We start from the raw sequence: 144179 nt of genomic DNA, 5'->3' as shown, positions 1-144179 counted from the left end.
ACTGGGAAAATCTAATTTAAAACACACAAGAAAGAAAATGATTAAATAATCCCACAATGTCACTCTGAAACACGAAGGATCTAAAATCCAGTGTATTAGCCTGCTCTTACTGAGACAGACCTCTCCCTCCCTGATTTAAGAGAGGCATATTAGAGCAGCAGGTTAGCCCACACTGGAAATGGCTTCTTGAGGATGGAGCACTCCAGTGCTTCCATGACATCAACCCTGAAGGAGGACAATATTCCCCATTAGACAAGTTTGCTGCAGGGGCTGCTGAATGCCATGACAATAACATGCCACCATGGGGTCCCCAGGCAGCACAACAGTGACTTCCCACACAGCAGCTGGACAGAAGCAAATGCTCAGCACCTGCAAAATCACCACAATCATGGAACAGTCTGGGTTGGAAAAGAACCTTAAAAGACCATCTAGTCCAACCCCCTGCAATGAGCAGGGACATCTTCACCTAGATAAAGCTGGCTGCTGAGAGCTCTCCCAGCCTGACCCTGAATGTTGCCAGGGATGGGGCATCTTCCACCTCTGGGCTACCTGTTCCAGTGGTTCACCACACCCACTGTGAACAACTTCCTCCTTACACTTTGTCTAAATCTACCCTCCTTTAGTTTAAAGGCATTACTCTCTGTCCTATTGCAAGAGGCCCTGCCAAAAAAAGGTTGTCCCCAACTTTCTTATAAACCTATGCAGTTCTGCTACATAACCCTGCCTACATAGCCTGCAGTGGTTTTGGATGACTTTTAGCCATATATCAGCTCTCTACAGTAATACAGCAACACTCCAGGCCTCCACACCAGCACATTTCATTGTCCAGGACACACTAGACCAAATCAGGGTAATTTTACCAAGGAGACAAAGAACATAATTCAAATAGTTTCATTTTTATGTGAAAAGTGTTGTCACTAATGCAAACATGATCCAAGTAAGAAGCCACTCCAGATCAGAAATTACTAACACACAGCTGCCATGACACAAACCAGTGGCTTAGCAGTTGTATTCAACCTCTAAATGCTACAGGTTTGATTCTGACCCTGTTCTTCCTGTTTGCAGCTGAGTCAACACCATGATTTGTGCACTGTGACTGACCCCTGGGCTCCAAAGAATGTTTACTTTAGGTTCTAGCATGATGGCCATTGTCACCTGTTGTCCAAGTATATCACCAGGAAAGCACTTTTATCCTCCACCACAAACAGGGAGCAGCATTACCCATTTCACAAAGGAAAGCAGAAACCTACTGACATTTAAGAAATCTGCTGATTAGTGGGAGCCATGTGAAGTCCCTCCTGACCACTGGGTGGCCTGCTCTGCCTTGGCTGCCCAACAGCACAGACAAAAATGTGCTGAAGAAGAAACACAGATCAGAAAGTCTCAATTTATGGAGTTGTCCTGGTAACCCACTGAGGAACTAATAATTTAGGTAACACTGCCAACAGTATGCTCATCATAGTGTTTTTATCCAAAGAATCCATAACCCAGACTACACCTCCTGAGGCTGGACAGTTTTTATAAAGCTCCCATATAATGTTGTCCTCTGAAGCCAAGGTTTTGAGATCTTCACTTTTTCTTCTGCCAGAAAAAAAAATGTTTCAAAACAACATTGTTAAAGACATCTAAAAAGGAACACAACTGACAATTCCAAGATCTGACTTTGGTGAAAACTGCCATTCCTCTTGATGAAATGCTTTCCCAGTGTAATGACCACACCAAAGGATCAAAGGGCCCTGATCAATGGCACTGCTGACAGCATTAAAAAAGGTGATTTCTGCCATCATTCAACTGACACTATCTGTAAGAGACTCAGCTTTCCAAGATTCTGAGATGTGTTCTTCTTCCAAAGAGGCTATGTGAGGGAATTTTACTTGCCCCATGAGCCACGTGAACTGAAGATGAGACACCTGATGCTTCACATACCTACTGTAGGACATTACAGAGCTCCCTTTCTTCAACAACTGCCATCCATTACTGTCCCAGTCTGGTCTGGAGTCGAAGAGCAGCATGCAGGTTTATGGATAAACCATGTCAGAATACTTACAGCATACCTGTTCTGTCATGTGTATTTTGGACACAAAAAGCCACTGTAAAGATTAATAGAAGCTTGATTTTTGCTAACATATCAGTGTCATACAGGATGTGGGAAACATTTCATAAGGTATAATAATTCACTTTGGGAGTAACCCAGCCTCTCAAAATATTACTGAATTATTATTTGTAACATGCCAGAAACATGGCTTTAGTCTTTCATTACTAAAATACATACACTATTAGGAATTAGGAATCAGGAAAAATACGTACCGCAAGATGGGCTTTTATCCCCCTCAGTGCTTAACTGAAAAACTAAGTTGAACATTTGTCCATTAATAATTTAACATATGTCAGCCAAACATATCTTTATCTTTATTTCAATTAAATTAAAAACAATCTGCAAGTATATTTATGCAACATTCACTATATACACACGATTTATGCAACTGCAAGGCAATCCTATGTATGCTGATTAATCTATTGTTAGTAAAACATGACAATAGCTATGGAAGTTGACAAGTGACTGTTTTCATGGCATGACTGAAAAAGAATAGCTACTAGCCATGAAATGGATTATCAGTAAACCTTAAAAAGAACATGACATAACCTAGCAGAGATTAACAGTCTTCTAAATGTAGTATATTTGCTTCAGATGATAGTGCTGCTTTTAAAAAAAAAATTGCTGTCACCTTAATGATGTAAGACTTTCATCAGCTCTATCTAAAGAAAGCAATAATTAGACATTATGCTTCCTGGCAAAAATTTATTTTTGAACTGGCACCACAGTATTTCAGAAAATAATAATAAAGTACCTCTTTGGTGAAGCCTAGGTACCCCCTACTACTCATTGTAACAACTTGTAAACAGGACCGCAATACAGTGCTTTGCCTTAATTCTAACTCGGTTAGGTACCACAGATCTTCCTCACAGTCCTTCTCATAATTTTAGGAAGGTATTTTAAAGCAGGGAGTAAGTAAAGCAAAGGAAAATTAAGAAGGATATAAAGTTCCCTGTTTGAGATTTAAAAAAAGTGCATAATGTTTTCATTCCGAAAACTGTGCCACTGTATGGAACTGATGGATACAAGACTGTTTTTCCTTCCTGTACTGGACATTATTGATCATTACACAAACACAGTCTCTGCTCATTGGCCAAAGAAGTCTCTCCAGACTGTTTTCTGGTACAATCAGCTGTCCAATTACTTTAGAACAAAGTCCTGCATACTAAAACAAGAATAGCAAGTTAACCGGGTTTTCCACTAGAAAGTCTGTTTTTGCAATTCCATTTCTGTACACTACATTTCCAACACATTGGAGAGTTTTTAGTGTTTGGCATCCACGTCCCAACTCCTTGACACCACCAGGTTCAGTGCATCCATTGCCAGCAACAGACATAGCACCAGGAAAATGCGACTCCCAGCGCGAGGGACAGTTCAGGAGGAGGGGGCGTTCTCCAGCAAGGGCGGCCCATCCCGATGCATCGAGGGGTGCGTGTGCTCCCTTTTGTAAGTTTTTGGAGGAAGCTTTGGGATATGTTGAGAAGTGCTTTGTCGTGGAGGAATGGGTGGTCCAGCAACAGAAGGGAAGTCCACATCCTGCGGTATCAAAGGCGGCGACGGCAGGTGCCTCCGTGCTACATGTGGAGAAGGTGTCTGGGGGGGAGGGGGCGTGAAGGGAGAGGGGCTGTTTGGGAAGAAGGTGTTACCAAGTTCGCTTTTTCTGCCCAGGGGTGGAGGCTGGAGGTGTAGTGGTGAGCTAGAGAAAACATCTGGAGTTCGCACAGGTTCCCGTGGCGGTAACTCGGGGGGGTTGGCAGGGGTAACACAGGAGTCAGAGATGCAGGTCCGATCAGGCACCGAGTACCTTGGAGAATACACTTTAGAGGTTGGTTGCCTAGGAGGGATTGCTGGTGGGTTGTCCAGGTGTGCAGAAGTGATCTGAGGTACACAAACACTTCAGTCAGTAAAACTCCAGAGTGGCAGCAAAGCACAGGACCCTGCTGTCAAACAGAAACCCCCTCCTGCACTGCAGATTGGTCTTAGCAGGGCTGCAGCAGCACATGAATGAACAGGCAAGGATGGACGGAATGAAGATGCACAGAAAGGGACAAGGGCAAGGCAAAGAATGGCCAAAGGAACAATTTCCATGCCAGTTCCAGGTCTGCTTGCTGGGGAGGTTTGGATATCTTCCACCACCTCCCCAGTAAAAAGCACTTGGAATGGGTTAACACGCCAGGAATTTCTTCAAGAAAACTAAAAAAAGGGAGAGGCTGATGATGCTGAACAGGGAAAAAAATTAACTATGCTCAGGAGATGGAGTTAAGTAGGCAGAATTATGGAAGTGAACAGTTCCCAAGTTGCAGATCATAGTGATATGATAACTGATCTCCAACACTGTATCACGTACACAATGTTTTCAAATACATTTTGGTAGTATTTCAGATACAATTTGGTGATGTGTCACGTTCTGCTGACTGGCAAAACAGTTGCCTGTAGTCTCAAAATAACTGCTGAAGAGCCACTTATAAGCTCTCTTCAAAGACATATCTGCTCTGAATTAATTTTGTGTGGGATTTTCAAATCTGGTCACAAACAAGCTTCCACTGAAATCAGGTGAAATTTGACAGTGTCTGCAACAAAGGCTGGATCAGATCCCAGTTGCCAGACAAATGCAAAAGGAAAATGTAGCAATGGCTTAAGCAGGCAAGCAGACAGGATGGGTAAGCAAGCACTCAAGCACCACAGCATCAGGATCAAATATTCTGGTGAAACTTTCCAGAGGACTGAGTTGTGTACAGCACTTTCCATCATTACTGTTCATCAGTTCTTACTTTTATTCATATTTCCTAAATCAATACTCTGAAACAATTAATCCCAGATGGAAACATCTGCCTGAAGCCCCAAGTTCTCACAGGCAATGCAAGGGGCCAGAGCACAGCACATCAGTAGATGAGACATTTCTAACCCTAGTGTAAATTTAGGTCCCATATATTTTCATTTGTTTGAGATCAAGGCATAGTGAGGTAGAGCTCTGAAGGCCTGAAATACATGGCTGCTTTATGTTTCACATACAGTTCTTCAAAAAATAAATGTACTGTCTTTGAGAGTTACTTTTCTATCATACCCTTTCCCTTTTCTCCCAGAAAAACAAATGACATTTTTTCTGCTTACTTACTTTTGATGGGGAGGATTCAGCTGGGGCAGATTCTGGCCTTCTTCGTGGAGGAACAGGAGGAGGGACAGGAGCATCATCTGAAGTTTTGGTAAAGTTTATGGATGACACAGAAGCAGATCCTAAGGGAAATTAAAAAAAAAATTTATAATGATGAACTTTTGGCTCAATATTGCTGCCAATAGAGGTGCCATAAATAATAAAGCAATTGCTCATAAAAAGCATAATGAATCAAGGAAGTGGCAAATAATGACAATGAAATAAGCCTCTAACTTGCAGCTGCCAGAGAAACTGCTTTTCTGAACTGCACAGATCTCTGTGGCCATCAGCTCCTGAACTTTCTTAAGTAATCCTTGAGACCAAAACCACACCACAAACTTGTTCTTACGTCACACAGCACTAAAATAATATCCTGAACCTGCAGTCAATGGACCAAGAACAAAGACATCCTTTCTCCAGAGGCTTTCCAAAGACCTGGCTTGGACACTCAGCAATGGCACAGCTCTGCCAAGGAACTTTTGCCTTTAGGAAGTCATTTCACCTCCTTGTGGCAACCAGCTGAACACAGGAGTAACCTCTGAAAACCCTTGCATGTGAAAGGAGCCTGTATCCATTATTAAATACTGAGAGCACACCATAAAATATGAGCTTCCTTTTATGTCAGGAAAGACAGAAGAAGAAGAGGTGTGGATAGGTCCTGATGGATTTAAAGCAAGCAAATACTGATTTTAAGTTCTGCAGGAAAACCATCCATGTACACTGAAATCAGTTCTGAATTGCAGGCAGCAGAATAAGGCACCTACAAACAAATAATTTTTTATTCTCAGTGTTCACCATCAGACACTCACCAAATACATTCACACAAATACATATGGCACCAAATCCCACAAGTTTGTTTGGGACATACATGGGCCCTAGAGATTACCTCTGCCTTCAGTTTTGACAGGTCTTCCAAAGACTTGTAAAAGCCCCTATGTAACACATCTAATCCTGTTCAGTTCCTCCTTTACAATAAAAACTTCTTAAAGAAAAAGTAAGAAATATTGAAGGTTTTTGATGAAGCAGACAAAAGCAATGATTTTTACAGTCACTAGTGAAGGCTAAACCTCATTTCCCCTGCCTGCCACCACGACATGTGAGTGAGCTGTGTGTGAGCACCTACGTGTATGGAAGGGGCTGGAGGGGTCCGAGTCGAAGACGCTGCAGGCGTCGGTGGTGCTGGAGGTGGCGGAGGCGGGCGGCGGCGTCAGCGGCGTCCGCGGCGAGTTGGGCGCCGACGCCGTCGCCTCCGTCTCGCTCTCGGGGATGCGGCTGTAGCTGATCTTCCTGGGCTCCTGCTGCAGGGGCGTGGGATGCCTCATGGTACCTGGCCTTGGGTTAGAGGGACGAACACCCGGGGACTTGAGAGGGTAGCTGTACTTCTTGGGCTGAAACGACACAAAATAGCAACCAAAATCAAAAGGCTGTGGGATAACCTAAATGTAGCTTTGTAGTTATAAAGTCAGAGATTTGAAATGATTTCTGCCATCTATGAAAGACAAATGTAAGCACTTTTTGAAGAATAAATGCAAAAACTGAATACTAACAAATCTTGGAGGAGGCTTGACATTTCGTGGCTCTATCTCCAGTGACTTGTTGAAGAGATAATCTGTAAATTCTGTCTCCACGCTGTTTCCCATTGGATTCAGGTTTTCAAAAAATCTCTGCAATACATGAAGGCAGACAAACTTGTCAGCTAAGATGCTTTTTAATACTGCTTGTTTCTACAGCACAAATGATCCCAGCTGCTCAAGAGAAGAAAGAGAATTTTGGAGTCTGAGGTAACAACAGACTTAAGCCATTAAATGTGCTTGTCACCAGGCCTTTTCTGGACACTGCTATTGCTATGCTTGGCCTGAAAACTAGCTGTGTAAGTACCCTAAATGCTTTTTGCAGTGCAAAGTCAGACCTGGTTTGTCCAAACACTTCCAGAAAAAGCTGCAAACAATCGATCTTTAGACTGATGCAGGGAAGACTGCTCCCACAGTGCATTCTGTCAAAGCCTGAGGAGAACAAATCAAGAAAAACCTTGCAGAATCTCTTAAGATAACCTGTCCTGTGACTCTCTGAAAGCACACATCTCAAAAGATGGTAAAAAAAAAAAGAAAAAGGGAAGAAAGAAAAGCAACCAGAGAGGACATTGCTTAGACAACACCTCAGACCAAGGAAAACAAGCATCAGGAGGAAGAAAGATCTAAGGATCACCTCCATCAACACATGATGTAAACACAGTGCTATCAGGTAAACATGGAACATAAAGGCATGTAACAGAGGAGGAAAAGGCAACTGGGCTCACTGGACAAATAATTGCAACTGAGTGAAGGACAATGAGAATCTGCCAGTTTCAGTTCCTGTCTAACACTGATCAATAAGAAGATCTACCAATGTCCCAACAGCTGAGAAAAAATGAAACAAACCCAAGAAACTGCAAGCATTGAGCTTTCTGCCTTTTCTTACACTGAGACCCAAGACAGGTTTTATGCCAGGTCCTCTGCTCACCTCTGATTCAGTTAGACCAAATCTATGTGAATTCAGTCTGTCCTTATGGTTTGTCAGCTGACAGAATCACCACAGAAGGAAATTGTGTCACTTACCCTGATGTCAAATTCCACTCTTAAACAATATGGCTGGTTCTGGTACTGCTGGATCTCCCCTGTTATCTCAGCTACCTTCCTTCTCTTGCTGAAGTTGATAAGGTCTTTCCCATGGCGCTTGAGAAATTCAGGATTGCCTTCTTCTGTTTTCAAAATGTTGGTTAAGTAAATCCCTAAACAGCAACAGAAGAGGTTTTCAACAGAGAGTACAAAACAAGGAGGAAGTCATGACTGGAACATAAGGACTTCTTAAAAAATTTAATTTGTGCACTGCAATTATTTAGAAAACCCTTAGTTAGGGTCAACAAGAGAATTGCACCTCAGCTTCCAAGAAGGGCAACAATTTAAATATTTTTAACATGCCTTGTTGCATCAATGTCCCAAAGTCTGTGCACCTTTCTGTGGTTTAGGAAGCTCACACAACTGAACACTAAAAGGAGACACTGAACAGGAGTGCTTTCTCTTAACTCCTCTTCTCCATTAGACACCCCAGCTAAAGTCCAAAAATGATTTTCAAGTTTTATCCTGGCTTCATAATTGCATCAAATAATTTGAAGATTAGGAACTAAAAAGTGCTCTCCACTTCACAGATCATGTGTTTGGAATTGTCATTATGACTTGACAGAAATAACTGAAGCTATTCACATGTGATCCTGCTAACCTCTACTCATCTCTGAAGCAGGACAGAAGGTTTCTTAGTTGATCTTATCTTTCTTTGCAGAGCTCTGGAGTATATCTTTCCCCAATCTGTAAAAGGCCAAAAAAGCCATCAACACTATTTTCTTCCAGTTTTGGCCTGAAGCCTATGTTGGACAAGTGCACTGTCCAGACTTGGAACTGATCAGTAGCAAACATTTAAGTGGATGCTTAAGAAAAGGACTGACATGTGCTTAGCATCACTATCTGCTAAATGTCAGCAATCCACTTCAAAGAAGAACTGTTAAATCTGATGATAAAGAGGATTTTGCTTTCCAAACTCTGTTTCTACAGAAATAAGACTTTTTAATAGAAATGAGACTCTAGCTGTATTTCTTGGAACACCTGATGAGAAAGAGGATCTTTCTTTTTCTCCCAGTCAATGGCAATAATATTTCTAATGAGACCACCTTCTATTGAGAGTATATCTGGTTGTAACAGTTCAAACCACACTCAAAGTAAAAATCAGCAAAAATGGATATTGCATAAAAGAGAATATTGCAGATATACTTATTTTTACTCCAAATAATATCTTCCATGAATAGTCACTTTAGGGTTTTTTAATATATTCGTGTCTGGGCACCTGAAATTCCAACCCACCTGTCCTGTTAAAATGGACTTTTCTCTCTATTGTTCATACTCTGTTTAGTCCCTTAGCTCAATAATTTCCAAACGTTAATGTGGGACATGGCTCATCCAAACCACAGGTACTCACCAAAAAAAGGCACACAAGGAGGATTAATGGACCTGAGTTTTGCCAAGTATTTCTTATAATGGTCCTCACTCAGCTCATAAGCTTCTTCTAAGATCTTCTTCTGGCGACTTGGAATTTGCTTAAAAGAGAAATCAAACAGGTGATTTGGAAAGAGAAGATAAAGGCATGGCCCAGCAACACTACTGAGAGTAACAGTCTCCCACTGGCACTTGAATTAGGGAGCATGAGGACACTGCCCCACCATCCTGAGACACCTTTCTTAAGTGGGGATGGATTTCTTGCTTCTGAAACCAAGGAAAAACCCTCTCTCTTACACCATGGTTGATTCATTTCTTGGGGGATTTACTTTCCTTTCTCCTTGGAATCAAATGCCTACTGACAAGACAGGCTTTTAGTGCAGCCAAGGTACCCTGCATGACACTGCCATAGCACAAGTAGAAAATATTTCACTGTACCTCAAACGTGTGATCCAACCTATAAACTGCTGCGGAGTTCATAGCACTGACAATCTCAAGGACACCATTAAAGTTGTTTAGCTCTTGAAAAACTTGCAGGATCTCAATTATCCGGCTCACTACAATTACTCTCTCCTCTAGGTTTTCTGTTTCTACAATGCATCTAAATACACAAGAACATTGGGGTTTGTATTAAAGCACTGATGAGGTTTCCAAAGTCAAATACTAACTTGTAACACAAACAAATACGATTTTATCAAATTACTTGAGGTAGTTCTGAAAATGTCTTGGAGATTTGAAAATATTCTAAGAATACAAAGCTTGAGACCACTATGTTAAATTTCTCACAGGGACCAGTTTTAGCATCTAAACACCAAAACAGGAATTCTCCTAGAAGAGAATTTTCCACAGTATACTTGTGAATGGTCTGTAGATGTCCCAATATGGAAAAGGTGCAGATTCAGGAAAGTCACTTACTTTTCAAACCACAGAGTTAGGTTAGTCGTATGCCTAATCATTTTGAGAAGGTTGGGAGAATTAATTTCTTTATCTTCCTTTGTCCACACACTTCCAACTAGTTCTGATGGCTGCACAGCTCTGGAAAAGTAGACGTTTTATCAAAAAATGTAACTAAAAGCAGGAAGGTATTATTTTTCCAAACCCTCTTGATTTTCAATGAATTTGGAATTCATATTTAGAAATAAATTCTTAAGGTATTCCTTCTACAACGTTAGGCTGCCCTCATGACTAAATGATATTTCTATGCTTCTTTTTTAGACTGTAGATATTTCTTAATGTATGTCACTCTTAACCACCTCTGTTCATCTAAATGAAGAATGAAATCTCCATTTCATTCACCATAACAAAACGTGAGCTTCCACTACCTGAATAATTTCTTAGCTGATGAGATCTGACACGTTCCTTAATTTGCTACACAAAGCAGGATGTGAAGAAAACTGATTTAATAACTGTTCATACATCTCAAAGGTTGATCTACTCAGAAAATACCAAGAGAAAGCTGGAGCACAAGACAATTAACAGTATGCAACAATCACACATACTGGGGACTGGGGAGGATAAAACAAATATTGTATTTTAGAGAGCTTCCTCTGAAAAATGGAAATTAATACACACCACTAGTAAAGTCCCTTAATTTCTGTGGGGCTTCACATCAGAGGCCTACAGAAACAATTTCAGGCATGGAGAATATTTTGGTTTGTGCCACGTGTTTCTCAGTGGAGCAAAGCTACCTGTAAAAATCTGACTCCAGCAAAGTGAGCTGCCGAGCGATTTCTATGGGATGCAGAGTGAGCAAGTCAAAAGTCTCTGTGTGGCCTGGTTTGCTGATGTGCCACTCAATTGCTGGAGGGGGGCTCTCAAAAGTGATGTTGTGGCTCGGCCCAATGGCTTGTGCCTGCTTTTTCCTGTTGATTATCTTTGTGATGGATTCAACCCACTTCTTCATGGCTTTGCCTGGCACACAGAGAAAATTACTATTTAGTTAATACTGTTTTTCCTAAGACATCAGTATTATTCAGTAATCAGTAACCCAAAACCTAATAAATTAAAGCAATCATATATTCTTAGGATTGGCATTCTCTACACAAATGTAGAAGTATTCAAAGACAGAAAGAATTCCTCAACAGCCAATGCTGAGCACGACTTTGCCCAAGCACAAATGAGAACAGCCAAATTAGACTCCTGCCCTGATTTAGGTGCTTTTCTTTCTTTTCTGAGTTTACAGTGAGTTTTTGGGAACAACCTTGTTTTGCCCAACATGCACTTCTGCAAACACCTTGAACTTTCTAGTTTGGGCAAGAGCACGTGATTACCTCAGACAACCTAGAAAGTCAAAATAACAAACAGGGAGAAGCTTCTTCCTGTACTGCATTTGCCATCAAAGCTGAGAATAAAATTGAAAGTCCAAAAGCCTTTTTAGCTCTGCATCATAAGAATTTCATGCACCAGTCCATTGAAAATTTACCAGTAACACCCACTGAATTAGCTACCCATTCTCCCCTCTTTTTAGTGGCTAAATAACTACTAAGTGCTTCTCTGACACAGTCTTTTCCTACAAATTGCTCCTGTGTCTGTCTTGGCTTTATTTAAAAGGAAACAGGAAAAGTCTGTACAATCACAACAGCAAGGTGTTCTACAGTTCTAATATGCACTGTGAAGTAGCTGGAAACTCTTGTTTCAAAGAAATAATGGTTTCCACCATCCAACTTTACAAAAATTACCCCTGTGTTAAGTTTAAAATGACAATCAAAGCAATTATTCTGTCCTGATCATGACTCAGTTCTTTTTATTTTTCATTATTTCCTCTACAGCAAAATTCATTTATGTAATCAACATATTTAACATTATGTAAATTTAATTCCAGTCACTCTATAACAAAACTCAATTTATGTAAATAACAATCATTATTCAGAACAAGAGCCAGATTTTGAATAATAGTGTGTGTGTGGGCTTAATGAAAGTCTATTTCACGCTCTTTATGAAGTATTTAATAAGTATTTAATAATAATAGTATTTATTATTTAATAAGTATTTAATAATGTCCTGTTTTTCCTGAAAGCAAAATTGATCACACTCTGTATCTCTGAAATGGGATGCTTTAGGATAAATGTCAGCACTTAAGGAACTGTAAATACCTCTTACTGTTCCAATGAACTCCTCCAAACGTTTCAGAAGGTCAGCATCTCTTTCAAAGTCATAGAAGTGGTGCTCTACCCAGTGTCGACACACATTTAATACTCTGCAAGAGCAAAGAATAAAGAATCACTCCAGAGTCAGTCTGTCTTCCCTGTCAAAGCAGCTGCAAGAAAGGCCACTGGCAGCACCAGGAGCCAGGGCAGCCAACAGGTGGCACTCCAGAAGAAATTCAGGGTGGCTCCAGGGATGCAGCACTCACCTCAGCTGCACAGGTTGAATGTACTCTTTCCTAAACCTTTTCAGCTCTGCACTGAGGGGCTGGTCTCCGTTCTCCATGGCAATACGGTCGGCTTCCGTGGGCTCAGGCTCTGGAATTTCAAACCTAGCACAGAAGATGGGTGTGAGCACTAGGCATCTGTTACACCAGTCTTGGGCACAAGCTTCTGGATATAAACTTATATACATTTTACTGGCAATCCTTGAATTGGACAACTTTTTAAAAAGGTGTTTGAAGTGACTCAAAACCAACTGGAAAGCCAGAATCTTACACACTCCAAGTAAAAAGAAAAAAAAAATGCACTTCATAAGAACAGTATTTTTAAGTGGCATACCTTTCTATTAGCAAACTCAGCAACTCTTGAGGTCTACAGAAGGATCTATATGTTGTGAGAAAAGTCCGAACAAAGTTGGGATCTAAGACAAAGAATAATTTTACACTTATGTCAGCAATTACCTGGGTTTTTTTTCTTTTGCAATAACTTCAATTATCTGTTAAAATTAAGGATGTCACCCTATCAACTTACAGAGAAGATGATGTAAACCAAAATGGCTTTGGCAACAGTTCAAAACTTCCTAAAACAGTAATACAAAGTAGAACTTAAAACCAATTTTCATTCTGTTGAAGGTTCACAACAATAACTTCCTCCTCCCCCAATTGTTAAAAGACAGGAGTCTTCTCCAATGACTTTGAAATTAATGAATAGATGGTTTTATTTATGAGTAAACAACTTTGCTTTTGACAGTGACTGGGACATGAGAGCTCAAAAAACACATCAAGTCACTCTGCACTGGATAGAAATGGCCTCTTCCAGGGGAGAATACTTCCCCTAAACAGGCACAACTGATAACTACTCATGGTTAAGGCAGCCTAGATATTTTTTCACCTGACAGCTATGTTAGAGGTTATATTTATTTCACCTCTAGAAAATCAACTGATTTCATTTAAATTGACTAATTACATATCAATTCATTTAAAATATGAAAATGTGTCTTAAAAACAATCAAAACAATCAGAAAACCAAAGTGTCTCTCATAATTACAAAAGCAAACCCATTTGTTTTCAAATATGAGGAAATGCAGTGACAGTTCACTGGCACTGCACAGAGCTGACTAGAAACAAGGCTAGCACTGTTGTCACTGAACAGAATTAATGAGCACATTGCAACAGCTTTGCATATTAAATCCATATCCAGATTTGAAAACCAAACCCCTACTGGTAATTGTCCTAACATAGAGTGGCTGAAGAAGAGCTCACAGGACGTGAAGCAAGAATTCCTGTAGGCTATAACATGTAAGATAAAAAGACTGCATTATTTGACCTAATGCTCTACTGGATTTGTTTCCTGCAATATGAATTTTTAAGAGCTGCTTTAAAATCCTCCTTAACTCTTTACCAGGATCTTGTCCATTTGAATGAACATTCCAACTTCCTTAGATCCCACTGAGCTGTTCATTTGGGCAACAGTTTACTGTGATGTGCTGCACACCTTAACTCTGCCATGTAACACAGCATTTCCTTGCAATTTTGTTGCATGATAATTCTCATTCCTTAAACAATTACCTATTCTGCTTCTCACATGTCCTCCATTACCCCATTTTCCTAATCATAACCCCTTTCCCACCAGTCCTTGAAACTGTACAGTCCAAAATTATTTTCAAAGGCAGAACTCCCATACTTTTTGAACAAAAAAGGTCATCCCTGTTTACATCATCTTCATTACGAAAATACACAAATTCTGCTGTGCTAAAGAAGCACTCATGCTTTCACAGCTTGCAATCTGTACACAGCATGTACTCTAAATAAGAGATTTTGTCTACATGAAAAAAAGAGCTTCCATAGCAATTAAGATCTTCAGATCAATGCAAGCTCTGAGTTGCAGCTATTGTTATTTACAGGTAGGGTCAGCAGATAAATCCACAATGCACATTGAATTTCAAACCAAGCAGATCAGAAAATCAAATCTAACTTTGTTATCTTACTAGCAACGACTGTGACTCAAAATAGTGTACAATATATGAGTAAGTTTTAAAAAAAATACAGACAACACCAGTTAGCCAGGATGTCTGCTCATGTGATAATTCTCTCTTCAATGCAGCCAATTTGAAAGCTAAAAAAGAACAATAACTGTTCTATGAGGATTTATAAATAATCACCCTTGAATTCCTTAAGAAAGGAAACGGACACTATGATGACGCACAAGCACTCTTAACATATCTAAGCTTTAAAAATAGAAGAGTGCTGCCCTATAGATAAAAAAAATGCCATGACTTTAAAATGTTGGTACCACCTAATCCAGCTGCTCTGAATCAAGAATTGGGCAAGAGGAGATAATGAATGCAAAAACACATTAAAACAAGGAAAACCCACCACAATATGCAAATAGGGTCAGAACCTGAACTTCTAATTGCAGGGCAATTTCTCTCATGTAAAAATACATGGAAAACTGCTTTTGCAGAGATTTCTCTCTTTTTTTGCTGCTCCACCACAGGATAGTTTGGAGAGTCTGCCACACCTTGCGACCAGGTGGCCATCAGGGCTGTCTCCCTGTCTGAGCTGTTGCAGAAGCTGGATGCCTCCCACCCCTGGCAGAATTGTTTCCTTAGAGCTTTCCCTGATGCACAGCAAAGAAATTTTGGCTGAGAAAATGGTTTCTCATTTGTCAAGAGGGTGAGGGATGACAAATAAAAGGTCCAACATCCGTATCTACAAATGAGGTGGACTGTGTGGATCTTCATATATTACAAAAAAATTGAGACCTGATTTGACTACAGCAACAACTAATAAACTGCAACAGTTTGTATGACCTTTGCAAAGTATATCTGTAATTATTTCTTACACCACTTGACCTACAAAAATACCTAGAGAAAAGCCACAGCTATAGTAAATACTGTCTTTAAACTGGCAGATCAAGGGCTGCCATAACCAGGCACACTGAATTTCAGAAAAACTGACTCAGAAAGGTACACACTTGCTGTTCTGGCATCTGAATATAAAGCCAATAAAGACTTTAAAGATCATCATTACAGATAGACAATTCTGTGTGGGGCAAGAAAAGCATTTCTACAGTCTGTAGCTGTTTGGTTACATATCACCAAGGCACTCATCCTCCCAGGTCTCCAAGCAGAGGAGAAGCCTTGCACTCAGCTGATACATGTGTGAAAGAGCTAACCCGGTACCCTGGTACTTCTGGAGAATTGCTGCCCTTCTCACTGCATCTCACAAGATGCAACAAACCCCTCAATGATTTACATCACCAATGGATCATGTTTCCTGCACAACAGAGCATTTTTGGTTGAGTCACTCTATCTTTTATTTCTTTGCTGCCCTGGAAAAGACTGCACAGAATGGTGAGAACAATGATGTTTTTCCTCACAATTATAACCAATTATAAAACAGAAGGTATAGAAGATAAGAGTGTTGAGAAATTATGCACAATGTAGCAATGCAGCATCACATCCACTAAGATGATTAAGGCTACAAAGACAAGCTACATACATTATAAGACAACTATTTTTATCCTTTTGGTCAAAGTCTTTCAGACCACCTCTCAGAACCTATATTCTCAGTTTTCTCATACAATACTTTTTGCTAATTCTTTTGCCAAGGCAATACTAGATTTAAAAATAATAATAGAAAAGTGTTTCCCTTTCTCTAAGGCTGAGTTGTTTGATTTAACTTTCAAGAGTTACGACATAAATTATGTCATAAATCATGCCTATAAAATACAAAGCCAAGAGCTAGAAGTTTAAAAAGTTACAAGAAAATGAAGACAGCTACAAAACTGCTCAGATAAAAACTGCCAGCACAAAATTGCATTTGGCTTTATAGTAAACATTAGGAAAATTAAAAGAAGAGCAAGAATAGTAATGAAGAGATTAAATATAAGTATTTTTAAAAGTAAACAGAGTACTAAACTATAGAAATTATATTCTGCTTACTGCTCACTTCTTTCAAACAAATATTCCTGATCTATGCAGGGTATCTAGGACTGAGATGCAGAAGAACAATCTACAATTAAGAGTGTAAAAAGGAAGAAAAAAAAATTGTTGAATATGAAAAGCACCAATATCAAGATGCATGAAGTTTCAGAATAACTGACATACAGACAGAATCAGGACAAAAAAAATCCAAACCCCAAACACAAGCCTATGCTTTGCAGCACAGCTTATGAAAATCCTGGGCTACCATCAAGAAGAACCCCACACACTGAGGTCAGCCTGGATAACCACATAAATGTCTAACATGACTTCAACACAAACAGAAACCCTAAGTCTAAAGTCCTTAAATCAAATCCTCACTGAAGTTCTGATCAAGGCAAAGCTCTGAGGACAAAGTATGCAAGTGACTGCATCTATCAAGTTGATATTGGTCCTTCCATGGCACGCCAGCATGGACACAGCTGATAGAGTACAACCCTGAACTGAAAACACTGAGCCCATAATTCTCTCCCACAATGCTGGCCCTTCCTGTGTCACCCAGCTTTAAAAGTCTGGAGGGAAGGCAGTTCTTGTAGCCTGGGGCACAAAGGAAAAAGTATTGTCTGGAGCTCAATTGCTGCAGGCTGCAGGCTCCCACCACCTCCCCTGCATGAGAACAATCTCATGCACATGTAATATCCTATGTGAACTGCCAAACATATTCACTTTTTACTCATTTTATGTATTTTGCTGCATGTATTTAACACAGAGAGAGAAGCATGAACTAGTTACTACCTTGAGTTTTGGCTGCACAAACCAAGTGCCTCACCTGCATACATGTGGTATGTCAGCCTCTCGATGAGCTTCACAACAGTTCCTGCCTTGATGATGGGGATTCCAGATTTGGGCTGCATGTTCTCTTCAAATACAATATTCTCTTCAGAGTCGGGTTCTGCAAATCTATAAAGCTCAGGATTTGGAAATCTCATCTGCTCCTCTTTTTCTTCCTGTAACATTGTTACATCCAACATCCTTTCCAGCGTGCTTCTATATTGCAAAGATATCAATGCTGCCATCCAGTTGTTTTTCTCTTCAGCTGATTTAGCAGCAAAAATAACACTGTTCTCATCTTTTAAGATGATTTCAAAAGCATGTCTATACTCATTAGTGTCATCTTTATCATTGATTTGTACCTTTCGCATGAAGAACTTCTCCTTGAGTCGATATTCTGCATTGCTAGCACCAGGGAGTCTTGGCTGGCCATGATTTGACTTACAGCAAATCATCAAGCCATCAAAGAGGAATATGTGTCTCTCGTGCTTTGCTCCTACACGTGTGAGTGTTCCTTCCATGATGAACTCGTTACAGCACTGTCCAATGTCTTTACCCTCCCAACCATCAATATTTTTCTGGATTTCATTCATTTTCTTAATTGCTAGCTGCTTCCCCTTCATCTGCTGAGTATAGAACCGGCATGCGGATTCACTTCAGTGGAGGATGGGAAAAAGGCAGCCTGTTAGTACATATGTTTTTAAAAAAACACAACCACCACTAACACAAAAACACCAGATCATCCTTCTGAGAAGTGAGGATTGCACTGAGAATGCAATTTCATAATTCAATATCAGCACCATTGCAAAGTCTTGACTAAAGCATCTCATCTGATAAATTTTCTACTTATCTTCAGCAATAGATGTTTTACCTAAACACAAACAACCAGAGGCAGGCAAGCTGTGAGCGCTCCTTAGCCCAACAAGTCACTCACTTCCATAACCAACAGAACAATTCTAGATGGCATTAATTTGAAACAAGTACATTCAGAAAAAAAAAAAAGCTGTTAACTGCATTCATGTTCAAGCCTAAAGGTTACCCTTGGCAGCACAAAAATTGTCTGGCAACAAAAATATTGAAACAATTTTAAGAGTAGTTTCAAATTCAAGAACATTACCTTCTAACCACACAGAAAGGTACTTTTAGAATATTTTTAGGTGGATATTTATTATCTGAGCACAATTAACCCACCAAAGCCGCAACTTTCTACTTACCAGTGAATTCTCAGAACGTCTCAACTACCAGTTTGCAAGGACACATAGAAATTAGAACTGTTTTAAAACAATAACAAATTATCTTGGCTTTGATGTCACTTCCTCTGAAAAAGCAGGCTTGTCACAAACTATTTTGTTCATTGTTTACTAAAAGAGGAAACCGGGAGCCCTGGATTTATAGCAAAGCATTAAGAGCAGAGAGCAGAAAAAGCGGAAACGTTTACCTAAGCCTTCGCTTTGCAAGGCTTTTGGAGCATATCCGTTCCATACTGCTTTGAAGATTTAGCAGGGCAGTTATTGCTTGCTTCAAGCACTCCTTATCCTCTTCATCCTCACTTTTTTCTTCCAATTGCTGTGAACATTGAAAGTCAAAGACAGGAAGTGTTACAAACATTCTGGCGCGTGCAAATCCAGAAGTTTGAACCAGGAAGAAGAAATCTAACATTCTGCTGATTTTCCACGCTCCTGCTTGTTATAAAAGTTAATGGTAATAACCAGGTGTGCTACTGACACAGGTGAGAGACAACTCTCTGCTAAGAGCTTAATCTCATTAAAATCCAGCACAGTCACTAAGGTCCCGCAGATACAAACACACTCAGAGTATTTATCTCAAACTGGTCTGATTTCTCTTACAGCTCCTTACTGGAACCCATTTCAGGTGTTAAATCCTGAGAAGAACAAGAAATTAAAGAGATCCCCATACACACCATACTACAGGACAAGATCAAATCAGTCTCTAACACAGAAACATCCTGGAACAGGCAAGCTGGACCCAAAGCTAAGCAGAATTCCTTCATCACATCTAAAAATAGAAGATTACAAGGACTCTCACCTCATGAATAACAGCCTAATTAATAAATCAGGTGGAAGGGGACCTTGGAAATTATCTCAAGCCAACCTCCAGCACAACTGCAGAGCCAACACAAATCAAGCTGCCCAGAGCCACAATGAGCTTTGAATTTAAAAACAAAACTAAAACTGGATAAGAAGGGTTAACACTTAATATTTGTGTCTAACTATTGTTATGACAGGTAAATTTTTACAACAAGATTTGCCATGCTTAAGATTGCTTAAATTGAAGATTTGCATCTCAAATCTTCATTTAAGCACTAAAATGTTTCATGTGAGAGAAAAAATAAGTGACTACAGTTGTGGCTTAGATGTCAAACTGAAACAACATTTGCAGAATTATTAACAGAGAAGCATTCTAGATTATCACACACCAAGAATTAACTCCACACAATTGAAGAATTTGTTTTGGTGGTAGAAGTGAAACAAAGGCCAGTATGAACCAGAATAAGACACCCTTGCAAAAAGTAAAATTGTGCTGTTTGATTCCAGTGTAAAATATAGGTATTGTCCTTAAAAATCCAACAGAGTACAACAGTCATATTTGATATTTTAATGGGTCAGAGAACAGCACTATTTTTTCCCTAACTCAAGTTAATCATCCAATGCAACAGCTGTCAATGCCAAAGACTATTTTATTTGTTTTCAGCCATAAGGATGACTACAAAGTTTATTCTAGGCAGCTTTGGTTCATGTAGTGTCATTTCTTGTGCTCTCAACCTAAGCAGCATTAGGTGGGAGAGTCTACTTGAGTAACAACCACTGAAACAGGTCTGAGAATGCACCACAGCAAGCATTACTCCCCAAAAGATCTTAGGGACATATCATCCAAGAAGGAACAGACCACCCTCTTCATATTCCTCTGCTCTCCAGATTTAGGGAGGCATCATCTCCCCTTTGCTTCAGTTTTGCAGATCTGGGTTCAGAGAGGATTTCAGACCAAGGAGGGAAGTCCACCACTGGCAGAAGTCTTGAAAGAAATCTTTGAAAAAGCTGTAACTACTTCTAAGACTTTGCATCTTTCCTGCACAAGGATTCAGAGAAGGCTCTTTGCCTTGTGTGCTGCCTTTTTACAAACTTCCATCAAAACAGTCTGGCTGGATTTCCTACAATTTCTGGGTTGCTACTCTTCAGCAGTGGAAGAGATTGTTTAAGCCAGGTCTCCTTGAAAATACGCCTTACTAGGTCCTACAATATTCTGTACATTCTCTTCAGAAACAAACTAATAAAGAGTAACATTCATTACTGCAAAGCATTCTGCTCTTATGTTGCTTTTTACAGCAACCTCTCTCCAGTTGCAAAAATATTGGTATTTATCCATGTCCCATAGCAAAACACATATTTACATATAGAGAAAGCAGTTAATACTTAGAAACTAAATAAAAATCCAGTGAGTGTAATTATGCTCGAGGTTTAACATTTAGAAAGTGCTGTGCAAAAATCTGTGCTGTATTCTGTGTAACACAAACACAAATGGCAAATCAAGCAATAATCTGAATCACTATGGAGACACTTCTCTGGACACAGGAATTTGGAAGTTTATATTCCAGCATGGTACTGTACAGTTACCAAAACCAGACTTAACCAGAACTCAGTGTAAATTACAGCAATGATTTCATCTTACATTGCCCCTGAACGGTTCAGAAAAGGTGGAAAGTGAAATGGCATAACTGGAAAGCATCCAGAAAGTTTCTCTGCAAATCTCACTCATTCTTCTATAGCTGTGCAGTGCCCCCTAATGAAGAAACCAGGGAGATGCTAAGTAAGTGGTGAGGGGGTTTTGTTTTGGGGTTGTTTGCTTTTGTTTGTTGTTTTTTACAGAAAGTGCACTATATACTACAAAAAATATTATAATATTATGTGAAGGAAGTGCAGACTTCTGATTATCAGTAGTATTATAGAGATTGTGGGTTTTAATAATCTTATGAGAAAATATTAGCTTATCATTCATGTGATTCACAATACTCCAGGCACAAGACACTGTTCATTCAAGGGAAAAAAAACTTGGAAAATAGACTGCTAGGGAAGTCTTTAACAAAAAGAAAGTAGTCTACATTCTAGACCACAATTTCTGAAGAGATACCAAGAAATGGAAGACAGGGTATTTTGTTCTACCTGTTGCATACCACAAGGATTACATATTTATAAATTCCAAAGAGATAGAAAAGAAATCCTTCTCATGCAATGCACAATTAGACTGTGGTAGTTAACCTCTTATCCTGTCAGAGAAGCATCTCTCTGGAAATACAGTGATAGAAAATACAGAGGAGAACCATAGGAGCAGGTGTCATGACAGATAGGAAATCTTGTACTTCAGGGTTTGCATCACAACCTAGACTTCTGCCTTCCCAGAAGATGAAGTCCAACCACTGAAATTTGTAAACTGCAAGTTCCCCAGTTCCTCTGGGAATCAAGACCACAGCTTCAATACACAGAAGACAGAGCTATTTTGTAATCAACAATAAAACCAACAGGGTTTCTTCTCTGAGCAAGGCAGGCAGGTCTGCTGGCACTTGGACATAAACCAATACTGGAAGGTGGCTCAACAGCACAAACACTTGAGAGCATCCTCTGACTTTCTGTAATTCCTAAAAAAACCAAAAAAAACTCAGCCCAAAGCAGCAGAGTACTGGGGACAAAAGAAAGTGTTCTCATATCTAGAAATTTTGAATTTTTAGAAAGCATCAGGAAATAATCTGGGACAGTAAATGGGGACAACTGCAGGGAACACTATGCACTTCTGGAAAATGCTAGCAGACTAAAAAGCAACTCCCACTTGAACCTTGAAGGAACTCCACATGCCATATTCCTGAACATATGTACACAGCTTCAATACACTGAAATTTGAAAAGTCATTTTGTTCTCATATAAACTCAGACAATCTTGAGCACAGTGCAGTAAAAATATTCATACAGTTATGTTTATTTAGGTCTACATTGCAGCAGGAGTGTTGGTTGCATTGACAGTGGAACAGAACTTAGTATCTTACTGAAGCAATGATAAAAACCTTTTCTCTACTCAAAGTTTAATTATGTCTTCTCAGTTTTTAATTTTTTTATGTAAAAAGTTACATAAAATAGCACATATCAAATATCAAACCTCAGACATCAGACAATTAGCTACAAAAAGCCTTCATGCATTCTCTTGGAAGTACATTTCAAAAGGCCCTCATCTTTCATTTCATGTTATGTTTAACTCATAATATAAAATATGATCAACTCATCAGGAAGCATACTGGACAAGTAAAGCATCAAAACAGAGGAAAACAAAAAGTATTTCAACTTTTAGTACAAGATTGCTTGTTCCTTCACCTCTTTACTATGTGACTTAAAAAAGATCCTAAATATATGTTGAAAATTCAAGTACATCAAATGTCATCTGAGGCCAAAAAAGGTAAAAACATTTGGGCTAAAGAAAGATATGAATTTAAGGAATTGTTACTTTGATTATCCAGTGTGAACATTCTCATTTGGGAAGGGGTGTGTGTGTATGTGTAAAATTAAAATAATTATGTTTCAGAATTGAATTACATTACTCTGAAGTGCCATTTTGAAAATCAGGATGGACACTGAGGAGAAGTCAGGAAGACCCATTGAGAACTGTTCACTACACAAGTCTGTCAGCTGATGTTTCACCAACTCAACTGTTCAAAAGGTTTCTTATGTGGCCAATTTGCCATTAGCATTCCCATAAAGGGGTACAGCCTGTCAGAAGATCATATTCCAAATCTGCTCCAAGGCTACAGCACCCTACTAAGTGTTTTACCTGGTGTCTCCTCAGCAGGAAGAGGTGCAATTTTGCTCTCAGTTTCTGCAAGTTTGCTCTCAGTTTCTGCAGCTGAGAAGGGATTCAAGTACGCAATCAATGTTAGGTTACACACTCAGCATCTCCTGCACCAAGGAAGGGATAGAAAAGCAAAGTCTTTTTTTCAAATGTCTTCTCTGAGGCTTTCACAAAACTACTTCCTAAACATTCAGAATTTTTATAGGCTACTAGCAGCCATTTATGCATTCCATTACTGGGAAAGGCTACTTTGCCTATAGGAGGGCTTGACTTCTCAAAGTACAGAAAACCCGTTTGCTCCGCATTTTTCAGAAATATGGAGTTTGGTTTTTTGGGTTTTTTTTTTGCATGTGCTGATGTCTCCTCCACAGCAGCATCATTACCTTTCTGCAACAAATGTACAAGTTCACACAGATCCTTCCAGAGAGTTCATGCTCTGAAACTCTCTTCTCTCTTACTGTCACTTTGGTTTGTCTCATCACTATTAGCAGACCTGCAGAACACATTAGAAATTCAAAACTCATAATTTAGTTTATAACATTTATTTAGATCAGTATTTGAAATCTCATTTACCTACGTGCTTCCACACTTTTAATTGAGGTCTTCCATTTTCTTCCCCCAAATTTTCCATCAAAGTAAAGATAATGCAATTTAAAAACATCTTCCCTTTCTGTTTTGTAATTCCAAAGTGGATTAAAATCCACTTTTTCTGCTTTAAAACAATTCAAGTCTAATCTTTGCCAGAAAATTTTGCAAGGCTGTAAGCAAAACTGGATGACACCTCTATGTTTGGACAGAAATGTATGAATTTTTGAACAGAAATGTATGAATATTTCGATGCTATGTAAGGTGAATGTACAATTTCAGAGATCATTCTGAGAAGCAAGGGTAAAATCCTGCTGATTTTAAGAGGAACCCTGGTGGTTAAGTAAAAAAAACCAGCAGGTGAAGTGAAATGAAACAGCAAATGACAAGAACAAACCATAAATGGTGTTTGTTGTTCCACTTGTGTTTGTTATTTCCTTCCTGTTTCCCTTGAATATCTTGAAGTATTGACAGAAAACATAAACCTCCACTGTTATAAGAGAAACAAAAAAAGCTGGCAGTGGGATTAAATCCATAGCTCCATATCCAGAAGTATTCCCAGTGAAGAGATACAAGCATATGGAAGTCTCAACCACTGCACTACCTCTCTCCAAAGATCTGCCTTTTGTACACAAGGTGGCAGGAGAAGAGGACAGGGAAATACAAGATGGTTTTTAAAAGATTATGCAACAATGCAAGTGTATCAGAGACTGTATCATGACTGCCATAGTCACAAAAACCAGGAGTTGAAAATCCCAGCTAAAATAAGCTTCTTAACATTCAGTCCTCGATGGATTTTGTCAAAACTTTTATTTAGCAGGGGAAAAAAAAGAACAAAATTTGTGCAGATTCGTGTAACACCCATCCATTTTCATGGGAGCTTGGCCTTGGGTGTTCAGCACAAGCTGCTGCCATGAAGTTGAAATGCTCTCCACCATCACTAACAGCAGCCACTGAAAAATGGGAACAAATCAGTTAATACAGCTCTTCTAGCTCCCACAGGACTATAGAGCATTTGCCATGCAGGCGGTTCTGGAAAATTGATTGGAAAACAGGACTTTGGAACACTACGGTTAAACACGCAAGTGAAGCTGTAAGTCTGGAGTTCAGGACATGCTTCATTTGACTTCCCAGAGAAGTCTAGCCCTGTGACATCCTACTCCTGCCTCAAGGGATCAAAGTACAGCCTTTGCTGTTACAGGGCCAGCAGGATTGACTGACACAGCTCCAGTGCCACTGAGGACTGGAAGGCAAAGGGTCACAAGGAACATTTTATGCTCACTTTTGTTATATTTTATCCAGGTTTTGCAGAAAAGCAATTTTAGAGAGATAATAGAAAAATATTCTCAGAGGTACCTCTTTAGAAAGGAGATTATTAGAAATTATTAGAAAATTTCCTGGAAAGAGACATTTGCTTCTCAAAATCCCAGATACACCTGTGTGTAAGGAAAAAACCCTAAGAAGCAAAACATGCAGCCCCATTACACCTCCACAACAGATGACACAAATCACTGACAATGAAGTGACACCCATGTGCACAGATTCAGCTGATACAAACACAGGAAACACATCAACGAGTGCCACAGCTAGAAAGAGAATTAAGGACCAATTAATTCAATTAACAATAACCAAATTTCTGGGAAAAGTGCACACACATCCACAAATGTGTGACAAAGTTTTATTTTTCCCTATCAGCTTCTCCCTTTTGGCTGATGAACACACAACTGACTTAAGGCATAAACTCACTAGCACTTAAAGGAGAAAAGAAATAGAAATACTGTCAATGAAACCCCACAAGCAAGAAGTAAATACAGAATCTCATTTTCTCATTTCACCTGGCTGTATCAGCTCTGGCTTCTACCACGTGACACAACTCCGGTACCTTTACAACATTCCAGCTGTAATACAAGTCTTCTTAGCTTAACAATATGAAGTTTCTTTAATTTTTTACCTACTGTCACATTCTAGGAAACCTCTTCTTAGACTTCAGTCCAAATTTTACATCATCCCAGCTTTTTCTAAGAAACACCTAAATACACCAGGTAGTCCTTATCACACACTAGCAACAGTTTGGTCAAGCTACACTTTCTTTAACACACAGACCTCCATCTGTTACAGAGACCCAGAACTACACATTATTTCCAGTGGATCTAATAAATCATCCACATCTGCAGCTACATACACAAAGATATGTCAAACTTGAATACTTCTGCTTTTTATTTATTTCAAATGGTGCTGTGCATACACGTTACTGTCCTTGGAAAGAAGCACTGAAGAAAAAAGTGATTTCAGAAAGTAAAATCTTGTGCTGATATTAAGTGAATAGATTCTAGAAATAATTCACAGCTAGTTCAAGTCCATGATTTACTGGTTTTAGCAGTAATTAAAGGATACTTTGCAAATTGACTAAAGCAACAGAACCTGATAATCACAGTGCTCATACTGAAGACAAGCAGCCCAGACAGTGTTGTGAGACAATGATCTATAATTGCAGATATTGTAAAACCATTGCAGACTGACAAAGTTCAACTAATTAAGACTGTGATTCTCCACCCTGGGCTGGGTTACACCACTTACAGATGGCATTGCAAACCGAATTCACTCAATTTGTTACAGTCTGGAACACGACACTGGTGAAACAAGGCTGAGAATCAAAGTGAAGTCAAAGCCCAAATTACTTTGGGATGTGCTGCCCAATAAAACACACAGCAAGAAACTCAGGACATCAAACTCAAGATACTCTAGTCCTAAACTAACACTGTACTACCTTGTGCCTTCTTCAGCAACATGTAACAAATACAACACCAACAGGTTGGGAAATGGAGAGGTTATCATCTTGAAAGACCTTGCCAAATCAGAATTATTATTTTTACCATTAGCATGGTGGAAGAGGAAGACAAAATGTTCAAGTGAGGAGTATTCCTACTTCAGCTGAATTGCCAGTCAGTAAAATCTGAAAAGTTAATTATCATCTAAGAACAAAGTTTGAGAAAAAATAAATATAATAGATGCTGCTGTGAAATGAAAGTATCCTGAGATTTTTAGTATATTATAGACAGAATTCCAATTAAAATAGAAATATAAAAAAAATTAGCATTAATTTAAAATATTAAAATATATTAGCAAAGAGATGATAGTTACCATTCCTTAGTCATGGGACTCAAGTCTGTGCTTGGCTTAAAAAAACCCCAACCACACAAAATCCCTACCAAGTTCTTCTGTTGCCCAAAATATATTGTTTTATATAAGCAAAGTTTATATATGCTTTGCAGCATTTCTACCTGGAAAAAGAAGAATTTTAAAGTAATCTATTCACTCAATGAAAGAGTATCATACATACATACATATGTGCAGCATTTGAAACAGTGCCCAATTCAAAGGTCTTGAAAATCTCATTTTTCAATTACTAAATATCATAATAATGATTCTATGCTCATTTATTATCTGAACATCTGCAGAAAAGTGCAGTTTCACACAAAGCTGCTATTTTATGTATTTCCTATATAAAAGTTTGAGGACTTTCAGGTTGGTTGAAGGAAAACACAGCTCTTAGTCCTATAGTAATTACCCAAAAATGTAACAGCAAGAATATTCAGCTAAAAATAGAACATGCATTTGTGCATTCCTGGTACCCTGTCCAACTTCAGGAAGGCTTCAGTTTCTAAATAGGATAACCTTCAGTGAATAGAAATTTACTTTTTTTGGTAGTCTGGGTAGTTAGAAGGTAACTGAAATGCATTTTAAATAGATAACTTCAAAATATGCAACATTATAGAACACATCTCAAAGATAAATGCTAACCTCTCTATCCTTAAGTATATCTATATTCAAGAGGAATCAAATGTTTTTCCACATGCTACTTTGCCAACATTTTGTCTCTTCATAACCAGAGGTCCATTATCATAGCATTTTTGACTTGATTATTCATAGACACACTTGCAATCACTAACTCAGGCCTCTCATCACACAAGAGAATTCAGTATCTTGTATCAGTGGAACTGTCAGGATGATATAATTGCACAAATATCCTTCTGTGGCAGATAAAAATCAAGCTGGAATCTGTTCAAAGATTCCAGATATAAGGAAGAAAATATTACTGCTAGCAAAGACTATTTGAGGTAGGGATTCATACTGAACTGCACACTGATGTACTCATTGACAGCTGAAGATGCTGCCACCTGAGATGACACCTCTCTCTTCATGTGCACCTACTATCCCTCCCTGTGTACATGATGTGTGGGCTGACAGACCACACTGACAGGTGTCCAACTAAAATGTGACATGAGCAACATGGTGGGAAGAAAACAAGCCGGGAGCTTGTTATCAGATACAGAATAAAATCCAGCACAACAACACCAGACTGACTCAGGCTACAGGAGTTCTGTGTGTTTCTGTGTGTAGAGCATGAACGTGAAAAGAAGAATTTTTCACACAGCAGAGGTGATGAGTTGCAAAAAGACTGATAAACTTTGGAGGAGAGGGGTCAGCTTAGACTCCAGCCTGCCCTAGAAAAGGCAAACACAGGCTGCTCCCTATTCCATAGGCACACATGTTCTCCTTTCCCCCCCTAAAGTTGCCAGTGGCAAGAAGCAAGGCAGTTGCCTGGGTGTCACACAGCACTAATCCTTCATGCTTTGTCCATTAGGTAATACAGTGCCATGTTCACATGCAAGTATGCAAAGCCCTCAGTACTGCATTTTGACACTGTGAGATAACAGCATGAGCAGAGACACCTTATGTCTGTCTTTATTGTACAAAACACAAACAAGCTGTGTCAAACCTCACTTCCAATGGACTGCCACGAAAGGAAATGCTTCATATTTTAAAGATGTCTGAAGTCAGACCAAACCCATGAATGAGACAAACAGATCAGGCACACATCCCAAAATTTTTCAAAAAGCACGTTATACAAGACATGCTATGTGACAAAGATGTACATGTAGATCTAAATCACTAAAACTGAAGTTACAACTGTAGACACTTATGCCCAAAGATCAACTACTGGCTTATCCAAAGACAACCAACCAATTCAAGAAAACACAACACATTTCTTAAAAATTGTTTTAGTTTTTTGTTTGCTAGTTTTTTGGTTCACTTCTGATCCAAATTTTCATAAATACTTCTTTGGAACACTGTATATCTTGTGAATTTCTATTAAGCCCAAAAGAAGCTCCTATGGGAACATTTTCCTCAAAATGCTTTACAGTCCTTAAGGATCATTATGCAATACTGATAAGTGACCCAGAGTAACATTCTGCAGCTATTATATGTGTATGTTATTGTAACCCTATCAATGCAAGGTCTAATTACAAAGAGCCCAAGTATAAATATTAACCAAGCCTTCCCTTTGAAGGAAAGACATCACCTTTACAATCCTGTGGGAAGTGCACTCTGCAAGAACACTGAAGCTTTTATTAAAATAAAATGAAGTCTGAAGGGGAATCTTGCTGTGATTTCAAATTTACAAAGTAACAGCTTGACATTTTCTGTTATACAGCCATGTGCCATCACCTCCTAGCACTGTTGAAACAGTCATTCCAAGAATATGAGTGTGTAGATCTCTACTACTTTCTAGACTGATAGATAATTTAGCAGAAATAATTATCAGCTGATATTCACTTAATTATAGCATCTACCTGCAGAGCACACAGCCTGCTTTTCTCCCAACACAGCAGTTTAATTATCCACATTCTAGTAAAAGATTTTACACCTGTGTATCCAAAGCTCTCACTTAACACTGAGAACCATGAAAAAAAAAACCCAAATCCCCAAACACATCAGATTTACACAATATTCTTACTTTTAGCAGTTCAAAATAATGAAGACAGTGGTAAACAGGAGCGAGGAGGAGCCGGGGTAGAACATACTGAACAGCTTCTTTAAAGCCTTCACCTATTGACTAGAAACAAAATAAGTTTCAGTCTTAAAGCAATACATGTACTGAAGCAGTATGACAATGTAATTAACACAGTAATATCAACAACGTGTCTTATTTAAAGGCAAGTTACCTGTAAATAAAATGCTGCTCCTGGCTTTGATAATTGACTTAGAAAATGATCATGAAACCCGGGTCGTAAAATATCTTGTGCATATGATTCATATGGATCAAATGCTAGCTCCTAAAAAGAGACAGAATAATTTTACAATCACAGAATCCCAGAATGGCTTGGGTTGGAAGGGACCTTAAAGCTCTTCTAGTTCCAACCCCGTCTGCCAGGGACAGGCATGCCATCAGTTTACAAAACTGGTTTAACAGATAAGCTTCCATATTTCTTATAGACAATACATATCCTATATAGGAGAGACTTTTCTACATACTTTTCCCAAAACATCTATAGAGAAGAATCCATACCTTTACGTGCACAGACTCATGGATTAAATCAGCCTAAAAGAGATTTCTGGAAGTCAACTGGTCCAATTCTTTGTTTAAAGCAGTGCCAACCTCAGAGCCAAAGACAGATCCATCATTCAAGCTGGCTGACAATGCTCAGGGTCTCTCATCCTGCTGAGTTCTAACTCTAAGAACAGAGGCATCAAAACCTCTCTGGACAGCCTATCCCAATGTTCAATTATTCTCACTGCAAATTTCCCCCTCTCCTCCCAGTATCTAATCAGGATTAATCTTCTTGCCATTTTCATGTTGTCTCACTCATCTCACAGTTCACAACTGAGAAGAATCTGCTTTGGCCATCCTCACACCTTCCCTTCAGGTAACTAAAGACAGCAGTAAGGTCTCCTGCTTCATCCTTCTCAAGAATCAACAACCCCAGCAGTCTCAACCCTTTCTGTATCATGGGCCCCAACTCCTTAATCATCCTGCAACCTTCACTACAAGCCTATCTTGCCCATCCTGTACCAGAAAGGCCAAAACCAGACACAGCACACCAGATTTGGTCTCAAGTTCTACACAGAACTGCCAGTGACACATTCCCTGATACAACCCAGGAGCTAGTTAGCCTTCACATCCAATCTCCAAGGATCTCCCAGCCCTGGCAAGCAGTGCTGCTCCTCAGCTGAGACACTGCATGGGGTTCTTTGTTCTCAGGTGCAGAATTTCATGTTTGCCTTTACTCAACTCTAAGAGGCTCCCAGAGGTCCATTTCTCAGCAGCCTGTCAGGTCCCACAAGCAGCAGCTCTGTCCCCCTGTGTGTCTCCCCACAATTTGGCAGCACCTACCAACTAGATAAGGCTTACCTCCTTCTACAACACCAATACAGACATTAAACGGTATCAAACCCTGAGGAATGCTGGTGACCTTTGTGCTGCTGATAACAATCCTTTAAAAGCCCGAGAGCTCAGCCAACTGCCCATGCTCTACAGTCCAGGCTGCAGCTCCCCCATGCTATGACAGACTGTGCTGAAGGCCCTGCTTGGTTCAGGTAAGAGATAATAACTGCCCTTCCCTTTGTCCATGGACACAGCCATCACTCTGAAAGCAGTCAGCTGGACAGCCACAGTTTGTCCTTCAGAAATCTGTGCTGGATTCTGCCAACCACCTTCTAGTCCTTCACATGGCTGGATGTGAAGTCCAGGAAGATGTGCTCATCTTCTCAGGCACTGAGAAGAGGCTGACCAGCTTCTAGTTTTACAGGAACCTCCTCATCATCAATGTTGAGTTTTTTTCACCTCCACTCTCAAAACTGAGATTTAGAGACTAAAAAGATAAGAGCACTTTAAAAAATGGACAGTCCCTTCATCACAGTGGGGTTGTAAGAAGAGATCTGAAACCAAAGAAAGCCAGATGGAACGGAGATCTAATTACAAGTATTAAAATATGAATAGCAAAAAACCCCACCAAAACACACAACACCATTCTCTTACCTCTGCCATATCTTCAAAACAGCTGCCTACTAGTGGGTGAGGACTACCTTCATCTGTCATTTCAACAGTGTCCTCTATATGACCCAGTAACTTCACACTAAGTTCATGGATGTCTGATATACGACTAAATATATTTTCCACATCCTGCAACAAAACAAGACAAAAGTCAAACGTGCAAAGCTACTCTGTTCTGATGTGAAAGTCAAGAACTTCCTTAAATAGAACAAGATTTTACAGTAATTTTACAATACAGAGATTTATGTAAGATCATAAAATGTATTTTTAAAATAATGAATATATAAAAATATATCAAATGTACATTATTGAAACATGACAAAGAGCAGTGACAGATATCAAAATTACAGGCCTGTAAGTGAACATAAGTACATGGGAAGGTTTCTTCCACAGTCCTACAAAACCTGCAAGTGCTCTTTTACTATTTCCATATCAGAACTCAAGAAAAGTGCTTTTTCTACTGCTGATACATTAAGCTCAACAACAGTTAAGTTTGAGAAGTATCCACCTATATTTATAGATATGATAGTAGGTGCCTTTTGTGTCTGTGGTTTGTACAATACTTACATGAGATGAAAACAGTTTGGAGTTGGAGGCATATGGCTCTCTAAAAACTCGGATAATGAGATTCAGTTCCCTTATATACTGTCGAACTTCTGCCATAAATGACTTCACTAGGTCATAATAGGTTTGTTCCCCTGAGGTGGAGGGTTCTTCATCAGATAATGTTAGTGCACTTAAATCTTCTACATCTTGATGGAACATATCCATTAATACCTAGCCCACAAAGAGAGGGAAATCCACAAAATGAGAACCTTCTCAAGATTGACTAGTTAAGTTGCCAATAAAGACAGCCTATTATTCCCATGAAATCAGACTGATAAGCAATAAGATTGATGTATTATCACTCTGCAATCAGGTGAGCATTACAAAACCAACATCCATTGCTATGAATTTGCAAGTCATTATTTGCAGTGGCAATTTCTGAAGACTCCCAGTCACTTAGACCAATCCAGGCATCTCTCCAAGAACATGGTCCTAAAATCAATTGCAATTTTAAAAGGTGAAGTACACAAAACCAATTAGCATTTAGCTGTGTTCTATTGCTCTGAATCAGCAGTACACAATCTAAGTTTCTGAAGATACTGTCTGAAGTTAAAAGTTGTTTGTATTTTGGCTTTTCAGCTTTAGCTTCACCAGGAACTCACACATGATCATGCTCAGAACCCTGTGATCTACCTGCAGTGAACACTGGCCCAGTTTCTGTCCTTAACTGCTGAGCTCTCTCGTTAAAATGAACCCTTGAGGAAGGGCAGAGCTTCAGAAAGCAGTACTGTTGCAGAACTACACTCATAGCAGGAACTCTAAACACTGTGACTACCAAACGTCCCAATTCATACCCACGCAAGATTTACCAAGCAATCAGTAACTTAAAGTTCTCAAGAAAAGTGGATCACTGAACACTTCCTCCAAATGTGGGGTGTGAGCCAGGAGTCATTACAATGACTCTCTGCAAGCAGAAAAATGCAGGACATTTTGCATGAAGCCCTGCTCTGAAGCTCTAAGAACAGAAGGTGATTCATGTTTCAGAGTCAGTGACTGTACACAGAACTTGGGTTAAAATGAGAATCCTAACTAATTCTGGGGAAGGGGACATTACAGGATCACCACTGTAGGAAATCACACGGAATAATCCAAGTATTCAAGGAGACCCCACCATTTCTAACTTTCCTTCACAGATACAGTTCTAGCACACTGCTAGGAGATTCCAGGCTGTATTCACCAGGCCCATGTCTCACTACTAAGGAAAATTGGGCTGAGATGGTAAGGAGATGGTGGTTTTGTTTGACCCACTGAAACACCACTTTTTACATGCAATGCAGTCTAAAATTAGTGCTGCTTCACTGTAATTTTTAAAGTATTCACACGTTGCTGACATTAGGCAGGTACAATCAAGAGAAAGAGAGATTTAACATGCACAAGCAGGAGCTTTATAAGCTCAATTAGCTTTCTGGTAGTTTTGTTCCATTACTGGAACCATATTTTATGACACTAATTTCTTCTTAGAAGATAGAATATTCTATGTACTCACTAAGAAAAAGACATTGTCTTCTCAAAATTACCTATAGATTTAGTTGTTTGTTAAGTTGACAAACCAGAGTTGTGCTTACCTTATCAGCACACATTGCTACTTTAATATCTTGTTTTGTAATCTCATAATGTCTTATATTCCGCACATAATTCCCAACCAGCTTTAAGATGTCTGCAGAAATATATTCTAATACTGCTACTATGTAAACAGACACTTGGTGGTCAATTTTGTAGCCTAGAACTTCCTGAAAAGGAAAAAACAAAAAAGCATTCCACTGTTACTCCACTGATGAAACAGACACTGTAGATTACAACTCAAACCAGTCAGTAAGCTTAAAACCCTGCTCAATAAAGATTCCCACATACCCACAGCCTATTTTAGAAACTCAGGAGTGTGTAGGCCTAGAGAAGAAACAGAAGTGACATTGGAGATGCTGTTCTATTAAATGTGGAAGTGCCAAGAGCCAACTAACTGTTCCAAAAACCTCACTTAAACATTTAGGGCTATTTCCATAAGTTTCTTGTGTGTTTTCTTAGTCATGGAAAATGAAATACAAAAAAATCAAACTTATATAATGGGTTCTTGGCCTTGTTTGTCCAAGAGAAAATTGAGTGATTTTTAACTCAGAAATAAATATATTCCATTAACTGGAACACTTAGAACTACACAACAAACACAAATATTCTTAAGTCTTTTAGTTCACAGTTCAGGCAGCACACAGACATTATATAAAACAAAGAGGTTGACCTCTAACTGTGTTCTGAATTCAAGATTCCATCACTGCTTACCTTTAACAAGGGATGGATTTTCTCTACCGGAAGAGATAACGGATTCCTTCGTTTCCTCTTCTCAATAGCAGACTGGGCATCAGCTATTGCCCACTTGTCAATAGGATGGGGGAAACTCTTTTGGACACGATCCTTAAGACAAGAAAACATGACCAAGGAGTAAATGCACCATCTGAATGATCTCAGCAATGTAACTGTGTTATCAAACTGCTTGCTATTACTTAACAAAGAAATGGTTGCTACTATTTGTATTTCAACTATAAAAGCTCATACAAAATGTGTAAATGTTATCATTTTGGTACATGCTGCTCACCATGTGCATAAGGCTGTTTCGGGGGATCGTTATCAGAGAATTATCTACTACTCAAAATTTAAGAATTAAGCTGCAACTGAAGGCACAGTTTGCTCCCCTTGTGCCTATGCCTGGTAACTCGGTATTTGAATATATGACTACATACCTGACACTTTATTCCCTGCACAGGTTAATCACTGAATGAAATGATAACAGGCTTTTTGTTTTGCCTTTACTGATCAGCACATGGTCCAGTCTGAACACATGCAAACTGCCCTGATGATGACAATGAACATAAGAGAAGAAAATGTCCACATGTTCTAAACCAGTTTCATGCTACAGGTGGGCCAGACATGGCCCAGTTTATTTACTCCTTGCAGCAGTGCCTCAGGACATCTGCACACTCCCATGCATTGAACAACTCTCCTGCTGGAACTCACACACAGGTCTCTGGAGGTTTGAAAGCATCACCATTCTTTTTGGTAGCCCTAGTACCCACAGACACCAGAAATTTATTTTCTCACATAACTTTACATTTTGTTTTTTCAGACCACAGTTCCCACTGACTGTTTCAGTTGCAAGTTCTCACTTACGTAAATATGGCTCCTGTTTGAGTAACCATGAAATGAGGAAGACGAAGTTAATGACCACTTACAGAGAGCTGGCACAGGAAAAAGTACACAAACAAAAACTTTCTAACAAAAAAAAAAAAAAAAAAAAAAAAAAAAAAAAAAAAAAGTGACACAATACTATTCTCTAAAGGTAATACCCAACTTTTCAAAGTGCAGGCTTTTTTTTTTTCCTTCACAACACTTTGGCAGAAGGAAAGCAGAGGTCCTACCAAAAAAAAGTCTGATGCACTATCTAATACCAATTCACACTCCTAGTCTGTTGACTGAACAATGAAGGTGTTCCAGGGGAAAAAGAAATGTGTTTGACCATATAATTAAAAACAGCATCACTGTGCATGAACAGCAATGGTGGTTGCTTGATTGTCTCTACTTTTCACATTTCTCCTTCCTTCACAGCCATAAGACTCATAATACAACACTTTGTGCTGAGGTTTTTGTCACTGTTGTTTAAAACAGCATTAAACAACCTTCCCCAAAGCTCTTGTCTCTTGAGCTGCCAGACCAGAATGATGTTGCAAAACAGGTCAGCCATTAAAGAGGACACTGGAACACCACTGGAGGTGTCAGTGTTCAAAAGGGAAGAGGAAGAATGAAATTCATCAATCTTGAGCTCTAAGCCACATTTTTAAGGGTTTTTTGTGAGTGAGGTTTTATTTGCCATTAGTCCACTTTGTTCAGAACGTGAGGAAGTCACTTGGCACAGGCCCTGGCACCAAGCACTGGAAACCAACAGGCACAGAGACTCTGCAGACTGGCACCAAAATCTTTAAGTCATGGTTAAGCACCAAGTGCTACCAAGGTATTCATGGTCCTACAAATTTAAGTGATACAGCTTCACTAATTTGTTCCTCAGATGGAAAAACTTCAGCTCAGTCTCTCTTCTTAAACATCAATCTGCTCTGCTCAGCAGCAGAGGCTGCAGATCTTTGAAGAGGCAGTGGTAAGAGATGAGGTCTCTGTACAAAGGAAAGAAGTGTTCCTAAACTCTTTCTGAAAAAGTGACTGAACTGTTTTTGTTTTAATTTCTGGGACAGCAGGGGATACATCAGCCTAAATTACCATGCTGAGAAAGCAGCACAGGGCCCCAGACTAAGCAGCTGCAGTTTGCATACAATATCAGTGGGAAAAAAATGGCTTTTTGAAAGGAACCAGTCAGCTTTTTACACAAAACTTACACTTACCATCTACTGAAAAGTAATACAGCACACAGACAGTTTTTCTGTGTATTGAACAATAAATTAAACTGATATGAAAATGAGCTATTAGGGAACTCAGCAAGCTTTATGCAGAAGGCTGTGCTACATAAAGATACATAATTATTGGTTTCCTTTTTGCATTGTGAAATGGTTAATATAGTAGCTTTCATGCAATAGTTCAAATTATTCGCAATAACATTTGTAATAAGTGTTCTCTATACCTCTACATCCAGAAAACTTCTTGGTTGAGCTTGACACAACATATTTAACAACTGAAGAATTAACTCCTCCACATACTGCAATGCATCTTCAGTAGAGGAAAGCTTAGGATGGACTTGCACCTGAACCTAAAGGAAAGAAGAATTCAAGATTTGAGTTTTGTTCTTCCCCAAACCACATGCTTTACTTGCAGAAAAAAAAAAGATGACAAAACCCAAGCCAAACAGCCCAGAAAAACAATAATGTAGCTCTGTTAAGGTCCAACAGACAAACCTGAGTGAAACCCTCACACCTGACAGAGATATAAATCTCAAATGCTTTACATACTCAAATCACTATAAATTGCATTTAATGTCAAGAAAATGGTTAATTAATAACTGTGCTTAACAGTGCAATTAGAAAAACTTTTAAAGCCTTTGCATATACTTATCTCTCTCCACTAGCTCTTTAACCACTGTTTTTGCAAGAAGTTTCAGCACTGGGGGTTTTCTCCCTTTGACACAAACCATAACAACAAAATACAGAACATCTTTCACAGAGCACACTACAGAAACAATGATTTCAATAGCATTTATTATTTCAAATTATTGAATACATTCTCAGTAAGCACTCATAAGATTCACTCAGAAGTTTGTTTCCATAGTGTTTTTTAAAATATGTCAGACTCTACAGTTAAGAGAAAACCACTTCAAAAAGGTCACAGTGTTGTCCTGGCATTAAGTGGCAGCTGAAAGATTTTGAAAACTTGGTCCCAATATGTTTACCTGTCTGTCCAATTTCTTACTGGTGCAAATTCAAAAAGGAACAATCCCCCTTCCTCGTTCAATTTTTTTTCCAGACAGTCATGTAACTTCTGAAACCTGAGGTATACTTTTCCTTTGCACTTCTGTAGTTCACAAATCAGCACAGTTTTAACCCAAAATTTCAGGTACACAAAGCTCAGTGCTTCAGAGCCTAAACAGACACTTTAATCTCAGTTCTACACCGATGGCAAATATTATGCCAGAGCAAGCTGACTGCTGACTTTCGCAATGCATCTGTCAAGCCCCAATTTCATCATTTTACTGTTCCCCTGCACTCAACTCAAAATGCCTTCAGTTCTCTCAATCACTAACATGAGAGCCTAACAACTCTGAAGCAAAACCCAACAATCTGCCTCATCCAAATGTTAAATCCATGTCCATATTCAAATAATGCTGCCATAATTACTTAATTTCACACCTGAGTCTTAATTCCTGTTTGCAGTTATAGCAAGAACTAAATGTTATGAAGTTCAAACACACAACAGCCTCAAACAGAAATCCACCTGCCTGCTGAGGCACTCATTAGTCTGAAAGCTTCATGTCTGGGCACGGTCCTGGTGCTCACTTAACTGCTGCTGGGATTCAAATGCGCTGGATCACGCGTTTGGCTTCTTGCAGACTGCACACCCTTATTCAGCAGGTCTTAAAAAACACCTCCAGAAGTCACTGCTTTTTAAACTTAAAAGCAGTCTGGCAAAAATAGAACAGAAGAACTTCTCTCCATTTGACTAGCTAACACAACTATTTTGATTATGCCAACAGTTTCACTTTTCCTAAGAACCTCACTATGCACAGCTAGAGTGTGTTTGTGGAGCTACACGAATAACAGCATGCCAGTCCCAAACATCATTTACAATTCAAACACTGACATCTGAAATACTGTACCAGCTTGGAACACCTTAACACCAGAAATTACAGGCTTGCCAAAGTGTTCTCTTAAAGAGCAGAGCTGTCTGGAAGATGCTGCCTTTAGTGTGTGCTTTTTTTAAAGCAGAACTGAAGATATTTGTATTACAGTGTCCCTATATTATACTCCAGCACTCTGTATTTCAAGAAGTGTTAAATTACCAAGTCAATTCAACAAAAATACTCTATAAATACAGAGCATGATGAACTGGAGTGATGAAGAGATTTTCTCCTTTACTTAGAAAACAGACCAGACTTTAATCACCTCATTACAACTCCTTTGGTCTGTAACACACAGCCTACAAGAATAAGAACAAACAAACAAAAATACCACATCAGGCCATAACCTGAAACATTATCCACAGTCAGCCAAAACAGAGTCAACAATGACAACCTACTCCGAGTTCAGGAGATGAAAGTTTCATTTTCCCTAAGCATTTCTGTCTGGGGACAGTGACAACCTCCTTCCCAAAGGCCACTGCCCAGCTCCACTTTAACAGAACATCCACCTTGGCAGAAGAAAACATCATGAGTTGCCAGTGGCTTGCCAACACAGCTTATCTATATTAAGTAGATGGTAAATAACCTTCATTGCTACGTGACAGTATCAGTTAGGGTTCAAAGTCATGCAAGTGAACAAAAGAAAACAACCAGACTAACAAGGAAAAGTACAGCATGGTTTGGTGCACAGTTATCACAGAAATGTGTCATTTCAGTATCTGCACTACTGTAGTACCCAAAGGCTCAGACTGAGTGACAGAGTGTTATTTGAGGGTACTCAGTGCAAGTCCCAAGTCCATTATCTAAGACATGATGCAAGACTGGGTAAGATGCAAGATTTAGTAAAAGACAAGAAATGGGAACATCTGTTAGCATAAACCATCACATGATTAGTTTCAAAAAAAGAGAAGATCGAATTACCAGGGGCTTTCCATCTTTCTCATAAAGTCATCTCAGATTTTAAATTAAAAAACCTGGGCCACCCTGCCTTATCACCCTTGAAAAGGGGGAGTATGGCTAGAATCCCACCAGATCCTTCAATCCCACTTAGGAAAACACATGATAAAAACAGACTAACAGCTTCTGAAGTGTTGTGATGTTTAGATCAGATTCTTATCTAAACATTTAACCTCTCCCTTAAATAATGACAGAACCATTCCCTTCCCTCCTTATGATAGGGGAAATTACTAAAAAAGCAGTTTCAAAACTTTTAAAAAAAGCTTCAAATCTTCAAAATACCCCATAAATTTCAAAGGGCAAATACAACCTACATCAGCTCCAAATCCCTGCCACCATGGCTGCTTTCACTCAACTCATGTATTCATGTTTTTGAATATCCAATCTTCTCAATCTTTCCTAATTCTCCAAAGAGAAATGGCCAGAGTTTTCTTTATTTAAAGATAAGCAGAGCCAGCATTTCTTGAACAGCCTTTCAGGATCTGCTTAAGAGCATCAGCAGAGACAAACAGTGCCTGCTTTAAAAAAAATAAATTATAACACTTAAAGAAAATTCTACAATATGAACACGTGGCTTTTTTCCCCTTGCCTTTTTTGTCCTCTTCCCTTAAAATCCACAAAAGCAAAGGACTTCTACAAGGAACAGCAAGATCTTAAAAATTAGGCAGCCATAAATCTAAACTGGCAGAAAAAGTCAATGAAATCAACAAAGAAGGAAGTGATTAATGTATAGTACAACTATAGCTGATCTTTACTTAATAACCCATGGCAGCTTATTTTACATAAAGTCCTCTCAAACCATTTTTTTTCAAACTCTCCATAATAAATTAGAATATAAACGTTCCCACAAGCCTCACGGGGAGCAGTAGGGACTTTAACCCAAACCCTGAGAAAGGTTTCATTTCAAAGACTGCAGCTCTAACAGCTTCAGGTCAGACAGAGGCTTGGTCTCCCAACAGGTCCAAGACAGTAACTCCTAGGCTGGTCACAAGATGACCCAAACCCCAGCCCAGAGTGACACTCAACAGCTTGTTCTGCACTAGAAAGAGGTGTTTGATAATAGATAAGGAAGCAAGACACAGTGAATTTAACAATCTGAGTGATACATCCTCAGGAACAGCTTTCAGTTACCTCTTCCTCAGTGGCCATGAGTAAAAGCCTAACAGGTGGCTTGTAGCTGAAAAATTTCAAATCAGGATGAAAAATCCTGGCTCAAGACTTCTTAAAGCAACTTCACATTACATAAACATCAGGTTTATGCTCCCAAATCATCACTAACAATCAACACAATCAGGTTCACAGGTGTTCTGCTAAGTACAAAACACACCAGGCAAATCCTGCAGCTTCCAGAAACAATATCAGACCTGAGCCCATCAGGAGCAGCAGAAGCTCCATCAGCAGCTTCAGAAAACAGCATAACAAAAGGAAACAATTCTAAATGAAATAATTCTAAAGCCACTTAACAAACTGAAATAAAAATGAAGCATTAACTGCAGGTTACAGATAATTTTTTCTAACTGGGCAAGACTACTCCTGTACTGCAAGAAGCCACATTATAAGCAAAAAACAACTCCTGCTAAAGAACAACTGCACTCCACTGCTGAGCATGGGCTGTGCTGCCAGTCTGCCCTGCTGGCAGCTGAAGGGCTTGTAAAAAAGGCTCTAAAGGGAAAAAGCATTGTATTTACCACATCATACTGATCATGGAAGGAGTTCTGTAATGAGACAACATGCCAAACCACCCTCCTAAGCATTACCACAGAAGATAACACTTTACTAACTGCAAGTAGTTTTCTAAACTGAAAATTTTCTAAACCTTTGGAAATGGATTATTAGTAGACATAATCCATTGTAGAAACAAATTTGGCAACAGAGGAGATCATTCTGGCAAGAATTTTCTTCAATTCAGCATCTTTGAAAGTCTTCACTAATGCTGTACCTCTCATTTTCACTCAACACATCCTTTCTTTACTTTCCCTCAATGACTAAAAAACCACTGACAAGCTTACCGCTAAACACTCCAGGACAAAGTACTTTATGTACACCTTGCATGGATGAGTGTTTTTATAGAGTCAGCACTCCTTAAAAAGCTTTTTCTTCTATTCTTGTACATCTCTGCTGATATTTGGTAACCCTGACCATGTTTTGTTACCTTGATCAATTAAAAATACAGGAAATTAAATCAAATACAAATGTCTTGGATACACTCTTCAGCAACAATTCACCAGGACTCAGATTTTTGCTAACATTTCTGCTGATATTTCAAAAGAGCAGCAGTATTACACTGCTCCATTGAGCAGGTGAAAAAAGTCATGCAGTGAAGACTTCAGCTGCAGGAGGTTCTTGTTTTTATTGTCCACAGCCATCAGAAGAACAGATGACCCAGAGTGACCAGAAATTAGGAAAGCTCAACATCTTGTGTGAAGCAATGGTAAGAGTGAGAAGTGCCATTCTGAGTAGCAAGTGGCAACTGGTTTGTCACCAATTTGAAGAGCCAGGTATTTAAAAATCAGGTAGAAATATCTTTGTCAACAGAACTCTGTAGTGACTGAAGCAGCTTTTCCCACGTCTCTTGCTCCATGAGAGGTGCACATGACACATGGAGTCCCTGGAAGCAAATCCCTTCAGCTGCCAAGCCACACCAGTCCAATCATTCTGACCACAACAAATTCCAGCAGAACCCCTGGTTAATTGCTCAACTGATTCAAAACAACTTGGAGTATGCAAAGAGCAGAACATTCTTTTGTTTTTCTCCATGATCAAATGGCTTAAGGTATCCATCAGCAAGGATGACATGCTTCCTACTAAACCACTGGATCAGGAACAAGTGCATCATACACGTGCAGAGAAATTTTGACTCCATGAACAAGTTATACCCATGAGATGAAGTCATGAAGAATGATGTTCAAGAAAAACTATCCAAAAGGTTATGACCAGAATAAAGTGTGTAAATTCACTAGCAGAGGAACACCAGAGCTGGAAGAGGCATCACATGGCAGGTGTCAATCCTGAGTCTGTTTTCCAAGGTGCAATAAAAGCTGTGTGTCTCTGTCTCCAGGCACCTGAGACCTCTGGTGTTTCAAATGTCTTGAATCCTTCATCTTCAGCATCTCCCAGCATCCCACCTTCTGTCCATCCTTGCAATTACAATTTCAGACACCTGTTGTTATTCTTTCTTCCCTCCTTTTCCTGTACCTCATCACCATGATTACTGCCTTTCACCAGCAAACAAAGATCCCTGCAACACTCCTCTTCTGCAGCTTCAAAATAACTGTGACCAGGCAGAGAAGAATCTCAGTTGACATCATTTTCTTCCTAATTGAGTGCACTGGAGTCTATCTTGACAGCATCTGAAGAAGAATCAGAAGAAAAGGGATTACATTAAGATCTCAGTGGTACAAGAGCTGCTCTTTGCAAGTGCAGCTGTTCAAAGCAAATGCAGCTCTACTGCTAAGGTTCATGTCTAATGAAAGACAAGGCATGGTCTCCTCTAAGAACTGCCTGATGTAGGAAGGGACTTATTCTTACTCTATATTCTTGGATAAAAAATAGAATCAAAATAATCCACTGGGAAAAAGAAAGCTATTTGCAATGATTCAACAGCACCCATTTTTAAAGAAAGCAATCCTGGGGCTGTAGTTTGAGCACTGCATTAGAAGCCAACTCACAGTTACAAAAGGGCAATGGCATTTTAATGATTCAGTCCACGTGTGGCAGCTTTCCCTGAGAGCTGCAAACACTCCATCCTGGTATATGTGCTCTTACAACCTTAGCTTAAATGCCACTCTCCTCAACGGACCTATTAACTCAACACAGGTCTCCACAAACTGTTAAGTCTAATTTCCAGCTGTGAAATCATCACAATTCTGCCTCTACAAGCCCCTGGTTTCAGGTGGAGTTCAGCTGCTGTCACTACCTGAGAATGAGTGTCAGCATCTGGTCAGCTAACGGAGAAGTGAAGGAAAGGTTCTCCTCCAAACTAGCTTCCAAACATCTGACTCTCCTGAGACTGCAATGCTCTGGCAATTCAGCAAAGTCACAAGGCACCAGCTGCCCTCCAGGACACTCCTGCCCTCTGACCCCACCGGGAATTGCTGCCACCCTCTGCACTTCACCAGTGCCAGGGCTGGCCTGCAGGTGCAGCTCAGGTCTTTGGAGAGTTCCCCAAGGGGTCACTGACTGCAGTGCTGCACCTGCCTTGTGATCAAGGCCTTCTGCCTCTACAAGCACCAGCCTTCACTACTTTAGGAGCCTTTATCAGGGCAAAACACCCTACTCAAAACTATCTGTACCTCCATCACGTTAGGAAAATACACAATGTGGTTTGTCCATTAATGAAAAACACATTAAGATAATAATTTAAAATTTTCGTCTGTCATTTAGTTTTGTTGTAACTCAAGTATTTGGCTCCTCAGTGAAGCTGGTGAACAATCTGGACAGATTCTTTACTTCCATCTTTACAAAACCAGCAGTAGTAAGCAGCCTGAGAGAAGGTAAGAAACAGGTGGTGATCTCAGGGAAAGCAGAGGTCAAAAGAGCCAACACCTGCCAGACAGTCACAAGTTTCAGTGTGAAGCCTTCAGAACTAACTCCACCTGCCTCCTGTCACCCCTGTACCCACAAAGAGAAACAGAGCAGACAAAATCAAGACAAACTGTACCTTGAAGGGCCAGCTCATCATCCTTTGTAACTTGTCCTCATTGGCCTTGTCCTCAGATTGCAGAATTCCTTTTCCCACTGCAGAATTCATCCAACTCCTTCAGGAAGCATCTTTAAAGCAGGGTGACTTCACAAATGGCTTGTCCACTTGGAAGAAATCTGGCACTTCAGATGTCACAAGTTATCCCAAAGTTTTAATGCTTGCTTGCTTTGAATCCTCACACTGTGTATTCCAGTTATCAGCACTCAGACACTTTCCAAATCTGCCAAACATTTGCTGCACCATGGAATAAACCATCCTCCAAAGGAACAAGCTCTCTGTGGCTGGGACCTTGGGTAGCTCCAGTTTCCAAGCAGGCTTCAGCTGGATGGGTGTCCAAGGGCTCACAAGCACCACGAGTGTGGTTAGTGCTGAAGTTTCAAGGAAGCAACTCAGCTATCCAGGGATAAGAAATTAACAGCACGTGCTACGGATGAGACAAGCAAAAAGACTTCCAAGAACTGGACAAAGCCACACAACGCTGGAGAGCTCAAAGAGCATGCCCAGAGAAGAGAGGCAGTACACTGCAAGGGGAAATTAGGAAGAAATACTGCATGGGTACAACTGCAGCGCCCGAGACCTCTCAAGCAGCCCAAGGAAGGAGCCTCTCAGGCAAAAGTTGCAGTTAATCCCTGTAATCAAACAGTAACTCAGAAAGTGTTGCCGTGCAGGACTAAACCATGTGAAGTTCTGCAATCTGAAGCCAGCTCAGGTAACAGTGTCAGAAAACTTGTTTCTTAAGCCTCCTACTTTCTGGGTTCAGGATGGAAGAGGAGCCCTCACAATTTTTTCCTCTCTTCTGAATAAATTCTTTCCACACCACAGGCACAAGCCTCACCGTCCTGAGGGAGCAAGACTTGCTAGTTTGTCCTGATTAAGCCTTCTCAGCAAAAAGGTATTTAAACTACGAGAAGGTTAACTAAAAGCCATTAGACACGAACACTAATTAACAAAAATTCTCTCAGGAGCTGCTCATAACAATCCCCCCCAATTCCCAGTCGTGTCACCAAGGGAGACCAGCAGCAACCCGCAGCAGCAGCACTCGCGTCCCTCCGGCCCGAGGGGGGACAGGACTCCGCGTCCATCACACGGCTTTTATCCGCACGGCTCCGTCTGTCAGAGCATCGCCCGGGGCGGCTGCCGGGCCCCTCCGCGCCGGGGGACCCATCGAGGCAGCCGCCTGCGCTGCGGGACGGCGCCCACCGACCCCCGGCAGCCCCGGAGCCGCTTCCGGAGCGCGGGGAGCCCCGCGGTCCGCCCGGCGCCCAGCCCGACCCCGCGGCCGGGCCCCCGGGGCGCGGGCACCCGGCCGCCCCTCACCTTCTTGAGGGCGGGCACCAGCAGCCCCCGCCACTTGGGCGCGTTCTCCTCGCTGAAGAACTCGTAGAGCAGCGCCTGCGCCTGCATGGTGCCGCCGGGGCGGGCCGGGAGCCGCGCGGGAGGGCCGGCGGCGCTCAGCGGGAGCCCCGGCGCTCCCCCGCCGCCGGCGGGGGCGGCAGGCCCGCAGCGGCGGGGGGGGGCGGCGGCTGCCGCATTCCCCGCCCCGGCTCGCGGGGGAGGCCGCGGGGGCGGCGGGGGGGGGGGGCGCGGCGGGACGGGGGTCGCGCGCGGGCCGCGAGGGGCGGGGTCGGAGCGCGAGCGCCGCCGCCTCCCCGGTCCCGTCCTCGCCCGCTCCGTCGGCGGCCGCGGCGCATGCGCGGAGCGGCGGCGCCCCGCGCCACCCGCGCCTGCGCCCCGCCACGCGCGGCCGAGGCCTTCCTGGCGGAAGTGACGCCAGGGGCGGGGCGGCCGCGCGCGCCCCCTGCCGGCGGGAGGGCGAATGGGCGATCCTGGAACCGCTGGTGGCCGGGACGGGCGGGGGTGGATCGGGCTGGGACACGGGGCATGGATTAGATGTGTGATACGCGGGGATGGATCGGGCTGGGACACGGGGCATGGATTAGATGTGTGATACGCGGGGATGGATCGGGCTGGGACACACGGGGATGGATTAGATGTGTGATACGCGGGGATGGATCGGGCTGGGACACACGGGGATGGATTAGATGTGTGATACGCGGGGATGGATCGGGGTGGGACACGCGGGGGTGGATCGGTGTGGGATACATGGGGGTGGATCGGGCTGGGATACACGGGGATGGATCGGGCTGGGATACGCGGGGCTGGATCCGTCCGGACAGGCGGGGATGGATCAGTGTGCTGGGACACGAGGGGATGGATTCGGCTGAGACAAGAAATCGGACAAATGTCTATCCTTGTGTGAATAGACAAGGAGCTCTTGGACAAGCTCAGACACCAAAAGGAGGCCTATGGAGCGTGAGAGCTGGAGCTGAAACCTGGCAGGAATACAGAGAGGATGTCCCATCAGCCAGGGATCACGTTAGAGGAGGTAAAGCTCTGAGAGAATTAAACATGGCCAGGGACATCACGGAGAAGAAGAAAAGCTTCTGCAGGTGTGTGGGTGATAAAAGGAACACTAGGAAAAATGAGGACCCTCTGGAAGGAAAGGGGAGATGTGATTACCTGAGACGTGGCAAAGGCTGAGGTGCTCAATGGCTTTTTCCCCGTCTCCACCAGGATGTGCTCCAGCCACACTGCCCGAGCTGAGAAGGGAAAGGCAGGGACTGGGGGACTGAAGAGTCACCTGCTGGAGAAGATTGGATTCAAAGCTATCTAAAGCACCTGAAGGTGCACAAGCCCATGGGACCTGATGAGATGTATCCACACATCCTAAAGGAACTGGTGTCTGGAACTGGTGACACAGGCCTTCCTGTATTTTAGGTGTGTTTCCTTAGAGAGAAGCAAGAGGTTTGGACACATTCCCTATTTTTACCAGCTATTTTTCCATGCAATCCTTCAAAACTCAACAGGGTTACTGCCAAAGCTGAACCCTGTGGGGTGTAAGGAATGTCCCCTGCCTGGGGGACACATCCACCCCCACCAGTGCTCATGGCATTGCTGGGCTCCCCCAGCCCCACTGCAAGCTCCCCATGGCAAAGCTGCAGGCAGCAGGCACCGTGCTTCACCCTGCACAGCCCTTGCTATCAGTCAGGGGCTGTGGGATGCAGAATTTGAATCTGAACCCACTCTTTTTTATGCCACCACATCCAGTTTCTGACACAGGCAGCATTGCATGGAGAGATGGGCAAGAGAAAGATAAAAGCAGTGTTCATTGCCCTGTGATCCCAGCTTCCAGGAGCACTTGTGTAACACACACAATGCCACTGCTTCCTTTATTCCCTGTAAGGAGGCTCAGTTTGGGCCAAGGCCCAAGCTCAGCCCCTGCACTGATCAGATTTGGCTGCCAGCCTGGTGAGTGCCTATCCTGTGGTCACATCAACCCTCCTGCCTGCCAGCAGCTCCTTGCAGTTGCTAGGAGCCAGCGTGGAAGGGACCAGGAGGGGGAAAAGGGAAGCACAGAGGTGGTTGGAGGAGCTGTGTCCATCATCCATGGCAGAGGCCTTGCTGTAAGCTCATGGTGCCTGTGATGGGGTTTCCTGGCTCTGACTGGGCTCCCATCAGTCAGCCACACACTGATCCCAATCCTACACCAGGATTCCAGTCATGAGCTCCTACCAGGCATGGCTCAGGAGAACTTTAGTTCCAGGCAGCTTTAGGTCTAGCGAAGGAGACCTTTTGATTTACCAGACACCCAGGCTCCTGGGCTCAGCTGTCAGCAGAGTAGGCAAGCAGCTTGAGATGTGGGAAAGGCAGTTTTGTAGCACAAACCCCAAATCCTGCAACAGGACAATTCCTCAAAAAAGCAGGAACTCTTCACTTCTTATCTTCAAGGCTGGAGAGCAGCATGGGAAAAGCAAAGCTGGTCTGATTATACCAATAGACTGGAAACATGCCCTAGCACAATGCTCCCTTTTTCCTATGTGCTGCTGCTCTGTCCTCTATCTTTAACCCTTCCAGCTGCATCCCTGCATGCATGCTCATACCAAAAATGCCCAAGCAGAGTAAAAACCAGTAGCCCTTAGCCTCTGGTGGCTATAATTCAGCAATGGCCTGGGGAACCTGGCCCCAGCTGCTGCAGGACCCCCCCAGGAGGAAGCACATTCACAGCACATCAGCTGTAGTGCACTTTGCTAAATCTGAGTGACTTTCTGCATGTCCAAGTGAGGAACAGTCCACAGGAGGCAGGATGGAAATTGCCCTTGGGGATTTCACAAGGGTGCTGTGAAACACACACAACTTCTCAGCTTTTCTGAGAACTCAGCTGCTCAGCAGTGAAGCTTGTGCCACCACCTCTTCCCCCACAGGGTGAGGTGACACTCAGGACAAGGAACAGCCATGATGGGGCTGGCAGAAGCAGTGAGCTTGAGGCCCACAAGCACAAAAATAAACCTGTTGAAAAAAAAAAAAAAAGAAAAACATCAGTTTTGCAAGTGGAACAGCAGGAAATGGAGGGAAGAAACCACACAAGGTGGAATTTGGAAAGACTTAGCTCAAATCTAAATGTCTCTACATTTTGCCCAAAGGTCAAAAGGGTATTGATGCCAACCCAAACTGAGTGGAGCTCCAGCAACCTCTGTTCATACATTCAGAGACGCCCGGCTTCTGTGTTTGGCACAACCATTTAATAGCAGAATTGAAAACTCAGTATGTTCCATTTTAGTCTTATGTGGAAAATCAGTGCAGGTGATAATCTAATTGTACAACAACATGTTAAAAAAATTTATTTTACATTATATACATTAGGGAACATATTTCAAAGCATTACCCATCACAACAATAACGCAGGCCATAAATCACTTTTAATTTAGTTTGGTTTTAGTGTATATTATCACAATAAAATATAAAGAACATATACAAAAAAAAGGAGTCAAATGTGTGCATTTTGCTTAAAACTTGGCATTTACACACTCCATTGGAAAATAGCAATCAAAAATACTTCTGATCAAAACTAAGTTCCCGTGATGCGTAGTAACCATTGTATTGTTTCAATGAGGTAGTAACTAAATTTTGGCCATGTGTTAACATCCTAAAATCAAGAAAAGTGTGAAAATGGTTATAAGGCCAAAAAAAAAAAAAAGTCAAAATGGCAACATCTCTGAGCCATTTCCACAATGTGGAATGTTGCTCCTTTTCATTGTGATATGAAACTATTTAGTAAGACAAACAGTAATAACTACTTTTTATCATTGTATACACTAATAATTCAAACACCTATTGCAGAATTACAGCCAGGTACCACTAGTCTGGGACTGACACCCATCCATAAGGTATTGTTTTCAAGCATAGAGAAGTAATCATAAGGAAAGTTTTAATTAAATATAAAAATACAGGTGTTTAACTGGTTTGTTTCACAAAGGAATCTACCCAAATAAAAAAAAAAAAGGAACTTTGAAGCCCAAGTCATATCCACAAAGTCACAGCTTACCTTTGTGACTAAATACATCACATCTCAATACATTGTGCAAACATGAACACCAGTGTGTTGTATTGAAATTAAAACAAGATTGTAATCTGATTACAGCCTTGGTTACCATTTCTAAAAGTTAATATTTATTTGTATTAGTAAATTACATATAATAAAATACAATAGTGTTGCTAAATGTACTATATTTGTTGCTAGAATCCCACTTTATAATAAACACATGAGACGTCCTTATAATAGTACCCCGATTTAATTTCTGCATCCTCAGTGACTTTTACATCTGTACAGGTAAGACACTTGTACTTAACAGGAGGACCTCTATCTACAGAAAGTCAGTGTAGGGCTTCAGCAAGAAGTTTCACTGAAAAATACTGCATATGTACAAAGATTACATAACAGTAAATTAAGCACTTCTGTGGTATCATAATGCTTCTGTGTCCATACCACAAACAATTCTCATCTTCCTCTCATGCCACAATAAATTATAAAGTAACTGAAGTGGGGTTACTGCAGCTTTTGTGCAATTCCAGCCAGTCACGAGTGCTGCTGCAGCAGGAGTGTTCTCCTCACAGTGAGCTGTGCCACGTGTGCTCTCAGTAGCTGTTCTCATGCCCTGCCAGGATGTACAAATTGCTGTTGGCTGTCGGGTTGTCCGTCGGCCTGCTCTCCAGCACCACCACCCTAACATGGAAATTTAAAAAGCCACAGTGTCAAGTGATCCTTCATTTAAAAACAACCCTGGCTTTAATTAAATATTCTTTCCTAGGATCCATCTGATTGGTTGTTATTTCTCTTTCCCTGGATGCCTTTAGTCCAAAAGCCCCTCAAACCAATGCCAACCTCAAAGCAAGCTCCCAGTCTTATCCAGACAAGGTCTCCAAGGATCTCCCAGAGCCTCTCTGGGCTCCTGCTACAGTGTTGAACCATCCTCACCAAGCATGTTTATTCCCTTTTATGCAGCTGGAAATTCCCTTGCTGCAATGTATCCCTGTTGCCTCTCATCCTTTTAGTGAGGCTCCATCACTCCCCTACTGGGCTTGTGCTTTCCTGGAGCTTTGCAAAGTGAACCCATTCATCAGGCTCCAGTTCTGGGAGCTGTTTTTCTGCTTGATTCTTGCCACAGGAATCACAGATGAACAAAGCTGATTATCCTGTGAGCACCTCTAGTTAATCTCTGAGCCTGTGTAACCTAATGCACAGAAACTTCCTCCAGCTCTGAAAGTTGTAGAGACAAAAATTTGCAGGCAAAGAGAATCCTCAAGGAAAGGACTACTATGTGAAGAGTCTTTACTCTTACTTCTTCTTGGCACCCACTTTTGGCCATCATTGGATACAAGAGACTGGGTTACATGGGCCTGCAACTGCAAAGATCATCAGGAGTGTCCTAGACCAGACCTTTCTCTTCAAAGAAGAGAAATTAGTTTGTTCCACAAACTATTTTTTTTTTTTCATCAGGCAAGAACCACTAAAACTACTAAACAGACCAGGAGGTTCATGATTGACTTCTCCTCCACAAACATCCTGAAGTGAAGGCAGATTGTGGAAAACTCAAATCCCTCTTGTGGATTCAGACAGGAAAGTTTGCTTGCTGCAAAACTAAAAAACCTGAAAAAAACCTGACCTCTACTCAATGTGCTCCACAAAGGGAACGACACCTCGTGAAATGAAGCAATTCTCTGCCCGTGAGGAGAAGGCAACACACAAGCTTTTATTAGACTGCCTTCAGGGCTTTTGCTTCTCAGAACACCAGCTCCTATGAGCTGCCTAGGACAGGATTCCTGTTACTGGAAAAAGGCTCCACACTCAACACAAAACAGGACAGAGCTCCAAGGAAAAGTGTATATGAAGAAACTGGAATTAATGTTTGCTGCAGAGTAAACTCTTTAAACATTATCTTAGACCTGAAAACTATCAGAGCAAGCCAGAAATAAATGGGAGCATATTTGGGGAAGAGGACATTCTTACAAGGCAATTTTTTGCAATGTCATTCTAAGATGCCACATGGGTTTACTGCAAGCAGTGTAAACAGAGGCAATTCTCAAAAGAAAAGTTAAAGCCTGTCTTTGCAGTTCTTGTGAATTCATTACTGGTGAAACTGTCAGATCAGCATGCACTCCCCTGAAGACAAAACAGCTGCTGCTTCTGTGGCTCTTACAGAAGTACAAAGTTCACCATCAGGGCAGAGAAAGTTAAGGAAGTCAGTGACACTCCTAAAACAGCACTTGGGTCACACAGACAGGTCCCAAAAGCAGATGCCACAGAACAGCTACACCAGGAGCTATCAAGAGCTCCTACAAGACCTGAACTGGTTGGGAGAAGAACTGGTAAATTTCCTTTCTGGGGTGAAAGTGAGATATTTAAATTTTTAAGTATTTTTTGCACACTTATCTCCAGAAGCAGATTTTGATGAGCTACTGCTGCAGAACATCTGAAAGCAAAGATTTCACCATGCTAAACAAAAGAATTACAATACAAAAATGAGAACACTCCTGGAAATTGTGACTGCAGCCAAGGAAAAGCTTCTTGCCTGGCTGAGTACTTCTAGCAGTTCACAAACACTTTTAAAGGTTTTTATTTTTTTAAATTTAAGAAAGAGAAAAGTAAAAGTGAAGAACTGGAAGGGAGACGTATACAAAGAAATGTCTAAGATGACTAAAAAAGAATTTGCAAGAAACATGCAAAAATAACTTTTACAAGGTAGGAGAACACATGTTATTTATTTATTTTAGTATGTCCTGTTTACTTTTCATCTTACCTGTCAGAACCCAGAAGCCTGAATATCCTTGTATTATCAGAAATTTCTTGTGTGATCTAGACAATAAAAAGAAATATTTACATGTTAAGAGAACAAGTGCTTTCATTTTGTTTTTAGCATTAGTCGAGAGAAAAGAATTGACTGTGACTGATGTTAACAAATGACTGCCAATTAAAATCCAACAGATTATAACGCAACTGTCACTTTTAACTAAGATATAAAAGTTTTCTGTAATTCCTGTCACATTACATGAATTCCTCTGGTAGCCACTGCAAGCAGAACAGCAAGGCTCGCTTGGTACTTGAGTTACCAGTGTCACTCTAGAGTGTATATCCAAAAATGGGTCAGGCAAATCACAAAAAACACATTTTGTTGAAATGCTGAATTATAGTAAGAATGCATTGAATTCATATTCTGAAAATCTCAGCAGAGAAATAATCTAATCTGTGGTACTTATGCCCACTGCAAAAAGAAAACTTTATCTTCTGACATTTCAGATGAGTGCAACAGACCCGTGTGTTCTGTTGGTGAACTGTCCTTGTGTGATACATCTTTATGATCACATGAATATCAAAGCACCCAGAAAATCACCCTGTTCCTTAATGAAGTCAACCAAAGCCTGGTGCATACTCCAAAGGGTATTTAGTCACTTTGTGATCAGGCAGCACTGTTTACAAAGCTCCTCTTCTACACAGCCAGATCTCACATTCTTGGGGAAAGCAGACACTCTTATCTCCTTCCCAGACCCTAGTAATGTTAGTTGACTTAGTGAATTCACTTCTGGTGCAGAGAACTTGCAAGAGAATTTTAACTCACAGCAATGAAATCCTTCACTTTTCTAAGAAAATTAATTTCTACTTTCTGTGAAGCTACGGCTGTACAATCTTTGCCCAAATTTTGAATTTCTTGTGTCAGAACTCACAGTTCCCTCTTTCATTTTTCACACTTGATCAAACCATGGTGGAAGGTCACAGCTGTGGAAGGAAATAACTTTGCAAGCAGCTCAAGTCATCCCCAATTGGGCCAGCTGTATTAGAATAGGGAGTCTGAACTAATTATGTCCTCAAAGAAAGAAATGCTGCAAGTTAAGTCAGTCAGCTTTTTGTCCCATGCTGTGGGACAACAACTTCCTACTTACTATGTAGTACAAAATTTCCCCCAAAGTAACAAATATGGTCAAGACCTGAGCCTGGCACTGAAGGCTTTCCATATTACAGCAGAAAATAAATGTATTTCTTTTAGCTGCAGCAAGTGGGACAGCTAGTAGAGATAAGGAATTTTAAAAGGCCCAGAAGCTTACCCTAGATGTGTTCTACAGAAATGAAGTTCTAGATGGCTTGCTTTTCTGTCAACAGCCCAGTTCTGCTTTCAGTTCTTTATTTAGGTTCTGGCTTTGGCTTGACAGCAACAAAGCAAGCCAGTGTCCCTGACATAAACAACAAAATGCATCCATTTGGGCTACAGCACACTGGGACATGGCCTCTCCCAGCTGGAGCAGAGCCACTGAGTGCTCTATCAATGGGTAGAGCAATGCACAAATGCCACAATAAACATCTGCACCTTGGAAATAAGAAGCAGTCTGACTCCAGCCTTTGGTTCACACAGAGCAGGCTCACTGTTAGCACAGACTGGATGTGTGTCACACAACTGAGGCTTTGTGCAATTCAGTGTAGTGCTGGAACAACATGAGATATCTAAGCTTGGTGTGGTGTGACTGCAGGTGTACCTTAAAATACAATTAGTCATAATGAGCTCGATTTCTCAGCCAATGAAACACTGATGGAACAACTGGTAATATTTGTAAATATTTATTAATAACCAAATGAATTAAATTCCTACAAAGTACAGCATTTTCACCAACAGGTACACAACATTTGCAGCAAGGAAAAATAAAAACTATTGTGGAAAGTAGTTATAATGGTTAAACTCTGTCTAAAAATCACATCAAATGGGCTAAAAAAGTGACTACAAGGAGATTTTAGGAAAAAAACAAACCAACCATGTTTAGGTCAATTTGGTATTCTTCTACTGAAGATGGAAAAATATTCCTTGTGAAAGCTGGGCAATTCTTTAAAGTATTTGTAAGCCAAGTGAACATGGAAGAGACTAAAAAACATCAGGCAACTCATTTGACACTGCGACAAAAAGTTGAAGTTTAGCAGTGGAACCACTGGCAAAGCCCAGATTTTTGCATCCATATGTGAGAGGCTAAGGAACTGACAGTGGTCTTCAAAGCAATTTAAGGTGAATATTAATATCACCAAGAATTAGATTTGGATATTTTCTGTGGCATCCTGGCCTGGTCCCTTGTTTCTGCTTTGCTTGTCAGATGTGAGGGGGTTCTTGTACAGCTCCATCAATGCCTTATAGCTTATGAAACAAGCTTAGAATGAGAATCCAGCTCCTAGGTCTAACCTAGGAAGTTACTGAAATGATTGACCCTTTTTCAGACAACTGCATTGTGCATTACTCCTCCATATGGCTTACATTAGAGCCAGAATTTGAAGCAAAATGTAGTACTCACCTCATTTGATCTAAAGCTCCTTCCTTGCATGCCGTGCTTCCAGAATGCTAACACACTGTCTTGTAGACAGACTGGTAAGAAAGAACACTGGCATCAGTTTTGAGGCATAAACTCTACCCTTGCTTTTAAGGCCAAAAGCACAAGACTATAGTTTTGAAATCTGTACATGTATGTTCCATTGTATGACATCCACCCACTCAGACACCAGAATGTGTCCCAGAAATCACTGACTCTGCCTCAAAAGTAGCTGCATTTATACATTTATTTGTTTAATGAGCAGGGTTTAAAAACATTTCCACCTAAGCAGAAAATATTCTAAATGTCTAGTCCTAAATGTGTCATTTTCTTTGAACAGGAAATCCCTTTAATACTTGTAGACAATATATATGGAATTTTAACACAAAAGTTCCAGGAGTGTCTTTGGAGATACTGCCAGGACAGGAAAGGCCACTGGAAGCTCATTTTGTGATAAGCAGGGTGAGGACCACAGTGCATGCAGAGGTCCAGAGTGACAAGCTTCCAGTACATTGAATCCTTCCTTGCCCCCATTCCCAACCATCAAAAGCCATAGAAGTAATAATTTCAGCGGCCACGTTTTCTCTTCCTCTTCTCTGTGGGAGGTTATCTTTGGACAGCTTGAAACTTTAAAGGTTCTCCTCAGAAATAAACTCCCTGCAACTTCTGATGATTTTAGAACCCATTGCTCCTCCTCTTCTGCTGCTACCCTTCATGTATGCACACATTCCTCCTACCCCTCTTTCAACAGCAGGTGGTGCAATCCAGGTATGTAACTACTGGAGAATTGCCAAAATAATCTATTCTTTCTGTTTCACAAATTTAACTTATTCAAATTCTACACAAGGAAACAAAATTTATACAACCTGTGACATATCATATAATTTAGTCTTTGAGCTGCTTTACAAAAATGGACTGCACACCCATGCAAAATGAGTTAGGCATGTGTGATTCAGAGTTTATGTAGGTTGTGTTAAGGTATTCCCTTGGAGGCTAGAAGTCTTCATCATGCTTCCAAGATATTTAGCTTAATCTAAGACGACTCCAGGATTATTACTCCATTCCGATTGTTCCTAGGAAAGCACATGTTGAACCTTTCAATGAGTCTTCTCATACAAAATGAAATGAGTGAGGTAGTGCTCCAAATGCCAAAGACTAGACAAGTAGCATACCTAATTCTTCATTGTAATATCAAACAAGTTATTCATAGAAGATCTCAAGTTGGAAGGGACTCATAAGGATCACTTAGAACATCATCCAGATGTCGCATGAGCTCTAACAGGCTTGGTCCTGCAACCACCTCTCTGGGGAGCTCAGTCTAGTGATCAGTCACCCTGAGTGAAATGTATTCTCCTAATATCCAACCTGAGTTTTCTCATATGCAACTTCATATAATTTCCATGTCCTTACTGCTGGTCATGACCTTTGGCTCCCAGAGCACACTGCTGACTCATCTTCAGCTTGCTATCAATCCCAACCCCCAGATCTCTTTCTGCAGAGCTGCTCTCCAGCCTGTCATCCCCCAGTTTGTAGGCATAACTGGGACTACCTATCCCAGATGCAGAATCCACCACTTGCTCTTGTTAAGTTTCATCCAGATGGTGATTGCCCAACTCTCTGACCTACAGGGATATTCAAGACTAATAATGAAACCCAGCTTACCTATTGATTCAATCTGAAAGTCAAACGTGAGCTCTGACGACAGTTTGCGGCTGGATTTTAACCTGCCTTGCAGATTCACTATTTTTATGCAGCCTAGACAATAAACAAGGATATGTTAACCAAGCATTATCATCAATACAGAACATAATTTGAAGACAGACAGTATGCATGTATATGTGGGCATATTTAGTTGATATTAAACTTACAATCTAAACACACCAAAATGGTGTCTCTCTCCAGCTGTGTTACATGGACAACACTCGTATCCGTAGTGTCTGTAAAAAAATGACAGCCTTAGTTAATAACAGACATTAGCATGAAATTTGAAATTCAAGTTCTAGAGATTGAGACATTTTGATGGATTAGTGTGTTTTATCTACTTAAAATCATCATCTTACCAGTGACATTACCCTTCTCTTAGAGATGCATGTCCACTTATCCAACATGTTGGCTGTGACAGGAAAACTGAAGCTACAATACTGAAGTACAAACTTTATTCAGGCTTTTCTGAGCCATGCCACAAAAGAAAACTGACATTTACATTGTTCTCCATTTATTCTCTCTTAGTGCAATTGAATATTGCTGTGCAAAAAGCCAGATATATGTGACTGTCCACACTATGCTGTTTCACTGCACTTTTCTTCTGTCTTTATTTCTAAATCCTGATAGGGACTTATATACTATTACATAATTATTACTGTTATTTGCAGATATTCCATCCCCAGATATTCCAAAACCAGGGGCTTATTTCCTTCTCCAAAACCTCAAAAGAAGGGCTATTTTTTCCTCTTCTGGGTTACAGCTGCAGCAGTCTCCATCACAGCAAATGGGAATTTGACCCACAGGTGATTAGTGGACATGCCAGCTCAAAAGAGAAGTGTAATTTTGGTCCATTTGTTTGTTAACATTAAAGTTACATACAAAGCAACTCTTACTAATTCAACATTACTGCCAGATTCTGTAGGCATCTTTCATATAGCAAAGAGAAACTCAATAAGTCCATTAGACATGAGAAATTAGAGCACATCACCTAGAACACAAAAGCAGCTTCCAGTTAAAATTATGAAAAAAAAAAAAATCTGTTTGCATCATTGCTCTCCTGCCACCAGGGGACAGGAATAAGCTGATGCAACAAAAGTGTTTAAATTTGATCTACAAAAATAGGAGGAAACAACAACACAGACACAATATAAGAACACACAAGTAATTTAATGAAATTGTAACCAAGTGTGGAAGGCATAATGCAAAAAAAGAACAGAGAACGGATTAGTATTCTTGTATTCATGCACCAATACAGACAATGTTAAGAGAGAAATGAGAACAGAACATTTCTCTTCAGGGTGCTTCCTTTATGGACTGCACTATAAATTCACAGAGTTACAGGTAGGAAGGGATGAGAATAAAATGCTTTGTCTGAAGTAGTAGTGTGTTAATTTGCCATTCACTGCTCACTTTGTTATTCTAACTATGCTTTAAACTGTGTCAAAATCTGATGCATTTTTCAGCAGCAGCAAGATCAGTGGGTCTCTTCCTGGAGGGAACTGTTCTTCCTAGTGAATTCCACAGTACACACTCACCTGGACTCATGCACATGTGTATGCCAGCACAGAGCTATGTATAAATTCACCATGAACCAACAAGGGATCTGTGACAGGCAAAACCAAAGCTATTTACTGTGCTGAACCTGCCAGCTATGACTAGCAATGGTTCCTTACTGCATCTAGGTTCAGGGGGCAACCCTGTAACTCTAAAAAAGTAATTTTTAGCACACTTCCATGAGAGAACTTCTGCTGTTGCTCAGATGGTGGCCATCTCACTGACAGTGCCCGCACTGGTGATGGGCAGGCATTTGGTTTCCTGCTACCAGTGGTCCTAATCCCTTTTGCTTTCCATAAACACCAGAAGAATGCTCTATCTCAGCAGGAGATGACAACACCATTTTTAACCATAGTGACACAGTAGGAGAGCCAAAATACATCTTCCAGAGATGTCAAAAGGAATTGCTCAGAATGCAATTTTACTAAAATCTATTAAATTAACAGAAGTCATGGAGCCAGGGTAGAGCACAAAGCAGCACAGGGAATAATAAAGTGCTGCCAAATTTATGGAAATGCAAGAAACCATAACTCCATCCTCTTAGAACAAAAATCTCAAGGAATCCAATCAGTTCAACAAAGAAACATTAAAAAAAGAAGTGCATGTGCAAACAGGTTCAACCAGATACTCCTTTAAGCAGAGAACTTGCAATTATCACTCAGCCTTAATGATTTAACAATTTGCTTCCTTAGAGAAGCCAGCCTTTTAGTGCTTCAGCTATAACAGAAGAGCAAAGAACATTTTGGAATGCAATGACAGCAGCACACAAACCTGTTTCTGTAAACCACGAAGAGGTAGAATTTGGGTTGACAGTCTCAAACTTCACCACCTGGTTGAAGTCTCTTCCTCTACTGACACCAACACAAACTAAAGGGAATTCCTGCTCGGGGACTACCAGCATTTCAAACAATCTCAGTGGACAAGGTACAGGAAAATCTATGTGCTAGATGAATAAGCAAAAATAGATATTAGAAGGGAAACAGATGTAGTCTGAGTTGCTATTAGGTATTCAAATTGCATGGTAAATTTTGTTACATACTTTGTAATGTTAGGTTTACTTCTTCAGATAACAGGAATTGGTAAACACAAAAGGCCTGAGTTAAGAAGCTTGGAGCATCTCATGCCAATTCAGTCACAATAAAATAGCATGTCTTTTATCATGTGTGTCCTTTGCAGCTGCCCACAGACAAGAGTGCTCACCACTGCTCTCCCTCGCTACTGAGCCTCTAAGCCTCCTCTTCCAGGCTGATAAAGTTATAGCAGCTGCCTTTTTATAAACATGAGCCCACCCTGGCTCTGTCTCTTCAGGTGGTGTCAGATGGGGAGATAACAAGCATTTCTGGGCACCTCAGTGTCAAAAAACATAGAATAAATGGTCACCTTCTCTCTACTACAGCAAGACCACTGTTAACCCATGTCTCAGCCTGCCAGCCTCGGTTTTCTATTGTGCAACTGAAGGGCAATCTTCATAAAGAAAAGGGCTTGGTTCTCTAACTAAAGTATACCCCAAAACCATGAACATTTATTTTCAGTCAGTTAATATGTGACACATTTAAATAGTTATTTTCAATATAATATAATAGAAACCAAGAGAAAAGTCTAATAAATCAAGAAATGGCTAATACTTATTCTTAACAAGCCACTACAAGATAACTAGAAGACAACGTGAGAGTAATTGTAACTTTACCTTGATTAACATAAATTTTTGCATTGGTTCAACCCATTCTAACAAAACAATGCTAGACTGTAGTGCTCCACAAAGGTACTTGTGGCCTGTGTAGGGATTTCTCACTGCCAAGAAAGGATAGAGAATATTAGTGTACTAAGCACATGCAAATTATAAACAATTTCCAACTATGTAACAGTCCCTTTACTTTTGGAAAATACTCACCACCCCCACTCTAATTTTTTATATATTTAAAAAACAGCTGATTGCATACACATTTGGAGTGCTTTGGGTCTCCTGTGATGGTTTGCCTAGGCTATCTCCAAATCACCACAAGCAAGCTGTTAAAGAATGGCTTTTTCTACAACACACAGTTACCCAGCAGGCAGTGAACAGCTCAGCTGCCTTTCAAGACTGGCACAGCCAGTGTGAAATCCAGGAGCTCTGTAATTCTAATTAACAATTCTAGACCATCAGGAAATCCAGTTGAAACTGAGAAACAATAGAAAAGCAGGAAGTGTTGCTCTTCCATTGTCAGAACTCAATTAAAAACTGGCAGAGAACAATACAGTTGCAAAATTGGGCCCTGTGAAGTTTCACAACTTCAATTCTACAATACTGACACAATTTCACTCCTTAAGCGCTGCCAACATTTCCTTTAAGACAAACAAGTGTTATTTTGCACTTTGTACAAATACATCTAAAGACCAGATTTTACTGTGCAATAAAGTGACTGTGGGACATCAGGCAATAAACAACACAGCTTAGATAACAAGCTTCTACAATCCAGAACTATCACAGAAGTGAAATATGCTCACACTACCTCATCGCCACAGAAACTCATCAGCAATCCCTTGGCACCTTAAACATCAGTGCTTTATTTCATTAATCCAATTTCTCACTCAACATCAGACTGACTGCAAAGTGCAGTAAATAACGCTTGGTGTGATCCTGAGTAAGGCTGAACTCAGCAGCAGAAACCAAAAAACAATCACCAACACCTGTAAGGTGCAGAAAGAAGACCAGAAGTTCTTGTCTTTTTCTGCCTCCTGTGGCACTCCTGCTGCCCCAAGGCCAAAAGCAGATTTATGTGCCAGCAGGAATGGAGGCTCAAGTCACAAACAGCAGAATCTTAGAGCCACCCTTGCTGTGTTCACAAATTACCACTCACACCTATCATGCACAAAGGGCTCCAGGCTTAGGAGGTTGAGTGATTTCTGGATATGAAGACTCCCCTTGTAATGTCAAGTACCACAGCACCCCTGTTAAATTCTGTGCCTGGCAGGACAGCAATCACAGAATCACAGAGGAGCACACCACAAGGCTTCTTAATTTATGAACCTAGAAACATAGGCACTTCTAAAATTAACTTTTCTGTCAGAAAGTCAGAGTATTTACATACTCTGACCCCTATCACTTCACCTCTGTCATCCCATGAGTGTTCCCTGCAGCATTCATTAACAGTCTCAGTGGTTTGGGGGTTTTTTTAACCTATCTGCCTCCCTTTTAGAACATGTCTTAACACACTGCAGCTTTGAGACTCTGGTAGCTGGCACATTAAACACATTATAAAGGCTTCAGAGACAACACGGTCCTCAAAGAATTAAAAATACTTCTTTGCTTTTTACCACCCAAATCGATAACTGAATCTTCTGCTAAGAATGAAAGTGGCTTAATCATGACAGCAACTTCCCTAAGTTTCTCCATCCAGGGAGATTAGGTTCTTCTTGAGAACTGGTTTGAATTTTGACATCACCCTGGTTCTCTGCATTTCTTGTAAATTCTCTCCAAATATAAAGAGCTAAACAGGAAAGTTTCTACTGCTTAAACCCAAGGACTAAGCTGAATGAGCTCACCATCTGCAAACCCACAGCTTCACAATAATGACAAAAGTCTCTTCTCCCTTTACGATCTACACTTGACTCAATAATCTTAATATTGCCACCATTTGTGCTGCCCCTTCACATTTATTCTCCAGACCTCCACTTACCAACACAACACTTTTGACACCATTTAGTGTCAGGAATTTTCGTAGATACCGCAAACTTCCTACAAAAGATAAACACAAAATTACCAATCGACTAAAACAACTGAGTGAATTTTCTTTTTAGACATACTGATAGAAAAACATCTGCCACACAAAAAACCTAAAAAAATACAAGTTTGTATACTTGTTATGAAAGCATGGAAACAATAATGTGAAAATTTATCAGATAAGCCAAAATGTTATTTGCTGGCAGCAGGACTCAGAGTTTCTACATGCATCAGAAGACAACAGGCACTACTGAGACTAGCCACAGTACTCTTAACAATAAAAATAAGTAATCTGATGCTGTAGAAAAGATGGGAATAAATAGACTGATAGACAGATGCTGCAGTCAAGGCTATGAATTGAGAAAACAGTTGTGTAACATTTCAAATGGAACAATCCAGAAGTGACTGATAATGCAAAAGGACTGAACAGCATGAAAACTGAGTACTGGCCACAAATTTTCGTTGGAACAAGTCATGGGAGGTTTGAAAGGAACTGCTCAAGGACACTATAGGAAAGAAGCTGGAAAGGAGAATTATCCCAGACATATTTTCTGCTACTGAATGTCTGCTTACCAAGTATTATAAATTGAGGTTAGAACATTTTGCAAATGAATATACAAACCTCACAAATTACTTCAAATCCAATTTTGCTTTGTCTTTTCTCTACCAAAACCTCTGCTTTTTCCATTTTACATGTAGCACTCATCATCACAGTATCCAGAAATGTTTAAGAACACTTTATGGTCTGGCAGGAAAAATTATGTTCTCCTACATACTTCAAATGTCTGTCTTCTGCCTGGCTAAATGTGACTACCCTGACACCCTACAACCAGAGGTAAAACAGGAAAACAGATTATTTAAATTAATCGTTCCTGCCTTTGAATGACTGGCTTGGCATGCACATTCGGGTTGTGCTGCATTTTTCCTGGGAAGTTACATGACTGGACAAGAAATTTTCTGAGTCCTCTGCAACTTAGGTAAGGTACCATTCCAGGAAGAAACTAGTATGGTTTTCCTAGCATGATCCTTAAGGTAATTATGGTTATTAGTCCACTGCTGATTCAGTCCTCAAGCCAAAGTCACCCACCAAAGTCAAATTTGGAAGAGAGAAGCAGAACAATAGTGCACGTACACAGAAGGCAATAATTCAAAGCACAAATTATCTCTTAGTTATTTAGAATTTACCCTCTAGGAAGAAAATAATTTTCAGACAAGTGTTACGCCATTATGTTTGCAGGTAATTGAACAAGAAGAAGCCTTTCCTGAACCCAAGCATTACATGTTAATAGGCCTTTAATAGAACCAAAGATAGCAGAGAATCAAATTTTCTATAATACAATTTCCTAACAGAAATCCTATTCTATTAGAAGAACCAGTGTGTCCCTAGGCACTTTAAAAATCAAAGGGTTTTTTGCAAACTAGATTGGTGTTACTACCTTCTTCTGCTGGGATTTGAATGGGCTACTGCTAAGGCTTGTTTGGCAGTGTCCTGGTTCTGGCCAGGACAGGGTTGCTTTCTGCAGCAACCAGGAGGGGCATGGCTTTTGTTCAGCATCAAGTACAAGCAGCATCTACCACACTAGACTATACCTGAAAAGAGCTATGCCCAGAAACAAGAAGCCTTCATAACCAGAAGGTAAGGTGTACCAAAATCCATTTCTCTAACAAGAGTAATTCACATCCTGATGCGTGTAAATGTAGGGCTCAACCCCTCTGATCAATGCACATGAGTCATTCACTGCAATCTGAAGAGAGCCCCCCACTATCTGGTGTTCCCAGAGCTTCACAAGCATCTCCTGAACTCCCAGAGTTAAGATATTCTGATATATCCGATGATGTGCATTTACCTGGGAAGTATTCGGTCAGGGAGTTTATGTGCTGGAATAGCAACAGGTAACTTTTGCATTTGCCTTGCATAATCAAAGAGTCCTGGTAGATTATGGGAATAAAGCTGAGAAGCTTTACCTGGCAATTAGAAAACAAACCACACTTCAAATACGAAACCAAGTGTTTACCAGTGCTACCACTGAAAGACAGCACAGTAACTTACCAGATATTGATAACAAACAATTGTTCATGACATATAACCAGGTACATCTTCGAGGAAATAGCTGATAAATGGAAGGAAGAACAAAGAAGTAGCATTGAATTTGATATACACAAGACAACTATCAATTAGAATCTGCTTAGATGACAGGATAAAGCTAATATTGACTTGCTTTTTGGAGCAGAAGTAAGTTTAAGCCAAGTAATGTTTACCTGGATTCCAGAGTTAATTCAGAGTAAATCTTAGCATACACACTATATTTAATACATCAATTAATATTTACACAATTAGCACATTTTATACTCATGTCTTCAGGTATATTATATTCCACAAGATGTCATTATAAAGATCAATCTTTTTCCAAAAAATTCAAAAACCACTGAATTTTCTCCTTCAAAGAAGAAAAGCTCAACAACAAACTCAGTAAACCAAGTGTGGCCAACAAACCCCGTTCTAAACAAACCACACTGTCCTAAAGCCTGACAGTCCAAATCTCTTGAAACAATTAAAACTGGCACTTTGAAGGGATTCTTCACCTTCACCTGCATGATTACATATTTCCCTTAAATAATGAATGAGTGCAACAAATTTTCAAGGTGGAGCTGTTTTTTGTCAAATCCTGCAATTCCTAAAGAGAAGGGGTTGAAAGCAACAAGACATCCCTTAAAAAAACCCAGAAAACCCACAAATACTTTTTCCCCCCCTCTCTCACCTAACTTCTCGAACTTATTGACAGAAGGTGGCATGGAGGTGGGAAAGTACCAACATAAACAAGGGATTAGACATACTCATGTTCAAGAGGTCCAAAAGGGGACAAAAAATAGGCAGGGATCCTCTAACATCCCCGATTCAATGACTCTAGTGGAGACCAAGCTCATTGACACTTCCCACTGCCACTTCAGGAAAGAGACTACTGGGCTAGATTGACCACTCAGGAGGACAACTGTTTTGTTCTTAAAAAAAACCCAACAAAACAACCACAAAAGAAAACAAAACACAACTCTTCCAAAAAAAAAAAAAAATATTAACCTTGAAGCTATTCTAACTCCTGGAAATGTATATTATGTCTCCTTTGTCCACTGGTGAAGTGAAATACAGAGAAAAATAATCAAGGACAGTACTTTTGCTTTTATGCTGAGTTGTATCAGAGTGAGAGTAAACAATGACATAAAACACAAAACTTGGAACTGCTATTAAAGCCCTACTGACTGTTATCATAAATAACGATGCAATAAATGGTTAGCACAGACAGTGCACTTCTATTCCTCAAGTCTTCTCACAACCTAAACACACTGTAAGAAACACCTATGGTACCAATCTACCACACTGCGTGTATCAAAATTTAACATGCAAGGTTGATTGACCTTCTGTAGGTACATGAGCATATTGTTACTCAGTAGGTTTGGATCTGAGGATTAAAGAATAGCAATTTTTCAAATTAGCTGGTTAATTTACCTGTCAATCATTCCTTGCTCCACACATGACTGGCTGTGTTAGCAAGCATTTCTTGTCTCTAAGTGCTTATTAAAACATTTCCCTGAAAGCTCACTAGGCAACTACATGATTTTCATTACAGCTCTCCTTCCTTGCCAGTAAACCAAACCAAAACCAAACCCCAAACAGTAAAGGAAAAATCCAAACCTTTCCTACCTGGACTATAAAAATTAGACCTTCCTGGTCTACCTGGACTATAAAAATTATTATTACATTAGTGATAGTTCTCAGGGTAATTGTTCCAACTGCAGTGCAGCAGCAGAGTGGTACCTGAGCTAAGTTTAAATCAGGTAACTTGAGTGCCAGTATGATTATGGGTTACACTGAGCTCAGTTCAACCAGGCCTCCCTCTCAACAAAACAGACACCTCTAAAATGTCTGGGCCCATGGAGGATGAACAAACACCAGTGCCTCCATCTTAGAGTGTGAAGGCTGTCCTTGCAAATTCCTCCATCCTGATGGCAGGTGCGCAGCTCCCTATGGCAGGGAGAAGGCAAGAAAGAAACATGTCTTTTAGAGAGTAACAAAAGAGATGGAGAATACAGAAAGGCCTGCACTTGCATCTTCCCCTCACCAGCATCCCTTCAAAAAAATACTTATTGTAAGACTTTGCAAGGACAGAGCTTGAGGTGGAATTCAGTAAGCTGAGTTTCATCAGCAAAGCTGCTTTGAAGACCACAAGAACAGACTCCTGTGAATAAAGGATCTCCTTGCTTCCCTGCAGCTGAATCACAATGTTTGTTGTAAAAATTCTGCATTGTAATGAAGTTTTAAGGAAAGTACAAACTTTCATCCAAAATGCACCAGGGAAATTCCATACTATTTACCTAATCATCTAACTGCAGAACAACACACTATGTTGAAGTTCAAAACACAGATCGATGAAGATCTCCTATATAAACACGGTTCAGCCTACAAACACAAACATGACTAAAAAGTATCCTCAACAGCAAATATTTAAGGTAACTCTCAGTGTAGCCAGTGCCCAGGCAAATACAGTAAGAACCATTTTTACAAGGATTATAAAACATTAATCTGAGGGGTTAAAAATGTGACGTATTTTTTTTAAACCAGAAATATACCTGCTCCATTGACGTTTCATGAAGCTCATTGAGGTTCAGTGTGTAAATACCTTCTTCTGCTCCAAATATCAAGTACTGATCTGCAAGCACAAACAAAAAGAGGTAGAAACCTTGATTCAGGAAGGTATGTACACCTTCACCAAAAAGCAATGTCTACACACAGAGAAACAAATCAAACTATAATAGTTATGGTGTTTGAAAGCATGGAAAATTAATCCTTATAAGGAAGCTTTAAATTATGAATGGGCTGTTTTAAGTCATTAGGAAAGCTCAGGGGGTTTTTTGAGTAATAATTGAAATTAAAAAAAAAAAAGCAATTCAAGCACAAGCAGGAGATCATGTGAATAATTTCAGCATATCTTACTTAGACATTTCCATATATTATAGAAATATCCATTGCCCTCTTTGAGAGTACTTCTACAGCAGTAGTGACTTGAACTTTTTCTCAGTAGCCTGTGGGTGTCTCACCTCTTGAACATAATCAAATCCCAGTACTGTACACAGGCACGCAAACAAGGCAGACATCTTCTATGAGATGATCTCAACTCCTAAGGATTTACCCTTCCCTAATTCCAGTTTCTAAAAAAACCCCAATATTTTCTTGCTGACCAGCTCACTAGTATGTCTACATAGCTTATAATCAAAGGGTGTAATAGCAGGCAAAGTGAGTATAATAGTACCAACTACCCCTTTATATCAGGCTAGATATTAAAGCACTAAAATTTATGCAAAAAACAGCTGCAGAATCCTGCATGGCCAGAAAGATCTCAGCTAAGAAATAAATCTCAGCTAAGACCTCCAAAAGTCAGATTTTTTACAGAAAAATTAGGATTGTCTCCTTTTGGACTAAAATGTTGTGAAGAGTCTTTAACTTCAATATGCAATTTATTCTTTTTAATCAAACCAAAAACTTCATCCAATATATCTTAAAAACAACACACCTTTAGATACCAGTGGCATAATTAAAGAATGACTCCTGCTTATATGAATATATGTCTGTTTTAAAAGGAATAGTCCTGCTCTTCTAAGCACTCTTGAAATTCAAGGAGAGGACAAAATGGGTAAAATACTCATCATATAGTACCTCTTGTATCTGGATTTATCCAAGATGTTGCACAATGAATTTTTAATGGACAGCCATTGAAAACCTTTGAAAAGCAAGCACCCATCTGTAGAAGTAAAAATATTAAAAACATACACATGAAAAATTAAAAGGTGACCTTCCCAAAAGGATTATTTTTACTTCAAGTAGTAACAAAAAGTTAAGAGTCATACCACTGGCTTAGCATTGCTAAGTCATATAAAGTTTTTAAGTAAAAAAGCAAATACTACAAACATTAAAAAAATGTGCTTTTTCAATCCACCCCAACATGCATTTGTGTGACTCAGCAATACTCACATGTACTTTAGGTGTGGGAGGAAGGCCATTACTAATTGGTTTCTAGAAAATGAAATTTAAAAGTATGTTTACACTCACACTATGCTTGAATATGTATATTCCCTCCCCACACACAGCATAACCACAAACACTCAGCATAATTTTCTTTTCATTAAAATCTCCACTGTGATTCCCTAATACATCCTCACTGAATGTCTGCACAGTCTTGTGCAACATTTTCACACTACAGTGGTGCCTGTAAGAATGCCATTTCCAGTACCAGAGAATTTAAGCAATACTGTAACAATTGCTCAACCCTACATGCACTTTCCTGTGTCAGTATCAATTTCTCCTAGCACAAACAAGCTTCTGATCAAACCTCTTTCACAGGTAAACTTCAAACACAATTTCAAATGACAAGTTCAAAGCTGTCCAGGTAATCCCACTTTTTGAAGTATTGCCAGTAATACTGGCACTTTCTTAAAACAAAACAAAGACTCATTACCATGTTTCTAGTCTATTTCCTCTCCACTTCTCACAAAAAAATTACATTTCCAGCCTCACACTTGGAAGGAGCCCTCAAAGAGGGCAGTCTCATGTTATGTTTAATCTAGTCTAACTACAGCATTTTCCATTCCCTCATTTCCCCGTATGCTTAAGCAGTCCAAGCATTTTTGTACAATTGCTTAGTACAGCCCAAGACATGGCTCTCATTATCTCTCTCAGGTGTGTGAAAGACCAAGAAAATTGCATATATTTGTGATTGTTTGTTTCTAAGGAAAATTAAACACTGACAACTTCAGACTAAGGCTGTATCACAGCTAGACAATCAAGGAAAACTGTTTCGATTCAAAGAAAGCAAGATGTCATCCAGCGTAACTTCCTTGGTAAAGAGCACACCTGCTCCTTTTCCTTGCACATGTAGAAAAGTCATGACAACTCTAAAAGGACACCCAGAAGCTTAAATACCTACCAGCATTTCCTTCTTTTCTTTCATTGAAAAGTTAGTGTCTCTAGCTTCATTCTGTTGATATGGCAGTTCCTCTCTTTCACCATTTAATTGCACAGAAGTGACTCCATTACCTAGAAAGACTCATAGTTAAGAATGTGTTCCTCTGCCTTCACCTCAAAGAGTAATCTAGCCTAAGAACTCTTAAGTGGGACAGAACTTCCAATTAAGTCAGAACATATACTATATACAGTATAGTGTAAAATACCCTAATTTATTTCTGAAGCATACATGTTCTTACATCTGCACATATCCATCAAGCCACATTCAATCTCAGTCCATGACTTTTGGTATTTAATGTAACAACCCTAACATAATAACTCAAATCTAACAACTCTAACAGCAGCACAGAAAGGAATGTAGTCACAGTTATGAGGGAAAAATGTGTTAACTATACCTAAAGAAATACTTGCCAATAGCTAACACTTCAATTACTGATTCATTAGAAACACAGCCTTGTTAGAGTCAAATCTTTAACAAATCAACAGCAGTACTAAGTATGAAGCAAGGAAAAGCTACCAAAGTAACAGCTGAGAGGCAGACATTGAGCTTACTTAAGAGAAGCCAACCCAAGACAGCTCTCAAGGCATCAGACTGACAAAGCCATAAAATGAACAGTCTGAGCAGGCAGTAAACAAACACAATTACCTCCTATACTACCCAGCCCAGTTCATTACTTACAAAAGCAAACTTTGAAAGCAGAACTCTGTCCTTGACATGACAAATAACAACAGCTGACACACTCAACCTGAAACCTACAAACATACTTCTTTACCAATCTTGATACTCTACATTATAAGCCTGTTGCTTAGGAAGGCTATTGTGTTACCAATGGCATCAGCAGGAATTGTGTCAGTGACTGACAGAAGGTACATTTGACCCTTTTAAGAGTTAAAGCATATTTTTTCCATGAATTTTGGCTTTCATGCACTTTTTGTTACTTGCTCACCATAGAAAAATTGCCTCAATATCTTTTAATGTGTGCACAGCTAAGAACACAGAAATAAAATCCCATTAGATTATTTAAGAAATACTTGTATACTCCCTGGGGTCATGTTTATTACCCAAAGGATTAGATTTCTGTGGAGGTAACCGAGGAGGTGGTGGTCTGGGTGGAACATGAGATGTAGATTTTGCTGGACTCTCTGATGTTGGGCATCTCTTGATTGTCCCTTGGTTTTCATTTTCAGAAGAATAAGTTTCTTGGGGGATAAATATGGATTTAGGCTGAAAGAGACATAATAATAATCAAAACATAATAAAAAAAGATTCAAAGCACCCATGCCACTTATCAGTGACGGAAAAGACACACATGCAGCATTTTGATTCTGAAATTTTCACAAGTAAAGAGCCACCAATACAGTAATTTAAATATTCTCCATTTATTTGTTTATTTAAAGTGCATTTTTCTGCTGAGCAACCAAATCCCCCTCACTTACCTTTGGTGGTAAGGGAGGCGGCACTTTAGGTTTCATAGTAGCACTATAAAGAAAAGAAACAAAACAAAACAGAGAAAACTCAAATAGCAGTCTTCAAGAAGAGACAGGGTTTTATAAATGCCATACAAATAAATACCATTAACTTGTCAAGAGCAATTATTATATTATTATCCAAGTAACTGCATCACAAATACTTTCAAACATTTTGTTATACCTCAGATAATATGAAAACAATGATCACATGTTTCCCCCCAGAGAGCAGAGAGTGTCATGAACTGATTTGTTGAAGATGCACAAATTTGTGCAGAACAAAGTAGGAAGAAACAGAGCAGGCCTGACATTTGCTCTGTTGAGAGGAGAAAGTTAAGGCTATCAGTGAGCTGAAGGGGAGTAACAAGAAAACTAATGAAAACCATTCCCTGGAAAATTTACACTGATGACTTAAAACAGTCTTACACATAAAAATAAAATCCATCTGCAGCAGACAGCTACCCTCATGTTTAGGTTAGTTGGTTAATTTTTGGTTGATGAGTCTCATTTTTTACGGAAATCTTGGGAAACACAACTTTCCATGCTAGAGCAGTTTGGTCCAACAGTACAAGATATTATCAGAAAACAACATAGCTGAAGCATCACAAACACTCTTTCCCTCCTGGCTCTGTGGTTTAAAAAATATGCTGCATTTAAAAAGACAACACTAAACCCTGAAATTTTACATGTTTTGAAAACCAATTAAAAATTGGTTCCACTGTCCTGTTTCCTAATATTTCAGGAACAGAAAATTATTTCCACTAAATAAACTAGGAAACTTGACATTCTCCCACAGTATTTTCCTTATTTTTAAATTATGTTCAAGGTAGTAAGATATCTGCCTGTTTGTTTACAGGCCAACAACCTGTCTGCTTGGCTTCATTCTTTCCAAGAGTTTCTGTCCTGGCATCTTATCTGTTGTTTGTATTTCAGAGAAGCTGGAAGGGGATTTTGAGAACAAGTTCCCCTGTGTCAAGCATTACAGCTGCTTTGGTGGAAGAAATTATCTTCTCTTAGTAATATGGGGTCAAGTTTAAGTCCTCAGTCATGAAGGTTCAAGCTCCATTTCCATTTCTTTTGTGTTCTTCCTGCATTTCAGATAACCAATGTTACTGGGCAGCCAAAGAAAGCAAAAAGGCAACAATCTGGCATGCATGTGACAGATGTGTGTACAAAGGACCATGTGCCCTTGTCTCAGCAAGAGGGTTTAGGTGCAGTTTGTCACTGCTATTCATGCAGGGCAGTGCCCCAGTAATTGCTGCTTTCCATAACCCAGAAATTCAAGTATTAGCAGCCTTGCTGCACATGAGAGAAACAGAAACAGCAAAACATCAAAATTATTAAAATGAAGAGTGATAATTTTATATTGTTCTCCGAAACATGGATTCTCTGCTGCTACTATCACTCGATTTCATGCAGTGGCACCAGTTTGGGCTGGAAGAGGTACACTGGATTCACTGGTTTTGTTCTGGATCTGAAGGGAGAAGTAAATGATGTCACATGTGCTCCTCAACTGCAGCTCCACCTCACAGAATAGAAATCAAACCAAAGCCTTGAATCTTCAGTGGATTCCACAGACAGATATTCAAGACCAGGCAGATGAACCAATAATTGCAGCAGATCTTTGGGCTCCAGCAGATACCAAGAGAAAGGCACAGATGCATAATCTGTCTGACCCAAGGTTGAGGGATTCAAGCTTTTTACACACTGTCAGGCCCCCTCTGTAGGGCGAAAGTACTTAGGATGATACAGCAGAAGAAACAAACAGTACCAAGACAACTCTGGAAGACAATCAGTGACTACTGGTCCCCAGGGTCAGATGAATTAGAACCTCTCCAAAGCTATCACAGGTTCTTTCTTGCCTAACCTAAAAAAGAAAATCTACAGAAACACAACAGCCACACAGCAGCTGAATCCAATGCTGTTTGAGAGTTCTGATGGAGCTTGTGCATGGAACAAGGATTTAAAAGCTCTCAAAGAAATCAGTGCTAGCACTTCAAGACAGCAGGGATCAAGAGGTTCCAAGTGCTGGAACATTACTGAATTGATGGTTCTGGCTGCAAACAGAGCAAGAAGTTTGGGGGGGCGGGGGGAAAGAAGCATTAAACAAAAATGAACAGAGAGCTGGACACAAAAAAACATCCAGAAGTTCATATGGATGGAGGAACCAAGCTGAGGTGGTTCACAAAAGCAGTAAAATGACTCAAAGAAAAAAACAAAGAGAGGTTATAGTTTGGTTCTCTGCAAGAGAGAGATGCCAGCAATAGATAACACATGCTTTAAAGGTTTCTTGTATGAACCAACAGCTTTCCAAATTACCCATTAACAGAAAGCAAACAAAAATTATGTCTCAATGACATCATTCCTTTTGGTCTTTACACCAGATTTCTTTAGGAATGCAAATCTATATGCACTGGTTTTGCTTTTAAAATTGTTTCAGCTCTCATCCATCAATCAAATAGAGCCCAAGAATATTTAGGCCAGTGGGATTTAATATGAACTCATTAATTTGACACATGCCTTTGCAGTCACATGTGCTCTCTCTCTCACATTTGCTCTGAGTAAAGGAAGTCAGCTCTATTCCAAAAACCAAGCACCCATACAAGCTTCCTCCTAGTTGAGAACACATACAGAACAAACTCAATCATCTAGAGAAGCCTATAATATATATATATTTCATCTACTTTTCATGAGCTTTATTTTGATATATAGTTATCAGTTGTAAAGAAGGCACACTAGGACTGTAGTTGGACATATTACTGGCTCAGCATAATGATGCCAAAATTTAGTTCCATAATAGAAAATAAAAAGAAAACTGTATCACTCAAGGAACAAGATTTCCCCCTCCTCCCAATTTATAACAATCAGCAGAATGAGATAACTTATAGTGATGTAATCTAGCAACAACATTAAAATACCTATATTTAAGAATGCCACAGCAAAAAGAATCCTGAGTTGTTACAGAATTGTAGGTTGTGAAAGGTTGTGATTCAACCTTTTTTTTTTAAAAATACTCATCTATTCAAGAATCTGACTTTATTTATTTTTACAAAAAGGACTTACTGTTTAGAATCATCGTCTGCATCATCATCATCTTCTAAATGTGCCACATGCCCCCTAAGAAAATGAACAAAGTACTATGGTTGAGTGAGTTGTATTAAAATTACCTTGACTGTTGTGAAAGATTCTGAGCTCAAAATCTACCTCTTGTATAGAATTTTACTGTCTTTTTTAAAATCATTATTGTTCCTTAAAGTACAGCTGCAATCTAGACAACTATGCCTCTCTCACAGGCTCTCAGCAAGCACAGGGACAAACAAGAAGCAGTTGGGACAGACAAAAATCAATGCATTAATTACTTTTGAAACACACACGAGAGGAAAAAAGAAACAGAATTACCGCTGATGTAGTTCTTCTTCAACTGATTTTAAGAGACTCCTTCAGCATTAAATAAGAACAAGAACATGATTTAATTGTGGTACACAAGCGTGATTATCAAAAGCACAAAAGCACCTATGATTCTTTCAGTAAATAATTCAAAGTATGTTATTTCAGCTGGCTTTCAGAATATTCATCCAGTATCCATACAAAAACCAACACAGCTGCAAATTTTTAAAATTTATTGTTCACACAACACCCTTCTATGTGTGTTTATTAATGTATTGCCATTAAGTGCAATGGTCCTTTTTCCTCTTACTGTAAAACAAGGACTGTGTTACTTTAATCCAATTTCAAAGAAATCTATAAGAAAATCATAATACTAAACATAATAAACAGACTGTCAAGTATGAAACCACTTTTGGGATAAATTAATTCTTCCCTGGTTAATTTTTTGTAACATTCTGGACTTCATACTCATGTTTTTGTCTGAAAACACAGAGAAGAATCACAGGACTAAGGAACAAGAGGATTTCAAAAATTATCAGTACTGATTTTTTCACATTAAAGACTATGTAAAAATAGCATGCTCTATGCTTAGGTTTTCTGCATTTTTAGTATGATTTAATTTAGCAAATCAAAAGTAGGCATCCTAATTTTGGCATGCATAAATGTAATTAAGTAATTGTGTGCAAAGGGAAAATTACATGGAGAATTATTTCATATGATTAATACATCAAGATGATTAAAGGTATAAGCATGAAGTTTAAGGGCTTGCTAAGAAAAGTAAGTTTTATTTTTTAAAGCATCTATAACTGCATGTTCTAGTGGCCTTCAAGATAAAGAAGGGCATGAAGTAATGTCAAAGAGCAGCACTGGCAGTTCCCAGATGGGGTAAAATTGTGCTCTGTGGGGCCTATCATGCAGAATATTCCATAAACAAGACACCAAGATAACAGCTCTTAAAAGGAAGCCTATACCACCACAAAGACAATGTGGTCAATACAGCCTCACATACTGCAAAGTGCTGCAATTCTGTATCATTAGAGTTACTATTATTTTAGAAATAAATAAAATTATTTTGGAATTTTAACTGATAGAAACAAGTTTGACTTATTTTACTACATCCATTTCAGCTAATGAATCTTTATATTAAAATAGTCTTGAAAGAATTGAAGACAGAAAATGCAGTTGCTTACTCACTTATTTGCACCCAAAAAGTAGCCACACTGAGGACCATGACCATATTCTAGCTGTAGATCCTAAAACATAAGAGAATGAATCTTTTAAGATAAACAGGTGAGCAACCAACACACACCCTTTGCCATGCTGCTGTTATCCCCTCTGCAACACCTGAGATACCAAATAAGCTGAATTCTCTGGCCTTCCTGCCCCCTAACACCACTTTCAGGCCCACTACACCCAAAAATCTCCTCTCTGCCAGTTTGCTCCACCTGTAATTACTTTTAACTCTGACCTTTGCCCCTTCCTTGCACACAAGAGATTCTCTGCTCACATAAAGTCAGCTGCATAAAAGTGAAAAAAAAAAACCCCAACAAAACTAACATAACAGTAAGAGAAAAAAATTCAGGACTTTGCAATCTACCAAATTCCATAGGAAACCCAGCTACCCCTCACTGGAACATTTAGTAGTCATTTCAGAAGGGGAGTCGCTCTGGCAGGGAGCCTGAAATCCTTCAGCACGTGAAAACATTTAAAAAATAAGCAGAGAGGACAGTAAGTGTTTTCATTACTCTGGTTATACCAATATGTGTATATGTTAGGAAGACCTTTTCTTTGGAAAAAAAAGCCAAAACAGAATTAACAAAGTCAAATGCTCCAGCAGTCATGGAGTGCAGGCTACACAGAAAAAGATGTGCTAATAGGCCTTCAACACTATTTTTAAATAAAAACCATTATGGTATAAATATTTAATGCATTAATGGAATACAGGAACCCCACTGAAGCACAATCAAATCTATAACTGCTGGGAGAATACTGCTATAATTGCAGCCTATTTTTTTCTTCAGGTGGATCACAACAGGAGAAATATGAGCATAAATTTGCTCCCAAAATAGTGAGTGTATTCACCAGGAGAAACAAGTTATTGATCACCTAAATTAGTGATAAATGGAGCTACACTCTTCCTTCTCAGGAAACATTTTAAAGGTCTCCCAAACACCTTCTGTTGAAAAGGCCCCTTTCAGCTGCAACCCATATCAAAAAGTGTCACCCGTCAGCAAAAGGCCCAGATATCCAAGCTTTAAGATGAATAAATCTGGATTAGATGGGGCTGATCTTTCAAAAGGGTATTTTTAAAAATCAGAGGAAAAGTCTCACACCAGATTTGCCAGTCTTCCAAGCTGATGAAGTAGAAACCACTGCAGCCCTCAGTGCCAGGCTGAAGGGCAATCACATTAATACAAAGCTGTAAATATTGGTTTTTGCTTGCCAAGGAGTTTCAGGTTGTTTACTGCACCCTTTAGTCTGCCCTGCAAAGCTAAGTAGTAGTTTGCACATGGGTGTGTCTACCACAGCTGTCAGTAGCATTTGGTTGCTTCAGTGACTCTGTGTATTTTCCCAACACAAGTGAAATACTGTGGAAAAAACACTATGTAACTGATATTACTTGAGGTAAAAGAATGTATAGATCAGAGGGCTGAATAAAAATTGCAAATGCAAGCCTGGTTGCTGGCATTTCCTGACCATGGAGAGAATGACTTTTCAATCTCTGAATCAACTTTATTATACATCTTGATTCTACAATTAAATGATCCCCCCACACCACCAAACTCCATCTATGTCTATTGATCTGACTCCTCACCACCAGTGGATATTCTACAATCCACCAGCAAGAAACAGATTCAACTTTCTTTGCTCCAAGTACTTCTATTACTTCTAAGCAATCTCAGGAACTTCCACCTGCAAGCACAGATATTTTGAGGATTCAGGCTCTAGAGCAGGAAAACACAGGACTGGAAACATAAGGAGTCACCACAGTCATGAGCAAATAGGTTACACAGGTTGTGTGAGTCCCTGTAAGAGAACAAAGACTGGGAAACTGTTGAGAAAAGTAACCCTGGAACAGTGGGGTTACTGAGAGGTGACAGAAATCTGAGATTTTCACCTTGAAGAGACAAGCCCTCAGTGTTGCAAAATGCTGGGCAGACCCAAAATCTCTGTCCATCTGAATTTACACACAGTAAATGTATGGATACAGATAGACAGATACACTGTACAGCAATGACAAGGAAAATATTAAGAGAAAATAAATAAATTCACCTAAAACAAAAGGAGCCCTCCTCTGCTGTCAGACCTTTTAAGAGTTACTAGAATTTTCCTTATCAAAGATGACATCTGCCAGAGTTATTTATGTCTAAATGCTTTAAAGGGCAAAATCTATCTTTCGGTTCCATTTACTGTTGTATAGCATAAATTTGACTATGATTTTAATTGGACATGTATACTCTTCCTAATCCCTTTAAATACTCCTGGTTTTCTCTCCAAAGCTAGTGTCAAGTATTTCATTGCCAGGGAAATTTCTCCTTTTGATCTCTTGATAAATACTGAGAGCTGGAGAGGTTTTAAAAATAAAATACATTTTTCTTCTACCTTCTATTTTAAATACACACAGAATTTATAATTATATATTAACTAAACCTATTCTAGCTACATATTTGATACAGAAGCATTCATAAAACTGCATGTATCCAGCAAAGCCTCCAGTGAGCTGTTACACTGCACCAGAACACGCAGTAGAAATAGATTTCTTTAAAGCCACACATAAAGATATCAAATCTTCTAAGTTATGGATTTCTATTGGGAAGAACACATTAGCATTAATTACTAATTTATGCAAAGTTACCCATCATCTTCATCAATCTACATTAATATTGTCATTTAACACACATGCATAAATGCTGGTTAGTTAACTCAAATTCTCTGATTTTAGCTCAGACAAAATTGACACTGAATAAATCTGAGTGACTAGACAGATATATTCCAATAGATCTTGAGATCTACAGCCAGCAGCAATGAGAACAGGTCTATGATCTTGGTATTGAATCAAAGATGCAACCCCAGGTTACCAACAGCTCATTCCTGAAACAACTCACCCACGTGCAAGACCAGAGTGCTCTTTGCTGGAAGGGATTGCTTTGGAAAAAAGGTAATACAGGGAATAATCACCAGTTCTCCTCAACAGCTTAGGTAACATTAAAGGAAGCTGCCATGTAGAAAGCCACATCATACCCTTAGATAAATCACATGTGCAAAGTAAGCAGTGACTAAAAAGAGTATTAAAAACAGTACAGGGATTTCCACAAAATATTTGATGGTAAGGCCATGTTATGAAAAAAATTCCCAAGGAATAATCAAATCTACAATAGCTTCTGTGGCTTAAGTTTAAAAACCTGCTATTTAAGGTCTGCAGAATTTCACTGTAAGCTAACTGCTACTGTATCTTTAACAGTCTTATCATCCTAATTTGTTCTATAGGGCTGGGCTGTCCTGGAAATCTGTTTTTCAGTGTTCAGGCCTTCAAAAACAAAATGTATACAGCAAACCAGGAATTCACAGTTACTTCCTATATTTGCTGTTCTTGAAATCTAACAAGACCAATCAAAGTGGCAAAATTAAGACTTGAAATATACAAAATGCTGTGGGACTAACCCTGAATTTCAAAGAATACAAATCACCTTTGGACTACTAACATATTAAGTAAGAAGGCACATACACATCTCTATCTCAGCAAAATGACAAAGCAATTCCTATCTCATTGCTTCATCAAAGAGGAAGTTAATTTTTAAAAGAGCCTAGCACTACCTAAGGCATATTCTATATTTTAATGTCTTTATTTCAACAAAAAGTGCATTCTTGAATTTCTCTGGATAGCCTAATGCATCAGAAAAACCAAACTGAATGTATTTTTTTTTGAACAGGCTAAATATAATTCTTCCCTGGTGGCTGAGTGAGGTTTTACTGTGCATTACTGCTACACAACCACTGTTCCCCTCTTCCTTTGTATTTCAGTTCTCCATGCATTTTGTCTGTGAACATCCCCTTGCCTCCTAGCAGTAAAACTGAGCATCTCATTTTCTTAATTACTTTTTTCCAAGCAGAAAATACCCAAAACATAAAGGGGAGGAAAACAAAAAGTGCAAAAACCACTGGTACTTTTCCAGCATTTCCACTTATTTTCTTCTGATCCAAGAAGCATGCTCCATTTCACTACCTAAAGCTGGAAAAGGTATGAAGACTCTCTGAAATCCAATACTGCTAGCTGCAATATGTTTTTAGAGCTAGGTTAGCTAAAGTAGGACAGGAGTCTTCATGGCTTGCAGCAAAGAAAAAGCATATGTATGTATGTGTAGTGAGGAGAAAAATTACTTAAATTAAAGAAAAATGCTCCTGGGTAAGGTTCTCTGTTATCTATGTCAATCTCTTTAGTTCAGTCATTTCCTACCAATATTTTTGCTTTTCTGCCACAACTAATTAAAAATCACTATGAGAAACAGTAAAAATAGCTATGAGAAACATTACATTCCTAAAAGTAACTGCTACCAACATGATCACAAATTATTAAACCCAGAGCATATTTATGAGGCAAAAGAAAACAAAAAACAGCTATGACAGAAGTATTTACATAGGACCAAATGTATAAATGTACCTGGCAAGGACAACAGTGCAGACAGCAGGGGAGCTGCAAATCTCTGAATTCTTTGCTAAAGGAGTCCTAAATGAATGTTACACTTGTAACAACTGAAAACAATTACAGGTTGGAACCTGAGATAGCAAAGCCAAGTTTTATTCAACTCTTCTGTCACTTTAACAGTAGAATTCCACACTTTTTACTGTGTGTTATATCCTTCAGGTTAAATTACTCCAGGCCCCTGGTTTAAACAGAAGTCAGCCAGAGATCACCAGGGGTTCCTTCCTACTTCATCTTTTTTTGGGAAATTCTCTGATGGTATTTCTCACCTAAATTGTGCAGAACAGCTCTCCATGTATGAACTAGAATTATTTTTCAGCTCACTACAAATGGGAAGAAAAATGCTTTGCCACAGAATTTCACTGTAGACCAGGATAAGCTAAATGAAAATATTTTCATTTGGTTCAATGTGACATTTTGTTTCGAGTCAGAAAAACAATGAGCTTTTGTGACTCGGGTTCAATAGCATAGGTTAAAAATGTCCCAGAAAAAGGAGCACATATTTTTAAAGGTGACTTGGATTTAGACCATGTCCTGAGCTCACTGCAAATGCAATGCTCAGCTCTGCAACTTATTTGAGCTAGGATCCAAACAATTGCTTTTAAAATATACAGAAAGATGGTGAAAAGATCTACCTTATGAAAAGTCTAATGTGCACATAAGACTAAGAAGACAAAATAGGAACATGAAGAACTCTAAATGACAGGAAGTAGCATGTGCAAAAAAATCTCAAAAGATGGAAGGTATCCAAGAAAGTTTCTGAGAAACTTGTTGCCTAGTTGCAGAAGAACGAAAAATATCTATCCTGAAAGAGAGAAGAGCCTGACTCTAGAGTAAAATAGTCTGTTATTTATTCAGCTATGAATCAAAGGAGTATATTGGTATAAGATGAAAGAGAAGCACTATCCCGTCCTTTCTGATTGCAATTTGCATTAAGGGATACTGGGGATTGGATCCAAAATGTTCCCTGCAAACAAGACCTGTACTCAATTTCTCCATTCTTTTGGCAGATCCAGGTAGGTGCCTCAGAAAAGCACAGGCAGAAGGAGGGGAAGAAGAAAAAGAGAGAAATTATTTTTAAGGGTAGCCACATCATAGGCATCAAATGTTTGAAATGTAATATGCACAAACTGCCATAAGATCAATCCAACTGTACAAAATCCTGTACAACTATGCTTTCAACATCAACTGTATGTGGCCCAAAATACATCTCCATCTATGGGAATTTTTTAAAATTATCTTAGCTCTGCAACGGAGTTGTTACTTACAAGGTATTTTATAAAACCAGTACAACGGCAGAGAAAGAGCCCCACAGTAGTAGGTGATACATCATGCTTCTGAAAAAGTGTAATTGTTTCCTCTTGATAACATTTGAAAAACTCACATACCACTTCTCAATGAACATATCTGAAACCAATACTGTCAGAGCAGGAGTGGGGGAAGGAGACAGAGAGAGAATCTCTGATTAATGCATCCTACAGAAGAATGAACCAACTAGTAATTATCTCCTCTAAGGGTTAGATCTTACTGAAGAATCTCACAAATAGGTGATGCACTACCATCAACTTTAAATTCTCCACTTTGATTCAAAATGAGCACAGGAGGATGTGAAGAAAGCAGTGAAACAGAGAAAGTGCCACTGAGTGACTTTAAAAACACACCTCACGATTGTGACAACAACATTACTTGGTAAGTTTTAGAATAGTCACAAATTTTGAAGAGAATATTGAGCAGTATGGAGTAGAAGAAGGAGGGCAAAGGACAGTCCACTTATGAGACATGTTCTTATTCTGCTCTTAGACCCACAGATACCAGACTAGCAAGATATGTGACAACACTGAAAATAGCCTTAAACAAAAAAAAATAAATTAAGAAGTGTTAAACTGCAAAGAGTAAACCAAAAGCAAACCAAACTGAAAAGCCAAAACCACTCTCAAAACAAGAGGAACTGCACAGGATGGGAGTGTTGCCACCAGGTAGGGAAATCTAAGTTACTCATCTCAAAACAATTTGTGAAACATTCTTATAAGGAAGCAATACACAAATTTCTTTCCAAGAAAGGCAAAGACAGTCTAAGCTTTCACTAACTATGTTTCTGGCAGATTCAAGTCACACCAGGCCAAGAGATGCTGTAACAAACAAACAAAAAAACCCTAAGAACAAAAAACATCACAAAAACCCCAAGACATTCTCAAATACCCCAGCCTCCCATCTTCCTCTCAGTGCACTTATATTAAACATCTCACAAATCCAAGAAAGTTAGCAGATTATGCTCTTAATTTACTACAGAATGTTTCTTCCTTTTTCTCAAGAGTCTGTGTTTAATTACACAAAGAGCAGAGAAATAAGAAAACTTACTTCCTAGAGTAATTTCCACAGTGTGATGCTAACAAACCAAATTTTTTAGCAGTGCAACAACAGAAAATTTGGACAATTTATCAGACTTTAAATTATGTCAAATGCCATTGAAAACAGTTATGAGGCCAGTTTCTGTTATTTCTATTAAGTGTATATTCATTTTGTAACACAATTACCATCTGGAGAATTTACAGATTTACATAATTTTATAGTCTTGCATGGGATCATTAAAAAAAAAACACCCTACCAGACAGAAATACAAAGAAAATGTTTCTTCTATGTTCAATCACCCTCCAAAAAACTAACAAATTACACACAGTATGGCAGTAAAGAAATTACAATGAATGCATGAATGCATAACACTGAGCCCCTTCTAACAGAGTGATTCAAGTAAATATGAGTACAGGTTAAATACTGTCAATGCTGCCCATAATAAGAATTTCTTTCTACACTACAGAAATACACATACAGACTAACAGTTACATTTAATGATTTTTACAGATGAAAACAGCACTACTACAACAACAGGACAAAACATGAACTTTGAAAAAGGAAAACAAAGACAAAACTAACACTGACAAAGAAAGGTATAAGACGAAAAATACCAGGTTAGATCTCGCAGTGTAGTATATGTCTTCTGAATTGTCCAAAAAATCGCTACTGTCAGGCTGTTCATTAGATAGAGATCAAGAAAAGCAAATTATTTATATTGTGACTGAAAGCCAGATGCACATAAAGGTAATTTTTCTTGCTAAAAAAAAAGAGATACTGAAAGTTAGTTGGTTGAAACTCAAAACCATGTTAAGACAGTTCTTGCAATGGAGGTAAAACACAGCTAAGGAATGGTCACATCATCAAATACCAAAATGATGAATTACTGTTCATCAGCTGAGCTGTGGTAATGTGTGACAAACTGTCCCAGCAAGAGTCCAGTTCAACATCTCAGTGCAGCACTGACAGTAACTTCTCATGCTGCAGGGGTCCAGGGCTTTGTGCACTCACACACATAAGTAACTGAGTGTAAGTTTAAGCCTGCTTGGTGAGACAGAAGCAAAAGCATCAGAACAGCTTTAATGAAAACAGATCCACACTGTTACTGCTGGAGGAAGAGACAGTAATCTCCTGCTCCCATTTCCATTTCACAGACTTCCTCTGCCAGAGTGGGCAGATTGTTACAAACTTCTCCCACAGGCTGGTTTGTGCTGAGGCCCTTAGCTAAAGCTTTCATTCTTTGAATAGGTCACTTGTTTGCAATTTGCCATGCCAATTTAAATTGTCCACTAGTTCTTCAGCTAATCTATAAATTATGTTTTTAATTTGGCCTCTGGACCCAACATCACATTGATATCAGGTCTGCAATCTTCTTTCTGACATAAAGCATGGAGCAGTAAATTTTCCTCTTCAGAAAGATTCAAAGTAACAGTTACAGGTGTTCTGCATAGACAGGGAGATGAGGCAAGTTCCTTGGACAGGTTTCACATGTGCAACATCTGACCAGAACAAACAACGCTAAGACATTTTCTTATCGCAGAATTCATCTGGATGGTTCCAGTCCCTTCACCAAGCAGCAAGAACTTCTGAGACTTTAAAGTACAAAGGTCCTGATTCCTAACACACAGTGTAGGAAAAGGCTCAATTCCTCCCTTCCAACACCACCTGTCAAAGAACTGCTCTCAAAAGCTGTGCTTTCTACCCCTTAGAAAACCTCTCTCCAGTTTAGCAACTCAAGTTGTTCCATGGAGTTATCCACTGTATCATCAGTGACTAATAAAAAGAAAGAAATGGGAAAAGTATTTTTAAAACTTCAAGCTCTCCACTAACATCTTTTTACAATTATAACTCTGTGTGTGTATAAATAAAACTCTTAACGAGCAAAACCATGACAGTTTCAACTACACAATGCTTCCAATTGTATTTTCTTTACAACAGGGAAGCAAAGACAAAACACCTTGGAATCAGTTAAAAAATAATTTTGAGTTAAATGATGGGTTTCTAGTGGAAGCACTGCCTTCATTATCATACTTAATAAAAACTTACATAACCAGAGCTCCTAAATAATGCTGCTCTGCAGTTATGCCAAGGTTTAAGTAACACATCTGAAATACTTGTCTAAATCCTATGTCATTTGGTAAGCTGCTCTCCTCCATCTCAAACAGGCACTAGAAACTAAGGCTCCCTGTCCAGCCAGTTCTGAGGACAAGCAAGATTAAATACAACCTCTTACACCCAGAGTCTGCTGACCCACTACCAAAGGGCAAAGCACTTGGAAGGATTATGTCAGTACAACCACAGAGCACCACAAGGAAGTCTGTGTCAGAAATCCAACTCACATGTGGTTTGTAGACTACAGAAGTACATTCCTAAGTACACACCCATCCAAAAACCAACTCTGAGCAAAGTCAGTGTCCCTCCCACATATTTACTAAGTCAACTTTTTCTCCTTAACACCTGCCTTAGAAAAACAGAGAGAACACATAAGTCTGCAGTGAGGAAGCAAAGGAATGTCTTTTTATCTTGAAGAAATTGCCCAAGTGCACAAATGTGGAAAGCAACAGTCTCCATAGAAGAGAGGAAGCTACTGCAATTGTGAGACTGCACAGACACCTCTTCCCTCACAGCCTGAGTTCTCACACCCCTTGTACTGATGGGTCCACAGGAGAAAACCATTGGCAACACACCTTGACAGAAAATAGCTGCCACACTCAGCATGGCTCAGCTGCAATGCAGGGCCACAGAAAGATTATTCACAGAGTAAAGTGTTTTAAAATGCATCATATCTCCTCCCCAAGCTCTCAATTTTATTATTTCCATTGTCAATACAAGAACAAAGGGGAGAAAGAGATGAGTACACAGAGGAATTCTACAATTAAAAAATAACTCTGCTAATAAAAGAGAATGGTATACTGGGCAGTGAGGGATAAAGGATAGAGGAAAGCTGCAACACGGCTTAGCACATAAAGCACACCTGGCAGAAACTACAAATAAGGATGCTTGCTACCTATAGTGAATGCAATGGTACAAAAATCCCACTGTGTTAGAACTTGTCAGTAAAATCACTAAGTTCAGTACTACCAAGGAAACATGCTACACATCTTGGATTTCTCCTCCCCTACAGATATTTGCAGGGATTAATGCGCAGTGCACAGCCCATGCTGCTTGTTACTCACAAATTCATGATGTGGCTCTGTCTCTTTCCTCAATGGTGGATCAAACTTTACTTGGCCAACTAAAGAGGAGAAAAGGAAAACAAGAAGTTGGACTCCAGTTAGAAAAGACTTAGCTCCAAAGGCTAACAAAAAGAAAAATTCAGTTTAATGAATGCATCACATCCCCACTGACAGAAACTTGTGACACATGGACATACCAAACTTGTGACTGCTAGAAAACCTAATGGGCACAGAAAGTACTCTTTTATCACAAAGGCAGCCCAATCAGCATTTGCCTCACCTTCTCATTAGAAGGAACAGGAAAACCACTGAGCAAAGTGTCCTCTTCAGAGGGGCAATACAGCTGTACTTTACAGAAAAAACTATCCATGATGTGAATTCACTGTTGGATCTGTTCTTCTGAGAGACTCCCTGGCACTAAACAGTGCTGAATGAAGCTGGGTGAAAATTAACCACATCCTCCAGGACAACTCTTTGGAAGGACTTCCTGAACACTCCTACTCTTGATTTTACCTCAAGAAAAGACAGCTAAAGCTCTAAGTATTTAATTCAAGCAAAATAATTACTACAACCTGGGGAATGGAGTCTGCTTTTAATGTCCAATGATCAACATCCTCCCTTCCTAACCTCTGTGTGATTGCTTAAATTCAAAAGCAAATCCAAGATGCTAAATTAAGGAAAAAAGAATAATCCTTTGCCATTCTGTTACCCAGCTGAATCTGGCATTGGTCTGAATATCTTTCCTGGAGTAACATATAAAACAATGTCAATCAGTTCTCAGAAGAGCTCAGGCTGTGTCTTGTTCAGTTAAGATGAAACAATAATGAACTCTGCTGAAGTGCTGACAAAAGGTATAAAAATATTTTACACATCTTACATCCTTAAGTGAAACAGTCTAAGCTTTTATTTTCACTGAAAATGTTTCTATGTATGTCAGATACCCAAAACACCAGCTGAAATAATATCAATGATTATATACATCATATTGTCACATTACACATGCTTACAGTTTATTTCAGAGCGTGTCTTTTCTTCTCTCCCATTTCTACTTGTTGAATGAATTCTGTGAGGCACAACGAGAGGCTAGAAGGGAAAAATAAAATATTTAACACCAAAATATATTCACTTGAAACCTTGTATTGTGTAACACTTTTTAGCAGGTTTCTTTAGCATAACATAAAAAAAAAATCAAGTGAAAGCTAAATGTAAAGATTGCATGCATTTTTTAATATATTAAGTTAGAATTATTTAGAGACATTTTAACTGTTGAGTGCTTTCAGTATAAGGGATTTTAGAACACTGCATCTGAGCAAGTAAAGCTAATGCTGGCCAGCTTTTCTCTTTGCTCACATAGCATTTTCTGTTTTCACCATTCAGTTTAAGGGTATTGGTAGTTTTTAAAATAAGCAGTAAGACAAAATCTGACTTACTGGCAGATTTCATTCCATGAGATACTTAAATAATTTTCCCAGCTTTTAACATAAACTGATTTCTAAAATGTCACCAGTTAGGTTATTTAAGCAGATGAGAAATCTACCACAGGTTTTCAAAGCTGACTAGAAAGGAGTATTTCTGGTACTCCAGTGCTGAGTGGCAAGAGATAGCAAAATTTCTACAAATTCACCTTCATATTTATATTCCACTTCTATTTTTTCCCTGAACTTCCATTTACTTCTCTACAGGATTAAGCGTTCTGCACTTTAAAACCTGGCTTTCTTTTTTTGCCTCTGTTGGATTTTCCCTCTTCTTTCTACATTCACCACTGCAAGCTCCCTTAGAAATGTGGGGGCATTCTGCACCCTTGGTCACTGCCTCAGGCTCCATGGTGAGCATCTTTGCATGTGAATCACCCTTTTGTTGCTAATACTATTGTTGCTGTACTTTCACAGAGTCATGAATAGCTCAGAGACTCTATTTATTCCCAAAATACAATCTGCAAACATGATTTCCCTTCTCCCCTTTTTATCACACACTACTTCCTTGATTCCTGTTAGGAGGCAACACATGTACATGGTGTTTCACCTCCCATTTTTGTTCACTTTGCTCTTCCTTGAAACTGCAGAGATTTACAGCCTGTGGATGTGTATTTTCTCCACTCTCACCAGCAGTTTGTTTTTGTTTTTGTTTCTCACAGCTTGTGTCAATCTTTCCACAGTTCCATTTTGTCTATTGTGTACTCTTTGGGCTTTGAAAATGGTCAGCTACAGCATGTCAAGGTTTGATCTGATACCATGTCCTGAAAGGTTGCTCATTTATAATCTTTCATTAAGAGGCACTGTCTGGTCATGTCTGATGTGTGTGCATCTGCAATTCCAGTGCCAGGAGCCCAGCTGGAGCAGGGCTAGGAGGTATTTTCACCTTTGCAGCAATACTGTGTGAGCACTTGCACCCTGACACAGATGCCTGTGTTGCACTACAGACAGAGCCTGTCCTCCTATCATCTTCTCCATGACCACAGAATTACATTCAGGATCAAATCTTCATCCCTCAGTCATGAGGACAAAGTCCTCAAGTCACCTTGAAATACCTGCACTGACAACAGGCTGATACAAACACCTGACATCTGAGCTGTGCAGGAGAACAAAGGAATGTAGGTTAACTTCCTGACACAGATGCCATTTGGGCACAATTTTCATCATGGCACAGATCTCAAAAGCATTTTATCCCCAAAATTTGCTAGGCATAAAACATAAGCACCTTCCTTTTTGCAACCTTTTTAGCTAATATCACATTCATCCTGGGAATCACAGTCATAGAAATAGGGAGAACAGGCAATTGCCAACATCTCCTAGGCCCAGAGTCCCAAAGCAGCAATCCTGCCCATGGCTGAATGGGAAATTAAGTGAAGCCCTCCATGACCTGGGGTAGGGAAAAATACTGGAAATGCCAGTTTCAGATACAGTTGCTAAATGAACAACAGCTGCATGAACAGAAGAACCTTTTTAATTATACCCAAATAATGGGATGGGTTTTAGTTTTCACACATTAAACACTTCACCTTTGAGTTTCGAATTATTTAAAAATGTAACATGATACTCCTCAAAGTGGTGGCAAATTCAGATGTACTTCACAACTCTGCAGACTATCCTAGCAGTAACAGATTGCATCACCCTAAAAGCAGCACAGGCCAAGTAAAGACCTGTCACCACAGTGGGAAGCAGACCTGCCTTCAAAGACCACTGACAGACAGAAAAGCTCTCTCATCTCCAAAAAAGAAAAAACAAACCACCAAAAAACTTCAAAACATAAACACCACCACCCAAAAAAATCCATAGCTGTAAACAATTGGGGAGTAGGTCTGAAGCTTTCAATTCTCAACAGTGTTTTGGATATGTTATGTTGTACCACATTTTGTCACTTTTGAATTTTGATGGATGCATTCAGGCAATTGTGACAAGCAAAGGACTGGCCAATCCCTAAATTAACATCTCCAGCTGTCTCTGTGAGCAGGTGAGTTTTGAAGAATGGTAAATTGTGCATAAAAGATGCATATACATTTCTTACTTCATTTGTTTTTATTATCAGAAAGACCACAATGCCAAGATTGCCCTGCCTATCATCTGAAATACAAAACTTGCTGAGCTTCTCCCCAGTAAAGGCACAGCTTTTCTCCTGATACCACACTCCATTATGGGATAGTTGATAAATCATACAGCAGACAACAGAAGAGTCTACTTAATGGTAACTCACAAGAGACATATGAGAGTGAACACTAATTTTTAAGCTAAGAAACACCTCTTGAAGGGCCTCACAGCTCTCACTCATCACTGAGCAGAGAGAGAACTAAAGGACAGTAAAGAGCTTATGGTGAGAAGATCCAAGTTACTCAGTCAAACTCCATGGGGAATCAGACACCTTTCTCTTAAGTGACCTGAAAGTCAACCACATTATGGAGTTCTTGTTTGTTTGACTTTTAATTTTTTTTAATCAGAAAAACTACTAAATTTTTCTCCCACTCCCACCATGTACATTTGCTTTTGGAAGTACTGACAATTATTTCATCCTTACGTCTTCATCTCTTTCCTCTTTGAAAAATGCGTAAGCACTGCACTCCATAACACAAAAAAATTATCTATTTCACTTTGGCTTCTTCCCACACTTTTTATTTTAGCTTTTAAGAAAGACTTGGTGAAAGTCAGCTGGTCTTTGCTGTTCAAGTGGGTAAAAGCTCATTTAACTTGTAAAATCTGAAAATTAGTCCCTTAAAGTAGTTGCCTCTTTTAAGCTTCTTTTCAACTGAAGGCATTTTTAGATTAGTTTACCCATTAAAGAGAACCAAAAATATGTAATTAAAGAATCAATGGCATTTGTGTTAAAAGGATTACATTTTTTCTTTAAAAGCAAAGGCCATCAGGGAACTGTAAACATTTGAAAAGTATTCACTAATGTGCAGGGAAGTATGAAGACAGGATGGAGTAAGAGAATATCTATCTCTTTTATTTATTAAACACTTCAGTCCTGTGCTGTTTATCATCTTACATAAGCAGACTACTTTTTCCCAGCTGTTTGAGCAGAAAATCAGAAACTCTTTGATAAAACCGTGAAATCAAGTTTCAGAGTATGCTAAGATGGAAAAATACAATCTGCAAAATATACACATCAACCTATTGAAAAAAATCAGCTACAGGATCATTCACTTTTACACAGGTTAATGGCTCAGTTTTATGAATGCTTTCTTTGCAGATGGAAACATAACTTCACAAAGAAACATATAGCAGAATGCATGACAGAACTCAGGACTGGAGAAACATATCACATAAATGCTTCAAAATTTTGTTCATTGCTGTTCTTCAACAATTTTGAAACAGTAAAATCTCTTTTTCTTCAATCTTCCCTTCCCAAAAATATAATTATTTTTGCTAAGTGCCTCTATGAGTGAAAGAGCAGCACAAATAAAAGTAAAAGCAACCCCTGAGACAATTCCCAGATCACAAAAAGTTCTGGGGCTCAATAAATCACAATAATTTAGTTTTGCTGGCAAACAAAAACGTATTCTGATTCTATGATTAGAAGATATTCCTACCTCAGGATCATCATCATCAAAATCATGGTAAGTGGAATGATCAGGATTATTCATTTTATCCAGAAGTTCAATGGCAAGACTTCGATTTAATGGCTGGGTAACAAAGGGATGCTGAAAGACAGAGGGAAACACAGAGATTAAAATTCCAGCCACTCACACTAAGCATATTTTCATTTTATAACTTTAGAAAAGACCCTCATACATAAATTTATACCTGTAGCAACTTTTCAGCTGTAGGTCTTTTTTTAGGATTTTTTGTAAGTGCCATTTTCACAAAATGATGGAAACTATTGGACCTGTAAAACGAAGTGCTAAACATTAAAATCAATTTCCAAGTACAGTACATTCACTATCTACTGAAACAAAAAAGCACTTACCATTTCATTTTGTCCTTTAATTTAGGAGGTTGGAAGTTGCTTTTTGTCATTAGAAAAAGTGCTCTGAAAAAAAAGAACAACACCATTTCTGTGGGTATGCTGTAATACATGAGATAAATTATTAAACACTTTATTTAATGGGCAAGAAGAAGCCACATCAGTTTGAGAGACTCAACCAGGACTTTATACATTTATGCACCAGAAGGAGTTGCTACAATTTCTGTCCAATTTCTGTTCGCTCAGAACACTCACGGCCCAGTGCCCTTGCAGTACACCCAAAACCCACGAGCACACACAGACATTTCTTCAAATGGATTACTTAATTTACCCACCAAGCTCTAACCCTTCACTAACCTCATTGGATGTAGGTCAAACATTGGAGGCTGAAGTTCAGCAAGCTCTATTGCAGTTATTCCAACTGCCCACAGATCACACAGTTGGTTATAGCCACCTTTCCTTTCTACTGCAGCAACTTCTGGTGCCATCCTGAACAGTAAGAGACATTTCTAGGTAAACTTCTCACCACAAATCTAACATTCTTTGTACACATAGTATTCTCTTCCTTAAAGCTCTCAATTGATAAGGTCACAGTATATTATAGATATACACACACAAGTGAGTGTCTAAAAAAATATGGAATGTACACCCAAAGTTTCCCTCAGTTATCTTATAATGACTAATAGGCAGTTTCTACAATGGCCATTCAGGAGTAAGTGGATGAAATCAATCTGTCTCAGACTAAATACTACTCAACAACCAAAGAGCTGAAGTATAATTATTCAACTACAATAAAATCCACATAATACCCAAATTTACATATTGCCCAGAAAGTGATCCACTGACTTTGAAGAGAAGAATTCTAACAAGAGGAAAAGCAATAAAATATCAGCTTTCTTGTACCCTGAAAACATAAGACTCATTGTCACCTCTGTATACAGCACTCCCTGTTTGTAAAGTCTGTCTCACTCATGTCAGGTAATCTCTTTATGTCAACAAAGTGGTTTTCACATTCTCAGGTGGCAAAAATGAACAAACATAACTGGCACATAAATAGGAATACTTAAAGGAAATTATTCACTTGGAATTGTCACATGTTTTTAATGGCCAAAGTGAATTATGAATTTGATTGTCCTATGTAGCCCTACAAGGTGGCCAACATGTTAGTATTTCTTAGCTTTAAGCTTTATCAGTCCTGATCAGCTGCAAAGTAGCACGAAATAACTCAAAAATGTAACACAGATGAAGTCACTTCGAGAGTGCTCCAGGAGATCATCAAGCAGCATCTCAACTAAAGCACTATTCAAATACAGATATCCTGTGGTCACAGCACCCAGCCTGCCAGAGCTCAAAAAGTGTTTGGACAATGCTCTCCCACACATGGTGTGACACTTGGGGATGTCCTGTGCAGGGCTAAGAGTTGGACTCAATGACCCTTGTGGGCCCTTTCCACTCCTTATCTGTAGATCTGAAAGCATCAGCAGGTTTGGTGGTAGAACTCACTTCATGTTTGTATAACTAAACTATATTTAGACATTTCTTCCAGAGTTCATTAAAATCCCCATCACTCTAAATCAAAAATGAGGGAGTTACCACAGGAGAGGGGGAACATGAATTAAACATTTAAATGGAAGGGTTACTAGCACTGAAGTTCACCTGCTTTGAGACACATGTAGATCTAATGACCACTAAAACCTTCACATGGCCTGTTTCAACTAAATTTTCTTCTCTGCAATCTCAAAAATTTTGCTTCCTTGCTTCTACTCTCAAATCTCTCAGAAGCTTTGCAAAGAACAACGAATGCTTTTCATCAGCATTTAACCTATGTAATACTTTCAAAGTTATTATTTAAGGTCATTTGAGAAGCCTGGCAGGATTTGAAAGTTACAGGACTTTCAAGCACTGAGGTCACCCAGACTTCTTGGGAAAGATACACAAACCAATCACATAATCATGACTGATGGGTGTTTGTGCTATTCTGAAAGGGAAGTGAAGCCTTGGTGCGAAGAAAAATGCTAAAAATATTGTGCTTGGCTATTTCTAGTCAATACTTGAACATAGGGTTTTTTCATTATATGTATTTTTATCTTGCACCTACTATGCTGTCAGACTACAGAATTTTAGTATTTGTCTGTGAAACATATTACAAAAGTGCTGATTTACAGAAGAGAATGTGTCTGATGTAGTTCAAGGTGAAAGGGGACAATTTTCAGCAGGAAAAGGATTAAATGAAAGGCAGAACTTCAGATAAGAAAAATTACACACATTGGTTTAATGGGGAAGAATAGAGATGCAGCAGAGGTAGAACTGTATCACAGAATTCAATCAGTTTAGGTAAAAAAGGGAGAAAACGGCTTAGAGAAACAGTCCACAAGTGGCAAAAGTCTGTGGATCTGTGAAGACAAAGGAAACTCATCAAGTAGAAAAGCTGTATCTAGGCTGGAGGGGAAATAACATAAAATACCAAAATGAAAAATCAGGGAATAAAAACCATGTAAAATTAAAAGCAAGATTAAACTTGCTTTAAGTTAAAAGCAAGCAACATTGCTGTTAGTTTTTAGGTTTTACTAAATGAAGATAAATTAGTCAACAGTGATGGCACTACAAGGCCTTTCAACTTTTCAGAGCATTAAAGCCTTTTCTCTGACACTCAGCTAATTCAGGGTTTGGAATAAGTAACACAGATATGATCACCAGAAGTCTGACACAGCCTTTAGAGGTTAGTCTACCCAGGAATGACAGAGCATGCCTTTATCACAATTTTTCAACAGCATTATATGTGTTACCATTACATTAATGGTCAGGTAAAAAACAGTTACCAATATGGGGTGCCAATGAAGGATTTCCTTTTGGCAAGTGTAGCTGTTATCTGTGCAGATACTCCAAAATCAGCTATTAAAAAAAAAGCAAAAACAAAATGACAGTTAAATGATTTGATGCAATTAATTGTTAATGAACACAAGTCTGGTTTCCCCACTGTTAAGAGGTCCTTAAATATACTAGAAATATTTAACAAAAAATAAAAAAACAAAAGCAAATAATAGAAACTTGGTCTGTCTCAGATACCATTGGTCACCTCCCCTCAGTCACTTGCCAGATATGCACACCAATGTCCCTCATACACACAAGGAAGAGCAGGCTGACACAAAAGAACTAACAGGTACATTAAAGGTTTTGATAAGACAGAGCACCTCATTTTGTGTTACCAAAGAGATTCTTTCAGCTAAGCTTTCAAGGTAGATTTCACATTTAAGGACTCTGGATGGTAGATTTTATTAAAAATTTATAAACCCCTGTGATTTGACTTTTTTTTTCTTTACAATAGTAGGTCTTTTACCTCACCGTTCCAAAATTACTCCAACTAATCCTCAGATACTAACTCGATGGTTCAGTTAGATACCACCAGCAAGATAAAAACAATTCTGAAATTCAGTAATTCCTTGCATGAACCATCACCTCATTAAACAAAACAGAGCATGCTGCTTCTTAGAGCACATAAAAAGATTAATTTTTAAGCACTAAGGTATATTAACTCACCTAATTTTACATGTCCATTATCCGTTAAAAGAATGTTTGCTCCCTTTAAAAAAAGAAAAGTTTACTTGAATTAAAACATGCCAATTCCTCCAATCCAATATTAAAAAAATATATATGTGGGATCTTACAGCAAATTAGGGGCTGAAGACAAAGCAAGAATTGCGTTCAATAAACCTGCAGCCTTATCAAGGAAATGTTTGTGAAATTATCAAGCTGCCAGTCTGTTATTAAAAAATCTCCTTGTATATGCAATGTTTTTCATTAATTTTTAGTTAAGCCTATAGTACTACAGAGTTTGCATTGCACACAAACCTCTCAATAAACAATATTTGCCTGTGCTGATTAATTCTTACTTTTTTCTATTTACAATGACTCAAAGGAAACAGGAACTCAAAAGGTCAAAGTGGAAACAATTTCATTTTCTTTTCATAAGTAGGAGCTCATTTTGTCTTGTTTGAGAGCCATGCTTATAATTACAGCCTTAAGGACCTGCCTCAATAATCAAGCATTTAGCAAAGCTACTTCCGTCCTTATGCAACAGAGATTCTGTTCCTGCTGGACTTGGAGAGGTCATTTTTGTGCGGCTGTGTGTTCCACTCAGTTCAATAACCAAAATTAACCCAAAGCAGAGGTTTGTATTACAAAATTACAAGATAAAAGGACTGAGAAAAACCTGATTTGAAGACTGAACCCAGGTACAGGTTGAGCTGAGTGAAGATTAGAGCTGGCTAAACACAGTTCCAAACATCAGCACCGCGCTGCCCATCAGGCAGATGGAAAGGCAGCAGAGATGAACATCCAAAGATGTGTGGTTTTACAGATTATGGCTTTTCCCAGAGCAGGAAAAGTCAGGCCTGCAATAAAATGCAGCTAACTTGGCCCACGCTGCACAAGCACAGTTATTGAGCTTGGCAAACAGTGTAACAGCCCTGCTTACATGCTCTTGACCTTGCTCACCTTTCAAGCTAACAGGACAGGTACTCTAAACATGGAACTTAGCTACTGGGGGAAGCAAACACAGTTCAGCAGTCGGGCAATGTGCAGATGAAGACAGTACTTTTCCATGCTCATGAGAACAGATTAAAAAAAAACTCTTTACAATGTAAGCACTGTAAGCATTTATTGGCACAGTTCTGCTCAGAAAAAGTATCTATGGACTGTGTCCTTACAAGCATTCTATAAAGTATAGTGGAAAACATTTAACTTTGGTGCCTGAAGTAATCTTCCATTCAGAAATTACTTTTGTGATTGCTCAAAGCCCAAATTACTTTTGTGATTGCTCAAAACCCACATATTCTTCTGCAGTCATTGAGAACAACTTGGAATCAGGCTGCATGAAGGCAACTACAGTTAAAGCTGCTGGGGAAAAAAAGAAACCAAAACCAGCCAAAAAACCAGCACACAACACCACAAAAGAATATGATGATTTACTGTCAGATTTCCAGGAGGAAGCTTGCCAGGTTTGGAAGGGCTTTGGAAAGACTAGGTAGTAAAACTTCAGGAACAAAAAGTCAACAAGAAGCACCAGAAGGAAACTATAACAGAATATAAGAGTCTGAACAAGCCACTTTTGATGTAGCTTTGCTGAGATGGAGATTTAAGTCAGTCAGTACTAATAGCCTGATTTGCAGCACCCTCTCTATTTTTAGCATGCGAGGGAGGGGACAGAAGCAGTCTCCAAGAACCGCACAGAACAGCAGCCTCTGCCCTGCAATCTGCTCACCACCATGCAAGAAGCCAAAGCAAGAGCTCTGCTCACTAGCTAGTTCAAAAAGAAGGATATATGGAGCTCCCTGGAAAAGCTGTGGGAAGAGCAAACTTTTCTTTTGCACAGAGCACACAGCCTGAAGCCATGTGAACACATACTGTTCTGGACACCAGCTTGTGGCTAAATTCCAAAGCCCTGGTCCACATAAACAGTTTGTGTGGTTCCAAGAAAAAGAACAAACTATTTCCTTGCATATATTTTAAAGCAAGATTTTTTTTTTTTTTTTGCCTTGGGCAGAAACTTTTATTTCATTCTAACAGATTAAAAATCCCTACATATTCAGAAATGTACTGAAAACTGATACATAACAGTAAAGACCACTGGAGGTGATGTAACCTATTTTTAAAGCACCAAAGAAACCTTCAGTTATTACTTACCTTTATATCTCTGTGCATTTTTCCTTTACTGTGAAGGTAATATAGTCCCTGCATAAAATATTTAAATAGTAATTTAGTCCAACATTTTTCATTTGACATACAGTTATTTCATTACCACATATATTTAGGATTCAATTTAATCATCTAAATGACTCACTGACTGAAGAACATTTTTTATACTTCAGTGTAATTTGCTGTAAATTTGCAGATTCAACAGATACAGCAGCATATCTAATATCTTTATACAAAGCAGCATTCCTAAGCAACTTTGTATAAAGATATTTAGACATTTATCTAAAACACAGGATAGATGGAAGTAATACCAGTCACCACACCTACTGGAAGAAGAATATTCGCCAAACGAGTTTTTCTCTGGACATGGTAACTGTCACCTTTTTAGACCAAAGTAATTACTGGCAAATGGCCTAGGAGTCTTCTACTCAGCAGTCAGATCACTGGACCACTAGTAAAGCTACCTCCTGTATCATTACATCTTTCAATCAAGTCTAGAAATGCTGGCAGGCAGTGCTTTGGGTTCAACTCTATTTCATGGATTTTTGCAAAAGCATTTGGCCCCTGGGTCTCATACCTAAACATTTTAAGACTTAACACAAGTTAGAAACTAAGTTTAAATTCTGGAAGAATTCTGTAGAACCAAATCCCTGCATGGCAAATCAGAGACTGTGTCACTTTGGACACTCCAGGCTTATCTCTAAAATTCTCTTCCAGAAGAAAAATCACACACAAACATCTTCCTTGCTCTGTGAGCATGAACCTTCACAAGGCTCCATGTTCATGAGAAATACCCATGTGAAGACTCGTTATTTTTTGCCAGTTCATGCAAGACATCAAGAGATTTGACTGCAAAATTTAAATTGTAATTAATCAAAGCATCCACCCAACCACTGCAACAACTGGCATTAGGCAGAGTCCCATGTACACTCCTTAAATCTCTGGATGCTACTGGCATACAAAGGCCATTAATTCACACACTTTTAGTACTGCCCTGGAACAATGTGAAGCCACCATTTTCAAAACTGAATGTCTGGAGACAGTTACTTTAAAGGTCATATTTAAAAGACCCATCTTTTCAGAATCAAATCTCATGGATTCCAGCAAAATGGACAGCAGGTATATTTTGAAAATGGAGGATTCAATGGACTTCTAAATACAGAAACTGAATGTTAACATCAGCATCCAAGTGAGACTCTGGATTCATGGACACTGGTGGCAAAATTAATGTTGGACAAATTACTTCTGTGGATGGACAACAGCCTATATTCTCAGACTTCTTACTTGAGAAAATGGTGTTCCATTATAAGATGCAACAAGATATCTGAAACTACATGCATTATATTTGGTCAGAGTATTATAAACATGTATTTACATACAATTTAAAATATAGAAAAATGGGTCAATGAATAACATTTAGAAAACACAAAACAGTAAGCTTTTTTCTCACATACAATTTATACATATTAACCAAGATATCTTCCCATACAAATAAATGGCTTAATAAATTCCATTCCAGACTACTCACTCCTCCATATCTAAGATTATGGAATTGACTGATGGACTATTTGGTGGGTAATGAATTGCTAAATGGTTGTATCCAGAGAGCAGTGGTAAACAAGCTCAATGTCCACAGTGACAACTGGTGTCCCTCAGGGTCCCACACTAGACACTTTAGTAGTTCCACTGCTGATACAGACAGTGGGATCAAGGGCATCTCAGCCGATGTGCAGAGGTCTCATAAGAAAGATGGGGAGAAATTTTTTAGCAGGAGCTCTTGTGACAGGACAAGGTGTAATGGTTTTCAAGTAAAGGAGGGTAGATTCAGATTACATATAAGGAAGAATTCTTTTACTGTGATGCTGATGAACTACTGGAAGCTGCAAAGAGAGGTGGTGGATGCCCCATCTCTGGAAACATTCAGGGTCAGGTTGGACAGGGCTCTGAGCAACATCCTCTAGTTAAAGATGTCACTGCTCATTGCAGGGGGGGGTCTCTAAAGGCCCCTTTTAATGCAAACCATTCTACAAGTGACTAAGAACAAAAGGGTTTAAAGACTCAGAGCCCTAAACGCTCCGTCACACAAGCCTGATCTATTAGTGAAAAAAAGCGCCACATCCTGCAAGTGAGAAGGCAGCAGTGTCTGGCATAGCACAGGGAGATGCTAAGTGACAACCAAGGGACATGGCTTGGAACAGAGCCATCCTCAAAGAGTGAGAGGCAGCAGATCTCAGCTGATGGCATTCAACAGGTTTGCCTTCACTACAATTCAAGAACTGCTCTCTCAGAGGGAAGTAAGACATCCGTCAAAAAAGCAGTCTCTGGTTAAGTTTTACTGCTGTATTGAACCTGTAACTTAGGAAAGAAAAATGAAAGCTAGCAAACCCACAAGGAGAGGCTAATGACTTCAACCTCTCAAGCACACAGGCTTTTTTTTCCTATTGGCACAGATCAATTATTAGATATGCAAAATGGAGTGTTGTAATTTTCCTTCAAACATGCAGTATCTAATTTATACCATAAATACAGATTAAGAAAACATGCTGCTTTCCCCCTTTAAAAAAAAAAAAAAAAAATTAACAGCAGAAAGATGACAAGAGCTTTCTTCAAATGATCCAGGGTAATTGAGGTTATGCAATTATGTAAATTTCTAGGCTTTAATATGGGACCTCCTCAAAAGCCCGAGAAAAGCGCTGTGTCATCCAGTTACCAGATCTCCATGGCATCACATATTATTTGTAGCTTTTATTCTTAACTTTTAATACTTTTACATTAAAAGGCAACCACAAGAACCTGAGGAGACACTACCTGTAGTGTTTCTCTGCTAACATAGGCAATCTGTTGCTCTGATAGTGGTCCAGTCACTGAAATAGAAGGAAAAAGAAAAAAAATCTCAAAATTGGGTAAGATACTGCCCATTCCAAATTCATACCTCAATTACTTCCATTCAAACTGACAGGACCTTACACTACTAGTCTCTAAGTTAATGTGCTTAGTCTTTATCCCAGACTGAGCACCTAAAGATCATAGCATTTTTTAAAGTCAAAAATGTTCAGTACGGTTAGAATGGAAACTACTAATTCTTCTGTATTTAAATCTCCCAGTACTTAGGAAAAAGAAGCACAAGTAATGATTTAAGCCTAACTCTTTCCCCTGAACAAACCCATTGTGTTCTACTACAGAGGGCTGGACTTTCAACTCAGTGACTCAGAGCTGCAGCCAACTCTGTTCAGTCCCCTTTGAGCCCTGGGCAGTTCTTTGTACCATTTGTGACCTGATCTCTCCTTCCATCCTCCCCACTGCCAGAGAAACTGTTCCCTCCAGCTTCTCAGTCTTTCTCTGAAATCAGCTGGCAGCACTGCTGCTCCTGGACCTGCCACACCCAGCACCTTCTCAAACTCCCCCTGTAAGCAGGTTCAGCACTTTCCCAAGGGAAGGAGGAATCCTCCTCTCCCTTGAGGGTCCAACTTCACTCAAGTCTCTTAGAGGAAAATAATTAAATTCTGAACAAACACGCAAACAAAACAGCGAGCGGCATGCAAGGAATGGTCTGTGACTCGTTCCAGTCACTGGACTTTGATCCTGAAATTAAAGGGGTTTAAGACCAGGAAATGCAGTCCTGACTGTAAGCTTTTCAGGCTTTGCACCGAAAACAAAGAGAAGGTGGATGGAGTTTCTCAGAGGACACTGCAGGAGTAGAAAGTTAAGAACAAATCTAGATTAAAGAATCTAACTGCTTAGCTTCTACAATATTAGTATCATGCAACATTATCTTCAAAGTAAGTCTACACCCAACTTCTCTTTTCTGAAAGAAAAGCTCCAAACCCACACAGAACTATATATACTGGCACCCACAGCAGGCGGATCTAGGCACCTATTTCTGCTTTGAGAAATTTCATTCTGATTAACTCAAATGACTCAAGATTACAGAGGCCTATAGTTCAACTGGAATAGGACTCTCTAAAACATAACGAAGAGCAGAAAAGAACCTTCCATTCTAACTACCAGCAGAGAAGGCAAAAATCAGCTGCAACGGGAAGCCACTCCTGTAGACATCTGCTCAGGCATTTATGTGGCATGAGCTCATTTCCTACTCTACAGGTGTTCCACAAAACAAAGCCTATTAAACACGATGCTTTTCTCAAAATTAGCAAAGAGTTAAAGGATCACCAAGGCCACACTCAAACGACTACGACAGGAACATGGCAGGAACTCGTGAATTGGTGCTGCTTTTAATTGCACCCAAGGTAAACATAAAAAGCTGCTTACGCACAAGAGACCCTCACACGTAAAATCTTCACAAGTTAGAATATAGATAGACTTCCTCAATAAAAAACATCACCTGAGAACTCCAAAGCCATTACTCATTTAGTGCATACTCCTTTCCTACAAAGGTCTTAATTCCAGGGCAATAAAGTCCTTCAAAACTGATTTTGTCTCTTGAAAAATAGCAAGCAGTTGATTGATCCTGTCTTTATCCAACAGATTCACAGACAGCCCTTGTTTCTTTGACTGCTCACTGAAGCCAAGCCTAAAGCAAATATAGAGACCACCCTTGCTTTTCACATGTCACACATCCAGCCTAAAAAAACCCTGAAAAAATTTAAAAATACCCTCATGGAATACAATACTGGTATGCAAACATCCAAACAGTTTACAAAGGACAAGAGCATCCATTCTAATCAATCCACATACCTAGGTTTCTGTAGGAAGTGGTATAGATTACACTAAAATAAACGTCAAAAGCTCAGAAACAAAATGGCTATGAAGCAAGACAACACATCAAGACAACATTTTATTCTTTTTACAATGTAAGATTGTAAAATATTTTACAAATATTGCCAAAAATTTTACAGCCTTCGAAAAGCAATGAGGGGCATATGAGCCCCTGAAGGATGGAAATAACTTCTGCTGTACACCCCCATGCCCCACCCCACTAATGTTATTTACAAAACCCAAAGCAATTAAGTAAAAGATAAGCTAAAATTGACCTTCAATAAATTATTATGGATACTAAAATTTCTCCTCTAATTCCAAAACACTGCAATCATTTCAATTTTTGAAACTAAGCTGTACTTAGATTTTAAGGAATAAAGTCTTGACATACCATGATAAATATCCTGTAGAGAGCCACCTCCACAGAACTCCATGCAGATCCATAGCTTGTCTCGTCTAAAGAGTGAATAAAACCATTCATTAGCTGTCAGATTTGCAGAGCACTTGTAAAAGATAAGTCAGAGGACTCAAACACTATAAAGCACAACACAACATGCTCTGTATTATAGAAAGTACAAGTCAAATAATGAGTGTAATTTAGTCCTTATGTGACACTTCACTGTCTAAACAGTAACTAATGAAAAAGTCAAAAATATTCTACTTTAATGAAGCAATAAAAACAGTATTAGTGAAACATTCACACTGATTTTTGTTGAAATACATTTTTTTGAGAGTAGAGACAAAACAGACATGGGTTCTTATTTCTTCCTTATTTTCACTTTTCCACTTTTTTCATAGCATAGGAGTTAACACAAACAAGAAAAAAAATACAAAACAAAAAGCCCAAGGAGTCTCTCAATTAAATTTCTTTCACAGCAAATTAAGTGAAACTGTAATGCTTTAGTCAAAGCTAGGGAGAGCACAGCCCATGCTGTGGGTAAGTACCTGCTCAGATAAAGACTTTTCCTTCAAAAAAACCCATGGATATTTTTGGTGGCAGGGTCAGAAGGGAAGTTATTTAGCTCTTCATCCCTTACTAAGGGAATCAATTCAGTGTGATTCACTGTACCTCCACAAAAGGTGTTTTCCAAGAATAGACAACAGGCTGAAGGATTTAAAGGTATCTTCTATCATGGCCATTAACTCTATTTTCACTCAGTAATTTTCATTGGTGAGATGTGGCCACAAAAAGGCACTGTACAGAGCAAAAAATCTGGGACTTGCCTAGTCATTCCTGGCCAACAAAACACTCAGGTGGAAAAAAAGAACTCCATACATCCACCTCAGAGCAGACAGTAACACAGGAGAACCAAAGGAAGGCCTGATGGTTGTTCTGCAGCTCCCTGATGACCTGGCCTTGCATGTCTTACACACATAAGGCTCTGTTAGAACAGCTGAGACATTTGTGTCAGGGTTTTTGCAAGGCCATGGTGGAAGTGCTGAGCTTATCTCCTGAGCTGCAAACTGCAAGTGCTCTCAGCAGCAGGTGACAGCTAGAATAGCTGCTGCTCCAGGGAGAATTCTGTCTGTCTTGGATTTCCTCCCCTTTTATGCCCAGAGTGCACATGGTCCTCACAGCTACATTCCCAGCTGCTTCCTCTAGGGGTGGGAAAGGTATTGTCCAAGCATTACAGGAGTTTTAAGCAGCAGAATTCCCTGGCTGTTAACTCCATACATTTCAAGGGCTCAATTAAAGCCTTGTTTGAAATAATATTAAAACTTTCCACTGAAATAGCTGACCAAAGCCAGGCACAGAAGCACTGTGACAACCCATGGAAGAAAGCTGAGTAAGAAAGAATCACTGAAGAGACATCTGCAAGTCCCTTCTTTGCTCCCCACAATGATGCAGGACTCAAGATAGGGACACTTTTGGGGGCACTCATGGGTCCATGTGACTGCATCCTGTTTGCTGACAAAAGTAGCAGCACTGTGGAAGTGGGAAGAAGCCAGAACTCTCCCAGCAAAGTAAGAGGCATGAAGCACTAAAGTGTTCCAAATTCTCACTTGCTTACTGGGTATTCACTTCCCAGTGTGAAAAAGCCCTACAGAAAACAGAAAAAGAACATAAGAGGATCAGAAGAGGTGACTACATTTCTTAGTTTCAATCTAGCCTTTGATCACTGTGCCTAAGCACTTTGAGACAGGAGAAGATCCCTGTAGCAACCAAGAGTAACAGTGCAGAGTCTTTCTACAGAGCATATGGCCTGAGCAGCAAGCAAAACAGAGACAGGACCAACAGTACCATCGAGGGTCTGCAACTTAACACCCAGGCCAACAGGAAGGCAGAAATGTCACTGTCTGAAAAATCCCTACACAAACAGAAGAAATCCTTGGGGAACAATATGCTGATGACTAGCAAGTATTGGACAATGGTATTTTTTCTTATTCTTCTTAGCATTGAAATATGCTTGGAAAACAAAATGCAGCAAAACATCTGAAAGACAGCAACTTGATTGCCCAGACAAAAAAAAAGAAGCACTCTCACCTCCAGCTTGAGCACAGAAGAGGGAGTGTTTCAATACAAAAATGGTCAAGAAAGTTGAGTGCAACAATAGTAGTTGTTTCTGCACTGTTTTCATATGAAATTTAAAATATCACCAGAAGCAGCTTTTTATTAGTTATGCTAAGCAATCTGTTCCCACTACAACTGGTAAAAAGAAGTAGCTGTAAGACAACTGAGTACATTTGTCAATGTTTCTACAATGCAAATAACCTCACCTCCAGAAACAAACACAAAACCTTCACATTCTGGTCAGAAGTTCACAAGTTGGAAAAACAGACATTCTACTGAAACAGATTTAAAAGATACCATATACACAGACACTTCATACTTGACATATTTCTGCTTAATTTTCCACTTATATATTAAATTCAAAGCTTTTAAGCATCAACTTATTTGCAAGAAAACATGACTATGTGGTCACTGAACAATTTTGCTGGAAGAAAGATTATTTAGAGAGAGACTGTAGTAAATAGAAGAGATTTGAAGGTGAATGAAAAAAATACACAAGTGGATTAATACTTGGTAAATTATATTTTGCCTATGTCACCTTATAGATTTGTCCTTTACAAGGGGACAGGGACACATTTTTAAGCGAACAAAAGAAACAAACTGTACCTGAGATAGCTGCCAAAATAAGCAACAATGTTCGGATGTTTACAGTCTTTCATCATAATGATTTCCTGCTGCACAACAGCAAAATCTTCTCCTGAAATGCAGTAGAACGGGTATTTTCTTTGGCCTGGGTTATAGTCACATCTTAACTTTCAGCACATGTTTATAAAATAAACATTCTTAGCAATTAGGACTAATTATCTGCAAGTTTCACAGACATAAATCAACTGTAAATCAGTATTTATTAGCAAGGGCTTAGCAGTAAGTAACGATATTCTGAAGTTTCATTCTGGGACAGATGGACCTCACATCTGCTGACAGCTCTTACAATACTGGCCACAGCTCTTTCTCAAGTCCTTATTTTCCCTGAGACCCCACTGTGTCCATCTGTATAAGCCCTGCCAATAGCCTGGGTTCCTAAAAACACAACAAAACTTTGCTATTTTTGGTCACATGCCCATTCTCGTTAGCTCATCTTCCTAAACAAAAAACAACAACAACAAAAAAAAAAAACAACAACCCAAAACCAGTCACTAGTAGACTGCTGCTGCAACATTTCAGTAGACCCCATAAGAATGTAAATTTATGGACTGTAACTCACATCCAAAAAACATTGACACAGGGGTGACATTTACCTGAATCTCACCATTTGCAACCTTGGCTGTCCCAGTCTTTCTATTAAAGGTTCTTACAGATGTGTATACTGAGAAAATCATGTGTGAAACTTAACACACAGCTGAGATGTTTTTCTTTTGGGAATGTTTTATGTTTTTCCCAGAACATTAACATACTGATGACCTATCCATTGAGTTATTTATAACCAGAAACATGATACTCCCATGTATTTTATTTAACTGACAGCAAATTTCAAATCATAAGCTGCAAGCTAACATCTATCTGTGGTGTGTTGCTGATGGCTTCCTGGCTAGACTTTTAAACACACAGACACTAAAGAACAGAGGAATTTATTTTCACATGTGGACCTCCCTGAAAGGACACAATTCCTCCAGTGTGTGATCAGCATTTTCACTGCATTCAAAATAAAAGCAGCATAAAGCCTTAAAACAAGTCCCTAAACATTGCTAACCCCCAGTCTGCACACTGTACACTGATCTGCAAAACTTCCAAAACTGGGCAGCTGAAGTCTACTCTCTGAGCACCACTCAGGTGTCCAAAGGCTGCCAAAAAATACTGAAGTGCAAGATGCCAATTGTTCACCCATCACCAGAGCATAGGGACAGGTTTCCCCAGGGCATCCCCATGCTCTGCCCACAGCACACCTAGCTGGATTGGTAACTCATATCATGCACAGCCAAGGACTCCAGCAATGGGAACTGACATAAGAAAAACAAAGAAGTAGAGCAGACAGGAGCATCTGAGATCACACTTTCAGTGTGAGGAAAAGAAGTGGGATTAACACACACTTTTTGAACTACTTAGTTACATACTGTCCTGTCTTGAACTTTTAAATGTGTATGTACTGTGAAAACACAATATTTATAACCCCATCCAGAACTGTAAGGGGAAAAATGGAAAAAACTTAATACCTTCTTTCCCAAACAGACCTTAAGGATCAAACCAGGTAGTTAAAATATTACACACACCCCAACATTAAATCTGGAAATGGAACACCAGCAGTTAGAAAAAAAGTCTGGATGTTTTATTCCCCAGATAAATCCTATTCAACAGGCCTGCTCTTATTAATAGAACAGACTGCAGGCTGAGAACTGATCTGTAGGGCACATGTGCTTTGTGAAATCACCATAGAAGCACAGTGCAAGCATAAATCTAGCAGTGAAGTCCTAATCAGACTCTCCAAAAGATTTTCAGGAAATGTACTCAATCTCCCAGATACTAATGTTCAGCTATTATTTCATCCTTCTTTTTAGTTCTTCCTCTACTCTTTAACAGGCAAGTTTTTTGCCTTGCTGTCTTCTTGTGTTCCAGAAATTTTTATAACACATGGGTCAAACACAGGACAAAAAAACCCACAATTTGCAATGAAATTTTAATCAGCTTTCACTTAACTGTTCTCCAATTACATTTTTCCTCTTACATCTTGTTTGCCATGATTTTTTTTAGAACAGCGTACTTTTTCCTACACCTTCTTTCAATAAGCGGACTTGATTGATTTTGTACAATTGTCATCTTAACTTCAAAAATATTTAGGTTCTGTGTCCTACTTAAGTTAAGAAACCACTTACCTGGTTCTAGTTTTATTACTTTAATTGCTGCAAGCTCACCCGTGTTGACATTTCTAGCCTATAAAAAAACAAAAAAGGAGTATTTAGAGATCAGAATGCAGCACCCACCTCTGCATTCCTGACTTGATGTTCTCTGACAGCAGTAGTCAAAGAGCAACTGAGGTACACAAGGGTTTAACACAGTGGAACCACTTGTTGGAGAACACTAAACAGCTGATTTATACTGAGAGCTGAAGCTTTAAGTCTGCTCAGGAAACTACAATGCCACACAACACTTGAATTATGCAAGCTCTCAACCATGCAGTGCTTAGGTGTGAAAACCCATAAACAAACCAACCACTGAGAGTCTGAAAAGCAGCTGTAACACCGTGGGTCTCAGCAGCCAAGGGATCCAGGGCACACCAAGGCCTGTGCTCTGCAGCGTGTGGGACCACTTGCAAGACTCCCAGATGAGCAATGCAACGCTTCTTCTTCATTTTGCTATGTGCAAGACCCCTTGAACCTTCTTCCCCAAAAACAACAGCCTCCCCTGGCTGCAGAGGGTTGAACAAAGCAAGGCAGCAATGAAGGAGTTAGGGAGCATTCCCCTCAAAACATTCCCTTTAGACACACAGCAGCCAACTGCAGCAGCAATGACTCAGGAGCTTCACTGCATTTTCACACATGGAATGTTCTGAACTGGAAGGAATCCACAAGGATCAAGTCCAGCTCCTAAGTGAATGGTCCATAGGGGGATCAGACCCACAAACCTGATGCCATCAGCACCATGCTCTGACCAACACAGCTCTGTCCTGCTAAGGCCTTGGTTCTACTGAGCAACCAAGGACAGTACATTTTTGAAAAGCCGTTAAGAAGCAACATAAATTACTATAAAAACTATTTGTCTTCTACAACTGTACCATTGGACTTTAACTGAAAGCCAAGAAGCAATTTGCCCAGGGCTTTCAGAGCATTTTTATGCCCCTGCACCCAGCCATGGAGAGAAGGCAGCAAAGCTGCTTCCCATCACTAAAGCAGCAGCAGCAGCAGCTCCCAAAGGATGCCCAGCTACAGCCTCTTCTCTCCCCAGGGGAGGCTTGCTACCTGTAGGAGTACAGAGTGCCCAGGCAATCAGGGCTCAGAGCCTGCTTTTGCAAAGGCCAGAATTACAGAACCTAACACATGGAGCCAGGGATCCACCTTGTAAGCTGCTAAATGTCTCATTTAAGTCACTTCAGGAAGTCAGGACTCAGAGCCTTTATGGACTCACCAAGTATGTGCAAGGTTTGTTACATGGCAGCTTGGGACCTAGTTGTGGAAGCAAAAGTGGAGGGGAAAATATCCCTAAGACTATAAAAAGTAAACCAGAATCAAGTCTGGAAATAACTGCAGAGGGTATTTCTGTGTTTAGAGATTTACTCAGCTCACTCCTTGGACAGCTATCTCAAGCTTCTCACTATTCTTTGGCAGGGCAACATTGTTGCAATGCTGGGAGCCCTGGCATTTGCAAATCATTTGCAGGCAGAGAGATTCTGAGACCAGTGGGAATCCTATGAAATTCAAGGAGTAGTCCCAACCTGATTGACTGTGGAAAAAACCAGTTAACAAATAAATTTTCTCTGGCAGCCTTCCCTGTAAGTCAGTATTTATCCACCCCACCAATGGCAGCAATAGCCCCAACCCTCAATGGTGGAAAAGATGCATAGACATTCAGAACAGCAAAAACATGAGTTCCTTTCATCTGTACCAGAGAATAAAGGCAACACATGAGAAAGTGCCACCACTGAAGCATGAGCTAGGATTTTTACTCCTTACTTCTTTTCCTAACATACTCTGTTCACAGCAAGAAACAAACAGAAGCAAAATGTTCATTAATCAAACATCAGCATTTTTTAACCTCCAAGACAAACAAGAAAAGTTACTGAAGCTTTAACAAAGCTGACCAGTGATCATCAGGGGGGCTTGTTAACACTTACAGACTTGTTTTAGGGCAAATTTGTACTAACAGTATGATCAATGAGATACAACTGTAGTGCATACAAGTGAGAATATCCTGAAGTTACACACTCTGCACAAGCCAGGATGAAAACACTTCACAGGCCTCAGAACCCCTGCTCATGATTTTTTTGTTTTATTTATTTTTGACAATACTATGTCCAGCTGTCAGGAGTTTGTGTCACTGACTATGGCTCCATAGGTCCCTATGGAGACGCTGGGACAGAAAGTTTTCCTGGGCTTATGAAAGCAAGAAAGGAGGAAGAAAATCTGATTTAATGCAGGCCACCAACACCTTCAGCAACAGCAGGCTGCCCTGTGCTTAAGGGCATAGATTAAAAAACATGACTCCAAGTTGATAACCTGTATAAGTTATAATTTTGCATCTTGTTCCATTTGGGTTATCAGCATTGATGGTGTTATCAACAGCAGGAATATGAATTGTCTTTGTTAATCTGAGTAATAAAAAGATTATTCTGATTGTAGTGACACAAGAGCTTCTTGTAAAGGCTAGGGATGGGAATAAGATACCCCTGACAGGTTTTACTAGATCCCAAACACCTTTCAAATAATCAGCTGTGAAGCAATTCCTCCTCCAAGCTCACTTGAATGAGAGACTGAGAATGACTGAAGCACCGTATGCTTTTCACCACCTGTTGGAGCTGGCGGTGACCCTGAATTTGGGGGTGCCTAAGTATGTACCACACAGCACCTCAGAATGTGGAGGACACTGTCTTAGACTTTTATTTAGGAAAATCCCACTGAAATTGCCAGTTCCTTATGGATTTTGAGACTGGAAAAATCAGTAAGCAGTAGAGAGGGTGAAGAATGATTTCAAACAAGTATTTCTGAGCTGAAAATGAAACTAAAATTTTTAAGAGGCTCAGGTAAGAAAACCCTGGCTCATTTTTTGTTACCACTCACACTCTTACCTGCTCTAATTCCCAGCCTTTCTGATGCTGGGGTTTACAGCACCACCCATTTCCATGAGCAGCATCCTTCAATTGCACATTTCACTGTGTCAATGCAAATTTTTTCCAGAGGCAAAGATAGGCCTAGAATGTCTTCATCTACATGCAGACACTTTACCAAATGTATACAGCATTTACAGAATGTCTGCTCTAGAAAACTATAGATTACCAAATGTATACAGCATTTATAGAATGTCTGTTCTATAGAAACTATAATTCTATCAGCAGCTGAAAGATCTTCCAGAGATCTAGACTGCCATCTGAGCAGGAGTTTCAACTGCTAGGTCAAGCTGAAGGAGCACTACCTAATTAAACAGGAAATAATTACTAGTGTACTCTCTAACAACAGCAGGATATCAGAAAAAAATTTTATATAAAAAATCACCACCAACTAGGAAAAAAAGCTAAAAACTGTTAGGCTTTGATTATCCTTCAAATGGAAACTGATAATGTAAAGCATATAATGCTGCAACAAAGCCGAAAAAGCAAAAGTCTAAGACAGAGGCTTCTGGTTTTGACCACTTTCTGTGTGAACTATTGAACAAAATGATTTCTAAACAGGTTCCTACTCCATGGGAAAACTGGTCCCAGTGCACAGAGGCTTCCTGAGCCTGATTAGCTCTACTCTACAGGAAAATGTACCCAAGCAACTCCCCAGCCCTTAGAGCCCTTCTCTTCAGCCTCTCTCAAACCCTCACACCTCCCCCAGCTAAAAATAATTAGCTTCCACATTCTGGTAGAAAGTGTAATACCACAACCCAACAGAGTGACAATTTTAGACAGCAATGCTTTGATAAAGCTGATGCTAAACAAAAACCTCTGTGCAAGGCACAGATTACTGGTTAAGGAAACCACAGTCCCAGAAATGAAGCCCCATAGCACTTATTCAGTGCAGTAAAAACAGAATGGCAAAACATCCACCTCCTTCTCTGCCTACCTGACAAGCTTCAAACACCAATTAAAGCTGAACAGAAAGATGTCAAAACACAGACATTTATTCCTAACAAAGTGAAGAAGCTTTCAAGAGCTGTAATGTCAATCAGGAAGAATGGAAGACCAAAATGCCTATCAAAAAGCATCGTTTCAACATTTCAGAAGCAGCAAACTGAAGCAGAATTTATGCCCTAGTGGATCACCCCGAGAAAGAAGAGCAAGGGCACACACATGTAGAGAAGAGGACACCAAAAATTTGAAGTTCATCAAAATTCAGGTTCATCTGACCTGGACGTTCTCCTCCAGCAACACACAGAAGCTCCATCAGCAACCAGAAACCCCAAAATATCGACGGCAGCAGAAAGCAGTAACAGTCACCAGCTGCTCCCCAGAGATACCCACAGAACCTGAATTTTTCAGCATGAGGGAGTTAAGCTGGTGGATACACGACTTCCCTCACCAAAACCAACCTCCCTGCCCAAGGGCTGGTGAACAAAAACCAGGCTTTCCTTCTTGAAAAATGAGACCTCAAACAATGTGCACCCCAATGAGTTGTGCTGTCTTCATTTATTATCTGGCTGGAGCCATAAATGCCAAGAAGAACTGAAAGAAGACAAACACAGTATAACATACAACCTCTGCAGGAACAATAATCTCACTAATTATCACAACTGTCCAAAATTCAGCAAAATAAGGGCCTTTTTTGTAGTAAGGTGCTGAAAATCTTTGGAAGGGTTCACCTGCACTAGACAAATGACGTGTGAGATGACAAATGAAGTTCAGCCTTTATTAAACCAAAGTGATGATTTTTTTTTAAAAAATATATGTTGTGATATAAATGAATGACATGAACAAAATGGACCTACGATCATCTCAGAAAAATACTTCCAATCTCTGTGCAGTTACTACCAAAATAAAACATACAGGGATAGGGACAAACAGGAAACCTAACAACACAGTCTCTGTCAGAAAACCCTGGGAAAGCTTTTGTGATCCAAACATTAAAATAAAGGCACAACTTACAGAGTATCTGGGACTAGAGATTGTTGGAATGCCAATTTCATAGCAAGAGACAGAACAGTCTTCCTAAATGTGAGATGGATAAATGCAGAGCAAACAAAATTAAGCAACTACCTCATCTCACTTTAGGAATATTTCCTGAAACTGAGCAGGACAGGACATTATCTCTGATTCACAATCAATAAACCCTAATTCTTCTCTTACACTTTGCTGACCACTGTATACAACTAAACTCTTTGCAAAAGTTAAATATAGAAATACAAAAACCAGAAACGACCCACACAAGGAATACATGAAGAACTAAGCAATTCCCATACACATCATCTCTTACAACAAATTTGCACTGGTGCTAGCTAGAATATACACATTACTGTTGACTGTGAACATTTGATAGAGAGCCAATGGCAGGACATGCTATCCATTACCTTTCTTGCAATGAATCCATTATGATTTGCTCCAAGGCCCTTCTGAAAGCTGAATTTCGGTGGGAGTGCAGACAACTGTAAAATATTGGCTTGAGCCAAAAATCTGCACTGACACTGCACTGGCATGCCCCTTTCCAGATACCAGCCTAGAGAGCAGGAATCACAGCAGCAAGATTGTATCCATCTGACCACATCCTCCTTTCCTTCCAACCCTTGCAGTTCAGTCCCCACCATCAGCTCTCAGGTCAAATTCAATAAACTCCACAACAGCAACCAAGCCTCTCTTTAATATATATATTTTTTTCCTAAAAAGCAAACATTTAATCCATGGCCTGCCATAGCTCAGCTCAACTAGAACAGAGTAAGAGATGTCACTCTGCTCTGCATTCAGCTCCTGAATGTTTTGCCAGGAAATAAGGTTGCAGAAAGTCAGCATTTACCAAGACTCAACATAACAAGACTGTCAGCTTATTAAGGTAATAATCCCTGCTTGCTAACAGCAGAAACACTTTCCTACGTGGCTCTCTCTGCTAAGGGGGCAAAACCACAAATTACAGCTTGGAGCTGCCCAAGCACTGCTGAAACCCCACCACTGATGAGCACTGCTGGCACACAGCTAATTTCAGCTCCACACAATTATTTCATCCACCTCAAAGTTCACCTACAGGTGAAAGGTGAAGGCAAAAGAAAGGAGCTTTATGAAACCACTCACAAACAGAAGATAAGGCATTAGTAAGCTCACATGTGGATGACACTTCAGACAATATTACTACTTGCCACAAGTAACTAGCTTTCATTGTTGTTTTTGGGCTACTTTTATGCTTCACTTTGAAGACACCTTGGGCAAGACCTTGGCTCAGAATGAAATAGGCAATAACCCACACAAGAGCCAAGCACCTCTCATCTTCCCTACAGGGTCCACAATCTAATCAGAAAACACTTACTTCTCATCTAGAAGAAATAATTATAATACCAGCCTAGTGCATCCTGGTCCTGCTGTATCACTGTCTATCTCAGCTGGTACAGGCACACTGTAAGCATCAACAAATCCACTCTGTGCCTCGAACAAGAAAGTCACAAGCAGTGCCAAACTGAAGGTTACTGCAATCTAAGTGTGATAAACATCAAGGAAACCTTCACAAATCTTTAACAGGTTTCACATGCACAGTGGTATTGCATATGTAAATATTCCAAACTCTGTGGTTGAAGGTAATGTCCTTAAAATGAAACCAAAAAGACAGATGAGTTGGTGAATTCACATCCTTCAGTCACATACAGAACATTGAAAAAAATTCAATTGATAAGGTATCAGGGTCAATATCCCAGCTAAAAACTGCAGCAGAAAGATACACACACAACATAGAACAGTTTGCAGAAAAACAAAAACCCAGAGCATACGGCAAGCAGACCTGGACAAGTAAAAGGTCAGCACATTACACAAATACTCAAAGAAAGCAAGCAAGGTGGAGCAAACAACACAAAACACCCTTTCAATTAAACAATTAATAAAGCAGGGAGTTAGCACACCAAGAGTGCAGTAACAAGAGGATTTAGGTCCTGAAACTTCCATGACATTTAAGAGATGAGATTAAACCAAAATCAGCCCAACTCCAACAAGACTTCCTTCTAGGCACACTCACATAAAGTGAAAGGCAGCATTAGCACCAGTTCTGCGCACTCAAACTGTGGAATGGCTCTGCATGTTTCCCTACAGTCCTGCCTCCCAAAGCAAGTTTCCTCACACAAACCCTATGATGACAAAAACAGGCCAAGAAGATGCTTGGAAAGTACACAGCTCAAACAATGCTTCCACCAGGCTGCACACGACAAACTTCAGCTCTCCCTTCTGCTCCAAGAGCAGGTTACAACCAGTGTCATCCTATCCCAGGGAGAGCTTGCCACATCCCAACAGCCACAAATAACAACATACACTGGCAGAGCAGAGAAAAACTACAAAATGCATCATAGAGCCCCTCCAAAAAAAAAAGAAAAAACAACCCAAATTATGTTTAGCTGCTTTAGCTTTGATTCTCCTACGTTTGCTGAAAGACTCTCATCCAAACGACAACAGTTCGCCCTCCGCAGAGTCACACTCCCGTCTCCCACCGACACAAACACAATACACCGGCATTCCCACACAAGACGGCGACGGGAGCAGCGACCGGGACTAATACGATGACATCTGGGCTGGAACGGAGCTAGTAAGCTGCCCACATCCCTACAGCCCCCGGCTCGCCCTGGAGGAGACCCGACCCCAGCTCCGCCCGTGACAGAGCCGCCCGAGCCGGCACCCAGCAGCAGCGGCCACAGCCGGCCGCCGGGGCGGCTCCACGGCCGCCGGAAGCCGGGACGGGGCCGGTCCCGCGGGTCGCCCCCTCGCCCGGCTCTGCCGCCGGGGGACGCGGCGGGGCGGGGGCGGCAGGGCCGGGCGCCCCCCGGGGCCGTGCCGGTGCGGCGGCGCAGACCCCGCCGGAGCGGGGCGGCCTCGCTGCCCTCGGGAGGGCCAGGGCACGCCGGCGGCCGACGGAAGCCCTCCCAGATTTTGGAGGACCGGGGTGCCTGACAGCGGAGAGGGGGACACAGGCGACTACCCCGCCGGGTCGCGGTGCAGCGCCCACCTTGTAAACCTCGCCGTAGGTGCCGCTACCGATGCGCTGGATGAGCTCGAAGTCCTCCTGGGGGTTGCGCCGCGACAGGTCGCACACCCGCCCGCCTCCGCCGCCGCTCATGGTGCCAGGGGAGGCCCCGCTCGGCCGCGACCCCCCGGGCCCCGGGCGGAGACGGGGAGCGAACGCGGCGGCCCCGAGCGCTCACCGCCACCGCGAAGCCCGCCCCGCCAACATGGCGCCCTCCGCCGCACCGCGCAGGCGCGGGGCAGCGCCCGCCCCCCCCTCCTTCTCGGGGCGACGCGTCCTGCGCGTGCGCGCGGCCGGCCCGGGCTGTGGCGGAGCCGGTCCCGTCACGGAGCCGCGGGCCCGCCCGCAACGGGGAGCGGCACCGCGGGCCCGGGACCGCCCGCGCCCCGCCTCAGCAACCCAGCGCGCCCTCCCGCTAAGGCGGAGCCCGAGCGTGCCGCCGCCGCCGCCCCCCCCCGCAGCCGCGCTCATGGGGCGGGAGCCCGCGGGTGCAGCTGAGGACTCGCAAATTCACCAACCCCCCTGCCCCGGAGCACAACGACACCGCGGTGCTGACCCCGTGCACCAGGGACCGCCCTCCCTGTTCCCTGGTATCCATCTCCCAGCTTGGGACAGGGCATTTGCCCGCAGCTGGGTGTGAGGGAACCCAGCGCTCCTTGTCCTAGCGCACACCATTGAAATCCCAGCGTTGTCCCGTTGCCCACATCCTCCTGCCCAGGTGGATCCTGCGGGAGATCCAGAGGCCCTTGCTGGCTTTTGGGAGGTATCCGCTTTTCCCCAGTGGAATATGGGAGGCACACGTTACAGATATCCCTACATCTGTGCACGTGCCAGGTCCCTGCCACAGGCTCTTGGACACCCATCCCATGCCCTCAGTCTGGGCAACATCTTCCTCTCGTCCATGGGATGGCTTCCTCTGGTTTTGTGACTTTTTGGAGCACTGTGCATGTCCCCATGGGATACAGCATGGGCCCCCTCTCCTCTCAAAGTAGTGATGCCACTGTAAGATTTTCACTCTTGCACACAGATTTCCAGCACAGAGGAGGCATGTGGGTGCTTGCCTCCATCCCTGTCTGCGCTCCCGACCCCCTCTGTGTGGAGAACAAGCACCAGACAGCTGTGGGAACCCTTGTCCTCAGATGTGCAGCCCCTGAAGTTGTGTGGTGAGTGGGTGCTAGGGCACCTCCTGGGCTCTGTGCCAGTGAATCAGGCACAGCTTTTCCCACCGCGCTTCTGCTGCCAGTGACTGATGGGTGAAATAAACAGAGAGGGATGAGGGGGAAGATTGGACAATAGGATACACCATCTGCTCACTGCCCCTGCTGCCTTGCCAAAGACACTGGTGTGGGGTCTTCCCTCTCTGCTGAAAAGGATTGGGACAGGGGCCTGGGATTGGCCTCATTTCCATGTGTGATTATCAGAGCAGAAACAAAACTGTGAAGAGAGGAGCTTGAGCTCTGGCAGGGGATGCCTGTGAAATTGCATATTGTCTGTCGCTGTGTTTGTCCTTCCAACCACCCTGGGCCATGCATTACTGTCCTTGGCTTGGTTTTATGACCTTTGCTCTCACAAGCAAAATGGTCTCAAACCTGCCAGATTCAGATTCAGGGGTCAGTAATTTTTCCTGGTGCATCACCGAGGTTTTTGCGGCACACTTTGCTGCTTTCTGCAGCGGAAGCACCAGGATAGGCACAGATTAGCTGTGCAGGGCTGCCACAGATGCTCTGAGAGGCAGTCCAAGGGGACTGGGCTCTGTGACAAGTTCAGAAGTAGCAGGAGCTCTGACCGAGTTACAGAAGGAAATACCAGGGAATTTGAGCTCCATCCAGAAAGGCTGACAGATATCCTGCTGGGGAAAGCCGATAACCTTGTCACCCTTCTGCTCTTGACTCTCAGTCTTCATTTTTATCCCATTAGAGAGGAACTGGCTTATAGTTATTCCCATATTATGTTCTTGCCAAGTTCTGCTTTGGTAGAAATGGTTATGAATGAAGAAAGCAGGATTATTTTCCCTCTTAAATCCTGCTTTCTATCCATGGCAGCTGCCTGTTCTTCTCTGCTCTTGTAAAAACACCCACAGGTTTCTCTGGGAGTGTCTGTGTCCCTTCTCTTCAGTAAAAGAGACAGATGGAGCTGAGAGGTGTGTCCTCCACTGCCTTTGGAAACAGGTCAGATCAAATTAGTATCAGGCGTCATTTGCTTTCCCACGCTTTGGGAAGACTTCTCCTGCTTTCTCTTTTTCCTCCTATTCCTTGGATGTGGCTGTGGTAGGATAGTCAAGCCATATGCTGCAGAGAGGCAGGCTGGGCTCCTCTTCAATAGCTTTGAGGAAAGTCAAATGAACTCAACAGAACTGCATTTAGGTATTGGACATTATCAGTCACTGCCCAGAGCTTGAGGAGTTTTGGTGCCTTTGGGGACCCCAACTGCACTCAGTGGCATGGCACCCCACAGCCACAGAAAATACACGGCTGGATGCCTTGTTGTTTCCAGCTGTGCTCACAATCCATCCATCCTGCTGCTGCTGCTCCTGCTTTGATCTGAAATGCTGGTTTGTGCTCTACAGCCCCAGGTCCTGGCCACTGCTTCTAGTGGGAGCTCTGGTTCTTTCACCAGCATGCATTGGCAGACTCCACCTGGCTCCAGCCAGGTGACACCAACGCAATTTGTCACAGCTGAAAGCATCTTTTCAACTCTCTGGCATCTTTCCATGCCAGACTAAAGGGCAAGGCACTGCATCTGATGGTGCTGCAGAGGGAAAGCGGCCACTGGCCTGCCTGTCCCTTTTGTTTATGGGACTGGAGCTGCTGTGAAAGGGAAGGTGTCCTTAAAGGGTCCTGTTTGAGCCAGGTGGGATCAGACATTGAGGCTAGAAAGTTATTTCTGGAATGCTGAAGGTTGTCTTGGTCAGGAGAAGAGCTGCATTTTAGTTAGTGCCAGGGCAGATGGGTTAAAAAAGTGTAGGAAAGAATCAATGTAGAGAAGGGAAGGGAAGGGAAGGGAAGGGAAGGGAAGGGAAGGGAAGGGAAGGGAAGGGAAGGGAAGGGAAGGGAAGGGAAGGGAAGGGAAGGGAAGGGAAGGGAAGGGAAGGGAAGGGAAGGGAAGGGAAGGGAAGGGAAGGGAAGGGAAGGGAAGGGAAGGGAAGGGAAGGGAAGGGAAGGGAAGGGAAGGGGGAAGATGGATGTATACAAGTCCTATACTAATATAACCCTGTTGCAGTCACTCCTGATATCCGGAGGGAAGAGCTAAGCCTCACACTTTCAGGGATGACTCTAAGACTGTAAAAAAGCAACAGTACAGCCTGGTAATTTCCCCCCTCTCCTCAAACATGAGACTTTTATGTTGTACTTCATAAAAAAAAGACAATAAATCTTTCCAGCATGATGCCAACAGTCAGAATATTTGGCTTCTTCTATGCTCTCTTCCTGTTTTAACAGTTCCCAGAGCAGTGTCTGACCCCCAGCCCTTCCTGACCTCAGACAGCATCTCCTCAGTACCTTTTCCTTGCAGCATCCCTTGTCCACTCCCATCTGCTCCCAAATGCCTTTTGCTGGTTGTTTCCAATTCATCTGAGCAAGCTCAGCTCCACTCCCAAAGCACCCAGCACCCTTGCTCCAGGAGGGGCACCCTGTAGGATGGCACCCTTTGCACTGAGTACCTGCTTCATGTGTGAAGTGACTGCACAGCCTTTTAAGAGCCTTTTAAAGAAGCCACCTCCATGGTGTCAATTTAAGGAGCAAGGTGCCAGCAGTGAGAGCTCACGCTAGCATTTGTTCTGCCAAGAACATGGAGGGCAAAAATGGCTTTTTTGAGGTAAATGGCGCCCCAGGGCAGCAATGGCTGCAGGGGCAAGGTAGGTGACATCTCTGTGGCATTTGCCAGATGGTGGCCCTTCGGGGATACCAGCTGGTGGTGCAGCGTGTGGCAGCTGGAATCCAGCCAGACCCCTGCATCACTTTTCCCTTCTTTTTTTCTTATTCTGCCCTGCTTCCCCTCTTGTGAAAATAAAGCCTGCATGAGGTCCAGCCTGATCCCTGCCTCCTCTCTCTGCTGCAAGTTCACGTTTCAGCCAGCACTGCCAGTGGCCAGCACGGGCTGCTGGAGGGAAGTTAGCAATAGCCAGTTCCCAGCAGGCAGAGCTCCTGCACATGATTTTGCATTAGCCAGAGCCTTGTTTCTCCTGCTGCAGCACAAGCCTTTTCTAGGAAGGTTTTTCTTTACCAAGAGGGGCATAAGTATAGTGTGAGAGGAAACACACTGATCATTTTTGCCCAGAAGCCCAGTAGTAAGCATTTCCCCATGTTTTTACATTTCTGGAAAATACTGGTTTGTGTCTTTCAGAGAGAAGCAGTATCCTTTTGGAAAGGACAAGGGGAATGGAAGAAATCCAGCTCCCATGTAATAGGTTATGTTTTATGAGTGCTGCTGGCCATCTGTGCACTGGCCATTGCTGCTGGTGGATCCAGGGTAACAGCTTGAAGCCCCACATCCTGATTTCCCTGGGAAGGGTCCAGCAGGAGCTATGTCAGAAACTGACAGCAGAAGCCCCATGCTAAAAATAATTATGGCAGAACCCGTCTGCATAGAAACTCCACAGAATTTAGAAACTGGAGCATTTCTTTCCATCCAAACTATTTTAGATTTGGACTCTATAAGGAAATAGAGAACAAGGAGTGTATCACTGCACAAAACCATGCTGTGCCCACATCCTGAAGGTCATATGGCTGAAGCAGTATGATTATGTGGTTCATATGATAGTGGGAAGTTCATAGCATAACTACAAAACTGCTGGTTTGTAGGAGCATTGCTGCAGCAGCAGCTTCTACTTACAGGTACTCACTCATAGGTGTGGGATCACTCCTACTGCAGGTCAGCCTGGCACGGGCCAGCTGCCCTCATGGCTATTTCTAGATGTTCCTCCACTTCCTCCTGCTTGTCTGCCCACTCTTAATTTCTTGGGTTTGGTAGAAACAGACTGGATAAGGATCATGGCTGGATTTCTTGTCTGCAGCTGTTCTTTGCAGGTGTGTTCCGGCAGCCAACAGCTTCTTTTGAAGCAAAACCTCATCCAGCATGTGGCATGTCTGCTCTTCCTGACTGTGGTGTTTCTTCTCCTGCTCCTCTAGGCCACTCTAAGATTTCAAGAACTCCCATTAGACTTTGTGTAATATGTTGGACAGTATCCCATGGACCACACCAGGAGCTCTTGATGGCAAAGGTGGAGCTGCACTGACTGTACTAGGAACATCTACTGCCTGACCAAGGTAGGGAGTGAGAGCAGGATAATCAGTCATCCCCTTACAGACTTGGGATATCACTTATCTGAGTTGTTGCCCAAGTGGAGTGGTACAATTTTTGGTGGGCTTCAGAAAATTCCATTAACTGCCAACCTGGATTGTGGCCAGGATGGAAATTTGCCAAACTAAAGCAAATCACCTTGTGATCCTATAAACATCAGTCCTAAGTGAGACTTTTTGAGCTGAAAACCCTGCCCCTGCCATGCTGTGGGTGGTATGGAATCCAACAGTTGGTATGGTTAGAAGAAAAAAGGAATAGGGAGGGAAGAACTTCAGTGTTTAGTGTTTAATACCACCATGTCACAGCTGGAGGATGTGGTTTCCAGCATAAAGTCCCTGGAAGTTCAGGGGCTCTTCCCTCAGAAGCAGAGAGGTGAGGGAGTGTGAGACCTCAGCAACATTGACTTCTTTCAGACAAAAGGAGTTTTTCCAGGTTGTTTTTCCCCCATTCCCTATTATTTGTTTGTCTGGAGGAGGGAGTTTTTAAACTACAGAGACTCGTTTGCCATATGGCCCAGAGTGGGAACAGTGCCATCCCTTATTTGGGGACAAACTGGAAATACCTTTTCTGCATTTGTGGGTTGAGGCTGAACCATTTACCTTTGTATCTTGTGGTTATTGCTGTTTTCTTTTAGTAAATTGTTATTTTTTCATTTCATATCTCTTTGCACTTGTCTTATTGGTAGAAGGGAGAGAGGTTAAAAACTGCCAGGAGGCAACTTAGTTTGGAGTCTCCACTCCATAAATTGTCTCAAAATGAGACAACAGTGGTAGAGACTCCACTCCTTTTTTCATTACCCAGGACAGGATGTCTCTCAGAGCAAGCAAATCCTCATGTGAAGCTGATAATAGGACCAAAATCCTTGAGGCTCAGCCCTGGCTCATTGAGAAATGCCAAACATTTCACTGAACACGAGGGGAGGAGATTCTGTCAGAATTCACCCAAGGTTACAATCCCCCCCCCCCCCCCCCCCCCCCCATCACACAAGCACCAGTGTTGCCCATGATGCACAGCAGCCACACATTCATTGCTGGAGCAGTGTTTCACACCTATGGAACACAGGGAAAGAGCAGGACAGGCTCCTGGAAGGTGCCCTGGGCTGCCCTGCAGAGGGCATGAGCTCTGTCAGGAATGGAGCAGGCTCTGTTGATGGAACAGAGAAGTCCATTGTGCAGTAAGGGTGGATGGTACAAGGTGAACACGAAAGGGAATGGCAGAGGGAAAGGGTCAGGTACAGATCACTGTGAGCATAGGACTGGGAAGAAAAGAAGGGAGATGTGAGAGAAAGGTTGGTTGAAGGACAAAGGGGTGGGAGAAGAAAGAAGGGGAGGTGAGAGGCAAGGGTGGTGGAACACTAAAGTATTGCCTTAATGCAATAACCATCAATTAGATGGTTATTAGATGACAGCAGAAAAAGTCACTGCCAAATGAGGCTAGGAAGCACTACCATACAAAGCAGACTAAAACCCAACAGATCAGTTAATTGATCTGGGAACAATCAAGATGCCTGGAAGCAATGGTAGGAGAAACCAGCAACAGCACTAAGCAGAGCTTTGTGGTCAGCCTTCCCTGGACTTCTGTGCTTGGCTTTACCACTGAGCAATATCTTTCAGCAAACAGGTAGGTCCTGTTGGAGTCATCTCATTCCTGTTTATGAGATTGTCTTGTCCTACTCAGATCAAGACAGAAATACTCCCTCCAGGGGGTTTATAGATTCAGATCAACATGAAGTTTTATCTTGGTTCTACTTTGGGTGAAGAGCACGAACAGCCACGGGTGATATTAAACTGGGAGGGTGGCCACCTAACAAATGGCTGCCCAGAGGGGCCTCAGTCAATATGAGAAGTAGCACCCTGTGGTGTCCAAGGAGGAGAGGAGCAGAGCTCTGCACAAGGGGTGACACAACTCTGTGCATTCAGCCAGGCTGGAAGATTCAATCTGCTCAACAGCCCTTCTGAGAAGGACTTGGGGTTTCAGCAGATAACAGGCTGACCATTAACCAGAAATATGTTCCCATCACAGATGAGATAAACAGGCTGCACTAACAGCCACATGTCTAGCACAGCCAGAAGAGTGATTTCTACCCACTCTGTCCAGAGCTGGTGAGGCCTCTCCAGGATTCATCTCCAACATCAGGTCCTCCAGTTCAGAAGGGATGTGGCAAAAGAGTAGAGGAGCCAGCTGAGACTACAAAAATTGTGACAGACCTGGAACACAGTGCCTCTGAGGAGAGAGGGCTGGTCTTGTGTAGTTTGGTGAGAAGAAGGCAGAGGGGACATCTTCCAGGAGCCTGTGACTGCTGGAAAGGCAGTGACAGACATGAGAGCAAAAGTCCTGCAGCATCAGGCAATGCAGCAGGGATCACAACCATAGAATGCAGCTTGGGAGGTCCAGAAGTAGATCTCAACAACAGGAAGTTTTAGTCTCCTGAAATACAATTAGCCTTTAAAGTCTCTTCACTTACCCACCCAAAGCACCTTGCCAGAATCAAGGGAAAAAACAAACAAAAGAAAGCAACAAAAACCCAAACAGCCCAAGCCCCAAAACCACTACGAATTGTATCTCCATCCTAATCATAGCAGAGGAACACAGTGCATGAGTCCATCTCAGCTTGCCAAGTTGCAAATGCTTATCCAATGTAGCATCTGAAAGCAATTTGCAGTAATTTTCTATTAAAATACTTCACTGTCAGACCAACAGCAATAGGAAAGCCTTGAATTAGACCACCCCCCCTCCTACCCCACAAATACCTTTTGTATAGACTGAAAGAACTGCTAAGAGCTCTCTCTTTTTGGTAGAATTTCTCCAAGTGTTTCTTTGGAGGTAGACATAATTCTTAGTTGTTCATCCACTTGGCAAGTTTTCTGTCTTCCACACTGTGCCCTTGGAGTAACATTACCAAGTGAGGAAAAACATTCTTTTTGCTAGAAGTCTCTTCACATGAAAAAGCTAAAGTATACCCAGTAGACACATGCAAGTGCTGCAAAAAATAACACAGAAAATAGTTTATTTTCCACTCCAGGAGATCTCAATAACCACATCTCAAACTCACCAGAAATAAGCTTTAAAGTAATGCTGCAAAACACATGGGAAAACATACATCCAGCTCTCAAAAAGAGCAGGAAACTGCATCAGGCTAGATGTGCTTCTAAAAATATTGCTGAAGGTGAAAATACATTTACCTTTAATATTACCACATTTGGTTTTGCAGTTTCATGGAATCATTTTGGTTGGAAAAAAATCATTAAGACCATCCAGCCCAACCATTAATCTAACACTGTCAAGTCCACCACTAAAACATGTTCTTATGTGCCACATCTACACATCTTTTAAACACCCCAGGGCTGGTGACCCAACCACTTCCCTGAGCAGCCTGCTCCAATGCTTGACAAACCTTTTGGCAAAGTCTTTCTTTACCAAAGAATCTCCTCTCAATACCAAGAGGCTTTGACTAAACAAGGACTTTGGGACTCCTATCACATAACACTATTTTACAATACAAAGAATTTAAAGACTTTTAGGCATCTTCCACCTCTCCTTAAAATGAAAGAGAGAAAAGCAGTAGCTTAAGACACCCAAAGAAAGTGAGGTGAGCTAACAAATGGCACATGATTTGTTCCAATCAGCAGGGTTTCGCTGGATCACTGCCATACTGCTTTTCAAGTGTATCAGGATTTACATTATGAAGGTTAGGTGTTCAGCCTGTTCTGTCTGTGCAGAACTCAACCTCACTGACACTTCAGATGCCAGCTGCAAATAATAAAACACCTAAGCATATTAAGCATCATGGCTCTACTCAGTAGCCTGAATCTCCAAATGGAATTTAAACTCACCAACTTCATAACTTCCTAAATGGCATAAATGGGCTCTAACCTAACTCCCCAACATTTCTAACCTAAGGAGTTCTTTACATTAGTTTAGCAAGGAATATGGATCCAGCTTTTCCAGCCTTGGTATTCTTCCATGGATCAAAGGCAATATGATGCATGGAAGATGGATCAAAAAAACCCATTTTTGGGTTGCTTGAGCCTCCCACCAGTCTGCAAATTAAAACCCTTCCCACGGCAGAAAAAACTTCTCAGGTTGAAAAGGCAATTCTGAAGCGAGCTTTTCCTTTGGAAACTTTAAAAGGTCTGTCCTTTCCCTGTTCCACTGATTCTTAATGGCTTTCAAACTCAGAAAATGGGAAAATTGACCATTTTTTGCAATCCACTCTTCCTAGTATATGAGGAAGGATTACACTTGGCTTTGAAAGAGGGGAATGAAAAGAAGAGTAGCCTGGCTCAGTTCATGACAAGTGGATTGAACAGTCTTACTGGTGGTACCAGCTATTCATGGTGATGAATTCCCTTCCTCACCTCCAACTTCACAAGGAAATATTTTGCTTAGGATGGCCCAACAGAGTAAATAAGATCAGAAAAGGATGGGCCAAGGAAAGGATGATAAGTGCAAACTGACATAAGATTCTCCTGCCATTCTGTGGGGCTGCCTCACCTTCACCATACTGCCATCACATTCCTGCACTGGGTGAGATTGATCAACACTTACTGAAGACCAGTCCTACAGAAGGGGCTCCTCTTCAGCCAAGAAATGAAATAAAGGAGCAGATGGTTTGAAGTGCCCAATTGAAGCAGCCCACTATTAGTTTGGCTCAACTCTGAGGCAAAATGACAGAGTGAGGGCTGAAAGGAAACACCTAAAAGCAGATCAGGTGGTGAGCTGGATATTCCAAAATACAGGAACAGAAAGGAAAATGCAGACTGCTGTTTTCTGGTCTGAGATCCTTCCTGCCAATGGGGGTTGGTGAAAGCCTGCTAGTAAATCTGCAAGGAAGACCTCTGTAGACCTCAGCCAAGAAAGATTATTGCTTTATTTTCCTGGCCATGCTTTAAGCTTGCCTAGGTCATCCTTCCCTCTTTCTCCTTTCTGTTGTTACCATGCCTTGTAAAGAATATTTGTGAGTGTAGCCCATGCAACAAGCTCATTTCTTGTTACCTTGCACTGCCACTTCCACAGCTTGCAAGACAAGCCACAACAACCTCCACGGGACAAGTAAAGCATTCAGACTTCCCCAGCCTGCATAGGATCAGACCATAGAAGCAGAGAATCTTTGGAATAAAGCAAACCTGAAGATGATGAATGTTACAGACCATCATGGCATTTACACAAAACCCCAAGCATGTGAAAGGTGACACTTAATTCTCCATTTCCTGGACAATATGCAGTAGGAGCTGTATGTCTTTTGTGATCTTCAGCTTCTTCCCAATAGAACATTCAAAGTCACAGAGCCAAAGCTTTCTGAAGGCAATGGCAATGCTGCAGAATAAAGGCAGGTCTTTACCTGTGACACCCTGAGAAACCAGCAGCAGCTGTGCCCCTGCTCACCTTGCAAAACTGCCTGCCAGCTCTTCTCTGGGTTATACAGCCAGGTTCACGTTCCTGTACTTATTCTCACAAACAGCACTATAAAGCCACAAACCCAATGCAGACTGGGAAGTGAAAAATGCATTGAGTGTGGCTTAGCTTGCAGGTTCCCTGTTATTAGTGCTATGAGAGTATGATTCCTAACAGTGGGCTGCATGGTTGCAAATTAATTGCTGCATTTAGTACATCTTTGCAAGCAAAATGCAAAATGAAGAGCTAATCTTCAGAGCACTTAGCACAGATGTTCAGATACACACTGACAAATGCCTAGGAACTCCATGTTAATTTCTCTTCATCCCCTTTTTCTCCTTCCAAGGATCTGTCTACAGCCCTAATCACTTGGCATCTGCCAGAGCCAGTCTCTGATGTATTTCCCAGGAGCTTCTGCATCCTGGGAACTGTCAGTTCTCTTGACAATGGTGCTACACTGCACCCTTGTGATGAGGAAGGCCGGTCACACGCTAGGCTGTACTGGCCTGAGTGTAACCAGCAAGGGAAAGGGCAAGATTAAAGGTCCTGCATCCCTCTGGGTGCTCAAAACTGACTGGACAAGGCCCTGAGCAACCTGATGTAGCTTTGGAGTCAGCCTCACTCCCAGATGACAGGATGAAAAATCTCCAGCAGTCCCTTCTCACCTAAACCCCAATGGGATTCTCTGCCCGCCTTTCCAGAACTAGAGATGCTTCTTGGATCAACACTCGCAACACAACAATTTTATCCACAAGAGGAAGGACAAATAACCTACAGTTCTTCTCAAAACATACGAAAATAACAGCTTCTGACCAGTGATAGAGACACCAAGTATTTGTTGCATATTAGAAAAGCTTGACATTAAAGTAACTCTCATGATCCTTGACACCAAAGCAAATCACATCTCTAAAGTAAGAAATCAAGTTACACATATTGTTATTAATAGGAAATAATATTTCTTACCATTCCTATAAAAAAATAAATATTGCAACATAGCAAAAAACCCCCCACATACTTCATCATCCATGCACATGGGAAAAACACCTTGCTTTTGTCTGAATTTTGTGAATTTCCAATATAGGACTCACCTAGACACAGGCTTTAAGGTCCAGAATGAGGTAATAAAATTATTTCCTTAAACCCAGCTCATGAAGGAAAAGAAATTCCACCTTTAGGAGAAATGTCTCTTCACTTAAAGTATTCTTACTGCAAAACATCAACAGTTCAACACCGAGCTTTATGAGCTCATGTAGTACATTTAAGTTACAAGCAACGTTTTATCTGGGTTTGCCTCGTGTGTGGTCTCATTAGACAGAAAAAAAACCTCTCATTATATGTATTTTTGTGATATTTACAAGTTTACCATTATGGTCTAGGATGAGCGTAAAGCCACACTCAAGATAACCTTAAGTTAATTAACCCCATGAAAACTGAAAGACACAAAATGGGATCACATACCTCACCATTTTATTTGTTCCCCCACAAAGCTGTTAAAATGACATTCAGAGCCCTCATCTTTCAGCGATGGGTCTTAACCAATGACAACTTCAGCCTATTTACATGCTGAATTTTACGTGAATTTGATTTGGAAATAACTGCTTTTGATACAAACAAGCCAATAAAATAAAAAAAAAGATTTTGCTTAAAATTAAATAGTGGTTTAAGGTTTTTTTCCAATTCATGGTGGTGTCTGATAAAAAAATTACATTGATTTATCCTCTTAAGTACAGGTGCAAGTTTGCAGTAGTTCCTTTAGCATCTGTGTTTGTGGGTTGAGTGTTAGAAGCCCATTTATAGCGCTTCTCTTGGTCTTCCTGGGAATTTCAAGGAAAGGACACCATTTCTCCCTTTGTGTCTTTGTGCAAGAGTTGACAGATGCACCCTCAGTCTGAGAGTCTGTACTTTGAATCAGCTGCTTTGCTCAGCTGCCCAGCGAGGTGGGTGAGGCAGATGCATTTTTGCCACTCTTTTTGCTCCTCCATGGTGGGGCTCCAAAAATAAAAGCAATTTTAACTATCAAAATACATTCATTAACACCAGATTTGCCTATATATTATTGCATTTCCCCCAAAAGCTTCTATTAGAAATCCATACAAAACATAATCATGACATACAGCCTATGGGGTAATGCACAGGAAATGAATGTTGTTAATTTGACTTAATGTGAACAGGACTCTAGTGAAAATAGGATCATGACTAAAGTAACAGTAATGATAGTTTTTCTCACAGAAATTACTTACCACAGGTAATGAAGATGTTTGCTTAAATTATTTTTATCATAGCTCAAGAAAACCTTATCAGAGACACAGTTCCTGTCTCTTGTGGTGTGAAAGCTGTTTTGGGGTTTCTGTGTAAAACCTTCCCAGCGTGACGATGGAGAACTTATTGTACTATCTGTACATAACTGTGCTCTGCTGGGGAAGATCTTCAATATTAGAAGAAAGTACTATGATAGTGTTTTTACATTTTCAATATTTCAGAAAATCTTAATTAGAGAACACTTTTTTTGAGGATACTTATTTTGCCACAGCTGTTCTACCTTTTTGTATATAAAAAGTAAGCAATCACAACGTTATGGAATATCACGAAAAAAATATTTTGTGCCCCATCATGGAACTGAGGAAAGATTTAGAAGAAAAACCTGAAATTGCCAAGTTCCATTGGTGCTCCAGCTGCGTTTTTTAAGGGGCGTGTGTAGGTGCCATATTCCCGTTATATCAATATATCATCCATCTTTCTCCTCAGAACACCATCCAGCACTGTAGCCAAATGTTTCAAGTAATTTTCCTTTGGTACCTTGAGGTAGTTTATTCCCCTGCCACCTGAACCGGGATGGGAAAAGACACGATCCGTTTGCAGTCACAGGCAGAGGGGATTACAGCAAAACCTCTTCGTGTCCTTCCCAGAATTGCAGATCCAATTGCAGACCCTTGGTAGAGCAGGATATTTACAAGTTGCAATGAACACTTAGTTCTGCGTGTGCATAACGGACAGCTCACATTGCTGTTGGAAAAACCAAATTTTTTCACTACAACCACTTGTTTCTCTGCCTGCTCTCTGCATAAATGATGGTAAGAGGACAATGGTACAGGGAGCTCATGTAGCCTTCAGTTCCGTTCTCGCCCTCAGCTGAAGAAAGGAAACCTGCATATGCAGTAGCACTGCCTTTAAAATGAACCAAAAGAGTAGGTTTAAACTAGATATTCAGAAAAAAACCTCTTCATTGTGAGGGTGGTGAGGTGCTGGAATACCGCTGTCAGGACCTCTGGTTACTTCTCCCATAGGAATTGCTTTGGGTTTTTATTTGTTTCTTTCTTTCTTTCGTTCAGCGGGACGGAGCGGCCGCGAGTTCCGGCGGCTCCGCAGCAGCAGCAGCGCTTCTCTCGATCGGTTTTCCGCTTGACTTTTCGCTCGCTCTCCGTCCCCTTCTCCGTCTGACAATCCCTCCACTCCCGTCCCGTCCCGTCTCGTCCCGTCCCGTCTCGTCCCGTCCGTGTTCCGCCTTTCCCAGCCCGGCTCATGCCGCGTCCCGCAAGGCGCCCGTGGGTGGCTCTGGCCCCTGCCCGGCACTGCCCGGCCCGCCGCGCTCTCGCCTCCCCCAGGCTCCGCCCGGACTGGCCGTGGCGCCTCTGCACGAGTCTGGGGAAGAATTCCTCCCTCTGGCTGTGCTGGGGCAGCACCGTCCTCTGGCTCCGCCTGGTGCGGGCTCTGGCCCGGCCCGGGCCCCGAACGAAGCCCCTTCCGCAGCTCCGCCCGCAGCCGCCCCGCGGCCGCCCGGCTCCCGCCCCGTCCCCCTGGGAGCTGGCCCCGGAGCTTTCCCGGTCCGAGCTCCGCCGCCCGTCAGTTCGGCCGCCGGCCCCGAGCCGCCGGTGCCCGGGGCGTTCGTGTGGCCCGGTCAGAATGGCGAGAGCGCGGTGCCGCCCGCTCGGGCGGAGAAGCCTCCCCTGGAGCAGCTGTACCGGGAGGGCCCGCTGCTGGGCAGCGGCGGCGGCGGCAGCGTTTACTCCAGGACCCGGCTCGCCGACGGCGTCCCGGTAAGAGACGGGGCCGGGTCGGAGGGGGGCGGCGGGAGACAGGAGTGGGCGGCGAGCTCCGAACTCAGCGCGCCGCTCGCCTTGGCTCGCAGGGGGCCATCAAGCGAGTGTGCCGGAAGCGCATCTCGGAGTGGGCGCGGCTGGTGAGTGAGCGGGGCCAGCGGGAGCAGCCGGCGGGGCGTGCCGGGCGGGGCTGAGGCGAGGCCCGGCACGGTGGGAGCCGGGGCGCTGCGAGGTGAGCGGGGACCGCGCAGCGTCCCGGGCCGGGCAGGGGGTGCCGAGGGCGCGGCGCAGCAGCGGCCCCGCTGACGGCATCGCGGTCTCCCCGCAGCACAAGGGCGCCCTTGTGCCCCTGGAGCTGGCGCTGCTGTGGATGGTGTCGTGGCCTGGCTTCCGCGGCGTCGTGCGGCTCCTGGACTGGTTCGAGGTGCCCGAGGGCTTCGCGCTGGTCATGGAGCGTCCGGAGCGGTGTCAGGAGCTCTGGTACTTCCTGCACGAGCGGGGGTTCCTGACGGAGCCCGTGGCGCGGGGGCTGTTCGGCCCGGTGCTGGAGGCGGGGCGGCACTCACTGCAGCAGCCGCCGCGTCCTGCATCAAGGCCGAGAACGTCCTCGTCCACCTGGCCACCGGCGAGGCGAAGCTCATCGACTTCGGGTGCGGCGCGATCCTCCAGGACACGTTCTACACCCGGATGCCAGGTGAGCTCAGAGCCAGGGCTGAGCCGGGCAGCAGAGGTTCCCCCCTTTGCTGGCAGAGGAGGAAGAGGGAGGGAAAGACGGGGAATCGTCCTTCAGCCGGCTGCAGCCAAGTTGCTTTTCGGCGGGGCCAGGGGCTGGCTGTTGTGGAACGGGAGCTGGCAGGGAGGGAGCAGCATGGGCCTGATGAGCTGCACCCATGTCCCATAGGAATGCCAGAGTACAGCCCACCGGAGTGGATCCTCTTTGGCTGCTACCATGGCCAGCCAGCCACCATCTGGTCCTTGGGCATCCTGCTGTATGAGCTGGTCTGCGGGCACCTTCCTTTCCACCCCAGTGAGGACATCATCTGGGGCCAGCTCTCCTTCCCGCCCCAGATGTCTCAAGGTGGGGATGTGCCTTCAATGCATGGGAGGAAGAACAGGACTGGGAGAGGGCAGCTGGCACATAAGCGTCCTGCCCTTGCAGCTAGTGAGGAGGTTGGTCTCCTGGGTTTAGCTGGAGGACATGGCATGTGTGCCTCTGTGCTGCTCTCTTCCGAAAGGGAGGACTGATGGGAAGCTTTGAGTGCAGCCCCGAGCCCTCCTAGTGTGGCCTGGGCACCACTGAATCCAGGAGAGCATGGACAGGAGCCTTGTCCCGCTGACCAGCGGTTTCTGGTTTGTCTCTGCAGAGTGCCAGCACCTCATCAGGTGGTGTTTATCCATGGATCCCACAGACAGACCATCCTTGGAAGACCTTTTTGAGCATTCTTAACTACAGGACCCCCAAGTGGCCCAGGAGACAGCAGAGATCCATCCCTCTGCACAGTAGGATCCAGCAAGTACCAGCTGCATGTGTCTTGTGGCCCTGGATGAAAACCCCAGAGCATTTCCCTGTGGCTGTGGCACAGAGGAGAGAGTCCAGCCTAGGAGATGCTTCCACTGGTCCCTGGCAAGGTGTGGAGGGAGCTCAGTGCTCCCTGTCCTGTTGGACAATTGGTGGCCGTGCAGTGAAGTTGCCACAGACTGGAAAAGGGGAAGCATCCCCCTGCAGCTCAATGGCATCGTGATGTCCCCACAAGCTGAGACACAGCTGACGTGTTCTTCTGGAGCGTGATGTGGAGCTGGGAACACCATCCTGGAGCTGGCTGCTGGCAGGGCAGAGCCGATTGGCTTTGGCTGCGGCCCCTGCCTGGAGAACACGCTCTGCACCCCGATGGAATCAAGATGAGTCCCCAGCTGGTGCAGGGATGGGGGATGCTCGTGCTTCCAGGCATGGCAGGGCTTGGCTGGACCATGTGCTGGAGGTTCCCTGCTCAGTGGCGGTAGTGAATATTAATTTTTCTGCTGGAACCCAAGCTGCTTTTTGTCAGGACAGGGGATTGGATGTTGTGGAAGGGGAACTGGCTCCTGGCCTTGCTGACAGCTTCTGCCAGCCAGCCTGGGGTAGGGGCAGCCAGCCTGACAAAAGCGTCCATCCATGTGGATGGGGGACAGCAGAGGGGGACAGGTTCCGAAGCCATGTCCCAGCTGGTCTGCTTTGCAGGCCCTTGAGGAAGGGGTGGGTTTATGGGAGGGAAAGGTGGGGTTTTTCTCCACCCATGAAGAGGTTTAATTCTCACATGGAGTGGTCAGACCTTCCTAGGCCTGTGATACAGTGATAACCTTTGACAGATTTTCTTGTTTCCAGGTCTTGTTTTGAATTGATTGTCACACAATTGTTCTTTTTTTCTTTTCCAGGAAGATTGCACCTAATGACCAGACCAGACGGGGAAGCAGCTGAACTGTCTGTGGAGCACATCCAGTGCCAGCGTTGCCCCTGTGGGGCGCATCCCCTTCAAGAAGGACAAGGATGTCCTGCAGGATCAGCTCCTCTCCTGGCAGGAGGTCTCCAGATGTGGGTACCCGGCTCCACAGCTGGGCTGGCAGAAGGGCTCTGGGCAGACAGCAGCGGGCACACGGGCATCATCCCACTCTTGCAGCTGAGGAGGTTGCCGTACTGCGCTGAAGCAGAGCGTGTGGAACATGGAATGCCACGCTGCTCTCCTCTAAAAACAGAGAATGGGTTGGGAGGTGTGGGCTCTGAGCACAGCCAGCAGCCTGGCCTGGGAACAGGCTGTGGTGGGAGAGGGGGGACAGGAGCCTTCTGTGACTGACCATGGTTCTCTGTTTTCTCTTTCCAGGCTGCCAGCACCTCATGCCATGGGTACAGCAATGCTCGGCCTGCTGGTCTGGGAGGGCAGGAGGGCAGCGGGTGTTCATTTGCTGTCCAAAATAAATCATTGTGTTGTTGTCATCATTGGATTGTTTCTTTCATCTTTTTCTAAGCTTTTGCCTCCTTTCAGAGTAATCCTTTTGTGCTCTTTCTCAGCAATAATTAGCATTTTGCAGGGGGGATAAAATAACCTAAAAAATTCAATTACAGCTCCTGTGTCAGGCCCCTGGACACGAATGCTGGCCCTTTTCTATGGGAAACAAAACTCACACCCCAGTTTCTTGCTGTCAGTTTGCAGAAGGCGTCTGGCACTGCCAGGGCAGCCCGAGTTGTAGGTGGTGGCATGTGGGGTCTGGGAGACATCCTGTGCTGTTGGGAATTTGAGGAGGTGGCAGCCCACTCGGTGCCAAAGGCCCCTGGATACAAATGCTGGCCCTTTGCGTTGTTAAAATAACCATATCCCCCAGTGTGTTGATGCCAGTTTAGAGGAGGCATTTGGCACTCTAAGGGCAGCCTGAGTTCTGGGTGGTGGCAGCATTGGTCTGGGAGAAATCCTGCGCCATTCTGAATTTTAGCAGGCAGAAGGCCACTCGGGGCCACAGGCCGCTGGGCAGGGCGCAGGCCCCTGAACATGAACACCAGCCCTTTTCTATGGGAAACAAAACTCACCACACCAGTTTCCTGCTCTCAGTTTGTAGGAGGCATTTTGCACTGCCAGGGCAGCCTGAATTGTAGGTAGTGGCAGGTTGGGTCTGGGAGAGATCCTGGCCATTTGGAATTTGAGAAGTGCGCTTGGCTCCTTCTCTCCTCATTGAGTCCGGCACACACAGGAGCCCAGAGCTCTTGCAGGAACCATCCCAGCACTCAGTGGGAGCAACTTGTGTCCAGTGCTCACACAGAGCTCTGGTGTCCAGCATTGCACCTCATAGGAATGAGGAGCTGTTCCAGCCTTCTTGGAAGGAGCTAAGGAGCTTTGGCTTTCAGATCAGCTCCTTCCCAGCTCTTGATTTGCTGCCCTGGGGGAGCTGCTGCTTGTGGCAACACTTGTTTCACAGCTGACAGCCCTGCTCTGCTGGCCAGAAGCCACTGCAGGAGCTTGTGCTGGTGACATTGAAGCTTTTGGATCTTCCTAAGGAAAGCTCAGGGCAGAACTTGTCAAAAGAGCATTGCCTGGGCGATGGCTTTGACATTAAATCTTTCTTCTGTGCTCTGTGCCACACACAGTAAATATTTGAGGAAGCAAGTTTGCTGCTCTAGAAATTTCTGAAATCAGTCAGTTAAACCATAACAGAACATGATCTGGGATGTAATCTCACTTTAATTCATTGAGCAGAAAGCTGCAGGAGCACTGCTTGTGAGCTGTGTGTCTAACCTAAGTGACCTTGCCACCAAAAACTTAGAAAAGAGGGGAGAGATGGAATCAGCAGCACAAGGATCTGCACTGTGTTTCTCCCACAGGCCTGAGGACAGGGCCCACTTCCACTGGGCCTTGGCTTTTTACCCTCCATCAAAACTTGGTGCTTCAGATTGCGGTGGTGAATGGGCCCGGCTTTGTGCGGCCCCAGGGTGATCTGGGAAACGCTTGTCAGGCCTGGGCCTTGCTGAACAGCCCCTGGGCTCAGCTCCTGCTGAACTTATCAGGGACACGGAGTGCTCCCAGGAGCTTGTGCTGTCTAACGAGCTCCTGAGGTGTCTGGGAACAGCCTTGGAAACCACTTTTCTTGCCTGAATGGCATGGCATCCTTCTCCTCCCACTTTCCAAGACAGGCTGCTGACCTGCAGTGCGGCCATGAGGAAGCATTTTACGGCTGAGGCCCACTCTCTTGTGGCCCATGAAGAGCGCTGCAAAGGAGGCCCTTGGAACTCTCCTGGAGCACAGTGGCTGCCAGCAGCAACCTCCCTCTGAGTGGGGCCTCTCAGGGGCAGTGAGCTCTCAAGTTTGCTGCACTGGCAGGATCACTGATCAGCAATGGATTCTGGGCCAATAGCCCCACTCCTGGAGGCTCCAGTTCAACCACTGTTAAGCTGGAGTGCTGTTAAGCTTTTAGGCCATATTCCTTTTTAGCCTTGTCCTTGCTGTCCCTTTATCAAAAGCACCTAAAGACGCACACACACACACACACACACACACTCACACACACACACACACACACACACACACACACACACACACACTTCTCAGAATGTTTCTCGTTTGATTGACTGAATTTTGTTTGTTGCTTTTTTTTTTCCTTCTTGTTCCTGAACCGACTAGTAAGCAATAGTGTGAATGTTGCCAATGAATTTTCTTGAGCTGTTGCTTAATATTCAATCTGGTTTTTACTGAACCTTGCCTGGGAATTTTTAAGCAATCTCAGATACTTGTTCATAACAAGCCTTGGGAGCATGATGGGCAGGATTCACAATGGAAAGCAGGAGAATAATTCCAAAGGGACAAGTTTAACTGTCCATTCTATTACTCTTCTATTTCTTTCACTCTATTAAGCCAAACCAAGCTTTTCTTGGAGGCAGAATGTGTGTGGGATGCACTACGGTATTGTCCCATAGCTCTGGGCTGAATAGCACCCAGGCTGGAGTGTAAATAGATTTGAGGAACCCTTGTCACTTGTCATTGGCCTCACAGTCCACTCATCCTTCTGCAAACAACACAGCTGGACTGCTGTCCTGGGTAAATATACACACAGATGACTTTTCCAAAGCAGTGCACGATTTCCTAGTGAAATGCACAACCTCTTCTTACCCATGAAATTGTGACTGAAGACACCTGAGAGCCAGATCTGTGTGAGATTGCAAAGGAGCAAAGCTTTGCCATTTGGGCACACTTCTCTTTGTTTCTTTGCTCAGGCCTTTGGTGAGCACAGAACACATCCAGCTAGAAAACTTTTGACTAGACAGGATCCTTTGGATCCATTGTCCCCCAAACATGTCAATGTGTGACCCTGTTACAAAGACAAGTTGAAAGAGCAGCACAAATGGCACAAAGAAAACATGGCAAAAGAGGAAGAGGAGAGGCCCAGTGAGGAAAGGACGTGGTGAGACACTGGCACATCGAGTGAGCTGCACTCCCATAACCTTGAGGCTAGCAGTCCCTGATCTCACATTCTCCTTTGGTTTACGTAAATTGATATATTTTTTTAGGTTTTTAAATCATCAAAATAAAATATATACAATAAAAAGATGTCATCAAAATTTAAGGATATAATCATAACACATTTATTCAAAACTATCAGACCATATATACATCTCTAACTATGAAACCGAAACATAAATCCTATTCTTCAAACACTCTACGGACAGCCAGCAGCTTCTTCCTGAGCTTGGGGGATAGAGAGCTCTTCTGGATGGGAGGCAAGGAGAACATTGGAAGTGTCCAGAGAAAACTTCTTGGTAAGACTGCAGGCAGTCAGATCTGCAAAGGGGAGACACAAAATGTGACAGAGGCTTGAATGCAAACCTAAAGCACCTGAAGCTCCATATTTCATGATACACATTCCTTGGAAACTTCTTAACTGCTGCACAGGGAAACATGCTCCTGCTGGCAGACACTTGAGGCAGGCCAGGGGAAAACCCTGAGCCACTTCCCCAGAGCTGCCACAGGCACAGCCTGGCCTCTGGGCTGCCCTGGGACAGCAGGGAGCCCAGAGCCCTGTGCTCTCCAGCAATGGCTCAGCTGCACATGCACCCTGCTGCTCCTCTCCCTGCCCCACAGCTCAGCAGCCCTACAGCTCCAGCGCCACTGGCAGCAGCACAGCTCCTTGCAGGGGGCACATGCAGGGCACAGCTGTTCCCTGCCAATGTGCACAGCCTCTCTGGACTGCCACAAGACTCTTTCTCCCACCAGAGAGCAGCTCAGATCCAACCTCACATCGGTGTGAGGCTGAGCCATGCTCACCTAACACTCTTCCTTAGGCATCCACAGCTCCTCTGGGCGACTTGTTCCCAGTGCCTCACCGGCCTCACTGTTGAGAATTTCTTCCAAGAAAATTGCAAAGAGGATAAAAATGTTTCTGTAAATACATCAGCAATGAATGGAGGTCTAAGGAGAAGCTCTGTCTTCTCCTGGACATGGGGGGAAACACGGAACAAAGGCTGAGGAAAAGACTGAAGAACTGAATGAACTCTTCCCTGGGTAAAAACTGTCAGGATGGCTGGGCCCAGGGAGTGGTGGAATTCAGTGGAATTAAATCCAGCTGGCACCTGGTCACAAGGGGTGTTCCCCAGGTTTCAGCACTGGGGCCAGCTGTGATTCACATCTTTGTCAATGATGTGGAGGGGAGGATCAAGGGCACCTCAGGCAGTTTACAGACAATGCCAGGCTGGGTGGGAGTGTTGATCTGCTGGAGGGCAGGAAGTCTCTGCAGAGAGATCAGGACAGGCTGGATCATGGGCTGAGGCCACTTGCATGAGGTTCAACAAGGTGAAGTGCCCTGTCCTGCCCTTGGGCCACAGCAGCCCCATGGAAGGCCATAGGCTGGGGAGCAGAGGGGCTGGAAAGGCGCCCAGCAGAGGAGGACCTGGGGGTGCTGGTTGGCAGTGGCTGAACGTGAGCCAGGTGTGCCCAGGTGGCCCAGAAGGCCAATCCTGTCCTGGGTGATGCTTCAGTGGTGGCCTTGGCAGTGTCAGGGGTCTCAGGTTATTGGAAGGACTCGATGACCTTAAAGGTCTTTTCCAATGGAAACAGTCCTGCAATTCTAAACCTCCATTTGTGGTTTTGAAGGATGCAGTCCCAAACAGACCTGCATGTGTGTTTTTAAGGGATTTAACATTCACCTCTCCTTGAAAGTAATAGAAATCAGGTGTTAAATGCCCTCAAAACACTTTTATTCCTTGATCTTAAGCTGTGTGTTTGAATTAAGGTGCTTTTGTTGGACCATGGGATAAATGCAGGCAATTCAGCTGCAAGGGCACTTGTTTAATCTACTTTTCTCTTTCCTTTCCCCAGTGGTGGCAGATTTGGGAGTATTTGTCTTGTGCTTTGACTTCTGGCTCAGACTTGCTCATGGAGGTGTTGTAAAATCTTATATACCCCTTTGTAGTGAAAATTGCTTGCGGACTGCTGGGAATTGGTAGAGACAAGGCTTGCAAAGCAGTCCCCAGTATGATTAGCCCAGTGTCCCTGCTTAAATCCAGGTATGCTTGTATTAAAAAGGAACTGAGTATTCCAACTCCCCTATCCCCTGCTCTTTTTAAAAAAATTTTGTAGCTCTTGGGGCAAGTCCTGTGTGCCATTCCAACTCTTTGTTATCAAATGTGTGAAGTGATGCTGCTGCTGCAGCAGCAGGTTCAGTGGGAACAAGCCCAAAGCGCTGGGTCCCACAGCAGTGGGCACGGTGGGAGACTTGCCTCTGCTGCCGTGGCCATCCAGCCATGGGCAGAACAGCTGCTGGGGCTTCCCCCATTCTGCCAACAGCAGTCTGCCTCCAACATATGGCCATGGTTTTGCCAGAATGTGGAAAACACATCGTTTGAATGTATTTTGATGTGTTCTGATGTGACAGTTTTCACAGGGGTTCTTGGATGAGGGAAGAGACAAGAATGTTGACTCCATGTTCAGAAGGCTTGATTTCTTATTTTATGATATATATATATTACATTATAACTATACTAAGAAGAAATAGAAGGAAAGGTTTTCTCTCAGAAGGTAGCTAAGCTAAGAATAGAAAAGAAAAGAATGAATAACAAAGATCTGTGGCTCGGACAGAGAGAGAGCCAGCTCTGCTGTGAGTGGTCACTAAATCAAAACATCCACGCAAGACCAATCACAGACCCACCTGTTGCATTCCACAGCAGCAGATAATCATTGTTTACATTTTGTCTCTGAGGCCTCTTAGCTTCTCAGAAGGAAAAATCCTAAAGAAAAGGATTTTCACACAAAGATGTCTGTGACATTCTGACATCCCCTGAGTGGAGCAGTTTGGTGGGCAGGATGCCCTGTGTGCAAGGGTCCTGGCAGGGATCGGTGGCTGGCACAGGCACTGGCAGTGTTATTTTCCCAGGCAGGCTCCTGATCCAGCTGTGGGGGAAGGCAGCAGCAGCTGGATCAGCCCAGCAGCAGCAGCACACGGAGGAGACGCTCATCTGCACAGAGCCCGTCAGCCCCACGGCAGCGAGGGATGATCCCGCCGCAGGGGAAGGGCTGCGGCAGCCTGGAGACTCCTTCAGCCAGGACTTGTTGCAAACTCCTTCCTGCAGCTGTGCCTGGAGCACGCTGGCCTGCAGTGGTGCTGCAGGGTCCCAGCAATGCTGCTGGGCTCAGGGGGCAGAGTGTGTACCAAAGCTGATTATATCAGCCCACTGAACACTGGGGGCATCTGATGCAGAGTGCAAAGGTTCTTTGAATAGATAGGAGAGATGAGACTTGAAGAAATAATTTTGCAGATGCAGAAAAAGGGATCAGACCCACAGGTCCCATGGCTCAGGCTTAGTTCATCCAAATCAAGGATGATTAGTTTGATCTGCTCTGTTGAGGAGTGATTTAGAATGACCTGCCCCGTGCTATTTCCATTAAGAAAATTTGGAATTGTCAGGAACTGCCAGGATCAGAAATGTTTTGAGGCAGATCATGTTTATGGGTGTCTCTGCAATAAAGAAAGAAGAGAATAAAGCTCTGGAACAATGAAGTGGAGCAAAAAGGAACATACAGCTCTTGGCCAACTGAGTTTTGGGGCCATCCACCAGGGAGTTCAAAGCTGTTTCTACTTCCACTGCCCGGTGCCATTGTTTGTGTCTCACCACTTTGTTTGATGTGAAGAGAATTAAACAAAATCGCACACCAATAAGCTGCAACCCAGAACTGAGTGGGAAGTACAGAATGAAAGGCCTTGCAAAGTAACTTTGGAAAGGGTCTACATCCTAGACCGTGTGAAAGCCTCAGGCCTGGCCAGGCTGGGCTTAGGGCTGGCTGGCCTTGGGAAGGGAATGGAAGGGGATGGAGTTGGGGTGGGGTTTTGCAGCCATGGAAACGAGAGAAGCATGGGCAGCGTGTCACAAAGGGGCAGCCCCAGGCTGGGCTGGTGCAGGTTGTGCTGGACACGGCCCCAGCGGCAGCAGACGCGTCTGGCTCTGCCTCTGTGTGCCGAGCGCCGGCGACTGGAGTCACCCGGCCTTGTTCTGAGGCTGGGACCGAGCTCCCGTCGCTGCCAACTCCGAGAGCCATCCCAGATTCAAACCCTGACACTTCTGCCTGGCAGAAGCACGGGTTTGAAGATGGATTCTACTAGAAAAGGAAAGATCATTGAAGGAAAAGGTGAGGATGGAAGGGATCTAAAAGGCTGGAGTAAATGGAAAGAAGGTCCCCCCAGATTTCAGGGAAAACTGGTCCATAGTGTCAGTGGTGGCTCTGTGTCAGAGTAGGTGTCTGACAGCTACAGATGATCCTGCAAGGACACCCATGGCATCCCAACATTGTCTCATTAGTTTATGCTGCTTTCTCCTTTTTGTCAGTGGCCAAATGAATCCTTCTGTCTGCCAGGACAGGGTCTGTGGCCACAGCTGACCCCAAATTGGACATGGTCATGCGATTCAAATCCTGTTGCTTTCTCTGCCATCAATGTCTGGTCTCACTATAGATAAATGTTGTGTTCTTCCTCTGCTTGCTGATCGGGTCTAACGTTGAGGATGGTATTAAGGTGCTACAGAAACACCAATAAGGCCTGCCTGCTTGCAGAGAGGTCTTTGTGGTTTTCAGAGTAGCAGTCACAGCTGTGTGGGTTTCTCTTGTGGATTCAGACAAGGCCAACCTCAAGAAGGAATCTTTTTTCCCCTCTTACCATTGGAGCCTTCCATCTTTCAAACTTGCTAACTGAATATAGTTCAGAGGAATTAAACACAGGCTAGTTCTGGGAAAAATAAAACCAAAGAAATTGTCTCAAAAATGAAGAAAACCCCTTGACTGTCTCACCCATTAGAGATGTTGATGAAAAAGTGGGAGTTCACTGAACTCATTTCTTGCCTTGTGAGCATGGCTCAGCCTCACACAGAGGTGAGGCTCCTGTGTCCTCCCTGCTGTCCCAGGGCAGCCCAGAGGCCAGGCTGTTCCTGTGGTAGCTCTGGGGAAGTGGCTCAGGGTTTTCCCTCAGCCTGATTAAAGGGTCTGGTGGCAATGACCATGTTTCTCTGTGCAGCTGTTTAGAAGCTTCCAAGGAATCTGTCCCATGAAATACAGAGCTTCAGATGCTTTAGGCTTGCATTGCAGGCTCTGATCCATTTTGTGTCTCCACTTTGCAGGCCTGACTGGCTATCCTCTTGCCAAGAGGTTTTCTCTGGCCAGTCCGTCCATGCTCCTTCCCTCCAAGCCATTGCCTCCCATCTCCAAGAGCTCTCCTTCTATCAAGGCAAGCAAGATGTGCCACGGAGAGCAGGAGAGTGGGAAACCTGGCATCGGCTTGGATGAGGAGAGTAGAATGAAAAAGGTGATCACTTCAGAGGAAAAAGAATGTAAGGTAAGGAGAGCCAGTTAAGTCCAGTGTGGTAAATTTTCAGTTTATGTGCTGTTGGCAGAGCTCTGAGACTTTTTGCCCGTACAGGAACTGACCCTTTTAGTCAAGTTAGAACAGGTCCTGATTTGGCTCTTCAGCTGGGCCAGAAATGATGGGATACTAAGGATGGGTGTGCATCTGCCCCAGTGCCTCCAGCCCCATTCCTGGCCATGGCATGGGGGCCTGGAGCAGCTTGGGCAGGCAGAGAGCTTGCAGAGAGCAGCAGGGCAGGGAGCTCTGCTGAACTTGCTAAATGCCAGTGAGCCTGAGCTGATGGATGTGTGGGAGCTGGAGAGCAGCGAGCATGCCTAGAGCTCAGCAGCATCTGGGCTCAAAGGCTGCTGGGGAACTGTAGGAGGGAAGGGCAGCAGCAGAAGAAATGATGAGGGACTTTAGAAAAGCAGGTTTTGGCATCCTGCAGATTGGCTTTGTGGGGCCATGGCTGGAGATCAGCAGTGGCTGTGAGCCACCTTAGGGGCAGGGACAGAACAGTGATCTAAAGCCACAGCCATGCCATCCCAAAGGCCAGTGGAGGCAGTGGCGCCCCAAAACATCATGATGTCAATGGGAATGTAGGCGCACTTGCAGAGGAGGGGGCAGGAGGGAAGAGGTGTTGAATGTGGGACATGATCTCTCCCTCACCACGTCCCTTTGCATTCCTCGTGCTGGGCCAATCTGCTCCATCAGTTTGACTTGTTTATTCCTGCCAGGTCCCAGTTGAGAGCAAATGTAAATGTCCTGAGGGAGGACTGGGGGCAAGGCTGGATGCTTCATCTGAGCACTGTGTTCTACTTTTTCCAGGCTTCCTTGCCATATGCCATTGGTGGGGAAATGAAGAAGGCATCATTTGGACTGCCTTTGATCCCCCCAATTCACAAGACAGGAAGTCTCAATGTTGGCAGTGCTGCGGGATCTGTGAAAAGCTCTCCCCACGTGGATTTGCAGGAGTCCTGGGAGATGAGGTAAGCCAAGGTGTCTGCTGCTCCAGTGTGCTGTTCACCTCACTCTTCCCTTCTCCTGTGGACATTTTGCACAGTCTCCCATTCAGGCAAGCCTCTGTGTATTCAGCATTTTGCCCATCCAATGTCAAACTCAACAGCAATTCTCCAAGAGCACAGGTGGTGTTGGGGAAGAGCAGGCAGGGCTTCAAAGCACCTCCAGAAGGGTCCCCTGCTGGATTTGGCTCTTGATTACCTCTGTAATTTTTGTGGGGTCATTTGGGAACTGTTTTGCATGGGCCTGGATCCTGCAGAACTTTGGATGCTGAGATCCTTGACTGTTAAATTCTTCAGCCAGGAGAATATGCATGGGCAAATGTTGGCTCCTGGAGAGGTGTCTGCAAATTCAGGTTCTGCTTCTGTATTCATCTGGTGTAATTTCTCTGTGCCTGGGCCTCCACTGTGAAATGAGATCCCTGATAACTTTTGGGATGCAGATGTATAATCTGATTGATGTTTAATGTTGAGATCTGGGCTTAAGATCAAAGAGGGCAAGGTGCTAGAGAAGAGTTCTAGGACTGTACCTGATGGAAAGATATTAGCTTGGATATGTGTGATAAAATGTAGCTGTGACGCTTTTCTGAGGGATAACCATTAAGAGGGAGCCACAGAAGTATCATTCCAATTGAAAATCTTTGGCAGGGCTTTGAAAGTGCAACATGAATATTCTTCCCTAGCAGCTGAGTTGGAAAAAGCCATTTTGTTCTGGAAAGAGCCAGGAGGTGTAAAATCATTCTCAGGAGACAGCAGTGCTCTGCCCAAGCATAGCACAAGGCTGTCACCAGGGTGAGGCACGAGCAGGCCAAGTCAAACTTTGTGAGAAGTACAAAAGTAGCCCTCCATCCAAACTGGTATCGGAGCCCAGCAGCTCTTGCTGCTTCAGAGAGGCTGCAGGAGCCACTTGGCTCCAAAAGGAGAGGCAGCAGAACTGGAGAGTTCTGGTGCAAGTTGAAGAATGACTGATGTGTTTCAGCCAGAGCTTGGCCAGGTCTGTGTGACTGCAGCAACTGAAAGCTTAAGGACAATTAATCAGCTTTGCACCCTTTTGGGTTTATGTGTTGCATTCCCTACTTCATAGAAGTTACCATGCTAAGTAGGTTTGTCTCCTTTCATGGTACACCCATTCCCTCCTTTCTCTTTCTACCTCCTCATATGTTCTTCTGTCCTCCATTTTCTCCAGGCCAAGATCCAGCAGCAGAAGACAAGAGAAGCTCTCTGAACATGCAGGTATGTGCAGGACATGTCTGTTCTAAAATAGCCATGTGTATCTGATCTCAGAGGTTACATTTGGAAAGCTCAGTTGAAACTCATTGTTTTAAAAATTTCTTTGAATTTGTTTCAATTCCTTGACGGGCTCAGTGGATTCTCCCAGATCCCAGTCCCTGGGTGCATTCTTGTGGAGCAGTGAAAATTCCTCCAGGTGAAGTGTTGAGTGGCAGGAGCTGGAGTGGTACCTTGGGGTCCTGGAAATGCTGTGAAGGAAAAGAAAACATTCCTCTCCATCCTGCACATGCCTTTTTTCTCCCTGTAGCCTTTATAATGTCAGAATTAGTAGAGAAAAGGAAGTCATTTATCAGGAAATGAGAAATGTTCTGAATCCTTCCAGCTGCTCTTGTAGTAGAAAAGCTTTCCTTGGGGTAGTTTCTGATCTGAACCCTTTGAGATGTGAAGGAGATTCATGGACATTGCCTGGTTTTGCACTGGGAGGACTAGGGAAACCTCTTATGATAGAAAGTCCTTTTGACTTTTCCAGTGAAGGAGAAGGAGACTTCCAAATGGATGAAGCATAGGCAGGGTATGAGTTTGTCATCCTCTGACAGCACAGGCCCAAAGCCACCTCTGGCAGGTTCACAGTGACAAATCTCTTCCCTGGCTGTGTCTGCCTGTGTCAGTGCTGCAGGCTGAGGCTGGGGCAGGAGATGCCTTGTGCCTTGTGCCTGTCCCTGCCTTGCCTGATCCCTGACAAGTGGAATTGTGCCAGACAAAATGCAGTTTCTGGTGCATCTGGAACAGGCAATGCTTTCAAGTTGAAAGCCTCATTGACACTGTTGTTGTTCCTTTGGCATTTCTGGGTGTGTAATGATAGGAGAGATGGGACTTGGAGAAATAATTCTGGTGATGCAGAGAAAGGGATGAGATTCCCTGGTTCCTTGGCTTAGCGTTAGTTCGGCCAAATCCTGGTTATGGCGCCTTTGGAATGATTCCTTCATTGCTGATCTGCAGCTGGAATGCTTAATGCAGCTAGGGAGAAGTACTGCTCATTGAAGAAGTTAAATTTTTTTCTGGAATAATTCTTCACTTGGAATGACTTCTCTCATTAATCCATGGCTTTCTCACTTTTATTACTGACTGGGACATTTTACAGAGGGCAAGCAATCCCATTTTTAGACAGGATTTCTTCTCACAGTGCTTGACTGCCAGATGATTTTATCATTTGAGAAGCCATGTAAAGAATTAGCTCTCCTAGTTCCACAAGCTGTGTTGGAGAGTATTTCAGAATGACTTGCCATCAGCTCTTTCCATTAAGGACATTTACAATTGACAGTATTAGCCAAGATCAAAATTGTTTTGAGATTGGTTGTGTTTATTTCGGTTTGGGTGTCTCTGCTGAAAAGAAAGCAGAGAATAAACCCCTAGAACAAGGATGCACAGCAAAAGAGGAACGTTTGCATACTCAGAGAGCCAACAGCTTTTGGCCAACTGAATTCTGGGGACATCTACTGGGGAGTGCAAAGCTTCTTTTACTTCCACTGTCTAGTGCCATTGTTTGTGTCCCTCCTCTTTGTTTGATGTGAAGAGAATGAAACAAAATCCCACACCAATAAGCTGCAACCCAGAACTGAGTGGGAAGTACAGAAAGAGAGGCCTTGAAAAGAAGCTTTGGAGAGGGTCTACATCCCAGAGAGTGTGAAAGCCTCAGGCCGGGCCAGGCTGGCCTAGGGAAGGGAATGGAAGGGGATGGAGTTGGGGTGGGGTTTTGCAGCCATGGAAACAAGAGAAGCATGGGCAGCGTGTCACAAAGGGGCAGCCCCAGG

General features: G+C 41.9%; 2 protein-coding genes across 4 annotated transcripts; both read right to left on the bottom strand.

The window, feature by feature from the left end:
• Nucleotides 1-2395: 2395 nt before the first annotated feature.
• On the bottom strand, nt 2396-40691 carry SOS1 (SOS Ras/Rac guanine nucleotide exchange factor 1). The gene is made up of 22 exons (XM_058800735.1): nt 40674-40691; nt 36879-37004; nt 34538-34669; nt 33829-33993; nt 32225-32434; nt 31643-31786; nt 29829-29939; nt 29621-29719; nt 18828-18955; nt 17388-18043; nt 12973-13054; nt 12621-12743; nt 12361-12464; nt 10957-11179; nt 10184-10303; nt 9707-9869; nt 9252-9369; nt 7841-8013; nt 6794-6910; nt 6370-6634; nt 5211-5329; nt 2396-3973 (listed from the first exon to the last, which is right to left on the bottom strand). The coding sequence occupies exons 1-22, from the start codon at nt 40689-40691 to the stop codon at nt 3470-3472; spliced, it is 3900 nt and encodes a 1299-aa protein (XP_058656718.1). The 3' UTR covers nt 2396-3469.
• Nucleotides 40692-48818: 8127 nt separating this feature from the next.
• Nucleotides 48819-114267, bottom strand: MAP4K3 (mitogen-activated protein kinase kinase kinase kinase 3). Of its 3 annotated transcripts, none has more exons than XM_058802741.1 (34): nt 114036-114267; nt 106095-106152; nt 103894-103984; nt 101167-101231; nt 98868-98923; nt 96048-96095; nt 93903-93945; nt 93185-93257; nt 90723-90854; nt 90369-90431; nt 90206-90287; nt 89992-90102; nt 85976-86051; nt 84969-85027; nt 82407-82469; nt 74937-74995; nt 73755-73793; nt 73419-73472; nt 70326-70368; nt 69951-70113; nt 68851-68960; nt 67899-67940; nt 67584-67668; nt 66500-66579; nt 63927-63987; nt 63724-63841; nt 61833-61891; nt 59864-59967; nt 58948-59119; nt 56787-56855; nt 56581-56673; nt 54904-54974; nt 52380-52435; nt 48819-50305 (listed from the first exon to the last, which is right to left on the bottom strand). In XM_058802741.1, the coding sequence occupies exons 1-34, from the start codon at nt 114144-114146 to the stop codon at nt 50218-50220; spliced, it is 2697 nt and encodes an 898-aa protein (XP_058658724.1). In that variant the 5' UTR covers nt 114147-114267; the 3' UTR covers nt 48819-50217. The 3 variants fall into 3 exon arrangements, with proteins under 3 accessions (XP_058658724.1, XP_058658725.1, XP_058658726.1); XM_058802742.1 differs by having other exon boundaries at nt 63724-63835; XM_058802743.1 differs by lacking the exon at nt 82407-82469.
• Between the last annotated feature and the right edge of the window lie 29912 nt (nt 114268-144179).

Source organism: Ammospiza caudacuta, chromosome 3, assembly GCF_027887145.1.
Source record: "Ammospiza caudacuta isolate bAmmCau1 chromosome 3, bAmmCau1.pri, whole genome shotgun sequence".
In the NCBI taxonomy this organism is placed as follows: Eukaryota; Metazoa; Chordata; class Aves; order Passeriformes; family Passerellidae; genus Ammospiza; species Ammospiza caudacuta.
Note: the sequence above shows the minus strand (reverse complement) of the source record. Positions and strands in the feature narration are given on the sequence as shown.

Excerpts from the sequence above, each read along its gene's own strand:
- SOS1 (XM_058800735.1), bottom strand. Across the intron at positions 33,994-34,537 it reads AAATCCATCCCTTGTTAAAG|GAAGTTCTAGGCTACAAAAT; the intron begins GTAAGCAGTGAT and ends TTTCCTTTTCAG. Across the intron at positions 18,956-29,620 it reads ATTATTTTGAACTGCTAAAA|CAATTGGAAGAAAAAAGTGA; the intron begins GTAAGAATATTG and ends CAATGTTCACAG.
- MAP4K3 (XM_058802741.1), bottom strand. The coding sequence starts at position 114,146 with ATGAGCGGCGGCGGAGGCGGGCGGGTGTGCGACCTGTCGCGGCGCAAC. Across the intron at positions 90,432-90,722 it reads TTTGACCTACATCCAATGAG|AGCACTTTTTCTAATGACAA; the intron begins GTTAGTGAAGGG and ends CTTTTTTTTCAG. Across the intron at positions 82,470-84,968 it reads CAGAGCCACATCATGAATTT|CCTGACAGTAGCGATTTTTT; the intron begins GTGAGTAACAAG and ends TCTAATGAACAG.